Source organism: Aethalodelphis obliquidens, unplaced genomic scaffold, assembly GCF_003676395.1.
Source record: "Aethalodelphis obliquidens isolate GAN/ISIS:26980383/991018 unplaced genomic scaffold, ASM367639v1 scaffold3, whole genome shotgun sequence".
NCBI lineage: Eukaryota > Metazoa > Chordata > Mammalia > Artiodactyla > Delphinidae > Aethalodelphis > Aethalodelphis obliquidens.
The window spans coordinates 68,362,603-68,494,017 of record NW_020837947.1 but is presented as its reverse complement, the minus strand read 5'-3'; the positions used below and the strand labels follow the sequence as shown (position 1 = coordinate 68,494,017).

General features: G+C 41.2%; 1 protein-coding gene and 2 pseudogenes across 1 annotated transcript; 2 read left to right on the top strand and 1 right to left on the bottom strand.

Annotated features, from left to right (window-relative positions):
* The first annotated feature begins 9,872 nt into the window (after positions 1 to 9,872).
* Positions 9,873 to 74,644, top strand: HTR1E (5-hydroxytryptamine receptor 1E). The gene is made up of 2 exons (XM_027080083.1): positions 9,873 to 9,963; positions 73,127 to 74,644. Exon 2 carries the CDS (start codon positions 73,313 to 73,315, stop codon positions 74,408 to 74,410), a length of 1,098 nt encoding a protein of 365 aa, XP_026935884.1. The 5' UTR covers positions 9,873 to 9,963; positions 73,127 to 73,312; the 3' UTR covers positions 74,411 to 74,644.
* A 22,924-nt stretch (positions 74,645 to 97,568) lies between these two features.
* On the top strand, positions 97,569 to 101,000 carry LOC113613178 (N-alpha-acetyltransferase 40-like; annotated as a pseudogene).
* A 14,582-nt stretch (positions 101,001 to 115,582) lies between these two features.
* Positions 115,583 to 116,477, bottom strand: LOC113606116 (40S ribosomal protein S2 pseudogene; annotated as a pseudogene).
* Positions 116,478 to 131,415: the final 14,938 nt, after the last annotated feature.

The following is a 131,415-nucleotide window of genomic DNA, read 5'->3' as shown; positions in this document are numbered from 1 at the left end:
TGATTAAAGTGATGAAGGAGAAAAACCTGCAACCAAGATTACTCTACCCAGCAAGGATCTCATTCAGATTTGATGGAGAAATTAAAACTTTTACAGACAAGCAAAAGTTGAGAGAGTTCAGCACCACTAAACCAGCTTTACAACAAATGCTAAAGGAACTTTTCTAGGCAAGAAACACAAGAGAAGGGAAAGACTTACAATAACAAACCCAAAACAATTAAGAAAATGGGAATAGGAACATATATATCGATAATTACCTTAAATGTAAATGGACTAAATGCTCCCACCAAAAGAAAAAGACTGGCTGAATGGATACAATAACAAGACCCTATATATGCTGTCTAGAAGACACCCACTTCAGACCTAGGGACACATACAGACTGAAAGTGAGGGGATGGAAGCAGATATTCCTTGCAAATGGAAATCAAAAGAAAGCTGGAGGAGCAATTCTCATAACAGACAAAATAGACTTTAAAATAAAGACTATTACAAGAGACAAAGAAGGACACTACATAATGATCAAGGGATCGATCCAAGAAGAAGATGTAACAATAGTAAATATTTATGCACCCAACATAGGAGCACCTCAATACGTAAGGCAAATACTAACAGCCATAAAAGGGGAAATTGACAGTAACACATTCATAGTACGGGACTTTTAACACCCCATTTTCACCAATGGACAGATCATCCAAAATGAAAATAAATAAGGAAACACAAGCTTTAAATGATACATTAAACAATATGGACTTAATTGATATTTATAGGACAGTCCATCCAAAAACAACAGAATAAACATTTTTCTCAAGTGGAACATGCTCATGGAACATTCTCAAGTGGAACATGCTCATGGAACATTCTCCAGGATAGATCATATCTTGGGTCACAAATCAAGCCTTGGTAAATTTAAGAAAATTGAAATTGTATCAAGTATCTTTTCCGACCACAATGCTATGAGATTAGATATCAATTACAGGAAAAGATCTGTAAAAAAATACAAACACATGGAGGCTAAACAATACACTACTTAATAACGAAGTGATCACTGAAGAAATCAAAGAGGAAACACAGACCCAGGACCAGTCACGCTGAGCTATTTTATTCTCTAAACACTTTAGCTTATGACTCAAATGAATTCACACATTTGCTATTGTAAACTAACCTTCTGCTTGGAATATGACTTCCCCAAAACCTGTACATTCTGACTCATCACTCCTTCCAGGCCATCCTCCATTCTGCCTCCTCTGTGTAATGCTCCTGAACTTCCCCTGCAAGGTTAAGAGAAAATAAACAAACAACCAACCAAAACAAACATAGTTGTTGTGAATAACTCAAATCTCTGGATAGGCCTGTCCTTGATAAGATAAAAGAGTATGGGGAAGTAAAAATCCCGCCTTGAATTTGTGCCTCTAGAGCCTGGAAAGCAAAAAGCTTAATAAGCCATGATGAAGGGAGAATCTGGTGTCTGAGAGGCAGCTCTGCAGACTTTGTCTCCCCGGCAGTGCCCCACCATGCACACTTTCCCCCACCGTGCACCACAGCCCTGAGGGGAAGGCTTGCACCATCTCCCAAGGGAGGCTAAGTAAAGAGAACAACAGCAAAAACAAAGACAGTAACTTAGAGAAGATGAAACAAAACAAAACAGTACAACGAAAGAAAATGGGAATACCATCTGGAAAGCTCAAGAAGAATATACTCCTAAAGGGGATCTAATGAAGGATAAAGCTGTAACACCAGGGACCCTCACACACAACGTGAGGACAAAGGAATGGGTCGAACATTCGATGAGAGAAAGGCACTACATTTAACATATTTGAAGTTCCTAGAGCTGAAATTTTGAGAGGGGCTCTCAGGGGAAACTCGATTTATTTTCTTTCCAAGGACTCACTTTGGGAAGTACTTGTTGATAATAGTTTCCAGAGTCTGCTGTAGCTAAATTTAAAGGAAAAAAATTTTAACACCAACCCTTTCTGATAGGACTGTGGCCTCTACTCTCTGTATAGATAGATACGTGACACACATGAAATTCTCATGCTGGCCCAGTCACCTGTGAATTCAAGACTTTGCTAAAGTAGGTTTCAAGCCCTGTCAGACATGCATTCTTTGTGCTCCAAACTCAAAGAATTATGCCTCCTTCAGCTTTTACTTCCCATTTCAGAATCCCCCTATTTAATACAAGCTCATCCTCTTTCTGTCTCCAAGGATCCTAAATGTTTCCATCACATCAGGCTTTGTATTGATCTTTAAGGAAGAGGCTAATGACAAAAGTACCAACTCTGGAGTCAGGAGAACTGGAATCTAATCCAGGCCCTGCCTCTGACCAGATATGCGATTTTGGAACAGGACACATACATCTTTCTTTCTTTTCTCAGCCATATTATCATCCATACAAAAAGAAGTGTGCTACATATTAACGTCCAAGGTGTCCAATTTTGTCTAAAATTCTCTGGGATCTGATAAATAAACTTATATCAAATATGCCCATGTTGAGAGAGAGAGAAACACCTCCATTTACTAGCAATGGCCTTAAGTAAGTCAAGTCATCTCCTAACTTCTCTAGGCCTCACTACTGGTGTCAGATTGCCTGGTTTTAAACCCCCGTCTTGCCACTTACTGGCTACAAAGATTTGGGAATATTACTTAACCTCTTTGAACCAGTCTACCAATCTAAAAGATGAGGATAATAGGGACTTCCCTGGTGGTCCAGTGGTTGAGAATCTGCCTTCCAATGCAGGAGACGCGGGTTCGATCCCTGGTCGGGGAACTAGGATCCCACATGCCGCGGGGCAACTAAGCCCACGCTGCAACTACTGAGCCCATGCACCACCACTACAGAGCCCACGCACCACAACTACTGAGCCCATGTGCTCTGGAGCCTGCATGCCACAACTAGAGAGAAGCCCGCAACAAAAGATCCTGCGTGCCGCAACTAAGACCTGATGCGGCCAAAAATAAATAAATAAATATTTTTTAAAAAAAGATGAGGATAATAATGGCCCTTTCCCCATAAGGCTGTTGCAAAGATTAAATGAGTTAATATACATAGCATGTTTAGAGCAGTGCTGCAAATAGTAAGAGCTCAATAAATGTCAGCTATTATTATCATCCTTGTCATTATAAAATGAGAATAACAACCTGCTTTGACTTCTTCCTATGATTCATGAGGGTCAACTGAGATAATGTATATCAAAGTGATTTGTAAATTTAAAAGTGCTATTTAAAGTTAAGGAATTATACAAATGTTCAGCAACTGGTGACTGGACTTTAAAATATGTGCTATATACAACTACTATGGAGAACAGTATGGAGGTTCCTTAAAAAACTAAAAACATAACTACCATATGATCCCGCAATCCCACTCCTGGGCATATATCTGGATAAAATCATAATTCAAAAAGATACATGCACCCCAATGTTCATTGCAGCACTATTTACAATAGCCAAGACATGGAAGCAACCTAAATGTCCATCAATTACAATAGCCAAAGACATGGAAGCAACCTAAATGTCCATCGACAGAGGAATGGATAAAGAAGATGTGATACATATATATAATGGAATATTACTCAGCCATAAAAAAGAATGAAATAATGCCATTTGCAGCAACCTGGATGGACCTAGAGATTATCATACTAAGTGAAGTAAGTCAGACAGAGAAAGACAAATATCATATGATATCACTTATATGTGGAATCTTAAAAAGAAAATGATACAAATGAACTTATTTACAAAATAGAAACAGACTCACAGACTTCAAAAACAAATTTATGGTTACCAAAGGGGAAATGTGGTTGGGGGGGAGGGGTAAATTAGGAGTTTGGGATTAACATATACACACTACTATATATGATATAGATCATCATATACAGTTCCTACTGTATAGCACAAGGAACTCGACTCAATATTCTCTAATAACCTATATGGGAAAAGAATCTGAAAAAGAATGGATACATGTATATGTATAAATGAATCACTTTGCTATATACCTGAAACTAACACAACGTTGTAAATCAACTATACTCCAATATAAAATAAAAAATTAAATTTAAAACAAAATAAAATATGTGCCATATTTGTACAATGGAAAACAATTCAGCAACTGAAAGGAACTACTGGTACATACTACATACTGATGAACCCAAAGACACTGTGCCAAGTAAAAGAAGCCAGACACAGAATATTGCGTATTCATATGTGCTGATCTTCAAACTTACAGAAACAGAAAGCAGCTCAGTGGCTGCCTAGGACAGGGGTGGGAGGAGGGAAATTGACTGTAAACGGCCATGAAGGAACGTTTTAGGGCACTGGAGGTGTTCTACAACTGGACTGTGGTGACGGCTGCACAACTTCATAAAGCTAATAAAACCACTGAATTGTATACTCACAATGGGTGAACGCTACGTTGTATAAACCATACCTCAATCAAGCTATTAAACTAAATAAATAAATACAAAGTGAAGGTGTTATTGTCACCTAATATGTTATATTGTAAACCCTGTTTCTCTTTAAAGAAATGATTTGACATTGCTCAGTTTTGAAGACAAAGTGCTTTGAAAGTTGTCAATCTCTACACAAAGTAGTACTATTACTGATAAAAATAAATAATAATAAACACATTTTAAGGTACTCTCTTATCCCCCCAAACCCCCATCCTCACAGTCAAATACTCCCACAGGAATCCCTTGCTTCATGAGCCTGAGTTCCACAGCCCACTCATTCCCATAACCAAGCTTTCTTTGGAGCTCCATCAGCCCATCTCTGGAACACACTCCAATGGAATGAAAAAGAATAAGCCTTAGAGCAGTCATGGGTTCAAACCTTAGCTCAGCACATACCACCTATATGACCACCAGCAATGTACTTACCCTTGAGCGCCTCCTTTTCCCAAGGGCAGGAAGAGAGGCACTGAGGCAGAAAGATCAGCCCTACACTGAGAAAGCCCAGTTGTCCTCTGCACATCTTTCCAAATCCAGCTGAGCCCCAATTCCTCCACCTAGGCTTCTCTGCTCCTTTAGCTTTTCCATGAAGTCATCCATGGAAGTACCTTCCCCGACCTTGACTTTGAGCTCCTTGAGGGCAGGGACCAGGTCCTACATATATTATTTCAAACTTCCAGGTTGGAGGTGTGCAAGAAATATTTATTGAAAATAACCTATTTCTACTCACCACTGAGTGAGCTGCTTCCTATGATCACTTTCCATGAAGAAGGGTTGACCATGAGCCCCTGTCAATACCTCTAGAGCCTGAGGGTTTGTTCCTTGCTATGTTTGTTCTAACCAACCTAGTCTGCCTTACTTACTTCTTCATGGGAACAGGTGTTAACGTGTGCTAATGTGGAGAAAGAGCCAGCCCGTTGCCAGAGCAAGGAGCTTTTTCCTAGTGCAAGGACAACTGTTCCTGTAAAGTTGGGACTCTGATGACGTAGTCTAATCAATTAAGTTAATCAGCCTAGATTTATTATTTTGCTCCCCATATCCTGAGTTTGGTGAACACCATTGGCCAATAAAGTCAATACATAAATATTTTTAAAGAGAAAATGCTTTCATTCAAAAGCATTGCTGGACACTTGTCATTTGAATACCTGGTGGACAATATTTGTCACTCCTAGGCTCATCTCTACACAGCCCTTCCCTGGAATCCCTCCCAGTGGAGGAAGTATACTTTTCATTCAGTTGACATCAGACTCAGCCATGTGACTTGCTTTAACAAATGGAATGGGAGCAGAAATGATCAATCTTATAATTAAGCAAAAACTTTAAGAAGCACTGTGATGTTCTGCCATGACTCTTCCCTCCGCCTAAGAATGGTCTGGCTCCATCAGCCTGTGTCCCTGGACAAACATGTGGAGTGAACCTGCTAATCCACAGCTAATATGTATTGTGGGCAAGATACAAACATTTGCTGTAATAAACCACTGAGATTTGCGGGTTATGCTTTGTGACCATAGCGGAACTTACTGAGAGTTGACTAATACAGGAAGCTAACTGTAGACATCTCATACTCCTCCTCTGGCTTTTGTCACAACATAAATCTAGAAAGCAATCGGAAGCTCATTCTTTGAAATCAACAGTAAAAGAGATGAGAACTATGTCATACGGTTATTGGGATTGTTTGGTAGGCTATCATGTGGAAAGCATCTAGGATTCTGTGAGCTCAATTACTGTGAGCTCCTCCCCATTATAACTCCTTCCCTTCTCACTTTATTCCTACTTCCACGGTGGAGGTAGGAAATTACAGATAAATGTCTACTAGGGTCTTGACTTTTCCCCGTACTACTGCTGGGATGAACAAGTCATACACAGTCCCCTACCTTAAGAAGCTTCTAGGCCATCTTCTGGTAGGAAAATGTGCATGCTTGCTCCCTCAGATGTTGAAGTAAGTGTCCAACATCCACGTGGAAAGTTAACAAATGCGACTGGGATATGCCTCGGAAGCAACGCATTGTTCATCATTTTTTCCACTTCCCACCACTACCAACCACCACCCCCATGTCCAGCTAATACTCCCTGGTACTCAGGCTGGGATTCCCTGAGTATTCCCAGGATTCCCCCCACTTTGCGTTCCCACCCCTCCTGTACTTCCCCTTTTGCCCAACTATTACTTTGGATTGGACTTACAGTTTGTGAATCAGACTTTCCACCAGATGCTAAGTTCTGTGAGAGAAGAAACTATAATTGTATTCCCAGAAGCTGCCTCATGTCTGGAACATGGTACTCATTTATCAACATTTTTGAATGAATAAATTTGATCAGTTAATTCCTTCATAATGACTTTTGAGTTCACACCGAAAGTTGATGAGTTTGCTATGCCATGTGCTCAGGGCTCCAACTCAATCCTTATAGATATTTTTTAAACTGAGAAGGAGCTCTCCACATGAAATCAGTATGTGATTTACATATACCTACAATCTTAAAGCACTCATAGAACCTTGTGGAAATTCAAATGGGCAATCCACCAGCTAAATTATCAGCTCCTAATTAAGCAGATGTTGGCTTTCATTAAAACTGGTAAAATATATCCCAGAAGTTCATTCATAGCTTGAGAATAACCATGAACTTCAAGAAGCTGAAATCTGCTAAAGCAGGGGTGTTCTGAGGTATGTTCAGCAGAGTTTCCAAGTGTATGATACATGTTTCCATAGTTGCCTACACTGTAATAACCAAAGAATAGATAAGCTAATTTCCTAAAAAAGAATAGAATAGAATGGAAAGAATAGAATCTCCTTCATCTCTTGGAAGGACTCCAGAGTTGCCAGAGTATGACCATGTCCTTGCTCCTGGGATATCTACAAAACTTTGATTCTGTGAGTTTCTTTTTAATGATGAGGAATGATTCTTGTTCTGTTTATTTTTACATAACACCTCTATCATCAAACATATTTCAAAACGATGATTTGGATTGGTACAGCCACTGTGGAAAACAGCATGGAGTCTTCTCAAAAAAAACTTAAAACAGGACTACCATGTGACCCAGCAATGCCATTCCTGGGTATATCTGAAAAAAACAAAAACACTAATTCAAAAAGATACATGCACCCCAATGCTCATAGTAGCATTATTTAAAATTGCCAAGACATGGAAGCAACCTAAGTGTCAACAGATGAATGGATAAAGAAGATGTGGTGCATATACATACAATGGAATACCACTCAGCCATAAAAAAGAATGAAATTTTGTCATTTGCACGGATGGATTTGGAGGACATTATGTTAAGTGAAATAAGTCAGACAGAGAAAGGAAAATACTGTATGATATCACTTATATGTGGAATCTAAAAAATACAACAAACTAATGAATAATACAAAAAAGAAGCAGAATCACAGATAAAGAGAACAAACTAGTGGTTACCAGTGGGGAGAGGGAAGGGGGAGGGGCAATATAAGGGTAGATGGAAAAGGGGGGTTATTACGGGATTATATGAAATCACATGTGTGAAACTTCTGAAAATTGTAAAGCACTATAGAATTTAAAGAATCCTTCTAAATACTATATGATATCACTTACACGTGGAATCTTGAAAATACAAAAAACTAGTGAATATAACAAAAGAAAAAGCAGACTCACAAATATAGAGAACAAACCACTGGTTACCAGTGATGGCAGGGGCAATATTGGGGTAGGGAAATAGGAAGTACAAACTATTAGGTGTAAGATAGGCTCAAGGACGTATTGTACAACACAGGGAATATAGCCAATAATTTTATAATAACTGTAAATGGAAAGTAAACCTTTAAAATTGTATAAAAATAAAAAATTTTAATACAAATAAAATGAAATCAGATTTTTAAAAAAGAGTATTTCATTCAATAAAAAATTTTAAATAGAGGAAAAAATTTAAAATTTTTAAAAAATTCCAATGACTTGGAAACACCACCTTTCTTTGGTGGAAAAAAAAAATCCTTCCATCCCATCCTCCTGTTAGGCTTCAGTCAGCTTAAGCCTTTTCTCTTAGTTTCATAGGATTAGCAGAAGCAAAGCACAATTCAGGATTTTGGTTTTCCAACTTTCTCTGGTTCAGTGAAATTCTCCTTCATACCCATCACCCAGTCCCTGCTGATCCTGAGAGGCACTCCAGAAAGCAGGAAGAAGGGTACACATGCTTGCTTTCTGAATTGAAGAAGGATTTTGTTTGCTTTAGAATTGCCAAGCTACTTGAAAAAAATCACGTCAATTTAGCCATGAGGCTACACACAGCAAAGGCAAGCGTGAGTCAGGTATTTGGGGAACCACATGGTTTGTCTGCAGAAGTTCCAATGACCTTTCAACTCAAAGATTATATCAAGCTGTCTGCAAATCACATTGTCTATGTAAAATTTTCTCTTTCATTTTATGGCTCCCATGTCTCCTCTCCCATCTGCCAGGGCTGTAGTTCAAATAATCTGATTTTTTTCCTGAAATATCATGGAATAAATCTACATAAAGCCTCAAGGTTTCAGAGCTACCCAGGTTCCAGACAGTTAGTAATCCACTAGCCCTCGGGAAGCCTCCTTCAGCCGGGCCAGGATTCTATAAAGTCCCTCCCAAGTTAAATTCTCTGGCCTCGCGGCAGGTGGATACTCAGAACACTCGGAAGAGCACGAAAGCTCCTGCCAACTTTTCTCCACCCCAATTTGCCCCCCCCACCCGCTTCTTCCCATCCCTGTCCGTAAAACATCCTGTGGATGTTGACTGGAATTTTCCCCTTGAGGAAAGCTGAGGAATAATTCACCTCCACAGGGTTTGCCTGGAGGAACCGCAGGAGACAAAGTCCAAATCTGCCCCACTCTCCCCCGTAGCCAGGTTGGCCACAGGAGAGAGGAACGGGGTATGCTTCTCCCAGCAGCCACTGGCCCGCCGCCAGCGAAGGGCCCTCGTCCACTCCTCCCCCCTCCCCTTAGGCCAAGTTTATATTGCGGGCAGCGCTGCCCTCTAGCGTTGGCAACTGGGAGCCCTGGGGCGCCGTCAGCTCCAGAATTTCTCTTTTACAGCCTAAGCAAGACCTGAAGCACCTCGGAGCTCCGGCCCCCTGTTCTCGTCCATTACCACCCCCGCACTGCACCCCGCCCCACCTCTTCATCCCACCCACCCCCTTCTCCTTTCAAGGGTGTCCTGGACGGCTGCAACCTACCGGTCGATTTAACAGACGGCCCCGCGCTCCCGCTCTTCTCCTGGTCCGTCTCCTCCTCCCCGCTCTCGCTCTCGCCTCCTCTTCCTGTCGGGGCGCCCAGACGTGGCGGAACGCAGCGCCTGCCGCCCTGCGCGCCGCGCTCCCGGCCTCTTCTCGCCGCAGCCCGGGGTCACCGCGCGGGCAAAGGGCGCCCGAGGGGCCAGCGCCCGGGCTCGAAGCGCCCCGAAGCCGGGTGCCGTGAGAAGCGGCGCTTTGGTAAAGCTCGAGAGGAAAAGGAGTGGTTCGGAGTGAGACTTCTGGAACCACCGGACGCCCGGGTTTGCCCAGTGCGCGGCGGCTGCGCGCACCGTCCACCAGGTGAGGAGCGCACGCCTTCCGATACGGCCTCGGCCTCCCCTTGACCCCGTCCCGAGGCAGAGGTTCGGGCTCGGGCTCGGGCTGGCGGATTTCTGCCCGGTCTGAGGCTCAAAGGCGGCGGGGATTAGGGCCCGGGGAGGGCGACTACGGGGGTCGCCCAGGCACCGTGCCTGCCTCTGGACTTCTTAGCACGGGACACGGTTCTCGATCAAACAGCACCCCAGATGTGTGAACCTGAGTGTCGACATTGTGTAGAACTGTGCTTTGAGAATTTTATACGGCTTCCTTGCAGAAGGATTTGAGGCGGCGTAAAAATTAAGTAAAGGTAGAAAAGGGGTGCTTGGTCCAGGAAGGAATTTGGGTGGCAGTCCGGAGGAGACGGGTATGCTGCGGGGACCGCGGGAGGACGAGGGGGAATGCAGAGCCAACGCTGATGGAAAAACCTTTTATTAGAAAGGAATGCACGGTTGCTCCAGCGGTCAGAAAACAGTGATGTGCTCCTGAGAAAGAAAATACCCAGGTGGGGAGGTGATGGGGCTGACTCGTTTTCTTAAATTACCAAATAAAGCTTGGAAATGCGAGTGAAGACGGGAAGTTTAGTCTTAAGCTATTTCCACCCAGTACTGCAAGGTGAGAGACTGGCCCCCTGCGTAGTGAAAATGAAAGGGAATTGAAGCTAAATGGAAGTGGTTCCTGCTTCTATCTCAGGCTATCAAGGTTGTGCGTTATTAAAATATCATATAGTTTTATGTGTTTCCATCTGCGTCCAGTTTGGGGTAAGACCTTGTATTCAACCTAACCCTGCTTGTCCTTGAGTTAGAAGGATGAAGCAGAGGGTGTCAGCCTCCCAGGGTGCTTCTTCCTAACCTTCCTTATTGTCCTTCCGTGCTTCCTGCACCAAATCTCTCAGAGTCTGGGAGGGACTAATAGATGGTCAAGTGGATTGGGGGAGGGTTTTTTTCCCCAAATAATTCAGGGTTCTCTTACCATTTTTCTCTCACTCCCAGCTCCAAGCAGTATATGCTCAGATCTGAACTTGACATTGCTCCACAGTGTATGTTTGCCATAATTATACACTCAGGTGCAATGTGCATGACCTTAAACACCCAGGGTGGACTTGTGAATCCGGGACTTCCCTGAATTAACCCTGTTCAAGGGGCAGGAAGCAGGGGCCTGGGTCTGGTTCCCTGTGCAGTCTCTTCCATGGGGAACATATTAGAAATACATATTTGAAATACAGAGGAGATTATGAGCCAGCCTTTCTTCTCTTGCTGGTGTACTTGTTTACCTGCTGAATTCAATGAGATGATCCTGTCTTCAACAAATAAATGAGTAGAAGTGTCTGAGGGCAGCTTAGCAAATGCAGAAAATATGCCTGCCTGCCTGCCTTTTTCCTCCCTTCAGAAATTTAGCCCCCAGACCACAGAACTGTGAAAATGAAGCAGGCCTCCTAAATGGGGCTCAGCTCAATTTCTGTAATCATGTTTAAAGCGAAGTATGTTGCTTATTTCTAAAATTGCATAGTACCTCCACTACTAACCATTTTGCTGCATAGAAGTGGGAGAAGTACTTCTGCTAGGTATTTCATCACTAGAGAGCTATACAGAGAAGCTCATTCACATCCTGATTCATCGTTGTTGATACAACTTAACTATCATGTCATCATCACCCGATATGGGCTGTCAAAGCCCAAGGGTTGCTGCAGATCTCATGATGAGCTGGAAAGAGCTGGAAAAGAGTTCAAAAAAATAATGTAGCTGAGACTCAGATTCTCAGAATCATGGTTTATGCACGCCCAAACATTCCTTTAGGTGGTCATTGTTCCTTTTGGGAAGACTTCCAGGGATGAAGACTTCACAGATTATTTTCAAAGTAAAAAGTATTCAAATTGGCCGTTTATGTCCACCAGCTGACAAATTTAAAATTCCATGGAAATCAACATAGTAAACTCAAGTTTTCCTTCTCTTCTCTTCTCCTGCCCATGGTGACTTTACACAGGGCATATTCCCAGAGCAGTGCTCCTGGCACACCGTGCCCTTAGGCACATGTTGAGACATGAGCCATCACCTCCTTTGCAACTCTCCCTGCTATCACTTTTTAAATTTATTTTGTTTTATTCATTTATTTAATTTTTGGCTGCATTGGGTCTTCGCTGCTGCACACAGGCTTTCTCTAGTTGTGGTGAGCAGGGGCTACTCTTCATTGTGGTGTGCGGGCTTCTCATTGTGGTGGCTTCTATTGTTGTGGAGCATGGGCTCTAGAGGCATGGGCTTCAGTAGTTGTGGCGCATGGGCTTCAGTAGTTGTGGCTCACGGGCTCTAGAGCACAGGCTCAGTAGTTGTGGCACATGGGCTTAGGTACTCCGTGGCATGTGGGATTTTCCCAGACCAGAGCTCGAACCCATGTCCCCTGCATTGGCAGGCAGATTCTTAACCACTGCGCCACCAGGGAAGCCCTCCCTGATAATCACTTTTCTTAGCCTTTCTGGTATCTATTCAGAAACATCTGCTCCCCATTTCTTCTTATTGATGCCTGGTCAGCATCAATCATGTAAATAAATTTCTATTCTTTGGAGGAAAATAGCCAAGGTTCTCAGAGATGGGACCTAGGAAGAGACAAAAATCCAGGACACATCTTTAGCCCAGATGACACTGCAATATGTTTCCATTCCCTGCTGTTTGATGAGATTCTTACTGGAGAGTGAAGTGAAATATGTCTCTAGTGGCACCTTGTCCCCAGCTGGCTCAAGTACCTCCCCATGGACGTATTAAACCACCCCCCAGGGGCTTCCCTGGTGGCGCAGTGGTTGAGAGTCCACCTGCCGATGCAGGGGACACGGGTTCGTGCCTTGGTCCGGGAAGATCCCACATGCCGCGGAGCGGCTAGGCCCGTGAGCCATGGCCGCTGAGCCTGCGCGTCCGGAGCCTGTGCTCCGCAACGGGAGAGGCCACAACAGTGAGAGGCCCGCGTACCGCAAAAAAAAAAAAAAAAAAAACCCACCCCCCAATCACCACCACCACCAGGATCTCAAGGCTTCAAATCGAAAGTAGATCCCTTTGCAGAAAACCTCAGGCCCTGACCTGCTAGGTTATCTTCACACTAATCAAGCATCTGATTTCCACGCCTCACCTGTATACACGTGTCATGTTTTTCATGTTTCTGTAGTCTTTCTTGGAACTTTATTTCTATACTGTCCTTTAAAAGTACAAGATTTAAGTCTAATATTTTAATATAGAGAGGGCTTCCCTCTCTTTCCATAGGCTTATTTACATGAGAAAATAAGCTCGAGGCTGCTCAAGTGGTGAATTTCAACCAAGTAAGGATTTACTGTTCATACCACATTCTATCAAGGCCGTCTCATGGCAGAGGTGCATCTGGGCATCTTATGCTTTATGCTCCTTTATGCTCCACCTCCCACATTTTTACGCATGGGAAATGATATGAACATTAGTTGCAGGGAAACACTGAAGATAAGTATGCTATATGGGTGAGGAGAGGGGTAGATGGCTGGAGAGGGAAGAGAAAAGGGGGGGGAAATGGGGCAGTGGCTCTTTACAGCATCTGACTTCTCCTGTTTTCTCCTCCCTGAGTCATTTTCTAAAACTAGTACTGGGGTCTCTAAAGCTTGGGGCCAGTCATCCTTCCAAGGTCTATCTTCCTAGGAATGAAAGGACTTTCATCAATATCCCATCACCTTTTTATAATTTGGTATTTGTTTCCACATTTTGTGGATTAAGAAACTGAGAACCAGAATTTACAGAGATCGTTCAGTCAGTTGGCATATTCCTGAATCACAACAAATTGGCAAAATCTTTGAGAATTCTGTTTCCGATACAGTTTGATTCTGATTTTATTTTTCATTTTTAGTTTATTGTTTGTTTGTTTGTTTCATCCCCTGTGGATCACCTGGTCACTGTGGTCTTTGTCCTAATAGATTTCAGTGCTTTTAGTTCTGAAAAATGCACATAACCAGAACACTTGTAATAGGTTTGTTGTTAGAGCTCTCTCCTGGTCACCAGTTCTCAACACGTGCGTTGTAGGATTCGGAAGACAAAATCCTTTGGAAGAAGCTGTAAGACCCAATCCTTCTACATGTGGATCATTTTAAGTTGTAAGGAATGAGCATCTCAAGATTCTAGTTATCAGTACAGACCAGATGGAAGGTCTTTGTGAAATCTGGCTTGAGAAGGAAAGCATTTTTAGAGTAAGAAGGTAGTATTTTGAAAGACAGCAGCCAGTAGCAGCAGCACCTTGCAGTTCTAAAGCTCTCAGCTCCTTCTAACAACCTCATCTACCGAAAATGCCCAAGTAAAGTAAAACCAGACCCTGAGAAATGTCTTTCCTTATCTGCAGCCGTTCTTTATCCCTTTATCAAATAATGGGTATATGGTGATGTTTCCAAGGGATCTGGGAAGGATCTGACTTAAACTTGAAAGTATGGGTTTGGTTGGGACAGCTTGCCCATGAAAGTCAAATTTGTGTCAAGATCTGTATTCTTGGGAATCAAAGACAAGCCAAAGTGTCTTTGGGGAGTAAACTCTGCCTAATAGTGAGATTGATAGGCAATACCTCCCAGAAAATGACTTCAGCTACAGTATTATAATAATGTGCAGAGTTTTCATAAGCCCTTTCATATATGGTGGAATGGGGAAAAGAGGAGGGAACTAATGTAATATGAGTGTCTGCAATGCTTCAGGAATTGTGCTAAGAACTGTACATATATTCTTTTATTTAATGCTCATAGAAGCACTGCAGGGTAAGTATTATCAACCCCTAAAATTCATTCATTCATTTAAAAACTACATTTGTCATCCAACTGCTGGACCTGCTGTCGTTTTCAGGAAGCTGCAAAAAATCCAGAGTGAGTGATGTGAACACACACAAGGGGAAAAGCTAGAGAGAAGGTTTGAAAAGAATGTTGGTCATGGAGGGGATGCTATGACTTGGGACTTTACTCTGTAGGCCTGGGGGAATCATTACAGAATTTGTAAATGTATTTAAATGTATTTATTAAGAATAATATACATACAAAAAGTGTACAAATCATAAGTGTTAAGCTCAGTGACCTTTCTCAAAGTGAACATACCAGGTAACTAACCACCACCAAGATAAGAAATAGAACCTCTTCACTACACAAATCTCTTCTGTCCCCACCCCATCACTCCTTCACCTTCCTCCCTAAATGTAACCACTCCCTGCCTTCCAACATCATAGATTTTTTTTTTTTTTTTTTTTTTTGGGTACGCGGGCCTCCCACTTTTTTGGCTTCTCTTCTTGCGGAGCACAGGCTCCGGACGCGCAGGCTCAGCGGCCATGGCTCACGGGCCCAGCCGCTCTGCGGCACGTGGGATCTTCCCGGACCGGGGCACGAACCCGTGTCCCTTGCATCGGCAGGCGGACTCTCAGCCACTGTGCCACCGGGGAAGCCCTGATTATTTTAAGCTTTATATACACATAGATCACATAGAATGGTCTCTTTTGTAATTTGGCTCAATCTTACATTCATGAGATTTATTCTTGTGGATGGCGATACCAGTAGCTTGGTGATTTGTTGCTGTGGTTGAAATCGCGTTGCATTGTATGAATGCGCCACAGTTTAATGGATTATTCTACTGTTGATGGGCACTTGGGTTATTTCCAGCTTTCTAAACCTGGTGACTAATGTTTCCTTTCACCAAGACTGAGAACACAGGAGAATGAGTAAAAACGCATTTGTTGGCTCTCAGAAGGTTAAAAGAATTGCCAAATTGGGGACTTCCTGGCGGTCCAGTGGTTAAGACTCCATGCTTCCAATGCAGGGGCCGTGGGTGCGATCCCTGGTCGGGGAACTCCCACATGACGCGGGGTACGGCCAAAAAAAAAAAAGAATTGCCCCAATCTGTGCTTCTGCCACAAGCACTCTGTCCCGTGGCTCCCCCCATAACCCTTCCTCCTGCCCCAGCAGCCCTCACACCCCGAATTATACTGGGAACCTCAAAGGGAACATGAACTACTTCGTATTTCCTGAGCTGGTGACCTGTGAATCATTTGCTTTCCCTTCAGTTTTACCTCCTTTCAGCGGCACAATTCCAAACAAAGAAGGAGACGAGGAGGAATCAACTAAAACTTTTTTTTTTACCTTTTAGACTACAAGACAGAATTCAGGGCAAGAGAATGGAAATAAAGGAAGTAGAATGTAGAGAGCCTAGTCTTGTTCTGGTTGGTTCAGGGGGACTGACCCAGTTAAAATGTGCAGAGCGGCAGATGCCAGCACTGCACGAAAGACAAGCACTATCTGAAAATGCAGTTAGACCGCCAATGGGCTGTGTACTTGGCTTTGCTGGGGACCTGTCACGGGTCAGGCTCTCTAAGAAACACACTCTGAGATGGGATTTATGGTACCGGATGTGTATTAGGGAATGCCCAGGGGAACCACACCAGAGGAAGGGGAGGAAGCAGGATTGGGCAGAGGGAGAAGTTGAGCTGCAATGTGGGCCTCCGGGGGGCGCCTGAGCATTCTAGAATGATCCACCAGAGTTGTCCGAAGCTGGGCCACAGGGTCAGGCTTCCCAACCTTTCCTCCAGCAGGAACAGAAAGTGGCTGCCCTGAGAAGGGCACAACCCAGCTCTCTGCAGCTGAGGACATTCCTGAAAGGGCTGTCCTGACCCAAACCCAGCGGCCTAGCTACAAGCCCTTTCTTTTTTTTTTTTTTAATTAAAAAAAAAATTTTATTGGAGTATAGTTGATTTACAATGTTGTGTTAGTTTCAGGCGTACAGCGAAGTGAATCAGTTGTACATGAACATATATCCCCTCTATTTTAGATTCTTTTCCCATATGGGCCATTACAGAGTACTGAAAAGGGTTCCCTGTGCTATACAGCAGGTCCTAATTAGCCACCCATTTCATATATCATAGTGTGTATATGTCAATCCCAATCTCCCAATTTATCCCTACCCCCTTTTCCCCCTGGTAACCATAAGTTTGTTTCCTACATCTGTAACTCTATTTCTGTTCTGTAGATAAGTTCATTTGTACCCTTTTTTTAGATTCCACATATAAGCGATATCATATGTTTGTCTTTCTCTGTCTGACTTACTTCACTCAGTATGATGATCTCTACGTCCATCCATGTTGCTGCAAATGTACAAGCCCTTTCTTGAAGGAGAGATCTGGGCAGCGTGTCTCTGTGTCCATCTCAGGACATTTTTTTATATGGACTCCAACTAGAGAGGGTTAAACTAAATAACTTTCCAGGCTGCTCCTTCTAACTGTGAGATCTGCATTGACTTTTTTCATTATACCCAGGTTTCTAAGCCACTGAAGAGCTTCCAAAGTGTTGTAACTAATTTGCCAATTTGCCTTTCATCTCTCCTCCCTACCATTTCAGCAAGTAAATACATCACTTAAACCACTCAAAGAAGAAGGGCGGCAAGACCCCCTATAAACACACGTGACCCCTTGATGCAGAACTTCTCTTAAGAAGGTGGGGAGGGTATACTGCCAACTGTCTTCAGTAGTAACCTTTTAGATGATCCTAAAGGGACTCTGTGTGTGTGTGTGTGTGTGTGTGTGTGTGTGCATGCGCACGCCTGTAATGGTGATGCCTGTATTTAATGCTTGAGAAAGACTTTGCTGTAACTGCTCCTTTATAACTGGACCTGCATGAAGACTGAAATATAATAGAAAAACTGCTCATGAAAACCTCTCCTTACTATCTCTGCCTATTCAACTCAGTAACATGCTATCCTGTAAAGGGGTTTTTGCTGTACATCTTTGACAAGGGACTGGATGATACTTATCGGTTTGAAGAACCTCTTGGAGCAGATTCTGCTGGGGAAACCCCTGCTCACACACCACACGCAGCAGCCCCTGAGCTGGAAACTCTGCCTCTGACCTGATGATTCATTCCATTTTGCCTTTAATGCTGGGCTGCTGCTCCCAGCTTTCCCACGACTGTATTTAGTGAATTCCTACCAAGGGCCTCTCCCCAAGGGCAGAATTATACTCTGCATCCATCCGAGCTCCATTCCTGGGTCCTATTTGCTTTTCCTCCCACTGTTTGGTCTCCTTTCAAAAATGGTTTTAGTGTCTGCAAAAGCATCATTACGAAAGAAACACGGTCTGTTAAGAAAACGTCATTAGTTTTTGGCCTTCGCTGTGTTAATTTTCTCCTCCAACGTTCTTACTGCAGTTCTCCAGTTTGCTTTTCTTGATTGCAATCTGACGCCTCCCCCTCCCTTATTACCTAAAGTAAGTTCTTTGATCGCTCTGGGTTGTCCCATCTCTAACATGAGAATGACAATTCCTGCCTTCTAGACCTACTGTGAGGAGTAAAGAAAGGGTAGTGTAACATAGGCTGTGAAGAAGCTGAGGTATTATTACAATCACTATCTTCATTATTATTCCTGCGTGGGGTGTTGTAGAAATAATCCTGACCTAAGTTTAGTTGAAGGATGTGGCGCTGGTCTTGTACAAAATAAACAGCGATGGATCCAGGCTGAGTTCCACTGCCCTGAACCCTGTCGGCAAGAATTTTTCCTCTTTTAATTACTAAACTTTCCCTCAGATCAGCCCCAGAGCATGCTCTTGTGGGCTGCTTTCTCCAGCCACTCCATCTCCACACTCTGGATCCACTCACAAATCCCCCCTCTGTACATGCAGGAAGAGAGACTGGTCCCAGGGTGGAACTGTGGAATTGCATTTGTTGTTGCTCTGCACCTAGAAAGTCACATGGTTTCTGCATGCTCTGTAGTGATGCCTCTTAAACCTCAGTGCGCAGAAGAACCACCTGGGAAGCATGTTAAACCTCAGGTGCCTGGGCTCCACCTGCAAAGCTACTATCAGTAGGGTGGAGAGGGCAAGAATTTTCATTTCTCACAATCTCCCGGTGATGCTGATGCTGCTTGTCTGCACACCACACTTTGGGTAGCATGGGTCTGGGTGGGTGGTGGGGGTGAGGGGGGTGGCCACGGGGTCAGCATGCCATACAAGAGAAAATGTTTTTGTCACAGCGAAAGAAACAGAAAACGTATAAGGGAACTCAAAGAACTACAACCCAGATTAGAGGTGTGTCATCTTTAAGCAAGAAAACATTTTGCTGTCATGTTACAAATACTTTATTACCACAGTCTTCTTTGTGGGGAAAGCAAACTTCCTTTTAAAATGAGCAAAAATATCACATCAGTGAGCCAATGTTCATCTCAAAGGCTACCAAAAGTTTACAAAATTCAATATATATTCCTAATTTTTTTAAAAACTAGTAAGCCGGAAGTAGAAGAAATAAATTTATTAATAAACCAGAAACAGTAAGGAACAGTTTTTCACAGTAAGAACATCTTTCTCAAACAATAGCCAACATCATGCTTACTGGTAAAACACTATAACAATAAGACAAGGATGCCTGCTAATACTACCATTATTTAACTTTCATCTAAATGTTCTAATCAATGTGGAAGGAAGGAAGGGGAGCAAAGAAAAAAGAAAAGAAAAGAGAAAAAGAAAAAAAAGACTAGAAAAGAGGTGTTATAAATACTGGTCAGGCTGTAGCTATATTATTATTTATAGATGATGTGATTATCTACTAGGAAAACTCAAGTGAATAAATGAAAAGTGCCATTAAAAAGAATGGAGGAACTCACGAAGATGAGTGTACAAAAATATACGAAAGCCAATAGCTTGCCTGATTGGCAACAATATTATTGTAGGGATATCTACAAAGCTTGCAAATCACTGGGGACAAAACAGGCCTGAGAAATGTCAAAAGGTTCTGTCAGAGTCCCAGAAGAATGGGAAATGAAAGCCCACCTCATCTGAAGAAGCTGAAGGAAAGGACCCTACCAGAAGGGACTTCACATTCCAAAACTCATCTCCACGAATTCTGTAATATTTATCACTCCATGGTTTCTGACCACACCATGTGGCACTCTAACTAATTCTCTCCTGTATTACCATAAATGAACAAGAACAGTATCCTTACTTAAGTAGCTTACATCTTTTTTGGTTTTCCCCCTTTTAAAATTTTTGTACAATTTTTAAAGGTTACACTCCATTTACAGTTATTACAAAATATTGGGCATATTCTCCATGCTGTACAATACATCCTTGTAGCCTATATTATACCCAAAAGTTTGTACCTCCTACTCCCCCACTCCTATACTGCCCCTCCCCCTCCCACTGGTAACCACTAGTTTGTTCTCTATATCTGTGAGTCTGCTTCTTTTTTGTTATATTTACTAGTCTGTTGTATTTTTTAGATTCCACATGTAAGTGATATCATACAGTATTTGTCTTTCTCTGTCTGACTTATTTCACTTAGCATAACGCCCTCCAAGTCCATCTATGTTGCTGCAAATGGCAACATTTTGTTCTTTTTTATGGCTGAGTAGTATTCCATTGTGTGTGTGTGTGTACACACACACACCACATCTTCTTTTTTTTTTTTTTTTAGTTTTTGGCCACACCCCACGACATGTGGGATCTTAGTTCCCTGACGAGGGATCAAACCCACGCCTTCTGCATTAGAAGGCAGAGTCTTAACCACTGGACCACCAGGGAAGTCCCTATACCATGTCTTCTTTATCCATTCATCTACCGATGAACACTTAGGTTGCTTCCATATCTTAGCAATTGTAAATAATACTGCTATGAACATTGGGGTACCTGTATCTTTTCAAATTAGTGTTTTTGATTTTTCAAATATATACCCAGGAGTGGAATTGCTGGGTCATAAGGTAGTTCTATTTTCAGTATTTTGAGAAACCTTCATACTGTTTTCCACAGTGGCTGCACCAATTTACATTCCTACTTATTATGTATGAGGGTTCCTTTTCTTCATATCCTTGCCAACATTTGTTATTTGTGCTCTTTTTGATGATAAGCAGCTTACCTCTTAAAACTTTATTTCATGGTGCAGATTTTAATGTTGAACTCTGCCCTTCTCAAAGAAATTTTTGTCACCTGGCAGAAGAAGTGGACATTTAGTAATCCATAAATACTCCCCTACCATATAGTCCAGCATAATTTAAGTAAACATTCAAGGAAAGAAGCAGAGTTTCCTCTTTCATTATGTTTTCATTTGAACTGTTTTAACTTTCTGATCATTCTGTCCCTCTGAACCTAATTTAGTTCCTTACAAAGATGGTCTAAAAAAAATCAAGTATTAAATATGACATTTTATTAGTAGTTGGCAATTAGCAAATAAATTTACAGGATACATTCATATTGGCAAGCATATTTCATAGATTCTAAACTAGTAAAGCAGTGTAATCTCCTCACCCTTTCTGTGACATGATAAGCCTGTTTCTAAGGCCACCTGAGACCTCACCTGATGTCCAAAGCATTGGAGGGCCAAAATGTGCTGACCCCAGGATTTGGCAACTTACATGTAAATGAAGCATCTTATCAAGAAGGCATGAAAATGACTTTAGAGGAAAGAAAAATCTCCAAGCTCACGAGTCTTGCTTGGTTTTCAGCTTGGTAGCAGAGGCAGTGCTCTTGTGATAACAGATAGAGCGGTTTTCTCCAGCACATCCATGGTGATTTATACCTTTACCAAAAAGGTGGCCAGCCAGGTCTCACTGATTTTTGGATAATCTCTCATATTGCCTTAGTGTACTGAGTGCCTCTTTCTCAGACATATTTAACACTGACATGCATTTAATTAATAATTTATGGTTCATACTATTGTTAATACAATTGCTACACATTACTGTTATTATATTAAAACGTGGTATTAGTAGCATATGGTTTGCCGGTTTAATAAAAATGAGCATGAATCTAAGGGTGAGGATGCATGGAGCAAAGACTTAAGGTCAGAGAACCTGGATTAACATCCCAGCCTCCTGGCTTGTGAGCTGCATGGTTTGTCATCATTACTGCTGGACAATAATACCTGCCCTGCCACCTCTAGAGAAGTTTCTCAAATCAGTGTGTGCTGTAGGAATTCATCCTTTACATGATCACCTGTGTTAAGTCAAACTGCATCTTGTTTTCCTCCAAGGGAACAATTCAGCGTGGAACTCAAACTTTGGAGTTCAGCGAGCCAGGTTCAAATCCCAGCTCAGCCACTTGTTATCTGCTTGCTTTGGGGAAAATTACTTACCTCTCTAAACCTTAATGTCTTCATTTGTTAGACAGGGCTGGCATAATAGTACTACCTCATAGGGCTACTATGGGAATTTAAAATATGTATTAGTTATCCATTGCTGCATAACAAATTACCCCAAAGCCTAATGGCTTAAAACAACAGATTTTCATTATTTCAGTGTTTATGTGGGTCGGGAATCTGGGCATGGTTTAGCTGGGTCCTCTGGCTCAGATTTCTCACAAGGCTGCAATCAAAGGGTCAACCAGGAGTGCAGACATCTCAAGGGGCAACTGAGGGAAGATACGCTTTCAGACTCACTCATGTAGCTATTGAAAAGCCTCAGATACTGGCTGGCCAGAGACTTAGGTTCACTGTCACATGGACCTCTCTATAGAGCTATTATCAACACAGCTTGCTTCTCCCAGGTGTTGCAGCTTGCTTTCCCCAGAGCTAGGGCTGAGAGGGAGAGATTCCAAGATGGAAGCCACAGTCTTTTTATAACCTAATCTCAGAAATGACATCCCATCACTTGGGCTGTACTCTGTTCGTTAGAGACAAGACACTAGTTCCAGCCCATACTCAGGGGAGGGAGTTACACAGAGGCATGAGTACCAGGAGGAACAGATCACTGAAGTCCCCTTTAAGGCTGCCTACCACAATATGATGATATATGAAAAGTTGTTTGATAAAGACTCAAGTCAGTACCAGCTGCTATTACTACCTCACAGTACTGTTCTTAGACTGAAATTAGAAGCTATGTAATCTATCAGGATATATGTAAAAGGAATTTGTAAAATGTAAAGATCCTTGCAAAATAAAGGTTTTATTAGTTTTATAACATTCAAAATCTACTTCCAAATTATAGGTGGTGATATAAAAACAGCAAATCAAGGAGTAAGTGACCTGAATTCTATACCTTGCTCTGCAAATGCCCTTGGAATAACCATTTATTTGTTTCATGCCTTAGTTCTCTTATAAGAGCAATACTAATAACAGCCTTGCGAGGATAAAATGTAATAGCGTACATAAAATTATGCTGAAACCTAAAGAAATGAGATGCTGATGGTGATGATGATGATGACAATGATAAAAATGATTATATATTTCAGCTACTGCTTCTTGGCCCTTTGTTGACAGTTCAAGTAAACAGATGTGATTTTTTTTATCAGTTATATTTGAAATCTATGCATAAAATCCAGCTACTCCCAATTTTTACACTTTTATATGGCTTAATCTTATCTGGCTTTGCATATTAGATATGCTGCCCTGAAAAGTGGATGCAGATAGAACTTTTGGAAGCTGACCCACAATTCAAATGCACAGAAAGGATTTCCATATATCTAGTGGAAGTTCACAATGCATGTGTGACATGATTAGTATTTTTGTAATAGAAAGAATTATCTTTATCTAATTAGCCTGAGGTTTCTGACATTATATCAAGTGCTTTAGAATTGGGCACACCTGGATAAATATTCTTCTAGTATATGATCAAGCCTTAAAGTTATTAGAGAAAGAACTTGCAAAACAGCCTTTTGAAGTAGGCAAATATAACGAACTTTTAGTTATCTCCAAGAGTGCTTTATGTTTAATTCTTGTGCTATGTACACTTCATCTCTCACTGTACACTGACTCACATTTAGCAGGCACAAGTTCAAAGTCTGTTCAACCACGTTATGTGGTTTTTTCCCCCTGCTTATAAATGTATTACATGTTCATTGTAGAAAATATGGAAATACAGAAAAGTGTACAGAAGAGAATTAAAATTATTCAAAACCCCACCACCAAGAGATAGCCACTGTTGATACTTTGATGTATTTTTGCTCCCAGTGCTTTTACTCTATATAAACAGAAAACAGATGTTTCTTTTTTAATAATATTAGAAGCATACTATGTGCTTTTTGTATCCATTAACTTTTTTCCAATTGACGTTATATCTTTAATAGTTTCACATATAACTAAGTATGCTTTTAAAACATCACTTCTGGGTTTCCCTGGTGGCGCAGTGGTTGAGAGTCCGCCTGCCGATGCAGGGGACATGGGTTCGTGCCCCGGTCCGGGAAGATCCCACGTGCCGCAGAGCGGCTGGGCCCGTGAGCCATGGCCGCTGAGCTGCGCGACCGGAGCCTGTGCTCCGCAACGGGAGAGGCCACAGCGGTGAGAGGCCCGCGTACCGCGAAAAACAAAACAAAACAAAAACATCACTTCTCATAAGTATATATTACATGGATATATCATAACATTTAACCAATCATTACCACTGGGTTTTTAGATTGTCACTTTTTTAATACTATAAAATTAGAGTGTGAAATTATATACATTTAATACTATAACATAGCTTGAAATTTTTTACTTAAATCTTGTCGTTCGTCATTCTAGCTATTTTGGTAAGCGGTTTGTAGCAAAGGAGTTCTTGGCGTCACTAGAAGGGAAATGAGTTTTGGTAATTTAATTGTGAAAGGACTCACATACACACCACAGCCTTTTCTTTCCCTTCCTTCCCTCTTTTGGCAGCAATTTATAGGCTTTTAGTGCTGGACATTGTCAAAGCAACAATCTAATTGGAGTGGCACCGGTCCTTTTTTCCCTACCCAGCATGCATCCCCTTTCTCTGATAATTGCGCCCTGATTTTTCTTGAAGAACCACACCTCTTTTTCCTCAGTCTGCATGACCCACTCAGGTCAAACTGAATGCACCCTTGACTCCCAAGAGTTACACGTGACCCAGACCAATTGCAAGATCTTGCTCTTCTAGCCACTGTGATTGGTTCAGGGATGTCCCGTGGTCCAGAACAGACCAATCAGAACCAGTGAAACTCAGTTCAGAGGTTTACAGGTGCCGCCAAAGCCTTTTATCTGTATCGGCTGGGTAGATTTGAGGATCTATGCCTGGAAATGCTGGGACCCGACCTAAGGGGAAAGCCCCCTAAAGATAACACCTTACATGGTGAAAAGAAGAGATGGAGAAAGCGTCTTGATTTAACTCTTTGACTTCCTGGATCCAGCTGTTCCTGGATCTACCCTGGACATTAAAGTCTCACGAGCAGTCCCCTTTTCTGCATAAACCAATTTAAGAGGATTTCTGTCATTTGTGTTTGAAAGGATTCTCACTAATCCAGAGATCTTACACCCTCAACTGATGAAGAGGAGTTGTGATTAAGATAGTATAAATTCATACTTTATAACTTTATGAGTTGTGGTTAAGAAGATTCTGGAGCTGAATCGTGTATCCATCACTCACTGTGTAACTGCGGGAAAGTTAACATGACCTTCCCTCCACCTCAGCTTCCCTACTTCTACAATGAGGAAAATGAAGGGTTAAATACATTAATATGTGAAAAGTGCTTAGAACAGTGCCTGGCACCTCCTCAGTGCTATCTAATTGTGCCCCTGCTGCCGCTGTTGTTAGTCTGAAGGTAGAAAGTGAAACACAGGAGAGGTAAGTGACCTTTTTCACTCAGGGCTTTGTTTGCCAACCAAAAATTCAAACTTAGGTCTTCTCTTTTCTGTGCTCAGTTAATGATATCATCATCTTTATGAAAGAGATTTAAGCATTAGGCTTTGAGAGGGTTTCTGTCCGCATATTTGAATATTTCTGTCAAAAGCATTGGAGGGAAATCTGAGGCCCACAAAATAGCTTTATGTTGCTAGCAGTGACTAGCCCCTACCAATAGGACTGTAGGTTATAACTTGTAACCGAATATCTTTTATTATAAGAAATTTAATTAACTGTATTGTTAAATGTATTTATTTAATTAAAATTAAAATACATTTTATTGTAATTTCTATTATTACAAGTGATTGGAAAGGAAATACTTGGTCCCTTTCCCAGCTTTCTTTTTCTTAAATAAAATATACCTTCCCACTAAACCAGTTGCCCCTGCAGAATGCCCTCAGGTAGTGGGCTCCCATTACTACTGAACGCTGGGCAGGCAGCTGGTCTCTCCCAAACGTGAATCAGATTTCATCAAGTGTGGCTCGGAGAGAACGTGGCATATGGCCAATGAATACACAGCTGCCTCGTGAATTTTTCCACCGAGATTAGTCTAATACCTAAATGTACAGTGAATAAAACACTTTCTAAATAAGAATATTATGTTCACATTCCTTGTCACTGTCAAATATTAAGAGCCAGGTCATTCCCTTGAATTATGACAAAATCCCACTCTCCTGTTTGAAAAAGTCCACATTACTTAGTATTTATTGTCATACTATTCAAGTCCAGGCTGCCTTTTAAATTTTATCACTAAAAATTTTTTCAGACAGCTACATTGCCTGTTATTAAAATAGAAGCTCTTCTGTGAGTGTAGAACTGCTCCGTAAAGGCCTCATAAAGTTCTGATAGAGATGGAGAGCATGGAAGAATGACGGTGTGGTTGGAGGTGCTGGGCCTGGGGCTTTGGAAGGGTCCGATCGCAGTTCCAACGCAGCCCTGACACTTCTTGGCTGCCTGCCATTGAGCAAGGTACTTACTACCCTCTGCCTTAGTTTCCTCATCTGTAAAATGATAGTAATAATATCATGCCCTAATGATAATACAACTATTATCAGAATCAAAATTGGGATAACAAAATTGTCAGAATCAAAATGAGAACATGTATACAATGCTCTTAGCACAGTACCTGCTGCACAGCAAGCCCTCAAAAACAATGACAGCTGCTTTGTTATTGATTCCAAAGTTTGCAGAATTATCTTTGTAACCACGGGACAATTAGCAAACCTTTCTGGGCCTCAGTTTTGTCATCTTTACAAGTAAATTGGATCAGATTCAATATAAAATGCCTTTCAGGTTTAGAATGCTATGACAGTGCCCATAGGTGTAAGGTAAACCCCAAATCTATAACAGTGTTGATGTCGGGGGAATTTTTTCAAACCTATTCTTCCACGGTGAAATCAAGCTGCACCCATTTCTCAGCAAGGTTCCTCCATTCATGACTTTTTCTCCATCCAGTGCTCAGATTTTTCAGCACTTGTTTGGGGAGAAGAGTTAATGGCTCATTGCAGAACTTTCCTCATCATGACAACTTTAATAGTGTTATCAACTTTCTTTCCGATTCCATAATGAATCTTTTTCATAATTAAAGGGCTGCATGATGTTGATAGCACAGACAAAAGTAACCAATTCAAGGATTAACTTGGTTACTGAAGATCACTAATATAGGTTATTCCTTCCCAATTGTTTTGCTGGGGTGGGTGCTGAGGGCACTAATCGTCTTCACTGATTAAGCCAACCTGAAAATCTCTTTATCAGCCCTTAACTTCATACTTCACCAACACAGCCTTTGAAGTATTTATGTTTTTCTTCTCATGAAGAGCTTTTAATTTTTTTTTTTTTGCCTAGGCTCCAAAGTAAGATTAATTTAAAAAGCATTACTTTCAAAGTAGACTTCTGAAAGCCTCCACACATCAACATTAAATCTAAATTGATAAGTATTTTTTTCTTTAAATGATGCAACTTGTAAAACTAGTGGTATATTTCCTGTGTGAATAACTATAGCTATATTGATTTATGAACTCCAGAAAGAATTACCGCTAGGGAAAAAGACAGGCTAGAGGAGCATTCGTTGTGAAGCAGATACAACATTTTAAACTGTGTTTACATTTACATGTGTTTATGTGTTAACTGATATTTATACTCATTTTCCAAAAATGAATTATAGATTGATGAAGGATGTATTCAAAACTCAATTCACTGGAAGAAAAAACAATAGATATAAATATACGCTGTGAGATTGAAAAATGTTTTTCTTCTAATAATATAAATGGAATAATGCAAATAAAAATGTCACCTGAGTAAGTGGCACGCTGTATTTTTGGACCCCAGATTGACTACTGGCATAACTACCAGAAAATAAAATAGAAACTAGATACAGCCAGGCATTGGCAAATATCCTTCCATATTATTGTTAAGAAATTAAAATAACTGCCTCTTCATGGTGTGAATTTTCCTTATTTGAGCCTTTCTTGATTACAAATAACAGATTCCCATTTCAAATTAGCTTAATCATGAAGGGAATTTATTAAAAGTTGCTAGGATATATGGTGGAACCCCAGAGCCACAGCTAGCTGCTAGGAAGTTATCCAGAACCCAGAACCCAGTATGTATATGTCTCTCTTTTCTCTCCTTCCCTCCTCTCCTCTCCTCTCTCCAGATTGGCTCTCAGTGTTCTGCATGCACGTAGGGAAATGTAGGTGTTCTGCAGCTCCCTAGCTTAGATGTCCAGGTTCAGACAACTCAGAGAGAAAACCAGTAAACATCTCTCACTCACAGGTCCAAATTTTTAGAAGAAAGTGATTGGCCCAGCCGTAGTTAGGTATGTACCCTTGGCCCAATGAACAATGGCCAGGCGGTGAGGTTCTGGAATTGCAAACATTGTTGCTGGGAATCTAGTCCTACCGGGAGGGGAACAGTATGCAGGAAAAAAGAGGATATGAGTTGTAGAGATACTCCCCCCGAAAATTGTCTGTCCTTCCTTTTGGCTGGCATGCATAAACACACACAAACACCCCTCTACCTGTCTCCTTATATGAGGTCTCCTGGCCATACGTGATTAAAACAGCTTACATTGAACTACACACTCTCACCCACTCTCCTCCTAAAGGGAGATAATCCAATCAGTCATATCTAGCAACTGAAACCAAAAATGTCATCAATGGGCCCCTATCCTCAAAATGAATGATTTCCAGATTAGCCCATTTTCCCTCTAGACCAGACTCCATTTTGTCAGACAATGCTCTTTTCCATCCTGCAATTCAATGGTTAGATGGAAAAATTAAAAAGCTGTCAGAACCACAAACCACCCCCACTTAGAAAAAGATACAAGAAGCAAAAGTATTGAAGGCAACACCATGCATTGGTTACCAGACCCCAGAATATATTGCATCTCACAGGAGGACAAAGATTACAGGATTAAAGGGAAGGATAAAAATATTTTATGAGCCTCCATTGGTGTTGTGGTGGGTTCCTTGCTTAATTAACTGCTTCAGTAAAACATAATGCAAATGAGGGAATTCTTTCTGCATGCTGCCCTGAGTGACTTAGCCAATCAGTTCCACAGTCTCTCTGTAGTTCTGTAGCCTTCTCTATTGATACAATTTCTCTCTTGGTCAAGATTCTTTGGTTTGCAAGTAAAAACATACACAGATGTAAAAACACACAGCTTAGGGGGGAAAATAGGTTAGGAGTTTATTGGAAGGGTACAGGGGTGTACCAGTTAGCTACTACCAGATAACAACCTCAAAACTTAATGACATAAAACAGCACCCTTTATTTAACTCAGTTTTGGAGACGGGGTAATTTTTCTGCTGTGGTCCAGCTCAGCTGGTCTCTGCTGAGATAGCTTGTGCGTCTGCACACAGCTGGCATGTCAGTTATAAGCCTGATCTAGTGTGTTCACACACTTACGGGGATTGGCAGGCTGCCGTCTAGTGCACCTAAGTGGGCCATTCAGGATACTAGACAAGGTGTCCTCACTTGGTGGCCACAGCGTTCCTAAAAGAGCAGCTCTTGAGACCCAGAATCAAAACTCATACAATTCCATTTCTGCCATGTTCTACTGGTCAAAGTAATTCATAAGTTCAGCCAGATTCAAGAAATGGGGAAAAGATTCACCTCCCGATGGGAGGAGCTGCAAAATAGTATGGGCATTTCTGCAATCTCCAGCAAGGGATATTTCAAGGAGGTCCAAGATAATGTGAATAGCCAGACACCACAGTGGCTAGAAGTGGGAATTGTAAAGCTTGCAGAGCCTGGGAGATTTCCATTTTCATTCAGGCTATTGTCTGCCTCTCATCATAGCTAGCTCTGCTCCCCTCAGTAAGACAACTGACTTTATTCTGTGACTTTCTTCTCTTGTGTGTGTGTACAAGACCAAGAGGATGGCCCCACAGTTCACCAGTGCACATGTCTTCAGTTCAAGTGACCAACAAACAGCTGTTCACCCAGCCCATCCACCGTGTCTGGGGGGAGAGCCACAGAATAGACACATGGTAGCTGGGAGCCCACCCTGTGGAAGGGGAAGTTTGGGGATCCTTCTCAGAGGATGAGAGAGACCCAGGAGGCACTTTCTGTCACCATAAGTAGTGACAAAGCCTGTGTGCTATAAAAAAGACAACTCTCCAAATGAAATATGTACCCTATGGCCAAGTCAGCAGCAGGCAAGTGCAACAAAAATTGAAAACAAGCTTGTCATTTTCTTTTATTTCTTCTGAATCTGAAGCTCCTGTAAATACTTTCTGTTCTTTTAGAAGGTTTATAAATGATATTTAATGGAAGTCAAATTTGGTCTGCAGCATATTTTGTTCATTCAATTTTTCCCCACTATCTTGGGAGCATCCCCTAATGAACATCCCCTATTCCACTGCGCCAGCACAGCATCCTTTCCATCCATCTGGGAAATGGGCACAACATAAACCAGAGCAAATAGACTATCTGCTTTCTGATAGCAAGTATGATTTCAGGAGTTTCTCTGAGCCCGTGTCTTATCACTTCACCACATTTTCCTACAATTTCTGGAGGTCCAGCAAAGAGTCAGTTTTCCCTGGCAGTCTTTTTTTTTTTTTTGTGGTACACGGGCCTCTCACTGTTGTGGCCTCTCCCGATGCGGAGCACAGGCTCCGGACGCACAGGCTCAGCGGCCATGGCTCACGGGCCCAGCCGCTCCGCGGCATGTGGGATCTTCCCGGACCGGGGCACGAACCCGTGTCCCCTGCATCGGCAGGCGGACTCTCAACCACTGCGCCACCAGGGAAGCCCCTCCCTGGCAGTCTTGTTGGGGCAAACAATATCTCTTGCTGGCACCACTGCTTATTTTCTACAGAGCGATTGAGAGGGACTATACACCCCATGCAGATTATTTTCCCACCTGCACTTACCCATCATGGAACCTTAAGCAAAGCCTCCTCTCTGTCAGCTTGTCACCTACAAAATCTAGATGTAAAATATCTGCTCTTGCTGGTACTCGATATGTTGGTTATCAAGATCAAATGAGTCCAGGTCTACATGTGGTAGCACCTTGAAAACAGTAGAATGTTCTGTACATGAAAAGAAAAGGAACTTCTCTCACAGATGCTTGGTAGTGAGATCAATTGGCACAGGTTATTTTATGCCCAGTGTCGTAGCACAGAAGTAAAACCCCACCCTGTAAATGTAGATGAGCCTGTGGAGAACTGTTCCTCTGCTACCCCAGCCTGCTGCTGCCCCTTGCAGTATCCCGGAGGCTTTTCCTCTCAGCCTTCCTCTTTACATACAAACACTTGAATAAGTCCATCAGAAGGAGGTAGAAGGTATGAGAACTTAACCAAGTTTGGTTCTTCCAGAAAGAGCCTCCAGAAAGCTTGCCAGTGGGTTCAAAGATGATTTGTCACACTGGTCTGGTTTAGAAGTCCTTTGGCTCACCCACTTTCTGATATCCCTTCCATAATTTTCTCCTAAGTTTATCATTACTGTCTTCTCTGATTTCCTTTGAATTTTTTTTAACAGATCATGCATTCCCATGCTTGAAATTACTCCCAAATGTCAAGAGGACTCTTACAAAATGCCAAAACAGCCAATCTTCCAATTATGTTCTGGATGTAGTAACTTTTGCCCTAATTTTCAATTATTATACTTGGAATTTTTCCATTACTTCAATATTTTGATAAATGTCAAATCTACAGAAAAATTAAAAGACTAGTACAATGAGCATGGGTATATCCTTCTGGATTCTTCAACTGTTAACATTGTCCCACATGTATTTGCCTTCTGACTCTGTCTCAAAATCTCTCTCCCCCTCCGCTCGAGTATGCATATTCGTGTATGTCTGTATGTGTGCATATATACACACACATATGTATAGGTTGAACTATTTGAAGTTACAAGATGTTCTGGGCTCATCTTGGGCTTTCTCTACAACCAATTTGGAATCATCCATTTCTCCAAGGAGTACTGGTTTCTTTTAATGGAGAATTGTACTTAGAAACCACAGTCTGGGCTCTAGGTTTACTTGGTACTAAGGTGTCATTGCTTCTAGGCCTTTTTAGTGAACAAAACTAAGAAAACAGTTTTAAGAGTTCCTATCGTTGATGTTTCCAACTCAAATCCAGCATCCCTGAGTTCTTTCTCACCATCTCTTATTTCATATTTGTATCTTCCTTCTACAAATGAGAACTCTTGTTTCCACCTACATCAGTGTATTTAATCATGTGTTCTATACTGCCATACACACAAAATAGTTTCAGAATTACTGTATCCATACTACTGCTAGCAATAAAACTTCTAAGTAAAGGTCAAGATTTCTTTGCAGTTCTTTCTTTCCTTAGGAAAAAAAAAACTGCAAAATTGCAGTTAATATTATAGAGTCTGTGTCACTATATTATGTTTGATTAATATTATAGAGTATGTGTCACTTAATATTACAGAGTATGTGTCACTATATTATCAGTTTGATTATGTACCTGTGTTTATATTTACATTCAATTCTACAATTTTCTTTTTCCATTGCTCTTCAATTACTTTTGAACACATAAAATATTTACAAAGTTCAAAAGTCCATCTCCTCACTTTCATTCTGTGTGTGTCTTTTGCCCTTAAGTGAGTTTCTTATAGGCAACATATTGAAGGGTCTTGTTTTTTTATCCAATCAGACACTCTTTGTCTTTTGATCAGAGCCTTTAGTCAATTAACATTTCTAGTAATTATTGATGGGTATGTACTTATTGCCATTTTATTCCTTGTTTTCCAGTTGTTTTTTGTAGTCCTTCTTTTTGTTTCTCCCTCTGCAGTTTGATGATTTTGTTTTGTAGTATGCTTGGGTTCCTTTTGGTTTTTGTGTATCTGTTGTAGGTTGTTAAGCATATAAAACAACCATTGTTGAAACCGCCAGTCTCCAGATACCCAACAACAAGGCTGAGGCTCTGAGACAGCTTAGTAAAATCTATCCAACAGAATTGAGAAGGCTTGGGAGCAGATGTTTGGGGGCATTTTAAAACAACTTTAGGCACCAGTCCAGGGGGAATTTTTGTTCAAGTGGAGCTGGCATTGTGGGATTTTTTCAAAAACAATAAGCAGTCCACCATTGTTCAAAGATGATTATTTCCTGCCTCTGAGGTGATTACTTGAGCAATGTATTTCAAATAATCCTGATCTAAGAATTTTTCACTTGAACCTTTGAAAAAAAGCAAGAAAAAATATCTATCTTTTACTCTTTATAGTTGTGTAGAACAACCTCTAATGATTAGGGTATTTGGAAGTTTCTTTTTATGATAGATGCTGCCCAAGACCATCTGTGTTTTTGTGAAACATTGTTAGAATTAAATCCCCAAATTCAAGATGAGCTTTCCCTTACTGTCACTTGTCTTCCTACCTCTTGACTCTTCAGGGACTCTCCATGGATACCCTCAGCCCCAGCTTCTCAGGCCTGTGACACTGGAGAGAAAGCACAGTGTGGTCTGTCTCACATCAGTTGATCTGAAGGTTTAGTTCTTTCCATTTGTTTTACAATTTCTTATAAAATAAATTATTTTCCCAGTGGGGGGAAAAAAAAAGAAAGACTTACAGGCATTCGCATGGAAAGATTTCGAAGATATATTGTTAAATGGAATAAAAGCATGTGATGGAATGAAGACTAATATGCAAAACCAGATCCCACAAGCATGGAAAAGCATGGACAAAAGTCTGCAGGGTGCGTGGTGGTTACACTGGGCACACATGGAAAGGGAGTGGAGTGGGGAGGGGTCAGGGGGCCTGTTGCCTTTAGTTATGTCTATTTCTGTATTATTTAAATTTTTTACATTTAGGCTCTATTGACTCATTGTTTCATTTCTTAAATTGTTTTCAATTGAAAAAGCACATGCAGCGCTTGATCAGTAGAGGCCCTTGTCATTGACAAGCCTATGTTTAAATGTCAGCCCCTCGAAATCACCTTCCTTGACCATTCTATCTAAAGGACCCTCTCTTCCTTCACTCTGTCCCTGCTTCCCTCATCTCCCTCAAAACACTTGCCACAATCCAAAATTAAATTGTATCGATGTTTATTGGCCTCTCTCCCGACAAGAATGCCGGTTTTGTGATGGTGGAAGTCTCATCAATCTTGTTCAACTTTGATTCTCCAATGAGAATCTGGAAGAGAACTGGGCATAGAGTAGACGGTCAGTGAATATTTGAATAAATACTGGAATGAATGAGACAGGTGCCCATTTACCCCGTGTTCTCAGCTGCACAACTCCCGAGGGGCAGGAGCTGCAAGGGAAAGTAGCAGCTTTCCCAAGTTCTGTATCTGCTTCCAAAATACCCCTCTCTTCTTTGTTAGAGACACTTGTTTCAAGAGATTCAGAGAAAATTTGCCCCACGAAGGATCCCAGCAGTCACAGATTTGTGATACAGAAGTGTCTACCAACCTGATGTTGGCCTGGCTCCCAAACAGTATGAGGCAGTGTGTTACTCAGGGTTCTCCAGAGAAGCAGAACCAACAGAATGTGCGTATCTCTCTGGCTCGCTCGCTCTATACACGTATTTTTTTAAACACACATTATATCTGTTTATTCTGTAAAAATGTAAAAAGTGAATGTTTTTTTTCCATCAGGGGAGAGCACAAAAGAATAACCACAGCCACCCTCATATGTAGAGAGAGATGGTCCCATATCAGATTGTGACTCCCATCACAGCTTTGTAGTGAAGCAGTGGTACTATTCAAAAGAATCCAGAATTGGGCTTAAAGTCTCTCTGTCACCTTGCCTGAAGTAGTAAAGAAATGAATTATTCTAGAAGAAGAATAGATGTTTGATATAGCACAACATGAAGGAAACAAAGTGAAGTAATTGATTTTCACTAGTAGTGTTTTTTTTTTTTTTAAGTAGTATGAATTTAAGCTTGTATCCATCTTTTGGAGCTTAGATGTGATAAAAGAATAGCAGCACAGGACAGACAGGCCCTAACTATTGGGAGGGGTTAATGTGAGCTGCTCTACAGAACCAAGCTGCTTCCAAAATTGTCACTATGATTTTTCAGGTACCACTCTGTACTGTGGGCACATTTTGAATTAGAGATTGGTCCTTTCTGTTATTCTCTGTCTTGTCCTGTGCAGCAGTTCCACTGGCTCCGGAAGCATCACTCCATATCCTACCAACAGAGAGAGATTGATCTTAAGGAATTGGGTCACAGAATTGTAGGGGCTGGCAAGTCCAAAATCTACAGAGCAGGCCAACAGGCTCGAGACCCAGGGAAGAGTTCATGTTTCAGCTTGAGCTCACGGTCAGTCTGCTGGCAGAATTTCCTCTTTCTTGGAAGGCATCAGTATTTTTTCATTTAAAGCCTTCCACTGATTGGATGAGGCCCACCCTCATTAGGAAGGGTGATCTGCTTCACTCAAAGTCTACTGATTTAACTGTTAGTCTCATCTTAAAAAATGCCTTCACAGGCAGGGAAACTCTGCACCCTTTCCCCATACTTTGCCCTGTGTATGTATCTCTTCCATCTGGTTATTCCTGAGTTATAGCCTTTTATAATAAACCAGTGATCTTATAAGTAAAATGTCTCTCTGAGTTCTGTGAGCCACTCTAGCAAATTAATTAAACCCAGAGAGGGATTCATTGCAACTTCCAATCTATAGCAGGTAAGTCAGAAGCACAGGTGACAATCTGGACTTGGGACTGGCATCTGAAGTTGGGAGGGCAGTCTTGTAGGAGTGACCCCTTAACCTGTGGGATCTGATGCTATCTCAGCAAAGATAGGTCAGAATTGAGTTAAATTGTAGTGTTGGGACTTCCCTCGTGGCGCAGTGGTTAAGAATCTGCCTGCCAGTGCAGGGGATACGGGTTCGAGCCCTGGTCCAGGAAGATCCCACATGCCGTGGAGCAACTAAGCCCGTGCGCCACAACTACTGAGCCTGCGTGCCACAACTACTGAGCCTGCGTGCCACAACTACTGAAGCCCACATGCCTAGAGCCCATGCTCTGCAACGAGAAGCCACCATAATGAGAAGCCCGCGCACTGCAATGAAAAGTAGCCCCCACTCGCCACAAGTAGAGAAAGCCCGCAGGCAGCAGCGAAGACCCAACACAGCCAAAATAAATAAATAAATTTATTTAAAAAAAATTTTAGTGTTGGAGAATTTCTCCTTGGTATGGGGAATCGCCCCCAACACACACACACACACACACACACACACACACACACACACACTGGAATTGGTGGCCAGAACCTTTAGAGACTCACCCACATTGTGTGCAGTTGTGCTTTGTTTATTCTCATTGCTATATAGTATGCCAGTGTATGAATATAAAATAATTTTAAATACAAAAAAAAAATGCCTTCACAGAAACATTTAGACTAGCATTTGACGAAATATCAGGGTAGCACAGCCTGGCCAAGATGACACGTAAAATTAACCATCCCAGGCAGGATGACAGAGCTTCAGCTGAGGCGGGTGGGCAGACAGTCCAGTGGTGAAAAGATTAGAAACAAGGGCATGTGTGAGGAAGAAGGGGCAAGTTTTATATAACTTCCTGACAGATGTTGAACCTCTCTTAACCCTCTTTTATGCAATGATTGGAAAGAGAATCAGAAGCTGGAGGCAAGGTCAGCAATGGGAGCCCTGGCTTTCCAGTCCCATCTCAGCCAAGCGGGGAGATAAAGCTGTTGGAGGCCCGACAGCTCTGAGTGTCCAGCTTTGACAGCAGTGACCTTCTTCCCCAGTATCACTACATTCTTGGGTACTAGTAAGAAAGCCAATCAATTCTACCCAAATTACAAATAAGTTAAAATGTAATAGAGAAGAACCTTTTGTATTCTATTACAAGTTAATCACTAAAGGGATGTCGTCTATAAGTTTAAATTATACGTAATGGCCCATCTCTGGGAACCCTGCTTCCCAGGTAATGAGCGTTAAGCTAGAATACCTTTGTTTAGCTCACAGGAAACATCCTGACCAGGCCCACCTGTGAATGATTGCAGAGAGGAAGAAATCAACACACTCCCTCTGGAGGCTGATGGGAACCAGAATGTTTGACTTTACTGCCTCCCCTTCTAGTATGAAAGGAGCTTGAATTCTAACTCAGGCAAGATGGTTCTTTGGGGGCACGATCCCACCATCTTCTCGGTTTGCCAGCTTTTCAAATAAAGTCGTTATTCCTTGCCCCAGCAGCTCATCTTTCGATTATTGGCCTGGTGGGGGCCGAGCGGTACGAGCTTAAGACTCGGTAACAGGGCTTCCCTGGTGGCGCAGTGGTTGAGAGTCCGCCTGCCGATGCAGGGGACGCGGGTTCGTGCCCCGGTCCGGGAAGATCCCACATGCCGCGGAACAGCTGTGCCCGTGAGCCATGGCCGCTGAGCCTGCGCGTCCGGAGCCTGTGCTCCGCAACGGGAGAGGCCACAACAGTGAGAGGCCCGCGTACCGCAAAAAAAAAAAAAAAAAGACTCGGTAACAGAAAGGCAGACTGTCTAAAAAGCAGACTTAAGTGGCACACTGCATAAGTTGTCCAGATAAATCAGGATACGATTCAGCCGGCAAGTTTGTAAAGTTTATATTTGGGGTTCCCATTATTCCAGCGGGTGACCCTGACCAGTTAGATTCTCTTTAGGACTCAACTCGGGCAGATGCTCTGTCGTCACAGATGTCCTGTCAAGTTCTGTGGAGCTGCAGGTGGCAAGAGCAGTGGAACAGGGACGACCCCACCCGGAAAGTGGAGGTTAATGAAAGGATGTCAGAGGAACAGGATTCTAATGGGCTTTAACACCTCTCCGGGTGATGCGGGACCAGTCACTTAATCTTCAAGCCTCCGTTTCCTTTCTGCTTCTCTCCCAGCCCTACAATTTCCTGGGACTTCTAATCTCAGACACTCTGATGGTCATAGTGGCCTCAGTCCCCTCTCCTAATACCTAATGCTAACACTCTATGCCTTCAGATATCTGCCACTGCAGCTGTTGATTTTATTTCCACCACTTCAGTCACGGAAAAACCATACTAAAAAACACTTCTTTTCCCCACACTGGTGAGTCAGAATACAGGTTCTGAATTGCTTTATACATACACTGTATGTTTATCTAATTATAAGTAGAGAATAATACTGTGCCAGTGATAAAAACAAAGCGAGGAACTATCAAGAGAGCCTGGCCATATTTCCAAATACCACTATATTCTTTCATAGTTTGGTTTCAAATCAGCTTCCAGTATTTGGGGAGTCAGGTTTTCTTTTTTTAATATTCCTGCTGTTCACTTGATTCAGAAAATCTCTTGTTGCTATGGAAGTCGAATGGGTTTTTTTTTCTTTCATGTTTTCAAATCCTCTCTTCATGCCTTTACAATTAAAAAAGTCAGCCCTAATTATAATGCTAAACATTTCAATGCGAGATCACATGTAAAATAAAAAAGAATGCTTTTTCTGACTCGGTTTATTATTCTACCCGACTTTAACTCTTTCCCACTCTTTCACACCCCACTTAAATGAGACTAAGGTGTGATGAAAATCAATTATATGACTTTAATTTGTCCAAGCTTGGGATCAAATTTTATTACTCTTTTCCTGAGCATCTGGTTATTCTAATTAATTTTCTCCTCCTTATCAGCGAATTTAATGATTCACTTCCATGCCCTTCTTTTGCCAAGCGTGTCAGAGCGGTGTTGTTGGCCAGAGGTGTCTCCATGGCTGTTAAGAAGGTCTGACTCTGGGAGAGGAGCCAGGAGCAGGGCGCTGAGAAGGAGAGGAGGGATGAGGTCATTCCACTGAGCAGTGACTGTCACCTTCATTTTGCCTGTAGGCTTTGTAATGTCCACGTGTGCACATGCAAGTGGACATGGGCACACACAGAGATAGGCATCGTTGCATGTATCCTGATATCAGAAATGGGTGGCAAGTGAAGATGAGGGCATATTCCACATTTTTTAACCTAGGGACGACCCTGGCAGTCCAGTGGTTAAGACTCTGCGCTTCCAGTGCAGGGGGTGTGGGTTCGATCCCTGGTCGGGGAACTAAGATCCCACATGCCGTGCAGTGCTGCCAAAAAAAGACCTAGTCTAAATTCAAGTTCTTTGCAGAGCTCATCTGAATAAGCCCTTTTAAATCTGAGCCCTTTAATTACTCCAGATTCCCTTAACACGTGGCTACTTCTGTACCTTGACTGTCATAGCAAAGTCACAGGTTGACATGCACCTGCTAAATAGTTAAAAATGTGATGTGAGTGCCTGGAATTAAGAGTGGAGACAAATTAAATCTGAAATGGTATGTGTGGCCCCGTCCATGGAAGGTGTGAAAATGTCCCTGGTCTACCGCAGCCCTCGGTAGGTTTATTAAGTCCTTCCCGAAGGGAACACGTCTCAGCCCCAGACTCTGAGCACCTGCAAACACTGAAAAATGTGCAGGGAAACAGATGCATGAACATGAATACATCCATGGGGAAGGGTACTATCAGCACCAAAGACTACTGAGGCTGACGTCAGTCACACGGAAACAATAAATCGACAATCCATGCCTTGTGCTTCTGTTTCACCTTTAATTCCCAAGGCTAATCTTCAAACTAAGAACTGCCTTCCTGAGAGCATGTTTTCATGTACCTTTTACTAGTTCACAGAGTGGGCAAACAAGATGTGAACACAAAGCAGGTGAGATTTTGTTTGCACATGAAGGAGAATTTCTTGGTGATGAACAATTGGAACAGTTTATAAAATGTGGTGTGTGGTTTTCAACCCTGGAGCAGGTTAAAGGAAAAAAAATCAAAAAACATTTGCCTGAAGTTGCTTGGGTCCGAAATGGCAGGGATTAAACGTACATCATTTTAAGCAGCTGTGAAACTGGTCAGACATAGATATAGAGAGATTAATATCATCATTTGTCCTGTAAATACTTGCCAAGTACCTAGTATACACCAAACACTAGGTCTGGCTTTGGAAATACAATGAACAAACTCTCCTTCCAAGGCCTTCACAGTCTTAGGGGTAGGACAAATAGACAAGTGAAAATTGCTGTACAAGTCAGGACATAATTCTAGAAAACTCTAGAAGAGGAGTTGCACTGGGTGCTATGGAGTACAGAAGAAAGGCACCTGACCTGGGGCAATGCATGCAAAGGAAGGCTTCCTGACAATAACCAGTCCTCCAGTTCTGGAAACTAAATCATGTGATTATAAAGAAAGCTCAGCTGCAGGAATAAAATAATATGCATTGGAATCGTATCATGTGGTTTGGGGTGGTTGTATTATTAGCCCACAAGACAAAAATCAAGTATATTCACAATTATTCGCAAACTTCCTGCACGTTGCCCCTAAAGTACAATGTACATAAATATTTGCAGTTTTATGTTATAACTGTATTCAGTAATAAATATGCATAAATATGTGGTCTAAGCAATAAACACAAAGATCACAATCAGCATAGCAAGATGCTCTCAATGTGAGAGACGCAAGAAAATGTGATACACTAATTTAGTGATACAGCAGACTCGTTTGCAGTATTTAAACTGTTTCTTCCTTCCTCTGCCGTTGTATTTTTTTTTCAAGCATGGGTAGTCAGATTTGACTAAGGTAAATGAGGACATGGTGGGATTACACTGTATTACTTTGACTTCTCTTTACAACAATGATAAATTACAGTTGGAACAAAAGGCTTCAAAGTGTCTTAAATTCTCTTAAAATAGTGATTCACGGTACTGAAGAACTAAATGAAAACTTCAGCAAAAGAAACCTTTACAAATACCAAATATTTATTAATTTTGGTATCCTTATATTTTTTAATGCTCTGCGATTAGGAAGAATTATTTCATTTATAAGAATGACGACTTTCTCTTAAAATTATAACTGATCATTTAAAATTAACAAAGGAAACAATATAGTACCATTAAAAGAAATGAAAAGGAACATCGTTAGAAACATATCCTCCAGATTTACTGTGTTCCATCCACCCCTGGACTGTGTTGCCCCAGCTGTTGCTTCAGAGCCAAATCTGCTCAATTAATATCACCTTCTGCCTCATTTCCATTGTGTCTGTAAGTCAAGTTCCCCATCACTGGACCCCTCCGTGCCCCATATGAAGCCCTCCAGACCAACCTTGCCTTGAGGGACTCAGCATCCTGGGCTTCCTACCCCTGTCAGGGGAGCTGTCCGAGATGCTCCTCCTTCAATCCTGGGACATGCTCACTGCTGCCCTGGCCCAACGTGGGACCAGAGCTGGCTGACCTCTGACGCTAGGCATTTCTGAGTCTCCTCACCTTCTACGTAAAGTTCCCTGTCTGATAACGAGGCTCTCATTCCTGGCATGGAGTCTATCCCACTCCTCCTTCTTCTATGAGTGCCACTCCAGGGAGTCTCAATGATACGCAAGTGAAAGCATTTGAATTCCTTAGTGCAGTAGCTCTCAAACTTGACTGCATATTTTATTCATCTGGGAAATTTTATTTTTTAATATCAGTGTCTGGCCCTACCCCCATAGATTCTGACTTAGGAGTTCTGGGAGGGGTTATAGTCATTAGCATTTTGTACAAGTTTCCCAGATGGTTCTAATGTACATGCAGCCAGAGTTGAGGACCACTGGCTTAGAAGGCATCACGCTTCATCCCAGGCTCACCTTCCCAGGCAATGCCAACAGCCAGGTCAGTCCATCTAGGGGTTCCTAGCGTGTGTACATACACACACACACACACACACACACACACACACACACACACACACATACACACCAGGCTAGGTATAAGTAAATAATTCAAGGAATGATTACACATAGGAGCAGAGACAAAGTACACCCACCATGCTGTGTCTGAATTCCTGACCCACAGAATCCAGGAGTGTGATAAAACAGTTGTTGTTATATACCATTCTGTTTGGGAGGTTTTGTTACATAGCAATAGATAACTGGAACAGCAAGTTACATAACTTTTCTAAGGTTTTGTTTGATCGTTTTCTAAGGTTTTGAAAAGTTGTGTTGAAAATTAAAATTAATGTATATAATTTACCTGGCACAAAATAAGTGCTCAATAAATGACATCCATTCATGATAGTGATTATCATTTATTTTCATTAACTGTTGTCTCTTTGAGGCCTGGCTGCTGCCACTGCTTCATAGGTGCTCTTCACATTTGAAGATGCATAAAAATATGAACAAAAAATTCTATGTAACGAATGCTCTTTCAAAGCTAACCATGCAAAAGGACCAGCCCCTTGGTTTGAGGTGACACCAGTCATTTGCCCAACAATTTAATCATAAGTTACTTTTTCGATTCATGTCTTTCCGAGCAATTTAACAAATATTTATGAAACAGTGTGCTATGTATGATGACACAGAAGATAGAATCCCTGCCCAAAGGAGTTAATAGTCTTAATAATAATTAAGAAAACAAAATCATCAAATAGGCCTAAGAGAGCTTCTAAAATATCCCTTCATTTTGTACTTGAGAAAATCAAAGTCTGGAAAAGTTAATCAAGCTGCTCGGGACCACACATTATTGGCAGCAGACCTGAGACTAGAACCCAGGACTTATTACTTCCAATAATTTATTCATTCCTTCCTTCAAGAGACATTTGTTGAGCACTTCCCATGCTCCAGTCACTGGGGACTCCAAGATGAATAGGAAACACTCTTGCTGACAAGGAGTCCACAGTCTGATGGGAGGTACAGGCACAAAAGCAGATAAGTACAGAGCTCAAGAGAAGAGCTGCAGGGTTGAAAGGTGGCCTAGGAGCAGAGAGGGGGCTGCCCATCTTTGCTGGGGAAAGATTCAGAAAGGAGATGACATTTGGGCTGAGTTTTGAAGGTTGAGTAGGAGTTTGCCAGGCAGAGAAAAGGCATGCCAGGTAAGAATAACCAGTTTTGTGATGCCTTAGAGATACGACCATGCATTTTTATTAAGCCAGAGTTTCAGAAACTCAGCTCCATGGACATATTCTTAAAGGACCTAGAGAATTTTTATCCTTTTAAAGGGTTAATATTTTATTCAAGTTTATTAAACAGACAATTCTTCACAAACAAAAACAATACAAGACACATAAAATATACATCTTTTCTAAAGGAACATGTAGTGTCTGACCTTCAGAGATCATTTATCTCAGCCCCCATGGACTCATGGGCCATAGCAGAGGAGGGATATAGCTTAATGAGCAGGAAGGCTGTGAAACCAGAGACATAGTTAAACAGCAAGAACAATTAAAGGTTAAAATTAGATTATTATTCCCTTTGATGCCCTTCCCCCATGGCATATCACAAAATACAAAAGCAAAGGGTAGGAAAAAAAAAACAGCAACTGAGAAGATTACCCTTGAGCCAGCCTACCACAATTATAATATGGTATTTGATAAAAGAAAAGACATTTCCAAAGGCCACCATTATTAATGCCACCAAGAAAGAATTGGGAAGTTGCAGTTTAAATCATTGGTTCTGTGCCAGTTCTCTTTTTTATATAAATAACAGTTCTCACTGTGAGTTATTGCACCTTAATTTAGTTAGGAATACATTTTAAAAATGGCTTGCTAGAAGGTGTGACTCAATGGAGGGAAAGGATTATCAGGTAGGGCAATGATCCATAAATAGCTGTTATTATTATTTAACATGTGGGTGTTAAACACCCACAGTGAGCTAAGCACCGATTAAACCTCGGGAAGTTGTGGTTCTTTCTCTGACAAGGAAAGGCTAAATACACAGAAGAGAGGAACGCTTAAATCTACTTAAGATCAGGGAAATTTATTTTTCTACTCCAACTTTTCCTTGCTTTGCTTGTCAAATTAATACAATTCAAGATATTAGACTAGTATTGATAATAGTTATTCCTTACCCGTATTAAGTGTTTTATACTTTACAAAGGGTCTTATATAAAGATCTCATTAGATAACAGGGCACATAGTCTTTGGAAGATGTGAGCATTAAGGAGAGATAGTTTCATTTCAGGAGAAGACGAAAAAAGTAAGAGGGGTCAGCTGACCTTCAGAGCATCACAGGGCAGTTGTACTTGGGGAAGGTGAGAGATTTTTAGGATGGGTAACATATGCACGGAGCAACTGTCCCTCCCACCTCTTTCAGCCACCAGTTTCTCTCCCTAGAGGCAGTCAACAAAATCAATTTCTTGTGTATTCTACCAGAGCTACCAAATGCATGTCCTAGCATAAAGTTTACACGTGTGGTATCATACTGTATGCACTATTCTACACCCTACTTCTTTCTCCTATATTTTGGAGATTATTTCATGCTGCATTATTATTTGTAATGGCTGCATCATATTTCAGGTATACATGTGCCATAATTTATTTAATTAGTGTGGTAATAAAGGATATTTAGGAGGGTTGGATTTTTTGTTTGTTTCTGCAAACTTCTGCTGTTACAATGATTCAATACATATCCTTGTAGAAACAACTTCCCTATAAGTGGATTTGCTGGTCAAAAGTGTACATGAGTTGGTAATTTTGATAGCTGTTGCCAGATTCTTCTCTGGAACATCCTGAAATTCTCAACAGCAGTGTATAGGAGTGCCTATTTCCCCCACTGTCACAGGCACAGTGCGTTATCAAAATTGATGATTTTTATTTATTTATTTTTTTGCGGTACGTGGGCCTCTCACCGTTGTGGCCTCTCCCGTTGCGGAGCACAGGCTCTGGACACACAGGCTCAGTGGCCATGGCTCACGGGCCCAGCCGCTCCGCGGCATGTGGGATCCTCCCGGACCGGGCCATGAACCCGCGTCCCCTGCATTGGCAGGCAGACTCTCAACCACTGCGCCACCAGGGAAGCCCAAAATTGATGATTTTTGATAATCAGATAAGTAAAAAATAGAATCTCATGGTAGTTTCATTTGCCTTCCTTCCAATTATAAGACTTTTTTTTTTTTTTCACAGTTCAAAAAACATTAGCATTCCTTTCTGTGAACTCTGTTTATATTCTCTGTAAGATTTTCCTTTTGGGGTGGTTCTCTTTTTTCTGATTGACTTTGGGGAACTCTTTTAATACTAATGAAATACATAATCTGAATAGCATATATTTTTTGTAGTATGGCATTTCTCTTTTGACTTTGTTAAGGATAATTTTTGCCTTACAGAATTGTCTCATTTTAATAAATTAGTGAATTAATCAATCTTAGGTTTTGTTTCATATTTATAAGTCACTATTAATACAAGATTGTTTTTAAAAGAAACTCCCTAGTTTTCATCTGGTATTATGATTTTTGTATGTAAGTGATTAATCCATTTAGTATTTATTTGGTGTGAGGTAAGGATCTAATATTTTGTTTTTCTCGATGGCTACTAAGTGGTCCCAACTTCTTTCATGAATAAATCACCTTTAAATTTAAATGACACTTCTGGCAAATATTAAATTCCTCCATAGACAGTAATGTTTTGTTAAGACCATTATTCAGTTTAGGAATCTAGAAATTCCCCTGGGTCGATTTACCGGAGTTCATGCTAGTATGACCTCCTGAATCCAAGTAGATGTGTGTGGCAAGGGAAAAGTGATATGTAGGAAACAGAGTGCCAGCTGGCGTTAAGATAGCAAATAGGAACAGAGAAAAGTTAAGATAAAAATATGAAGAAAAAGTAGGGAAGATTCCAAAACAAATGCTTATGATGCAGAAGGTGATCTGCATTCCAAGTGCCCTACTGATAAAATAGGCAATCATCTATTCCAATTGCCCTCATGATAAAGTTTAAATTCCATCACGTGAACTCCAGGACCTGTCTGATCTGGCCTCTGCCTACCTCTCTAGCCCAGGATAGGTTGTTACCCCTACTTGTCTTTCAGGTTTCAGCTTAAGCACTATTTCCCCAGGTCTACTTCCCTGACCTGGCCAGTACTGAATCAGGTATTCCTCTTATGTGTCTCTGCAGGATCCTGTGCTTTGTAGAGTCTGTCTAGTCTCTTAATGCTTTCACCTCTGTTGTAGACTTTTCCCCCACCCCCCAGCTTTTATAGATCTTTCTCCTGGTAGATAGATTTCTCTCTGGGAGACTGCCCCTTCTCTTACAATAAGCTCAGTGTTGCTGAGGGCATTGACTCCGCCCAACGCAGAGATCCCACACGGGATTTAGAGCAAAGCCATTTTAGCGCCAGTCATGCTCCAAGCCCCAGTGCTTGGTTCAGGGATGGGCGTGTGCCCAAAGGGAGCTAATAGGACACAGTGAAACTTAGACTGGGGAGCCTGAATACAGACTCATACCAGAAGTCATCGCAAAACAGGAGGCTGAAGGATGAACCAAAAATAAAGTGGGACTAAGAAATGGGAAGACAGAGAACATCACTTGAAGCCCTAGGTCAATCTGAAACCAGTCTTGTGCCTGGACTGTTTAATGATATGTGAGTTAATGCATTCCCTATTTGTCCTCAAGTCACACTGAGTTGGGTTTTTTGTCACTCCCAACTGCAACTTCTTAACCTAAAGGTTAAGCTTCTTAAGGGCAGAAACTGTCTTAATGCTATTGTATTCCTAGCACCATGCCCGGAGCACAGCAGCCTTCAATACAGCTACAGGGGAAAAAACAGAATAACTAATCTGATAAAGTTCTTTCAAATTCTAAAGTGACAATTGCTTCCATGTATTGATATTCTACTTGCAAAAGATCACTGAGCCCGGGTTGTAAGGCAGAACCTGGATTCTTTGCAGGGCTCCCTGGGTCAAGGTCCTTGGTTTTCTCATCTATAAAATGGCAACAATAATACCTAATTTGAGGCTTGACGTAAAACTGATGATAAAATAGGACCTGGGAGCGCGCCCCACTGCTGCTTCCGGTGAGCGGCCACAAGACCCGCCACACGCCCCGCAGGCCAAGTCCAAGGTCAGGTGCATGGGGACCCATCCACGGTGGAGCCTGTGGAGTTCTCCATGTGCCCAGCATTACCCTCAGTACTGCCAGACTGTGTGGGTCCTCAGGCTGAAATTAGTGCCCAAAGTGCAGAAGAAGGCAGACCAAGCCTGGGCTGGGTCCTGGCAGGGTGCAAGGTGCTGAAGGCCATCAGTGAGTGCCGGGAGCTGATGGCCTGGGAGTAGGCCAAGAACCTGGAGCAGGGGTAGCAGCAGGCCGAGGACAGGGCCCCCCAGGCTGGAGAGGCGCAGGCCTGGACATGACTCTAGGAGCTGGAAGTGCTACAGCTGCAGGAGAAGATGGAAAACTTCCTCACCCAAGAGAACCTGGAGATGCAGGTGCAAGACGACTCCTGGAAGACATACAACTGGGCCATTTCTAGCACAGGGCTCCTAGGGGCCCAGCAAGGACAATGCCCACCCAGGGCCCAGAAACCATGTGTGTGTGGGGGGCAGGGGGGATTAGGAGAGTTGAGCCTGATCTGGAATAAAGCATCTGGTGCTTCTTATTAGGAAAGCTCAGCCTACGCCAGCACAGCCCTCACCTTGTGGGCTCTGCACCCACCACTTGGTTAGAAACTCTCCAACACAGTGCCCTGTGCCACCCACGTGCACAGCTCTAAGCACAGCACCAGCCCCTGGGACAGGTTCCATCTCACAGAGGAGCAGACCGGGCCATAGTCCCCTCAGGCAGCCAGGTCATCTCTGAGTACCTTTAAGGTTAGCAGTTAGCAAATTACAAGCCATGGGTCACATCTGGGCTGCTGCCTACTTTTGTTAGTAAAGTCTAATCGGAATATGCGCACGCACACACGCACACACACGATGATAATAACAGCACACATAAATACTTATTCTTAAACTGATTATTTCACCCTTTTTCTCCTGTAGGCTTAATCCTCTTCAGAATCTTTACAGATTATAAAAACCACATAGGAACTCTCTAAACTCAGAAAGGAAGGTATCATGGCTGTCTATGAGAGGTTACCCTGATTTTGCAAATAAAATTGTTTTCACTCAGCTTCCAGTTGTCTCTGCTGATGAGAGAATGCAAAGTCGTGGATAATCAAAAGTCATTTATACATGTTCGGGGACCTTGTTGTCTGACGAGTTCAGCAGTAAATTTTCCTTCCTAATTGCATTTTGCCTACAGTGGCACCAAAGTGAGTCTGGATTACGTGAGCGTATGTTGACCGGGTGATAAAGAAGCTAATCATTGTGTCGGACAGGAACAGAAACCGAAACCATTTTTAAATGTTTTTAAATTTTACTTCATGGAATCCTCAAAGCAGATAATCTACAAAGCAGAGCGATAATGTCAACGAAGTATAGGAAATTTTTTTGTTCGACGCCATCATTATGATTTTTAACATAGCATTATAATTTTTTTATTTTGCAATAATTTAAAAAAATTTACCTACTGTAGTTAGAGGAACTTTTATTAACTGTAAAATTTTACACTACTTGAATAATCTCATGTTTCAATTACCATCTTCTTTTTTTTTTTTTTTTTTTTTTTGCGGTACGTGGGCCTCTCACTGCTGTGGCCTCTCCGGACACGCAGGCTCAGCGGCCATGGCTCACGGGCCCAGCCGCTCCGCGGCACGTGGGATCTTCCCGGACCGGGGCACGAACCCGTGTACGAACCCGCGTCCCCTGCATCGGCAGGCGGACTCTCAACCACTGCACCACCAGGGAAGCCCTACCATCTTATTAAAGTAGCACAAGTAATGGTTGAAGCATTATTCATAAGTTAATGCTGTTTTAATTCTGTGAGTGAAATGGATTAAAAATTCTTTATGGAGTGCTGCTGAACCACAGATCACAGTATGAGCAGCTGCGCTTTGGAGAACAAAATGATTCCTCTGTGCATGTGTGACTGGGGAGCCAGGATAGGAGGTATAAGAGCATAAATTGGTTTGCAGAGAAAATGTAGCAGGCTCAGCTGGACTGGAAACTATTGTCTTAGGTGTGCCTAGTGAGATTTGCAGGTGCAAGGCATTGCTAGAGGATTCCTTTCTTAAATGTCTGTAAAGAAACTTATTCCTGTAGTGACATCAGCATCATGGCTTCATGAGATGCTCCCGTTGCCTCTCTCCCTTTCAATCTACAATTAAAATAAAACATCCATAACTCAACAAAGGCTCCTCTGCCCAAGACACCAGGACGCCAGAGAGATCCACATGGCTGTAGATCTAAAGGTGAGTGGATTGGAACACACAGAGGAGACAGAACCGGGGGAACAATGGAGGTGGTGCCCACCATCCCAGCCGCAGCCCCAGAGAATGCAGGAACAGCAGCAGAGGTGACACACACGACTCTGGCCGCCCAAAACAGTAGCATCTGCAGCCACAGGGAACCAGGTGCAGTGGAGGTGGCACTCACAAACCTGACAATCCCAGATGTGGCAGAGGCACCTGAAGCCCTGGCTCACCCGCCTCCCCTCACCACAGCGGTGGTGCCCACGATTCAGGCAACCCCAGACATGGCAGAGGCGTCGACCATCCCCATGCCCCGGATGACAACACCAGCAACAGCAGGGACACTGGAAGCAACAAGGCTCCAGCGGCCCCAGAGGCACAAGCAATGATGACAAGGACACCGCAACACCTCTGGCAGAGGTAGTAGAGGATGGGAAGTGCCAATTCTCAAATACAGCCTGAGGAAGCGCAGCTAAGAGAAACCAAAAACTTGTGCTATAGCGCCACCTACTGAAAGACAAAAGAAAGGCCTCCAATTACCAACCTGTTGACTTGATAGAATCAAGTTTGCAAAAAAACCTTAACCTAAAGACAGGCGTTTGCTACTTCACATGCACTGGCAAAGGAATAACTCATCAAGCACCATGAAAAACCTTGGTCACACAGAACCACAAGAAGAAAATGACAATTCTCCAGAAACCAAACTTAAAGTCATGAAAGACTGTGATCTGATAGAGAATTCAAAACAGCTGTCGTGAAGAAACTTAACAAGTTACAAGAAAACTCAAGAGAGGCAGATCAGTGGGCTCAGGAATAACATTAACAAACACAAATAATATTTTACCAAAGAGACTGAAACTCTAAAAAAGAACAAGACAGAAATTCTGCAGCTTAAGAACTCAATAAATGAGATGAAGAATGCATTAGAAATCATTGGAAATAGAGCAGACTATATGGAAGAGAGACTAGTGAACTCAAAGATAGAAATCTAGAAATGATTCAGGTAGAAGAGGAGAGAGAACTAAGTTTTTTTTAATGAATAAACTCTATGAGAACTACCTGACTCCATTAGAAAAGGCAACATAAAGATAAGCGTATCCCAGGGGCTTCCCTGGTGGTGCAGTGGTTAAGAATCCACCTGCCAGTGCAGGGGACACCGGTTTGAGCCCTGGTCTGGGAAGACCCCACATGCCATGGAGCAACTAAGTCCATGCGCCACAGCTGTGCCACAGCTACTGAAGCCGGTGTGCCTGGAGCCCGTGCTGTGTGACAAGAGAAGCCACCGCAATGAGAAGCCCGCACACCACAGCGAAGAGTGGCCCCCACTCGCTGCAGCTAGAGAAAGCCTGCGTGCAGCAATGAAGACCCAACGCAGCCAAAAATTAAAATTAATTAATTAATTTAAAAAAAGATAAGCATATCCCAGAAGGAGGGAGCAGAGAGCTTATTAAAAGAAATAACAGCAGAGAACTTCCCAAACCTGGGAGAGGAACTGGATATACAAGTCCACAAGGCTAATAGAACACTTAATTATCTCAATGCAAACAAAGACCTTCTCCAAGACACATTATACTAAAACTATCAAAAATCAATGATTAAAGAAAAGAATTTTAAAGGCAGCCAGCGGATAAAAAGACAGTAACCTACAAAGGAACTTCCATTAGGCTATCAGTATATTTCTCAGCAGAAACTCTACAGGCCAGGAGAGAGTGGAATGGTGTACTCAAAATATTGAAAGATAAAAACTGTCTTCCAAGAACACTCTATCCAGCAAAGTTACCATTCAAATATGAAGGAGAAATAAAGACTTTCCAGACAAACAAAATCTGAGGGAGTTCATCACCACTAGACTTACCTTACAAGAGATGTTGAAAAGAACTCTTCTACCTGAAACACAAAGCAAAAGTAAATAAAACTTTGAGTAAGGTGATAAATAGACAATCAGAAAATTGCAACTCTATATCTGAATGGGTTGTTAAACACAATTATAGTATAAAGGTTAAAGGGGGGAAAATCATTGAAAATAACTGTAGCTACTTCAATTTGAAATGAACCCACAAATAAAAAGGGACAATTTGTGGCAATAAAAACATAAAAAAGGAAGAGGAAAAGAATGGAACTTATATAGGCAAATGAAGATAAGACGCTATCAGCAGAAAACTGACATATTATCTATGAGGCATGTATACAAACCTTATGGTAACCACAAAACAAAAATCTAGAGCAGAGACACAAAATATAAAAAAGATGAAACTGACAAAAACATCATAGAAAACCATCAAACTAAAATAGAAGACAGAAACACAAAGAAAAAGAAATAATGAAGACATAGAGCAGCCAGAAAACAAAAGATAAAATGGCAGTACTAAGTCCTCATTTATCAATATTCACCCCCTAAATATAAATGGATTGAATTCACTGATCAAAAGACACAGAGTGGCTGGCTGGAATAAAAAACAAGACCCAACTATATGCTGCCACCAGGATACTCAGCTCTAAAGCAAACATAGGCTCAAAGTGAACGGTTGGGACATGATACTCCAAGCAAATGACAGCTAAAAGAAAGTGGGTTTAGCCATACTGATATCAGACAAAACAGACTTCAAGCTAAAAAAGTAACAGATCAAAATTATCAACATATAATAAGGGGACAATCCATCAAGAAACAAATTTATTAATATGTATGCACCTAACTTAGGAGCACCAAAATATATAAAACAGTTACTAACACACCTAAAGCGAGAAATTGACAGCAACACAACAATAGCAGGGAAATTTTACACTGCACTTACATCAATGGATAGATCATCCAGACAGAAGCCAACAAGGAAACACTGGCCTTAAATGAAACATCAGAACAGATAGACTTAACAGATATATACAGACCATTCCATTCAAAAGCAGCAGAATACAAGTGCTCATGGAACATTCTCAGAGTTAGACCGTATGATGGGAAACAAAACAAGTCTCAATAAATTTTAAAAGATTAAAATAACAAGCATCTTTTCCAACCACAAAAATAGAAAGCTAGAAATCGACTATAAGAAGCAAGCTGGGAAAATCACAAATATGTGGAGGCTAAACAACATGCTATCAAAGAACTATTGGGCCAATGAAGAAATCAAAAGAGAAATTTTTAAATACTTGAAGACAAATGAAAATAAAAATACAACATACCAAAATCTATGGGATATAGCAAAAATAATACTAAGTGGAAACTTTACAGCAATACAGGTCTACTTCAAGAAAAAATTCAAAAACAATCTAAACTTACACCTAAAATAAGTAGGAAACAAAGACTAAACAAAGATCAAAGTGGTAGAAGGAGGAAATAATATGGATTAGAGCGGAAATAAATGAAATACAAACTAAAAAGACAATAGAAAAGATCAATGAAACTAGGAGCTGGTTCTTTGAAAAAAATAAACAAAATTGACAAATTTTTAGCTATACTCACTAAGAAAAAAAAGAGAGAAGGCTCAGATAAATAAAATCAAAAACGAAAGAGGAGAAATTACAACAGCTACTACATAAATACAAAGGATTATTAGTAAGAGAATACTTTGAATAGCTATACAGCAACAATTTGGACAGTCTAGAAGAAATGGATTAATTATTCAGATCAATCATACAACTTTCCAAGACTGAATCATGAAGAAATAGAAAATCTGAATAGACCAATCACTAGTAAAGAGGTTTGAAACAGTAATAAAAATCTCTCAAAAAGTAAAGGTCCTGAACAGATGGCTTCACAGGTGAATTTTACCAAACATTCAAAGAAAACTTAATACTGATCCTTCTCAAACTCTTCAAAAAAATTAAAGAGATGGGCTTCCCTGGTGGCGCAGTGTTTGAGAGTCCGCCTGCCGATGCAGGGGACACGGGTTCGTGCCCCTGTCTGGGAAGATCCCACATGCCGTAGAGCAGCTGGGCCCGTGAGCCATGGCCACTGAGCCTGCGTGTCCGGAGCCTGTGCTCCGCAATGGGAGAGGCCACAACAGTGAGAGGCCCGTTTACCGCAAAAAAAAAAAAAAAAAAAAAAAATTAAAGAGATGAGAATGATTTCTAACTCATTTTACAAGACTACCATTACCCTGATACCAAAACCAGAAAAGGACAACACAAAAAAGAAATAAAAGGAATTCAAATTGGAAAGGAAGAAGTAAACTGTCACTATTTGCAGATGGGATGACTTTATATACAGACTCCACCAAAAAAAAACTATTATAAATATCTACTCCACCAAAAAAAAAAACCTGTTAGAAAAAATAAATGAACACAGAAAAGTTGCAGGGTACAAAATAAATATATGAAATAAATATATGAAAATCTGTTGCATTTCTATACACTAATAATGAACAAGCAGAAAGAGAAATTAAGAAAGCACCCTTCATATTCTTAGCTATGCAGGGTTTAAAGAGCAAGCAGGATATTTGAAGATATGCTTTGGGCATTCTTTAAAAAAAAAACAAAACATAACCTAAACTCAGTGAAATGACTCACTTTTACAAGGAAGTCTCTGGTATCTTTCCCATTATGGCCGGTAGCTGTGTACATTGATATATTATTTCTGTAGTACAGTTTACCAATTTGTTTAAAAGTCCCAAAATATTTAGCATTTGATTCAATTACACTTTGAGGAGTTATCTTAAGAAAATAATTAAAGACACAAAAACCATGTCATTGCAGCCCTATTGATTATAGGGTGAAAGGTCTAAATTTCTAACTATAATGACATATCTGTAATTTTAAAAATCATGTTTTCAAAGATTATTTCATAGCCAGACAAGATAATTGCAATACAATTATTAAGCACAGTACACACACAGAGAAAATTATCCTGGATATCTCTGTGGGTGTATAGGGGGAGTAGGGGAGTGCGGTAGAAAATTTGCCAGGTACTACTAGGGTTATGCGATGATGGATAATTTTTACTTCTCATTTTCAACTTGCTGTCTCATCACAAATGTCTGTGATAAACATATACAGCTTTTATAAGTATGAGATCTATGTGCTCCTTGTCTGGAGGCAGGAAGACCTGTTAGGAGGTTGTTGCAATCGTCTGGGTCAGAAATGATAAATATGAACCAAGGCAGTGGCAATTGGGGGAGGGGGCTAAGTGGGAGATTCAGTTATAGCCCACCCAGCCCACGTGTATCCTCAGCCTAGAATGATCTTCATCTTTGCTCAGCCAGATCCTCTCATTCTTTATGCTTCCATTCAAATGCCTCCTGCATAAAATCCTTCATATTTTGTATTTTGAAACAATCACACTTACAGAAAAGTTGCGGGTACAGTACAAAGAGCTTTTTCTTAAACTATTTGAGAGTAAGTTGCCAAGCTAATGCTCCATTACCCCTGAATACTTCTATGTGTATTTCCTACCAAAAAGAAGACGTTCTCTACATAACCACATTACAACCATCAGAATCAGAAAATTAATATTGAAACACTAATGCCATCTATTTCTCACTCCAGTCATGTTTTTTCATAGCAAAAGGATCCTGTTCAGAATCAATGTCTCTTTAATTTCATTCAATCTGGAACACTGTCTGTCTTAACTTTCATGACTTTTACACTGGAGAAAATCACAGGCCAGTAGAATATCCATCAATTTGGGTTTGTCTGGTATTTCCTATGACTAGATCCAGGTTATACATCTTAGTAAAAATAACACAGAAGCTATACTGTAGTCCTATTAAATGGTACATGATTGCAATTTGTTCTATTATTGGTTATGTTCACTTAGGTCACTTGATTAGGATGATTTCTGCCAGTCTTCTCAACTCTGAAGTTAATCTATCCCCCATGTAATTAATAATACTTTATAAGGACGTACTTTCAAACTCTTAATTTATTCATTCATTTATTTCTTATCAGTGTGGACTCACCATTCATTTTATTCTATAGGCTATAATCTATTACTATCATAATTTATTTTGAAGCTCAAATTGACACAAATTTGGCCAGTGGGAGCCCCTTCAAAGTGGCTTCTCTGTCCTTTAACATGTCCTCATTATTCTTTGAGCATTTCCTTGCTTTGTCGTATGTTCCAAGCTCATTTGTACCTTCCTTGTTCCAGACCTGTAATCATCCATTTCTATTGGGTTGGCCAAAAAGTTCATTCCGGTTTTTCCATGCGATCTTACGGAGACCCAACCCAATACAAAGATGCCTGGTTCCCTTAAGAATGGTATTTAGAAACCAAAGTCTGAATCCTAGGAGTGTTTATTGCTTTCAGAGTGTAACTGCTCCCAGGGCCACTCAGTGGACAGAGATTAGTAATCTTGGGAATACATGTATATGCAATGCGTATAAATTCACACACATTTACATCTACAGCTATTAAGATGTCTGTCTGTATATACTGAAAACCATGAGTTCACACTTAAATCTTTTAACTTAAAAGCTAATTCAAGCTTTCTCCTTTTCCATATTTGCAATTCCTTTTTCTGACAGTGAGAAATCTGGCTTCCATTAACCTTATTATAGCTACTTATTTAAACACTTCCCCTATATGTAACCAGTTTCCCATCTTTGAAACTACTACTTCTCCCCTGCATAGATGTCCTCCTTAATCCACAAAGGCTTTATATGACCACACATGGATGTCCTCCGTACCATGTTCAGTCACTGAAACCCCACTCCATATGTATACCCTCTTCAACCACTTTGTTCTGATACTTCCATGCCAGGCCACTGGCCCCCATGTGGATGCCCTTGTCACCCTGCTTATGCTCTGATACCCCACTCTGGGCTATCCTACATGTGTACCTTCCTCACTCCACCAGGCCACCTGATACATGGACCTCCTCTTCACTCTGCTTACAGATAATAAAATCTTTAAGTTAAGAGAAAAGAGATACTGGTAGAATTTTTACTCTAGGGACACCCTTGACCAAACCCTGAAATTATTAGAATACTTGAAACACACTCAAGGAAAAGTGATTCCTTCTTTTCTACCCCACAGGCCATTCATCAACATAATGATTGTTTAAAAGAGAAAATATATCAGCTTTTCCTTATTCAATATCACACACACTCACTCACCGTGAGAGTCTCCTTCACTTTCACTCATTCCTCTGTGGATTGAAAGTTGGCAAAGGAAAATCAAATTTTTAATATTTTTCATGGAAAGCACTGCTTATTACATTCTGTTGCTGGAAAGAGGCTTCTTTTGCAGATTCCTTCTGTTTAGACAACTTTAAAACTTCAATGTGAATTCATAATCCTTTCTTTTCTGGCATAGAGAAAATCAATAATACCAGCTTGGCCAAGGTTAAACTCATTGATTTGGGGACAAAGGAAATAACAGTATATAAATTCAACCCAAAAGAATCTTGGAAAATTTTGATGTTCTTTGACAACAACCCACCATTGAGTCACAGATTTTAGCACCAGCTGCCATCAAAATAAAAATATCAAAATCAATTTAGTGCCCAAGATAACTTTCACATTGCTATGTCAACCTCTTTTTCAAGTTTAATATCAGAAGTCTTAATTTGGACAGAGTTAATGTTTACTTTTTAGGAGGGGTGGTTTTTGTTTTTGTTTTTTTTGCACAAATTAGATTTATTTCAATTTTTCCAGAAGGGCACTATTAGATTTTACATGATTTTGTCCAAGAATAAATTATTCTGGTCAAAATCAATTTCCAGTTGAGTAAAATAAATTATACGCGAATTTGTTATGCATATGTTTTATGTACTATTCTTGGGAGAAAAATTATGTTTTCATCTGGTTCGCACATGAGTCATGACTCAAGATAGTTAAAACTATTGCTGGAGAATGAATAATAATTGTAGGTGGTCAGAAAAATCACCATGACAGGGGAAAGGACAAGAAGGAATAAAATAAGATGTATTTAAAGAGTTTTGACATGAACAGATATAAGAAAACTACCTCCTGGACACGGCAAAGTGGTTGCATATGTATTCACATTTGTTATGGTGTAGTTGGGAAACTCAGCACGTGCATAGAAGCCACTGGAGCCTTTAAGATATTTAATGACGATACACTGCAGTAGTGCATGTATAAATTAGGTGCATGCCTATATCAGTGAAAGTTCCAGCAGGAAACGTAAGGCACAAACTAAAAGGGTATTTGAAGAGATTTTAATGAAGGGAATATTTACAAAAGAGTGGACAGGATTAAAGGAAGCCACAGGGGTGATGGGGGAGCCTAGGATTGACAGCAGTGAAAAACTATTACCACTCCTTTCTAAGCCCAAAGGGGCGAGGAGGGAATTTTCTCAGAAGTTAGCCTCTGAGAGTCAAGGCCAGGGGACCAGGATGCCTGGCAGGAACTTTGACCTTAGGAAGAGGGGTGTAGAAACTGCCAAACTGCAGCCCAACAAGGAAGAAGCCAGGATCATACATGTACCAACCTCACTCTCTCCCCATCCTCCTACCTCTCACTGACCAAATCCACACAAAAGCTGAGGGTAGGGGAGCTGGCTCATCCTCTCTGAAGAAGTCAGTTTCTAAAGCCCGAATAGGTTCAAGGGTGGAGAAGGACCTGACAGGGCAGACACCACCCAACACAGATGCTGCCTGAATGAGTGCATGGGAGGGACTCATTAAGAAATGGAGATACTTGGTTCCACAACAGCATTGGTACATATTTTGGGCGAAAGTGTATATTTTAGAATCCTTCCCATTTTCTTAATGTTAGTTTTTAGTCTTCACACTTCACGGTGACAACTTTCTGAGTATAAACAAATAACGTATTTCATAATCATTAACTTTCTGACAGTAAATCCAATCCTTTTTCCGTCAGGCAGAATCACTCTCCTAGTTCCATAATCTTGGCAGTACTTTATTACTGTCAAAAGCAAAGTGTTTATGTAACTTGAGATCATTTGCTTTGATTCCACCTCCAAGTTATACTCATTCACATTCGATTCATATTTCTCTTCTGAGTCGTTACGAGTATAAATTGTGTCTGGGAGCGTGGGTAGGTGTATGTGGTTAATTTACTGATCAACGGAGAGGCCGTGTGTCCAGATGACCTGAGTGCCACCACTAGCTCATCATGTCTGTCTTTTCAGGAACTGATTGTATAGGTTGTGTGCTGCAGTGGAAAATGTTCTGGACTTTGGGTCTGGAGGCACTGGTTATGATCTGTCTTTTCATTAACAAGCTGTAGGACTCTGCAAGTCCCTCTACCCCTCCAGCTTCTCTTTTATTTCCATAAAATTATACTCCAATAAAGATATTAAAAAAAATAAAAGGGTTAAATTAAAAAAAAATATGGAAGGCAGCAGAGGCTCTGATGTCACGCCTAGCTTGAAAATTCTGTACTTCAAACATTAACTCTAAGTACCATACCTAATAGGAACCATCAGTTTTGCTACTTATTGGTAGTTTTAGTTTGAAAGGGCTTTTTTTTTAATTGAAGTATAGTTGATTTACAATGTGTTAGTATCAGGTGTATAGCAGAGTGATTCAGTTATATATACATATATATATTCTTTTTTAGATTCTTTTCCATTATAGGTTATTACAAGATATTTAATATCCTTCCCTGTGCTATACAGTAGATCCCTGATGTTTATCTATTTCATATATAGTAGTGTGTATTTGTTAATCCCAAACTCCTAATTTATCTCTCCCCCCGCTTTCCCCTTTGGTAGCCGTAAGTTTATTCTCTATGTCTGTGAGTCTATTTCTGTTTTGTAAATAAGTTCATTTGTATCACTTTTTTATGTTTTTGTTTTTTGTGTGTGTGTGGTATGCGGACCTCTCACTGCTGTGGCCTCTCCCGTTGCGGAGCACAGGCTCCGGACGCGCAGGCTCAGCGGCCATGGCTCATGGGCCCAGCCGCTCCGCGGCATGTGGGATCTTCCCAGACCGGTGCACGAACCCGTGTCCCCTGCATCGGCAGGCGGACTCTCAACCACTGCGCCACCAGGGAAGCTCTGTATCACTTTTTTAGATTCCACATATAAATGATATAAAATGATATTTGTCTTTCTCTGTCTCATATCATACTTCACTTAGTATGATAATCTCTGGGTCCATCCATGTTGCTTCAAATGTCATTATTTCATTCTTTTTTATGGCTGAGTAATATTCCATTGAGAGAGAGAGAGAGAGAGAGAGAGAGAGTGTGTGTGTGTGTGTGTCTGTCTGTGTATACCACATCTTCTTTATCCATTCATCTGTCAGCAGGTATTTAGGTTGCTTCCATGTCTTGGCTATTGTAAATAGTGCTGCTATAAACACTGGGGTGCACATGTCTTTTCAAATTAGAGTTTTCATCTTTTCCAGAAATATGCCCAGAAGAGGGATTGCTGGATCATATGGTAACTCTATTTTTAGTTTTTCAAGGAACCTCCATCCTGTTTTCCATAATGGCTGCACAATTTACATTCCTACCAACAGTGTAGGAGGGCTCTGAAAGGCTTTTAAACTAATATAGAGAATGCTAAATACTCTAAATTAAAATTCAGATAAAGAAACCAGTGGACAACATTAAAATCCTCAGCGAGTTTCTGAGAGTCTAACAGTTCTAGCCTCCCATGAACCTTGGCATTTCCCTGAATTGCATAAATTATGTTTACCATTTCATAGGTAAATATTTACATGCCTGAGTAATGACTCCACAAAGCTATGAGGAATGACAGGATAATTTATGCCCTAGAGTAGGTCCATACTTCATAATTCAGCTCCATTGAAGAAACTCTCCTTACTATCCTTTATATCTTCTTCAATGTCCTAGAACAGAGGAGAGAGCTATTCAGCCCCTGCTGAGGCTAAAGTATTCCCTACAAACTGGTACTATTTACATAGGTAAATAAGTAATTACCTTCATATTTAATACCTACTACACAGTGTATTATGTGTGTTACATACACTATTTAATTCTCACAACTGTCCTTTGATATTAAGTCCAATTTGCTGGTCTCAGAGAAGTCAAATAACTTAACCAAAGACAACCTAGTAAGCAATAGGGCCAGGATTTGAACCTAACAGTCTAGAGCTGATGCGTTCATTCTTTTACCCCAGTGTCTCCAGTAATACTGGTCAGACACATCCACTATATCTCAAACACTTCATTTGTTTTTCATAGAAAATGAAGCTTTCCTTCCTCCCTTGAGGGATGCCTCTGCACCCTGAGCCCCTCTACATGTCCCTCTAGCAATATCCATCACTCCTTCAGGAATGAGAACCAGGCCCCAAACTTGGCCTCGAATTACAGTGTCCTCCAGCTCTGTATCAGAGGCAACTGACACATCCAGGAGGCTTGTCTTTAGGCATTAAAAGCCCTATCTCTTTTCATTCTTCTTAATTACAGACCACTTTTTCCCCATAAGTATCTACCTCCTCTGTACTTCTACCTCAGTTACCCAAGTGTCCAAATAACCTGCTCCCTACCTCAGTTCTCTCTAGAAAACACCTACCTTCTAAATGTGCTTTAGAAAATTTTACACCTTTACTGGTCTTTGAGGAATAAAGAAAGAATGGAGACACTGTCCTAGACCGCTCCCCTTCTGTCTTAGATTCGGTCTCCTCAGAACAGACTGAGATGGAGAATTGTGTACAGAAGTTTGGCTGGGGAGTCCTCTGAGGAGATTCACCTGCAAGGAAGTGAAGAAAGAAGGACTGATGGATGGAGGACCCAGGGGTGGGTCAGCCCTGGAGAGGGGTCAGGGATGAGCCCCACAGTGTACGCTACATCCCATCAGACTGGTGAATCGAATTTGTGTCTTCAGTGTAATTACCTGTTCTTCTTCCCAACAAAGTGTTTTTAAAGTTCTAAAAACCAGTCTGGAATCTGTGCAGAATTTAAAAGATACTGAGCGTTCTCTCTTGGGAAAATAAATGGAACAAAGATTATAAAATATGAAAGTTCTAAAAATAAAAGAATGAAACTGGGTAGTTTGAATGAAAGCCAGTCAAATCTATATGGAATATAGCATATTACTGATTCATTATCAGACCACATAGCTTAATTATATTCTATTTACCATGCAATTTTCACACCCTGAAACTTCCCCTGTGAAGTCCACGTTATCTGATTAGAGAAAACAGAGGGGGAGAGAGAGAGAGAGAGAGAGAGAGAGAGAGAGAGAGACAGGGTAGGGGACATGTAAAAAAGCTTAGTTAAGGATGGCAGAATGCATTGCAAATTCAGAAACATCTTTAACATGTAAAAGAAATGATGCAAATTCATGTTTTGGTTTCTATAAATAAGCAGGGTTTATCTTAAACTATTAGTAAGAATATCCTTCCTTTTCATCTTTCCTGAACTTGAGTCATTTACAGTTTGTAACAGAGAACCATTTTTTAGATCTAACTTAAAATGTAACTCCGTTGTTTCAACTGAATTTAGCAAAACCCAGAAAGAAAATCCTTTCCTAAGACATAAGTAATTTCTACAAAGTGTTGATTTAGGAGCTGCTGTATTAGGAACATACATTTCATGATTGCTAGGTTCTTCTGGTCAAACTTTAAAGATATGTTTTCAAAATATATATACATATCTCAAGTTCTGGGATCAGGAATTTTTAGTGACTGAAAGATGATGAGGAAAATGTAAAGCTCTTACTTAAAAGTATCAAGTCAAACACATTGGTGGTATTATCTTTTCTGAAGACAACTACTTACTTTTATCCTAATAAGAGATAATATAGTAAATATGCAGACAATGCTGTTAGGTTAATCTGATCAAATACATTAATAACTTAATAACCACTCTCAAGTTTTAAGGAGTGTTTGCATATGAAAAATAAAGAGGTATGTATGTATGTGTGTATATAGTTAAAACATTCTCCATAATTTTTATTGTCCTAGGAATTATATTAAATGCACTTTTAAGTCTGTTTCTAAAGGAGCCATAATTAACATTTTATTTTAAATAAATTAGGCTAGGAATAGGATATAAATTTGTGGAAGGCAAAGTTTTTTATCTTTTTTATTTACACCATATCCCCAACAAGTGGAAGGGTAACTGACATAGAGTAGGTGCTCAGTAAATACACGTTGAATTAATAAATTAGGACAAGTTTAGTGAGGACTATAAGAAAATACTAAGAACAAGAAACGGCCCTGGCCATTCAGTGACCATACTTTGTCTTAGAAAGAGAACTAGCAGGTATTTGAAGCAAAGGGGCTCAATCCAGGTTTGGATTAACACTAAAACACACTGTCGACATCTGTCCAAATTCTTTCCACAATCTTGGATTTTTACGTAAATGTTCTGAAATCTTTTAAAATAGCACAACAGGCATAAGCCCAGAACCACGACAGCTTTGTTTCAATATAGAATTAAGAGGAGGCCTATTGGGCTTCCCTGGTGGCGCAGTAGTTGAGAGTCCGCCTGCCGATGCAGGGGACACGGGTTCGTGCCCCAGTCTGGGAAGATCCCACATGCCGCGGAGCGGCTGGGCCCGTGAGCCATGGCCACTGAGCCTGCGTGTCCGGAGCCTGTGCTCCGCAGCGGGAGAGGCCACAACAGTGAGAGGCCCGCGTACCGCAAAAAAAAAAAAAAAAAATTCGTGGTGGCATCCTTCACATGTTGCAGAACAAATTCTGGTAATGTTTATTATTTCCAACATCTAGAAGGCTGTTATTTACTATCTGTGCAGTTGTAGAAGGGGAAAAAGTTATATTACTACCTTGCTGTATTTCTTATAAACAATAAAAAAGTAGCATGGAGGGTCACAATTCTATCACTTTTCTCATAAAAGCTGGAATTCATGAACATGGTGATTAGAAGAATTTATTTTTCTCTAGGTAGAACTCGACTGAAATTAGATTGAATCAAAATGATGGTCCTCAAGACATTTGCTGCCATTTGGAAGGACACTGACTTTTTTTTTAACCTAGGGAAATAAAAATATCTTAGCTTTTCAGATACCAATCCAGACTAGTTACTAGTGATTGATCACTAATCAGTCATAACACTCTTGCTTAGTCTGGTTACCACCTCTGAATCCTCAGTCCAGCACTCCAGCAGCCAGGACCCATGAGTTGGGGTTTATATGAGGTGAAACTATTTCCTTTTCCTATTATATCTGAAGTACCTCACCTGTAACAGTTTAAAAAGCAAAATATATAATCCTATAATATTTGCAGAGATATCAGTGCCCTTTTAAGTTCTGATCAGTGCTACTAATCCCTATAAACAATTTCAACACTTTGCTGGAAAATAGTGAAATCTAATTAACTGTACTCTAGAAGGGACTGTGGCTCTTAATAGCTTAGCAACTCAGAGGATTCATCAGGAGTAAAAAGAAACATACAAAGTTCCCTTGGCCCCCTTAATAAGCATAATAGTGATGAAGGAAAAAGGAAATGAGGCAAAAACTGACAAAGTAAAAATTGTGAGTTTGGGAGTCAGATAATATAACTATGGGAAAATCAAAACACATTTACTTTTTGAGGCAAGACAGTCAAATGCAAAGTAAACAAACAAATATAGGACCAAGAAAAGGCAAATATATAGGGTGCATGCTCTCCAGCCCCTGCCCACACCCATAGCAAATAACACTTGCCATTCACAGCACTGTCATGCTGAGTTCAGATGCAACCTTAGAAAATCCAACACAGCAGTCCATGCAGCCAGTGATACAACTGGTACATGAGATGAGGCTTTGTTGTCGTTCCCAGTCTCATCTCTGTTGCCAAACTCCAGACTTTATCTGGATCTGACCAGTTTTTCCAGTAATGCCCTCTTTCTGTTTCAATCCAGGACATACATTGTATTTAGTTGTCGCATTTCCCATCTCCTCTGGCCCGTGACAATTTCTCACTCTTTGCTTCTCTTTCGTGACCTTGATGGTCTTGAGGAGTGCTGGCCAGGTATCCTGCAGAATGACTCCTGATCTTGGTTTGTCTGGTGCTTTTCTCATGTTTAAACTGGGGCTATGGGTTTTTGGAAAGAATACCATGGAGAAGTGCCCTTCTCATTACATCATATCAGAGTATATCATATCCACATGACATCACCGGGGATGTAAACCTTTATGACTTGGCTAAGGTAGTGCTTGCCAGGATTCTCCTCTACAAAGGTACTATTTTTTCCTTTCTCTACTCTACTTTTTACAATGGTGAGTCATTAAGTCTAGCCTACCCTCAAGTGTGGGGAATTAAGCTCCAATTCCTGGAGGGGGGAATATGTACTTACATTTTTTGGAATTCTTCTTTAAGGAAGATTTGTGTTTTCAGCACTTATTTATTCAACAATTTATATGTGTATACACTTATGACTCAGTCCTGAGAGGACAGTAGCCTTTTGTTTTGGGGAAATTACCTTTATAAAAGTGCAGCTGATGCTTATATATTTTTTACTTAATTTTTATTGGAGTATTATTGTTTTACAATGTTATGTTAGTTTCTGCTGTACAGCAAAATGAATCAACTATACATATACATATACCCCCTCTTTTTTGGATTTCCTTCCCATTTAGGTCACCACAGAGCACTGAGTAGAGTTCCCTGTGCTATGCAGGGGGTTCTCATTAGTTATCTATTTTATACATAGTAGTGTATATATGTCAATTCCAATCTCCCAATTCATCCCACCCACCCCCTTACTCCCTTGGTATCCATAAGTTTGTTCTCTATGTCTGTGTCTCTATTTCTGCTTTGCAAATAAGTTCATCTGTATCATTTTTCTAGATTCCACATATAAGCGATATTATACAGTATTTATTTTTGCTGATGCTTATTTATATTATTTATTTATGTCAGTATGAACTCATGGATATTTATTTTATTTTCTGGGTTATAATCCAATACTATGTTATTTGTTTCACTGCTCATATTGTCCCAGCTTTTGCAGTCATTGTCATTGGGAGCTCTTTCAGTTAGCGTCTCTTTTATCAGACTGCTTTTCTTTCTCCTGTATGGACTGGATACATCTCTTTGAAAGGTGATCGGGAAATACAATCTGTCTTGTGAAGTACAGATAAGGTTTTAGTCAATAAACAGTCTCTACTGCGGGCAAATAAAGCCTTTTAATATAAAGGGCACCCATAGAAGTGTTATTTACTTTTCAGCTGAGAATAATAAAAATGAACTTTATGAAGTGCCTGTCATTTAAGCTAGCTGGTGCTTGAAGTTGTATTAGCAAATTTTTTTAAGTGAAATGACTTTTTTTTGATCCAGCTTAATGACACAACTGAAGTACTCAATTAATCAAAGAAGATCTGGGCTCCTTCCTGTGCTGTGCACACATTTTTCTCTTAAGTCTTCTGCAGTGCAGTGTGCCTTTGTACCAGACTCAAGGAAATGAGCATTTAAGCTGCCTGCAGAGCTAAGGTTTCCTACTGAGCTTCCACCTTGCAAAGTATTGCTGTCTCAGACCACTTGGCTCTGCTCCAACCGCCTCCAAGGTCATGTTTATAAGAGGGAGGTTTGCAGGTACATATTTTGGGGGGGTTTTGCTCAACCTACTTTAGGTTGAGAAGCAAGAAATAGTGTGTTGTGGGGCTTCCCTGATGGTGCAGTGGTTAAGAATCCGCCTGCCAATGCAGGGGACACGGGTTCGAGCCCTGGTCCGGGAAGATCCCACATGCTGTGGAGCAACTAAGCCCGTGCGCCACAACTACTAAGCCGGCACTCTAGAGCCCGTGAGCCACAACTACTGAAGCCTGTGCGCCTAGAGCCTGTGCTCCACAACGAGAAGCCACCGCCATGAGAAGCCCGCGCAACGCAATGAAGAGTTGCCCCCGCTCACTGCAACTAGAGAAAGCGCGTGTGCAACAACAAAGACCCAATGCAGCCAAAAATAAATAAATAAAATAAATTTATATAAAAAAAAGAAATAGTGTGTTGCATAGCTCCTGTCAATGCGTATATCTGGAGTCCCCATCTCCTTCATGGCAAATTTCAGGATTTCTTTGAATGCCCAAGGGGCACACTTCTTGAAACCGACTCCACGGATGCCTTGTGAATGTTAATAGTGTATTCTCTGGTCACCACCTTGTTGATGGTGGACCGACCCTTCTTCTCGGCACCCTTCTTTGCAGGAGCCATCCTGCTGGTCTGGGGTTGGAAAAGAAGGGCACAAGGGATTGTGGGAGAAGGAAAGCAACATCCTAACCTACCCCTTGATAGGAAGGGAAGTTCTTACCGTATACACTGAGAGGTTCTACCTGGAGGAATGTGTATATTGCTAGGAGCTCTTGCTCTATGGGGTTATATCAGGTTTCTGCCCCCTTTAAGAGCTGGGACAAATATCTTAGGGGTATTCTGTTGTCTTTGCCACAGTGCCCAACCCATACCTTCCAGGGTTACAGGCACATCTAACACCAGTGGTAGCCCTGCTTGAGAGATGCCCAGAGCTTTAATCAGCTTCGCTAGTATTTTTGCCTTCTCAAAGGGGGCTTGCTGCTCTGATCCATGTCCCATGCACGCCCTTTCTTTACCAGGCAGTGTAGGGATGGCGGCACTGTGCCAGGTGGGGAGTAAAAACCTCCAAAACCTCCAAATCCCTATAAAAACTTGAATTCCTTTCATGTTCTTAGGGGTTGGATAGGTTTGTACATTATCAGTCAAAGCTTCTGGGACAATATACATCTTACCTAAACAAATGGCTCCCAAAAACTTGATGGCAGGGCCTGGGTCTTGAATTTTCTGCGGGTTCATTGTCCATCACCTCCACAGAGGTTCCAGCAAAGCCTGCAGAGTGTCCTGCAGCAAAGCCAAGTCCTCATGTGTTAACATTATATCATCAATGTAATGGGCCCATTCTGTTGATGTGGGGAGAACGCCCAATCTGCAACGTCGAAGGGAACTTCCTGACTATAATGGTTTGCCCTCTGTAACCATCGGTGGGATCAGACAGCAGGGGCATTTCATCCATTTCAATGTCAATCACCATAACATCCTCTTCTTCATTCAAATTCCTTTCCCAGGTATTCCACCTCTTAGCATCCCAGTCAGGCTTTGTCCCACGCTTAGACCTTAATCCTAAGCATCTTGTGCCCTCCTAGCTTTGCAAACCAGCACACTAAAGTCTCTAACTTCTTACTCTGCTCTCCCACTTTGTCTGCCAGCCCGGAAGCTAGCAGACTAGTGGACACTGCACACCCTTCTCCAACCTCAGCTCTTCTTCCAACTTCTACTTGAGCTTCCATCTCTAGCTGGGCATAGTGCAGTGAACTGCCCACAGTAGAGACTAGCCCACTGTCAGCCCTTCATTTCCCTTCTTTGCTGCAGTGCACCATGCAGAGTTCCTCAAACAAGCTCACTAAGCCAGCCAGGGTTCCAGGGTGTCCCCGGATTCATGTGGAGGACCACAAGCATCTAACACACAGGTCACCCTTCCCCACGTAGAGTCAATGGCCAATTCTGGATTTCCCCCACAGATGCTGCTTTCCCAAAACCCACTTCTCCAGTCTCCTGACTGGCTTACCAATTGTTGGTTTGCAAATTCAGGAACTTCCGGAGTGAAATCTGAAATTGGCCCCCATACACAGAGGGCAAAGAGAGGCCAAAGATAGAGGCAGACCACACCAGATGGGTAGGCGGGAGGTTTACTAAGCAAGGGAACTTACATATGAGGCTGGTCTCAAGTGTTCACAAGATGAATAGATCTCCACACCTGTCTACCAGAATCTTTAAAGTTTATATGGAGGCCTTAACTGGATGCAGTCATGTATACCGTCCAGATGGTCTCAATAACACCTTAATCTCTCAAGGCTGCATCCTTGAAAACAGCTCCCACTGTGGGAACTGTGAGCAGAACATGCATTCCAAGGATGGGGGATGGAGTGAGGAGCCTCCCATTGCTCTGGTCCAGCTCACGGGCAGTCATGTCCTCCGGATGACCTCTCCCAAGATGAACATAAAACCTAAAACTATTAAGCTTCTAAAGAAAATACAAAAAAAAGATCTTTGTGACTCTGAGGTTAGAAAAACCTTCTTTGGACACAGGAAGCTCTAATCGTAAAGAAAACATGGACCACAGACTTCATCAAAATTAAAGTTTTCTGCTTTATCAAAAGGCTACATAGAAAAATACAAAGGCAAACCACAGAGCAGAAGAAAATTTTCACAAAACATTGTTCTGACAAAAGAATTGTGTCCAGAATATACAAACATCTCCTGAAACTACGTACTCTGTTTCACTTGAATTTTTACAATGATAATGTTTTCCTGTTATGAGTATAGTAACCTCATAATAACCACGTCATGTCCCAGTCATAATTAAAATAAATAAATAAGAAAAAGAGAATAAAGGACACCACACTCTGGAATCTCCTCTCCCTCTTCCTTTGCGCCCACTAAAAGGTCAAATTGAGAAACGTACTACTATCCACCCTTCCTTTCCCCTGGACAGTCAAAGAAAAGTCTTTATGAAGGCTGAGGAGGTGGATTTAACAAACAGTTAGGGAGACAAAATTAGTAATATGAAGGCAAGTTGTCACTCCTGAAATAACAAAAAGAAATTGGCACATACTGAGGGTTTTTTTCATGATTTGAAGAAATTAGGGCAAAATGAAAACAATCAAAGAAGAGATGAAAGAGTATTTATAGCAAGTTATCTAAAACCAATAGGAGACTAGATAAGAAGGTAAAATTAGAAAGGAGTTGAGTGTGCTCATAACTCTGGTGACTGGTGCTCTGACCATCACTGGGATAGTATAAATCAGAGGCTCTGAAGCATCTCGGTAAATGGAAGCAGCATACACTGAGCTGTTTGGTTTAGAGTGATTCTCTCCTATTCATAATTCTAATGAAAAACTATTTAAACATGGCTTTGGACTGCACCGGTATTTTCCATGTCATAATTAGAGCAGAAACTGAAAGTTATAAACCCCCCAAGATGTTCCTGCATCAACTCCTGATAGGATATGTCTGGTTTTAGCTACAATTACTGCAGTTAATTTTCCATTCCAGGAGACTAATGAAATTTGGTGTGCTGCTATCAGTATTTGCCTTGGTTCTGCAGAATGTGTTTTGACTGAAGTGTTATTAGAGTCCCTCCCCCAGCACTACGTGAGAAGCTAAAGATGCTTAAGAGATTTTCAGGTGCTGTGTAACAAGCTCTGTTCTAATTAGAAATCATACTACCTCCTAAGGAGTTGGTAGTGATTATCAACTGTATTATTTTCTTATAAAAGGAAGCCAAGACAATTGAGGTTGGGTCATTTCCTGAATATGGCTGTATCTCTGGCCCCTTCACCGCCCCCAACATGATCCCTTAAATTGCTCAGGGAATTCTACTTACCTGGTGTCCCGAGGCCCCACTGACTGACTCGAGCCTCCTCCTTACGGCTTTCCTGCTTCCTCTTTTACATTTCACTCACTCCACAAATGCTCCCCATCCCAATACAAAGGATATTGAATGTAGCAGTAAAGAAAACTATGAACAGCCTGGTTTAAAAAGACAACCTCTCATCTTAAAAAGAAAACAACCCTGACTCCACATTTCCCTCCATATCCACCACCTTATTTTTCTGTTCCCCTTTTCAGTAAACTCCACCACGGCACCAGATGACTCTTGTCAAGGTCATGGATGTCACCCGGATTGCCCAGCCCATCCACAGTCTGTCAGCAGTGTTTACACAGTGGATCACGCTCTCTTACTTAATACACTTCCTTCACATGGTCGTGGCATGGAATTCTCTCTCCTCGTTCTCCTCCACCTCAGGAGCTTTTCTTGTCCTCTGATCTGCAGGTTCCTCCTTACCTACCTGATTTTTTTAAACAGTGAAGAGCTCCAAAGCCCAGTTCTCCACACTTGTTCAATTTATCATCACCCCCCAGGGGATCTTACCCAGCCATCTGAAAGAATGTGTTACATGTGTTGCTATGGAACAAACTTCAAGATATATTGTTAAATGAAAACAGATGAAAGATGGCAAGTTGGATGTGTGCAGGAGTTTAGGGTGGCTGACAATACAAGGATAGAAAACTTCTACTCTGAAAGGCTCAGGCACAAATAAACCAGGAAGTCACATTAAAGAGCTGACAGTGCAGTCCCCTCAAACCGTAATGTTCTTACTAATTTAACTAGAAATTAAATTTAATTTAAGGCTAAAAAGATGAATCAGGCATATATCCTACCCTCCAGAAATGTATAGTCTGCTGAGGGGAATGAAAAATAAATAGTTACAAAATAAGGAGCAAAATAGTGTCACCAGAGAAATTACAAGTAGGAGTTATGGGAGCTCAGCTAAATAGAGCAGCTTTTAAAAGCTCTATGAAGCTGAAATGATTCTGATTTTTTTTTTTACTGCACACTTTCAAAATTAATGCATTTCCTAATTGCCTCTATAATCAAATTGAAATTTCTAAAGTTTTCTGTCCCTTATTCATGCTACTGCATGCTCTTAATCTTACAATCGGAGTGGAAAAGACTTTTTACTGAGAACTACTCTATCCCACAAACCTCAAGAACCCGAGAAACACATAGCTAAGGAGTAATATTTGGAGAAAAAAACAACTTTATTTCATTTTATTAAACAGAAAGGGGTCAAAATGGAGAGATAAAGACATAAGACACTGGGAAAAATGCAGAGAAGTTGCCCCAAGCAGCTAGTAGATGGCTTAGCTGGGATCTGAACCCATGTCTCTGATTCCAGAGCCCATATTCTTTCGGTTTTATAGCATGGTCTCAAATATACATGCACATTTAAACTGATTATAAAAGGAGGGAAAGGCACCAGCGGAGAAAAAAATATTCCATTTATAAGAAAGAAGGAATTGGTGATGGCACAAGTCCCCTGAAAGAACTAGAGAAACACAAGACATTCAAAAGTGGACTTCTGAAGTACATCCAGGGACTTCCCTGGCCGTCCAGTGGTTAAGACTCCGTGCTCCCACTGCAGGGGGCATGGATTCGATCCCTGGTTGGGGAAACTAAGATCCCACATGCAGTGCTATGCAGCCAAAAAAAGGAGGAAGAAAAGTAGGTACACCCACAGAAACACTGTAAAACATCATAGAAACAGAGAGGCAGAAGAAAGATACAGACTATCTTAAAAATAATTGCCTCATTTCTGATCTTTAGGGAAATCATCATTATTTTCTTTCATTTTCTGTGTCTAAAAGATAAATGATCCTCATTTACCCTCTTCTTGGTTTTTGCCCTATAAACAGGAGAAATTAAATTTAGAGCTAAATCTCACCCAGGCTGGAGATTTTGATTCCTGCCCACTGCCTTCCAGTTTCCACTTCATCCAAAGACCTCTACCCACCTTCACTCCCATTTCACACATGTCTCAGCTGCTCTTGCCCTCATCCTCCGCTGAAGTCATTATGTCTGTTGGGCCTAATCCACAACAATCTATGTCCCTTCTTAAAACTGCTGAAACACCAGTATTTCTTTGAAGTTTTCCTGGACCTAATGTCATAGAGTCAAATCAGAGGATTTGATCTGTGTTCTAACCAATAGTCATTAGCCATGAATATTCCTATGCAGATTTTGACTTATTCTCATGAATATACATTTATATTTGACTTTACTTTTTAAAAATTCCTTACAGCTATGCATTCAGTAAATGTCACTATCTCATTGACTGCCCAGTTTAATGACAGTGTTCCAGTAGACAGGTGACAAGACAGATAGGTAGTTAGAAAGATGATAGATAGATGGATAGATAAACACAAATGTTAACCAAAACTAAACACATTTTAAAAAATATAGAGATCTTTGAGCTTGGTGATCATTCTGTTTCATAGTCAATTTACTGTATTACTCTGAGAACAATTTGCCATAAACATCAAGGTGACGTTATATCCTTTTTTCTCTCTTTTCTCCAGAGAAAGGCACAGTGGGATACGTAAAATGTCAGAAATAATTAGACGAAATTGCACCATCCCATTGTGACACTAAAATATCTCTGAAGTTAAATATTTTCTGTGAAACTTTAAAATCTGGTTTGAAGGCTTCTTACTATAAACAATATAATTTTTCCTTTAATGTAATGGTCCCAGAATTTTTAAAGCGTGATATTATGTGAATATATGTTTCCAAGTGTAAAAAGCCTTATAAATTTAAATGAGACAGTAATTTGGGTTGCAAGATAGAATTAAAATTTGATAATGTCTTCCTCATAAAGAGTTTGGGAATTTTTTAAAAATGTAGCATTTGAATAATAATGTAAAGATGAAGTTTATTAGTGAATATAACGAAAAAGAAACAGACTCACAGATATAGAGAACAAACTAGTGGTTACCAGTGGGGAGAGGGAAGGGAGGAGGGGCTGTATAGGGGTAGAGGATTAAGAAGTATACATAATAGATTGTATTATGTATAGAATCTATTATGTATAAAATAAGCTACAGGGCTTCCCTGGTGGCACAGTGGTTGAGAGTCCACCTGCCAATGCAGGGGACACGGGTTCGTGCCCCGGTCCGGGAGGATCCCACATGCCGCGGAGCGGCTGGGCCCGTGAGCCATGGCCGCTGAGCCTGCGCGTCCGGAGCCTGTGCTCCGCAGCGGGAGAGGCCACAACAGTGAGAGGCCCGCGTACCGCAAAAAAATAAAAATTAAAAAACATTAAAAATAAGCTACAAAGATATATTGTACAGCACAGGGACTATAGCCAATACTTTATAATAACAATAAATAGAGTATAACCTTTAAAAATTGTGACTCAACGGGACTTCCCTGGAGGTCCAGTGGTTAAAACTCCACGCTTCCACTACAACGGGCAGGGGTTCAATCCCTGGTCAGGGAAAAAAGATCCCACATGCCACACTGACAAAAAAAAAAAAAAAAAAATTGTGAATCACTATATTGTACATCTCTATATTATATAATATTGTATACCAACTATACTTCAATTTTTAAAAAAGATGAAGATTACATTCAAATAAGAAAAAACTTATATCAAAAATATGTAAAGATTTTATGAATACCAAAATACTGTCATTTTGTCTTCCAGGTAAAAGAATATGGCTTTTTAAAAAATATATCTTTATTGGAGTATAATTGCTTTACAATGGTGTGTTAGTTTCTGTTTTATAACAAAGTGAATCAGCTATACATATACATATATCCCCATATCTCCTCCTTCTTGCGTCTCCCTCCCACCCTCCCTATCCCATCCCTCTAGGTGGTCACAAAGCACCGAGCTGATCTCCCTGTGCTATGTGGCTGCTTCCCACTAGCTATCTATTTTACATTTGCTAGTGTATGTATGTCCATGAAGAATATGGCTTTTTCATTCATTAACCAGTAGCATACTATTTTCCAGGAACCCTCCATTCAGAAGAAATGCTGTGGTGCTTCCCTTTACCCACACTAAATGGAACCCAAGAGACTGCAGCTGAAGAAAAAATTACCGCCTCCTTACAAATGAGAGAGTTTCAAGTCTACATAGTTTCCAACTGCAGGAAAATAACCATCAGCTTCTCCACAGTGTAGATTAGAACAGGGGAAAATGAACATCACTAACTGTACCCCAGAAGCCAGTGTGGCTGTGAGACCCAAGACCATCACTGAGAAGATGCTCATTTCCATGACTCTGGTGATCATCACCGCCCTGACCATGCTGCTAAACTCGGCCGTGATCATGGCCATCTGCACCACCAAGAAGCTCCACCAGCCTGCCAACTACCTGATCTGTTCTCTGGCTGTGACGGACCTCCTAGTGGCCGTGCTCGTCATGCCCTTGAGCATCACGTACATCGTCACGGACAGCTGGAAGCTGGGGTACTTCATCTGCGAGGTGTGGCTGAGTGTGGACATGACCTGCTGCACCTGCTCCATCCTTCATCTCTGTGTGATTGCCCTGGACAGATACTGGGCCATCACCAACGCTATTGAGTACGCCAGGAAGAGGACCGCCAAGAGGGCCGGGCTGATGATCCTCACGGTCTGGACCATCTCCGTCTTCATCTCCATGCCCCCTCTGTTCTGGAGGAGCCACCGCCAACTCAGCCTGCCCCCTGGTCAGTGCACCATCCAGCACGACCACATCATCTACACCATTTACTCCACACTTGGGGCATTTTACATCCCCTTGACTTTGATACTGATTCTCTATTACCGGATTTACCATGCAGCCAAGAGCCTTTACCAGAAAAGAGGATCAAGCCGGCACTTAAGCAACAGAAGCACAGATAGCCAAAATTCGTTCGCCAGTTGTAAACTGACACAGACTTTCTGTGTGTCTGACTTCTCCACCTCAGACCCTCCCACAGAGTTTGAAAAGATCCACACCTCCATCAGGATCCCTCCCTTTGCCCATGACCTAGATAACCCGGGAGAACGCCAGCACATCTCCAGTACCAGGGAGCGCAAGGCAGCACGCATCCTCGGACTGATTTTGGGTGCATTCATCATGTCCTGGCTGCCATTCTTCATCAAAGAGCTGATTGTAGGTCTGAGCATCTACACCGTGTCCTCTGAAGTGGCCGATTTTTTGACATGGCTTGGTTATGTTAATTCTCTGATCAACCCTCTGCTCTACACAAGTTTTAATGAAGACTTTAAGCTGGCTTTTAAAAAGCTTATTCGGTGCCGAGAACATACTTAGATTGTAAAAAGCTGGAAGGCATGACTTTTACCAGCCTCGTGAGTGCACAGGGGTAAGGGGTGCAACTTATTAATTCTTGAACATAGTTGGTTCAGGAGGTTTGTAAGTATGTGTGGTCTTGGTTTTTGTTTGTTTGTTTGTTTTCTGTTTTGTTTGAGGCTTGTTATTGGGTGTGCTGTTTTCTACCTCTGGTCTTATTTGTGGTACCTAATTGCAAATAAACACTATCATACACAAACAGAAATTTCACAGCAGTAATAATAAGGTAAAATAGTAAATACTTTTCATTTTTAGCCATTTCAGTTAACCCTGCAATTAAAGAATACCAAAATAAATCTTCATTTGGAGAATTTCTTATTACTTATAAGTCAAATATCTGATAACTTGCCCTGGTGTGTGGCGTTAGTTCTGAGCATATGGATCCAAATGCTTACCAATTCCAGTGGAAACTGCGTGACCACATAAAGCATTAAAAGAAAAAAAAGTGGTGCGCTGTCATCTACTGCTTGCAGACCTGATCTAAAGCCGCTTATTATGATTACATGGCCCACTCCTTTCCAACACAAATAGTACAGCTGGCATGTCTTCTTAGTTCATGATTAAATACACATCCTCATTCTCTAAACAGAACTTGGAATGAATGTACTGGCACTTTCCTAGGTCTTTGACTATGAATGTGAAACATAAGCAAATAGTATTATAAAACAATCATGGAAATTGGTCATTTTGTTCCTATTTAACCTGACAGACATATTGGGCCTCCTCCAGTTCTAAGAAGTGTCCCAGCTAAGCCTCGAGTACACTCTCCCATTCTAGCAGGATTAAGGTGTGAGTACAAGTCAAATGTGGAGAACTTTTAAAGCAGTATTAAGCTGCTGAACCCATTAAGGGGTGCAGGGATCAAATGAGAGAATCCATTACCTGAAGAACTTTGTTGGAGACTGTTGCTCATTAAGTTACCAGCTGTGCACTTGGAAAAAAAATTAAAAGTTGAAAATCTGTGTTTACAGCAAAGGCCACCCACTAGCAAATGAGTATGAAATTGTGTCTCCTGGAATCCCTATAGCTTCCATACTGGACTGCAGACTGGGGCCAGGAGGCTGCAGGTGGGACCCAAGGCCACACAGTGTGTGGCCAACTTGGACTGATGGCTCTAATCGTATGGTGGAGCTCGTCACTAAGTCAAGAGTGATGACAGAAGGAAATGAAAGGGTGGAAGTTCTTGGACACTCCTCAGTAAGTGACTGTTCTAGACCTCTGCTCCTCACCTCCCATCCACAGCCTCTCCCACCTCTTCACTCCCCCCAGATCACGTCTCTTGTTTGTTTGTCGAGAAGACATTGCTTTGCCTCCTGCCCACTTCCACCTCCATGTTTTACCCCTTAGTTCTATCCCCTCTCAAATTTTCTGTAATCTTGCTACTTTCCTCTCTCTCTCTCTCTCTCCCTCCCTCTCACCATCCCTTCCTCTCCCCACTTTTCTTTAGTCTCACCCATCAGTTTGCTCAAGTCTCTTAGACATTAGAACCAATGTCCTCCGGCCCTACTTCCCCTTCCAGCCCCTGCTCCATCTCTCTCCACACTCTCCCATCTGAGTCTCCCCAGTCATCAACCTGCTCGTTCTACCTCCACTTCTCCCCTTCCACTAACTTTTCTCTCCTTTGCCATCTGGGTATGCCCCCCCCCCAAGTTCCCCCAAAACTGATCTCCCAAAGGGTATCGGCGACTTGCCAATGGGCAAATCCAGTGTCCTTTCCTCTGTCCTTATCTACTTCCCACTCTCATCAGTTAAAACAGCTAACCATCCCTTTCTTGTTTAAGCCCATGCCTTCCAGGATCCCTTTACTAACCTGGTTCTCCAGCTACCTTCTCATTCTTTGCCTCCTTTTCTTCATCCTAGGGGTTTATCCTCAGCTCTCACCTCCCGTATATTCATACTCCACCCCAACCTCCATCATTTCCACAAATAGTTCCATGCCTGAGGCTCTAAAATGTGTGTCTTTAATTCTGATCTCTCTCTTTCTCAAACCCTAGACCCATGAATTATGTCTGGTGAACATCTCCCTACTAACACTCTATTGGTGCCTCAAACACAGCCTTTCTAAACTGAACTCATGATCATTTCCCACACTCATACCTTCTCCTTTTCCACCTTCTCAATCTCAGATAACAGGATTACCATGCTTTTTATCATTCACATTAGGTCAATGAGATTCTCTCTCTTTGTAGCTTGTCTCTCACATCCAGATAGTATAAAAGTCTTATCCATTTACCTCTGTAGCAATGTTTGTATATTCACCCCTCTTCTCCAATAACTTGGTCCTCTCCCCTGGACCAATCTTCTTATCTGATCCACCTACCTCTGGACCCCTCACCTGCAACTGTGCCCCTGCACACATGCCACTCTGCCCCTGCACACCTGCCAGATACATTTTCCTAGAACAGTGGTTCTCAAAGCAACATCTCCAGACCAGCAGCGTCAGTATCACCTGGGAACTTGTTAGAAATGCAAAGTCTAGGGCCCCACTGAAGAACCACTACGTCAGAAATTCTAAGGGGGGGGGCATCCATCTCTATCTTAACAAGCCCTCTAGGAGATTCTGGGGCACGCTAAAGCCTGAGATTCAGTCTCCTAGAATGTCCTGTCGATTTCTAACTTCAGTGCTCAAAATCCCTTAGTATTTTCCCACCAGTACAAAATAAATTAAAATTCCTAAATATAACATTCAAGGCTTCTTCACTATGTGGCCTCAAACCACATTTCCAGAATTAAGTCTCAGCACTTCTTCTCACCCACCTCATATTCTAGAAAAGTCTGGAGATTTACTGTGTTTTCTGAGCTCCCCTAACATTTGTCCCCACTGCTTCAGAAACTTGACCCCCTGGCTTCCCATCTTTCTTCTCCCAGTCCTTCACCATGGAGTGCAAATGCAGTCTCTTCTGCGAAGCCTTCCTAAGGTCCTCCTTCCTTCTCTGTCATGTGAAAGTCCTCTCCCAGCTCTATGCTCCCGAAGAAGCTCACTGGGATCTCTATTGTTATATGCATCCTATCTTGTAGTGCATTTGTTTGTATATTTCTTCTGTCTGCTATAGTAGATTGTGAGCTCCTTGAGGGCAGGAACTGTGTCTGTTTCATCTCTGTATCCCCAGGGCCTCCTACAGTGTTTTACACACAGTAGGCACTCAATAAATGTTCCCAGAAAAGAAATGTAAATGTGCAATGTTCTCTCAGTGAGAAAACCAAACTTTTAAAATCCTATGATGTAATAACACACTTCCTTTTTCTTTAAAACTTACCCTAACATTCCCATCTTTGTTCAAAAACTGCTAGGAATGCTTCCACATGGAAAGAAAATGGATTTCTCTCTCCACTGAATACATGAATGTCCTTTACTGGTTAGGATTCAAGCTAAGCTGCTCTCAAAGAAGAGACCCCCGAGTATAGTAGTTCAAACAAGATAGTTTCTTTCCTCTCACATGACAGTCAAGAGGTAGGAGGGCAGCCCAGAGTGAACAGGAGACTCTGCTCCACGATGTCCTCCAGGGACTCAGGTCCTTCCATTTTGTGGCTCTGCCGTCCCCTCAAGGCTTGTCCTCGTCTGCATGGCCAAAGCTGACTCACAATCACATCCACGTTCCAGTCCATAGAACAGAAGAGAGAGAAATGGAGAGCAAACAACTTCCTTTTAAGGAAGTCATGTGGAAATTGTACACATTTACCTCTCCTTATAGCCCATTGACAATAACTTGGTCACATGGCCACACCAAGCTGTAAAAGAGAATAAGGGGGTGAATCTCTAGTTGGGCAACCACGTGCCTTGCTTAAAGTGAGAACTTTATAATAAAAGGAAGCAGGAGAGGATGGATACAAGGGGCTAATGAGCAGTCTTTTCCACAAGGGGATACTGGTTTCTGTATGTGCAGCTCAAATATTACAAGGCAAGTCAGACAGCTGTCCAGCTAATGGTGATCTATGTACCAGGATGTTGAGATTTAAATTACAGGTGATTTAACTGAGATCGTGCCTATGTTGAAAATCTAGTATTTATCATGACTGTAATATCTACAATATCTAAAAACTATATGGGCAACTCGCTTGCTTTCTTATCACCCCCCCATATGTCATCATTGAAAATTCTTGGCAATTATAAGAGTTTAAAATTTTTATTTTTTTTTTATTTTTATTTTTTTTTGTGGTACGCGGGCCTCTCACTGTTGTGGCCTCTCCCGTTGCGAAGCACAGGCTCCGGACGCACAGGCTCAGCGGCCATGGCTCACGGGCCCAGCCACTCCACGGCATGTGGGATCTTCCCGGACTGGGGCACGAACCCGTGTCCCCTGCATCGGCAGGCGGACTCTCAACCACTGCGCCACCAGGGAAGCCCAAGAGTTAAAAATTTTTAAGAGTCTAAAGAAATAAAAAACAAAGAAGCAGAAGCATAACTAATTTTCACTTACTCACTTTCACTAACTAGATAAATTTCATTCCTAATTTACTAGATAAATCTCATTTCTAATTTACTAGATAAATCCTAATATATTTTCTCATACCTACCCACTGCTGCCCTTAGCAAAGAATCTGTATATGCTTCCTAGTATAAATCAAACCTGTTGAAAAAAATTCTGTTGTTTGGTTTACTCATCTAACTGATAGGGCTAGCTCCTATTGACCACTATTGCCCCTTTAAATTAAAGCTTGAGTGAAGTAACAGTACCTTCTGATATGGTCAGTGTTTCTGGGGTAAATATTAGCAGATTAAAAGTAAAACCCAGGGGTGACATTTCAATCACCTCCATTAACTAATAAATTAGGACTTCCTGTTTTGTGTACTTGGTAAAAGAATTCTTGGACATGTCACTCCCTTGGAGACCTGGTAGAAGCTTTGGTTGTAACTGGTGTCAGTAAGTACCCCTAGTAGCATTGCTACTACTATCTGCTTTGAATAACTGTATAGGCCTTCCACACTTATGAACTTCAGTTTGCAAACTGATAATTGTGTACAAGGTCAGCTGCAGAGCAACATCCAGCAACTAACTCTGCTGGTTTCCTACACAAGTCATTTTAGTTTCGACCATCACGTTGGTTTGCTTATTTGCTGTGTTTGCTTAATTTTTAAGGCCTTCTACACATAACTTCATTATGTACAGTATTTACAAAAACAGTGAGAACATTAGAAAAAAACAGCAAAAAGGAGTCTATGACTACAACAGAAATACAAGTAAAGGTAATTTTTAAATTAAAAGTGATGAGACAGTGACAACCATTGTATATGAGAATGGGATGAAACCTTTTTCAGTTTACAAGGGCCACCAAGAGCAACATGTGAAAAGGCACTGTGCCTAAAATGATCAACTATAATCAGCAGGAAATAAGGAAAAGTGATTAATGAGATGGGAACATGTCTGAGCATCACACAGTGGTTCTAAGAGGTATTTGGGAATGTCTGTGAGCACATTTAGTTATTTCAGTAGAGAACACCAGTGGCATTTTGTAGTAGGAGACAAGGAGGCTAAATCCTGCAATTAAAAAAAAAGCCAGGACTGCCCTGGTGGTCCAGCGGTTATCCACGCCCTCAGTGCAGCGGGCCTCGGTCCGATCCCTGGTCAGGGAACTAGATCCCGCATGCTACAACTAAAGATCCTGTGTGCTGCAACTAAGACCCGGCGCAGCCAAATAAATAAATAAATATTTTTCAAAAATAACAGCCAGTCCCACTCAATAAAGAATTGCCCCACCCAGAATACCATTAGCACCATTATCACCACCTGCTGAAAACCCCAGGTGTATCAGCATCAGCGTGGGGATACTCAGGGGTCTAATGTTAATTCCGGTGTTGGCTGGGGGATATTTGAGAACTTAAAGACTACGCATGGTGAAAGTGCTGCCTATGAACTTTTATTGTAAACCATGGAGGGTTTCAAAGGCTCGAGACTAATTTGAATCTGCCAATATCAAAATGAGGGTCAGGCCAACACATACAGACACCACATTGGTTAGAGAGTTTCCTGTGACACTGGCAGAGGTCGTTAAGAAAAGGGACCCAATAAAATGTCTATCATCAAAGAGGAGATATTGATGCTTCAAAGGACTAACTCATATCCTTACCTGCTGAAAATGTTTTTGAAAACTGAAGTCTCACCTAAGTCACCTCAGGCTTAGAATTAAAAGACAATCTTAGATACCTGTCAGTAGGAAGAAGAGCTATTTCAAATGGTAGAAAGGAAGATACTGGATGTTCCTGGGACCCTTAAATCATCCAGGATCCTTAAATTATCCTCCTTTCACCCCATAAACCCTGGGGAATTCACAGCAGGCTTCAGCCTTGCCATAAAAAAGGGTTGAAATTATTCCCTTCATAATAGAAGGGAATCACTCTGAGGGGAGAATTGCTTCAGGAAAGTAATCTGTTGGCTCCCTGGAAGCTCCCAGCACCCAGCACATAGGGTGGTACGTAGTAGCATTCAATTTATATAATTTATATGTCTGCTGAATTTAATGGAAATGAACACATTGATTACAGACTTTAAGAAATTCAGAAGCAGAAGTATGTCCTGGGTAAGGAGGGTCCTTCTCTATGCAGAAGTGGAATTGTCAAATATTTACAAAGAAAAGAAGGCATCAGGACAGTGATGATACAAAAGAAACAGCAACAAGAGGAGCTGGAAAATAATATCAGCAAAGTCTTAGGTACTCAAAGAATACTGACTGACCATCTGCCATGAGTGTGGGTAGATTATGGAAACTTTTCATTGAAAAAGAAAAAGGTATAACAGCAATGATATGAAGAAAGCAAGAATACAGCAATGGAAAGAGTAGAGGTCAGAAGATAATATTGGTGATGGTTTTGGGTCCACAAACACCAAGTGAGAATCTGGCATGAGTTTGGCATCTACCTAAGCACTAGGATCTCTGTAAGGGGAAAATAAAAGGGAAAAGAGGACAGAAAATCTAGGTGTAAGACTACGAGACCCTGGTCTTCAAGGCAGATTTGCAGAAAGCTGATTATATTTATTTTCTGTTTGGATAAAATATAATTTTAGAGGGATTTATAAACATTGCCTTTGCTAAGAGGATGAGGGAAAAATGAGGCAGAGGAGAGCATTTTGCTCATCTGATTCTTAGGGAAAGTGAAGGTGATACCAGAAGCTCTGAAGAATGGAAAAGAATGAATGGTTCTTCAAAGAAAATGTATGAACAACATAGATACAAGAAACAAGGTCATATGGACATGTTTTTCCAGTTCATGTGGTATCAAATAGTCATATGTCAAGGGATGATTTAGGAAATGCCAATTTATGAAGACATCCAAAGGAATGGCGATGGAAACAGTTCTCTGAGGAAAATTTAGACTTGTAAGCAGTCTAATAATAAACAGACCAGTGACCCCAAGTGTTTCTGGTTCATGGTTAAGCACTCAATAAGAAATTGTCAAATGAATAAATCAATTACTCAGTTAAGCAATCAAGCCTGAGTTGGAATTTGGATAACAAAGGAGAACAAGTCGGGCAGTATAACAAAAGTGTTTATGCAGGTCAGTTAAAAAAAGGATGCTGATAAACTACACATTCAGAGGCATGAAGCAGTGATATAAAAAAGCTAAGGCTGCAAGCTGAACCATCAGCCATCCTTTCTAGCTGTACTTTGCAGGTGGGGGGAAAAGAGGTGTTTTATAGAGAACAAGAAGAACATCCAGGGACTTCCCTGGTGGTGCAGTGGTTAAGAATCCACCTGCCAATGCAGGGGACACGGGTTCAAGCCCTGGTCCGGGAAGATCCCACATGCCACAGAGCAACTAAGCCCGTGCGCCACAACTACTAGCCTGCACTCTAGAGCCCACAAGCCACAACTACTGAGCCTGCATGCCACAACTACTGAAGCCTGTGCACCTAGAGCCTGTGCTCCACAGCAAGAGAAGCCACTGCAGTGAGAAGCCCACACACTGCAACGGAGAGTAACCCCTGCTCAACGCACCTAGAGAAAGCCCGCACACAGCAACAAAGACCCAATGCAGCCAAAAAATAAAATAAATAAATTTATTTTAAAAAAGAACATCCATAAGGTAAATGGTGTTGACATAGACTATAAAACTTTTGAGGCAGCATGCGTCTTCTTACCTGACAACTTTACCTGAATACTTCTTATCAGTTTCTCACTAATGAAGAACTAAGGCCTGACTTCCCTTCCTAATCTTACACACACACACACACACACACACACACACACACATACCCGTAGAAACAAAAACAATGTCCTCAAGCACAGTAAGGAAAGCAAAGGTACGTTTGATACAGGCAAGTGTCCTTGATTGAATGATTCCAATTAGAAATGCAACATCAGGTGTACCATGTATGCACATGTCATTTCATGTATGATTGCTGGATACAGTACAAACTGGAACAGGAGCCTATGGGGATCTCAGCCTCACTGGTAATACCTAGGAGAAATCATGATCAGAGTTTCCAAAATATGTCTATAGCCAAGACATCTTGCCTTAGAACACCTGACTTGCCCACAAACTTCTTCTAAATGGGTTAGGGACACAGGCACAACAGAGTAAAGCATGTCTAGGTGGTTCTTGAACCACAATCCACCACGTGGTACCATGTGACACCCTCTCCCCTATCATCCATCAGCTGATTGGTCAGGGCAGCAGGCACCAGCCCCAAGAACAACTGTGTCTACAGGCTGGCTGTGTGCTATGGGGTAGCCTGGTACAAAAGCTCCCCCCAGACAGAAAGTGATAAGTTGCAACGATGACATTCTTACCTCTCAAAAATTTGAACGAAAAATATATGAAGAGACATTCCGCTGTCAAGGGAAGTAGGAGTAGAAAGATAAGCAAAGGGGAGTTGAAACAAAAAGAGTAGCCACCTCACATCCATGGCAAAGGGGTAGAATGAAGCTCAGTTAATTCCTGCTCCCAAGGAACTAACAGTGTCACCTGTCATCAAGAGCTGCCTCTTACAATTCCTGACAGCCTTCCGGTCCCCAAACTATGCTCCAGATCCTTGAGGTTTAGCTGTAAGAATGTTCCAGAGACTCCTGTCTCTCTTTTAACAGCAGTTACCATCACAGTCAATCACCACCACCTGCCATAACCTGCACTGTTCTCTCTTCCAACCACAGGAGCCCTGACACACAGAGCTCCAAGGCCTCTGAGCCGGGAGCTTTTGGAACAGCCACGCTGGCTCCATTTGGACAGTAAGTGCCGTTGGACCAGGTTCAAGTCTTTTCTTTCCAGTGACCTTTCTAGGGTGAAAACGTACACTGTTTCCATGACTCCCTGATACCCTTCAGTTACCCTCATGAAACTAAATTAGTTTTTACTCCATGGATTTCAATTCTATCCATTATAGGTTTTTTTCAATTGTTGTTGCTACTTGTCTTTTGTTTTGGTTCCTAGGATAAAGTGACCTACTCTTTGCCCAAGGAGCAAGTGATGTTGATTTCCTTAAGTCTTAGCCTTGGGAATGGACCGTAGTAAGGAAGGGCAGGGTGGGAGGGCCAGTGGGCAGAGTGATCAAAGTAATGTCTTAGTTCATCAGGGCTGCTACAACAGAAATGCCGTAGAAACAACAGAAATGGTTGACTTATAAACCACAGAAATTTACAGTTCTGGAGGATGGAAGTCTGGGATCAGCTGACTGCCAGCATGGTCAGTTCTGGTGAGAGCCCTCTTCTGAGTTACAGACCGCAGACGTTTCCTTGAATCTTCATATGGCAGAGAGAGAGACAGGAAGCAAGCTCTCTCATGACTCTCATAATGGCGCTAATCCCATTCGTGTGTGATCCATCCACCCTCCGATTTTCACCTAATCCAAATTACCTCCCAAAAGCCCCACCTCCCAATACCACTGCATTGTGCGGGAGAGGGTTTTGATATATGAATTTTGGGGAGATGCAATATTCAGTCCATGACAAGTACTAACAGGCATCTTTAAAAGGTTTGTGCACCAGGCTTCACTGATTCCACTTGTATCTTCTCCAAGTGTTTTGAGGGCTTTGGGGAGCAGAGTTATGATATTAACAACCACTATGTACTCAGCCAGGCTTAACAGTCACAACCATCCTAGAGGAATAGAATCACCTTCTTTCAACTTAAAAAATGTTGAAAGTCTGAATATACTCCAGCAAATGGGCATATTCCCAGTGAAATGAGCCCTTTCTTAATGAAAATAACCAGGAGAAATTACTAAAGTCCAGCAAGGGTGGGTAGCGATTTAGTCTACTAAAAAAAAATAATTTGGGCTTCCCTGGTGGCGCAGTGGTTGAGGGTCCGCCTGCCGATGCAAGGGACGTGGTTTTGTGCCCCAGTCCGGGAGGATCCCACATGCCACGGAGTGGCTGGGCCCGTGAGCCATGGCTGCTGAGCCTGCACATCCAGGGCCTGTGCTCCGCGGCGGGAGAGGCCACAACAGTGAGAGGCCCGCGTACCGCAAAAAATAATAATAATAATTTGAAGATTAAGTTTATTCAATCAACTAACTTTTATTAACATCTCTGTGTCAAGCTTTGCATCACATTGTGTTGTGAACAAGGCACAGTCCAGCCATTAAGGAAAATATGATATATTGGAAGAGGAAGTGAAGTAAACAAATAAGTGATTACAACAGAGTGTGATGCGTTGCATAATAGATACATGTACAGTGTGGTATGTGAGCAGAGAAAAGAAATAAACAGTTCTGTGGGAGATAGGGGAGGGGAGCCTTCCCTCCAGATTTGAACCAGAACATGATATGAGCTCACTAGGCTGACAATTTATTCAGAGACGCAGCATGAACAAAAGCATGGAGATGCAGAGATGCAGATGGTGTTTGGGGAATGAGACGTGGTGTGTGGTGGCCAGAGTGTGGGTTAGGAAGGAGAGTGACAGGAGAAGAGGCTGGCCGGGCAGCCAGGTCCATGAAGGGCCTCAAATCCCTCTCTGAGCACACTGGATCTCATCCTGCCAGCAGCAGAAAAATGCCTGAGGATTTTAACCAAAGGAGAACATGACCAGACCTGCAGTTTGCAAAGCATCTTTGAATGAAAGGGATTGGAAGAATGAAGACTAAGTAGACAGGTGTTGGAATAGCCAGAGAGTGGTAAGGGGGAGTCTGTACCAAAGAAAAAAAAGTGAGGGGGAAGAGAGGGTGGGGAGATTTTCAATTTCAGAGATAAAATTGGAAGAGAGACAAATCAGTAGATTTAACTGGAATATGACCTTTTTCAATCAAAAGAGAGCAAAGTTTCAGACTGCCAAGGGGCAGATCATCAATCTCACAATTTGAGGATACAGTAGTAGGAGAGAACAAGGGTCACCTTCTTTGCCAAATGGGCCAATCCTTTTCACACTTTGGAGGTTGTCTACCTTCGCTTAATCACAGTCAACTGGGCAGAAAATCTCTTCTGGGAAATAACAATAGGATCAAAGGTGCTAATTACACACCTCATTTGTCTGCACTGTTAGCATTACTCCTCAATTGAGCCCTTCTAAACACACTGGTTACTTAACAACTAGGTTAAGCAAACAACCATTACTCTGCAGATATCCATTCATTTATCATTCAGCAAACATTTACTGAGAACCTACTATCTGCCAAGAATTATGCTAGGTCCTAGATATTCAGCAGTGAGCTAGACAATACAGATTCCTTCCTTAACTGAAATTTAAGTATAATGGAAGAGAGAGACTTTAAGTAGCATTTTCAATACCGTGTGTTAAAATGCAGTAAAAGGCCGTTTTTCTCATATTTCTGATTTGGTAGTTCTGGAGTGAGTCCTGAGATTGTGCATTGCTAGATGTCGCTGGTCTAGGGACCACCCTCTGCATGATACAGAATAATGTAACTCAATCCAGAACATTCTCAACCAAAACCATTTGAAGAGAAACTGGCAGGAGGATGAGATCTCCTGCATTTCATACTTTGAGCAACAGCAAGTAGTAACATAAAAAAGAAATAACAAGCACAGTACAAGCATACTTGCAGAACTCTGATGACACTGAAGCAGAAAGTCTGAGCTCATCCTCGAGCAAGTTGGAATAGAAAGACAGTGGAGATGAGTGTGCACACTTGGGACCTCAAGCAGATGTGGAACTAGTGCCATGAAAGTTTAGAGAACAAGGGCCAGGACAGAGCACTCACCTCATCTCTCAGGCTCTCTCTGTCTTTTTTGTTTGTTTGGTTTTTGCTTTTTGCCCACAGCACAGTATAGAGGGATTACATGGCCCCAAATTGTTACAATAGTATTTTCAAAATAATTTTTCTGTGTGTAGTTATGTTTGAGTTAACTGTTCTATCAATAGATGCACTTTACCCCATGGGTTCATAACTTTTCAACTAATCCTTTTGTTGTCCTAATAAAATCTGTAGATCTTAAAGATCCTCTTCAGGCAACATTAAAGAGAGTACCTGAGCATGAAGAATTTAACTAACCTGGATCCTGAGACCATGTAAACCATTGGGCCCTTTGTCTTTTCTTGTTTGTTTGTTCTTTTTGTTTTGTTTTTGGCCGTGCAACATGTGGGATCTTAGTTCCCTGACCAGGGATCGAACCCACGTCCCCCACATTGGAAGCGCAGAGTGTTAACCACTGGATGGCTGGGGAAGTCCAGGCACTTTGTCTTTTTCAAGGAAATGAAAAGGACAAGAGAAATGGAAAGGAAATGGGAAAAGGCAGAAAGTTGCTCCTGTTAATTTAGTCAGCCTCTCTCCCACCTGCCTGCATTGGACATTGCAAACCCAGAGTCCAACAGCAGGACACAAAAACATAAAACAGGCCATAAGGAGACGTTAAGAAAAGATGATTTCCCAAGGAAATGCTTTTTACTTTGCATTTTAATCTAGAAAATGTGCTTAAGTTCCAAAACTGACACCACCATTAACAGAAGAGATTTAAATGTGCGCCTAAGTCATCATTCTGAGAAACGGCTCACATGGCTCCCTGCACACCACCAGACCATGTTCTGTGAGTTTGGTACCCTCCAGGAAGCTGTGATTCCCAGACCTGTGTGTCCTGTAAAAGCCTCAATACAGGGAGTAAGCCCCAGATGTGGGGGCACATCAACCCTCCTCACTGAGAGGACTGGCCCTACACTGTCAGGAAAAGCCAAGAATCTTAGTTTTGCTTGGTTGTGTTACATTGGTAGCCAAAAAGTATCTGATGGGATATTTCTGCAGTTCTACCCTTAACACTCCTAGACTCTTTGGGTCTTTCCTATGCTTGCTCTTGGTTACATTCATTGGCTGGCCCCAGGAAAGGAGTTAGATAAGTGAAGTTTGTTTTCTGTGTTCCTCACTCCTTTGGTAACCATCAGACACCCAGGTCCTCCTGTTGTTCCGGGGCTGCCCACAGACCTTCCCTGAGGCACCCACCCTGGGCCAGCAGCCCATGCTCAGAAACCATTTTCCTTCTCTTTTCTTCTGGAAACAGTTCCCTCAATAGCATGGAGAATTTCCCCTGGAACCCACTTCCTGTGGCTCCAGGGAGGCTTTCAACTACAGCAAGCACTGTAATACCACCCCCAGAGAGAAGCAGGCACATGACCAAAGCCTGGCCAAAGTCCTTCCCTGGGACTCATGCATGGTCCCTGGGGACTGTAAAAAGAGGAACCCGGTGACTATATGCTCTGCTATTTGAAGGAGCCTGAGCCAGTGAGACCAACACAGGAGATGAGATGAAATAAAAGCTGGAGAGATGGAAAAAGCCCTAAGTGTTTTCGTTAATGGGGAATTAGAACAGCTAATTCCTCCCACCTCTAAAGGCTTATGATTCTTGAAAATATATCCATGAATAGTTACAGCTTAGTAAATTACTCCTCTCAAGTAACATACCGGGAACTGAGTCAAGACTTACTCTGGTGGACCGAAAAGAGAATGTGGAGTAACAACCTAGATTTAAATTCCCACTCTAAAATTATTGCATGACATCGGGAAAAGTTGCTTAGTCTCTCAGAGCCTCAGTTTCTTCATCCATTAAAAAAAAAAAAATATATATATATATATATATATATACATATATATATTTACTCCCCAGGCTGTTGTTAGACTTAAATGACATAAAACTCAAAAAGGTGCCTTGATAAACTACAAAGCCAGAGAAAGAAAGGGATTGGAGTGGGTAGGAAGTGAAATTAGAAAAATCTCTAAAACTGTGTAAGATAATGCAATGCAAATAAGGGTTCTATTTCAATAAATAACGCTAAGAAATCAGTCATGCAAAGTCCGGAAACTGCATGGCACATTCAATCCAAGTTCCGGTTTGATTGAGGGAGCCCTCCAGTGGCTGATAGACAGGATGCCTCTAAATTCTCTTCGCGGTGGTAATCCCAGATGAAGAGACTCATTGTCACATTATGGTACTGTGTAACTAGAAAAGACCTTGGAGAGCATTTCCTCAATCTTCCACATTTGAGATGAGGAGACAGAGATGCTAGGAGGCTGTATATACATATTTCGAAAGTTAGAAATCATACCATTTTAAAAAATATTTAACCCTTTATATTTTGCCGAAGAATGTCAAAATTCAACAATTTCCATTTCAACATAAGAGCTACTCTTATTTTCAAAATGTATACCTAAGGCATGTCTATAGTGACCAAGACACAAAATGATCACTGGGTAATGTAACCATGGTGCTTTAAACACATTTACATCATGGAATTATTTCCGTACATATGCTTTGGCTGAAATTGACCTGCAGTTAGAACACCAATATTTCTATCTCTTCAAAACCTGTACTTGTGACCATTACTTGATGCCCTCTACTGGCCATAATGTTATTATCCAATGTTCAATACGAATTATTTCTGTGTGCTCTACTAATCAACTTCATAATATGCCAGAATATCAGAAAAGTTAACTTTGGGGATAAACAAGTAAATAAAGGAACAAGGGAATATACAAATTACAAGAATATATCAAAATACAGGTAATGAAATAAACCCAAAACAAATCATTACTGGAGTAAATTTTTGGAATGTTAAACAATTATGACATCAACTAGTTTCACCTAACATTTAAGCCTCAAAATATAATTGGGCTGTCAATTTTGTTCTCAGTGTAAAATTTTTCTATTCTGCCATTTTCTATAAGGATGTTCTATTGAACAATTTATTACTGAATTTGACACAGAACAACAGAATTGTTAAAATTCAGTTGTTAACTGTTGAGAGACGCCATGTTTAGAAGTGCAGGCAGGTCTTTTGTCTCCTTAGGTAGGTTTATTCCTAGGTATTTTATTCTTTTTGTTGCAATGGTAAATGGGAGTGTTTTCTTAATTTCACTTTCAGATTTTTCATCATTAGTATATAGGAAAGCAAGAGTTTTCTGCATATTAATTTTGTATCCTGCTACTTTACCAAATTCATTGATTAGATCTAGTAGTTTTCTGGTAGCATCTTTAGGAGACAAAAGACCTGTATGCAGAAAATTATAAGACACTGATGAAAGAAATTAAAGATGATACAAATAGATGGAGAGATATACCATGTTCTTGAATTGGAAGAATCAATATTGTGAAAATGACTACTACCCAAAGCAATCTACAGATTCCATGCAATCCCTATCAAACTACCAATGGCATTTTTCACAGAACTAGAACAAAAAATTGCACAATTTGTATGGAAACACAAAAGACCCCGAATAGCCAAAGCAATCTTGAGAAAGAAAAATGGAGCTGGAGGAATCAGGCTCCCTGACTTCAGACTATACTACAAAGCTACAGTAATCAAGACAGTATGGTACTGGCACAAAAACAGAAACAGAGATCAATGGAACAGGATAGAAAGCCCAGAGATAAACCCATGCACATATGGTCACCTTATCTTTGATAAAGGAGGCAAGGATATACAATGGAGAAAAGACAGCCTCTTCAATAAGTAGTGCTTGGAAAACTGGACAGCTACATGTAAAAGAATGAAATTAGAACACTCCCTAACACCATACACAAAAATAAACTCAAAATGGATTAAAGACCTAAATGTAAGGCCAGACACCATCAAACTCTTAGAGGAAAACATAGGCAGAACACTCTATGACACAAATCACAGCAAGATCCTTTTTGACCCACCTCCTAGAGAAATGGAAATAAAAATAAACAAATGGGACCTAATGAAACTTAAAAGCTTTTGCACAGCAAAGGAAACCATAAACAAGATGAAAAGACAATCCTCAAAATGGGAGAAAATATTTGCAAATGAAGCAACTGACGAAGGATTAATCTCCAAAACATACAAGCAGCTCATGCAGCTCAATATCAAAAAAACAAACAACCCAATCCAAAAATGGGCAGTAGACCTGAATAGACATTTCTCCAAAGAAGATATACAGATTGCCAACAAACACATGAAAGAATGCTCAACATCATTAATCATTAGAGAAATGCAAATCAATACTACAATGAGATATCATCTCACACCGGTCAGAATGGACATCATCAAAAAATCTACAAACAATAAATGCTGGAGAGAGTGTGGAGAAAAGGGAATCCTCTTGCACTGTTGGTGGAAATGTAAATTGATACAGCCACTATGGAGAACAGTATGGAGGTTCCTTAAAAAACTAAAAATAGAACTACCATACAACCCAGCAATCCCACTACTGGGCATATACCCTGAGAAAACCATAATTCAAAAAGAGTCATGTACCAAAATATTCATTGCAGCTCTATTTACAATAGTCAGGACATGGAAGCAACCTAAGTGTCCATCAACAGGTGAATGGATAAAGAAGATGTGGCTCATATATACAATGGAACATTACTCAGCCATAAAAAGAAATGAAATTGAGTTATTTGTAGTGAAGTGGATGGACCTAGAGTCTGCCATACAGATTGAAGTAAGTCAGAAAGAGCAAAACAAATACCTTATGCTAACACATATATATGGAATCTAAAAAAAAAAAAAAAAAAGCTCATGAAGAACCTAGGGGCAAGACGGGAAAAAAGACGCAGACCTACTAGAGAATGGACTTGAGGACACAGGGAGGGGAAGGGTAAGCTGGGACAAAGTGAGAGAGTGGCATGGACATATATACACTACCAAATGTAAAATTGATAGCTAGTGGGAAGCAGCCGCATAGCACAGGGAGATCAGCTCGGTGCTTTGTGACCACCTAGAGGGGTGGGATGGGGGGGTGGGATAGGGAGGGTGGGAGGGAGGGAGATGGAAGAGAGAAGAGATATGGGGATATATGTATATGTATAGCTGATTCACTTTGTTATAAAGCAGAAACTAACACACCATTGTAAAGCAATTATACTCCAATAAAGACGTTAAAAAAAAAAAAAAAGAAGTGCAGGCAACGGAAAAACATGAGTGAATGCCCTATCTACTCAGATAGCCTTAAGACTGCAGTAAACTTAACTAAAATATATTCCTTAAATATACAGTTTTACACACAAACATGCACACTCCACACAGCATAAAATCATACTTTGACCCAAAGAAAAATCACAACCCCTAATAATAAACCAAATTATGCCATAAGCAGTTAAATCACTGATGATCCACTCCTACCTTCAGCACCTCATCATCTATGGGGTCTCTGCCTTCCTTCTCCAGTCCCTCAGAGGTGAATCTATCAATACATTTCCCACATAGAGGCGTACCGGGCTCTACTTCTACCTCCTAAATAACTATTTTTGACCCCTCCCCAGTCCTGTTGCATATCCTAAGCGGGGTTGTGCTGCTCCCTGGGTCATCTTTGCTGCCTATGCTCCCAGCTCTTCTTGCCCCTGTGCACCTTAACTCCTAGCCCAGCCTCTTCTCTGGTTCTTACCTGTCAACCTTATTCTACTGTCCCCCTATCCCAACTCAATGTCTGTATTTGTTTCCAGGGCTGCCGTAACAAAGTGCCAAAGACTGGGTGGCTTAAACTACAGAAATTTATCTTCTCACAATTCTGGAGGCTGGACGTCCAAGATCAAGGTGTCAGCAGACTTGCTTTCTCCTGCGGCCCCCCACCTTGGCTTGCAGATGGACACCTTATTGCTGTGTCCTCACATGGTCTTTCCCCTGGTGTCCCTGTGTGTGTTCAAATTTCCTCTTCTTGTAAGGACAAAGTCAAATTGAACTAGGGCCCATCCCAATTGCCTCATTTTAAGTTAATCTTCTCTTCAAAGGCCCTATCACCAAATACAGTCACATTCTGGGGTACTGGGAGTTAGGGTTTCAACATATGAATATTAGGAATGTATTGTATAGCACAGAGAACGCTACTCAATACTCTGTAATGCCTACATGGGAAGAGAGTCTCAAAAAGAGTGGATATATGTGTATGTATAACTGATTCACCTTGCTGTACACCTGAAACTAACACAACATTGTAAATCAACTATACTCCAATAAAAAATTTTTTAAAAAATATGAATCTTGGGGCTTCCCTGGTGGTGCAGTGGTTGAGAGTCCGCCTGCCAATGCAGGGGACACGGGTTCGTGCCCCAGTCCGGGAAGATCCCACATGCCGCGGAGCAGCTGGGCCCATGAGCCATGGCCACTGAGCCTGCGTGTCCGGAGCCTGTGCTCCGCGACGGGAGAGGCCACAAGAGTGAGAGGCCCACGTACCTCAAAAAAAATATATATATATGAATCTTGGAGGTGGGACACAATTTAGCCCATAACACGGATGGATGCTTAATAAGCCACAGGGAGCAAGATCTCATGCCCATGTGTGATTGAGGATCCCCAGCTCTGATGCTCTGCCCATAGACTGAGCCCTTCCTATCTGCCCACAGAGGCCAAGGTTCTGACTGTTGTCTGACTCTACCCAAGGAGTCTTATCAACCTTGGGAACATCTCCACAGTTCATGTTGACCATTATCTCAGTTACTCTAAACTACTGTGTCGGTCTCAGACGAATCACAGGTTCATCTACCTCCTCATCTATATCATGTTGCCAGAATATTACTACTACCACTTATAATAATAGTAGTTAAAACATTTATTGAGTTCTAGCCATGTTCCAGGCACTTCTCATGCTTAATTCTCACTATAATCCTGTAAATTTGGTATGGAATACATGGGAACTAACTGTATTACCTTTGCAACTCTTTTGTGAATCTAAAGCTACTCTAAAATAAAAAATTATTTTAAGAGCATAAAAAGAATAACTGCTAACGGTTCTATCAAATTTTCACTGTTATTTACAAAATTTTGGTGCACTTCCTTCACTCACTTATATATATACATATTTAAAGGTAAACTCAATTAACAATCTCATTATCTTAGATGTGACACAATAAACCTAAGAATCAAATGCTGCTTGATGGATGTGAATTCTTTGCTAAGCTGTACTCTTTAATATGTTGCCTGTAGTTTGGCACTTCATGTACATGTCCTATAAAAAGCTCTCAAAATAGGGGCCTAGGTAGCATATGGTGTATTTATTATCTGTGCTTAGCTGTCCCTAGTATCATGCATTGCAATGCTCACAATTATAAAACATATTTTTCTGTCCTGCTTTTCTACCTTGATTATAAGTTGCTGATGGCTTATATTTAGATTTCATCGTGATTAGTCTTATGTCGATTCCCTCCGCTTCTCAATTCCAATCATTCTTCTTATAATAGAATGTTAAATGGGACTTTTCCTAATCTCAGCTGAAATGAATAGGTGTCATATGTTCCTACATTCTAAAGAGAAGTGCCAAATACACATTCAGGACTGGCTAAGAAGCACCCAAAAAACTGAAAACTATAATCCTTTACAACTCACCAATCGCCAGGATATTGGAAAGGAAACTAAGAAATTACTTGAGGTTATTGGTGAGGTCTTTGAACAGAACTGTCAGTGTTATATTCCCACCCCAACCTGTTAGCGGAGTCCCCACTCCCACCCTCAGCCAAAGGACAGAGCTTCCAGAGAACTACTCAGACAGAATGGAGGATGAAGGGTGGACCTCAAAGGAGGGTGCCCCAGGGGGATGTTTGCTGAGAGGCAGGTGTGTGTTAGTCTGCCTGGTGCCTGGGAAAGAGTTTAACCCATGTCCTCTGCGGATGGAGAGTGCAGACACTGGGGCCTACTCTTATCTGGAAGATCTTACAGAGAGAAGCTGGCTGGAATGCCTTTGGACTGCAGGGCAAGAAGAGAAGGCTGGGATGAAGAAAGCTGCGTTTGCACCCACAGTGGGTGGAGGGGACATGTTTCCTAAGGGCTAGAGTGGGCACAGCAGAAGATAGGCTTGAGTGACCTCTGAGGGACCCTGTCCCAGGGGATGGCTGGAGAGATGGGGTGAGCCATGCAGAAAGAGGCTGAAAGGGGTCAGCCAGGGCACACATAGCCAACTTCAGGAAATGTTGAAGCCTCTCGGCCAGGGAGCAGGAAGGCTGTCTGAAAAGTCCATAAAATGCGCCATGAGGCAAAGAACCAGCATTTAGGTATAATCTGGTTATGACAGAGAACACCAATTCTGGGCTGCAATCACACCGGGTGAGGCAGAATTGCTTCGGTTCCAAATGACCAGAACTGATCTTGAAACTACAGTAAGTAGGCTACTAAAACAACATTTTTTATTTATTTATTTTTGGCTGCGTTGGGTCTTCATTGCTGCACGCAAGCTTTCTCTAGTCGCGGTGAGCGGGGGCTACTCTGCGTTGTGGTGCACGGGTTTCTCATTGCAGTGGCTTCTCTTGTTGCAGAGCACGGGCTCTAGGCACACGGGCTTCAGTAGTTGTGGCACGAAGGCTCAGTAGTTGTGGCGCACGGGCTTAGTTGCTCCGTGGCATGTGGGATCTTCCCAGACCAGGGCTCGAACCCGTGTCCCCTGCACTGGCAGGCGGATTCTCAACCACTGAGCCACCAGGGAAGCCCCTAAAACAACATTTTTTAAAACACTGAAAACAAGACATCTTAATAGGTTCTGCTTGAATTAATAGATTTTTTTGTATTACCAAGAGATTAAAACAGGTAGCATTTTGAAAGGGAGGGAGGGAGGCAATATTATTATTATGCCTCCTGTGGCACAAATAGTTTCTGACAGAAAAGCTTTAACCTTAGAATCGCACAAATTGATTTTTAAGGGAATGGAAAACCTGAAAGACTGCTAGGAAACGTAGGTGAGAATCACCTTTCAAAATCATATTGATCCTCCCTAGAAACCAACTATTATACAAAATGCAAATTGCAACGCAGGTCTGTTCAGGAGAAAGGGCTTGTTGGCATAGTATCAAATAACGCCCATCAGCCAAATGGCAATCTACTCACTACACAAATAGATGTGTCAGTCCTGCATTGTCAAGAGATCAGTCACTCACCAACTTAAATTAGAACCTGTGAATCAATACTCTGTTTTAGGAAACATAACTACTCTCATCTGCACAAAAGTGCAGTCTTCCTCAGAGAAATTTTCTCATGAATTTCTCACCCATGATCAATATTTACAATAGCCCTTGCTAAGGTTTTGTCAAGAAATGATCCCCTGACACTTGAGAGCTGTATGTACACGAGGATGACAAAGTCAAGATCTGGAACCTCACATTCTTTAAAGTAATTCTAATGGAAACCTGCAACCCTAGATGCTTACTATGCCTAGAAATCGGTTATGGACAACAAGGCATATTAAGCAGCTGTAAGCCCCAGCACACATGCCTAATGTCCTTCATTTTGAGGGTTACTGTCTGTATTAGTCTGCTCAGGGTGCCATAACAAAGCACCAAAGACTGGGTGGCTTAAACAACAGAAATTTATTTTCCCACAGTTCTGGAGGCTAGAGGTCCAAGACCAGGCATTGGAAAATTCAGTTTCTGGTGAGATCTCTCTCCCCAACCTGTAGATGGCCCCCTTCTCACCACGTCCTCAATGGCTTTCCTCTCTGCTCACACAGAGAGAGTTCTTAGGTGTCTCTTTCTCTTCTTATAAAGACATCGATCCTACCGGATCATGGCCCCACCCCTATGACCTCTTTTAACTTTAATTATCTCCCAAAAAGCCCTCCAAAATACAGTCACTTTAAGGGTTAGGGCTTCAACATATGAATTTGGGGGAGAGGAAAACACAATTCTGTCTACAACACTACCTTTTTGGTAATAACAGCACATTGATTAATGTTAAAACAGCCTGAGATCAAAATGCATAATTTCTATTGTCTAGCTCTTCAGAGTTCTAAGATAACCATTCAACATAAGTAATGGTTTATTGAGTTAGATACCACTAATTTGAAGTTGGCGTTGTTTGAACTGGGGAATCTGCAGCTTCCAGTGGTACCATATATGCAAAAAATATTACTGAGGCAATTGCAAGTGTTAACAAGATTGCAGAATTGGGGAACCAATAGAGAAAAAATTTCAACTGCTGCCATTGGTATATAAATAATGAGCTGGTTACTAATTACCGTTATCTGGTCGTAAAAGCAGTTTGTGGGCTCCCCCTTCAGGTACTCCTTGCCCATCTTCAGTCAAATAACTATAAGTTCAGTGCTCTAATACTAAATATATATTTAACATTAAATATATATATTTCTTTTCAAACAATTCTGAGTCTCTACTGTATACAAATCACACTCAAGATCCTCATTTGGATAATCAAGGCCCTCCTTAATCCAGCTCTATTTATGTACCCAGCACTGGCTCCAATTATTCCCTAGTATAACCTCTTCTTCAGTCAGGCTACTCTTCTTCTGGCCCTTGGACATCCCATGCTAGTTTGACCCTGGCTTGCAGGGCTGGCTTGCCCCTTCTGTCCTTGGTGCTTCAGGATCTTGGAATGAATTCTAAAAGCAGAATCTAGGAAACAGAGATGCTTCCCAACCTTAGGGCTCCAACAGCTATGATTTAGGGTCTCAATTCCTCACTTTCATTTTGAGAATTTCCACTTCCTATAAGTTTCACTCAAGTCCCGCTTCCTTGAAGAAAGACTAATTTTCCTAGTAATTTTTATGGAGTTGCTCATCTCTGAATTTCAAGATCCATTCCACCCACTGTAGCTATGCAGTACAGCTTTCCTTCCTAGTCTCTTTTTTTTTCATAAGCAGGTTTTGAAATGGAGTGCCAATTCCTTCAAGTCAGGTACCGCTGACTTTCACTGTTTTTTTAAACATCCAAAGAGCTCAACAGAGTGTGGAAACATCATTCGATAAATTTTTTTTTCTTCAGAGTAGCTTGAGTTCAAACCTTTCACTGCTTCAAATCACTCCTCTGAAGTAATGCTAATTACTGAGGCTGTGCTGCATCTAGCATTCTATTCATGCTTGACATCACAAACCAATTCTGGAGCAACAGGTATGTGACAGCAAGAAAGAAACATAAAAAGAGGGTTGAAAATTGACAAATTCCTTAAAAGAGATGGAAAGAGTCACTGGGCAGTAGTCAAAGAGAGTCACTTAGGGAAGTTTTAATGCAGAAAAGAAAGCTCTTATTTGACATACTAAGTGGAAAACAGTTTAACTTTAGTTTATGTACATTGGTGCTAATTATTTAGATGATAAGAACTAAATCAGTTTCTTTTCTTAAAACCAAATAAATTCAAACCTCTTGAACTTCCTGAAATACTAAAGCAAAGTTTTGGGTAGAGTGGGCTAGAATAGATGGGGTGGGAAATATGATTGTATTTTATTTTTTAGATGAATCCTATCACCTAGGAGCAGTTTCTGCCCCTTTCCAAAAGTGAGTGATAGGGGTCACACTCTGGCCTCACCCTAATATTAGGCAGTGATGGAAAAATGCCTCTTTCAGCTCTCTGAATCAATAATTCTCAACCCTTGAGAACTACAATATTGTATTCTAACTTGCCTTTACGACTACTGCTTCACTAAAACTCATCTGTGCTATAATTATACACACGTTAAGCATATAAGCTAAAAATACATAGTTTTAATAAAATTCTACACACAAAAGGATAGGATGGGTTGCACTGAATTATCTAAGATAGCCATTCTAGAACCCAAGCAGCAATTCTCAGCGTTTTCTAATACAGACTACAGTGATTCTGAGCAGAGAGAGCTCATAACCCCTTCGGACTGAATTTCATGATGTCTGATCAGCCAAACGACGTTCCCAAAAGTTTTTGGACAAAGTATTAATTTTAGCTGAACATATCCTGTCTTTGACCAAATCTCCAAAACATTTTTTTACATGACAGATTTTGAGTTGTGCCAAAATTATACAGTCAGGATTCCCCACGTAATTCAATGGTTTATCTTACTCAATAAACCATATGCAGTAGGTTGGAAAAATGGCCACACATGCTTCATCTCTTTGTATTCATACCCTCTTTGTCATGGAAGTTTGAGCGCCCTCAAACTTGACTCTGAACTTGGCCACGAGGCATGTTTAACCAACAGGATGCTAGCAAACATGATGCAAGGACTGAAAAACACTTGTGCTTTGGGGCTTCCCCTCAGACCACCACCACCACCACCACCACCACCACCACCACCACCATATGAAGAAGCCCAAACGAGCCTAGCGATGACTAAAGGCATGTGGTCCAGTCAGCCCTGCCACCCAAGCCAAGAGCTACCCCCACCCCCGAAAGCAGAGCTGACCAACAGCTAACTGCAGTCTTTTATCTGCCGGTAAATGAGAGCCAGCCTAAACCAGAAGAATCACCCTGTGCATTCCAACTCCCGATGCAAAGAAACAAGAATCAAATAAATGGCTGTTGTCTTAAACCACTAAGTTTTGGGGTGATTTGTTATTCAGTAAGAGCTAACTGACACACCATGAGATTTCAAATAATAGCCTACCATTTTCCTCACTCCTTGCCTTCAACTCCAATGATCCCTTTTTTAAATTGGCCATTGCTAGATCTTTCATTTTTTCCTAAACACAATGGGATTATGGGATTGCAGTCTGGAAACCAATTCAGAGATTTAAGAAATTGTCTCATAAATGGGAGAATGGGAGTGCAATAATTTTCACCAGCTGGGTTTTACTAATATTCAGCTGTCCTATCTCTGCAATGTATTCCTAATGGTTGAAATACAAGCACCAAAGTCCAGCATCTTTTACTCGCAAAGTTACTTGAAATGTAGTGAAACAATGAAAGCTTTCAAGCAGAACAAGAGTTTTTCTCTCTTTTTTTTTAATACACCAAGCAGGTGGCATACTATAGCCACAAAAATAGTATTCAAATTTCAATCCATCTCAACAGAAATTGGACAGTTATTTGGTTTCATCATGGATCAAAGCCCCCAGATATCTGTAGTTTTTGTACTAGAGATTCCAAAATTGAACAAGGGAGAACCATAAAACTAAGTTGTAGCCCATCCAAAATAAACCGTTGGTTTATGTCACTGATAAAAATCATTGTTTTAATGCTATTATAGCTATAATTATTATGGCATCTATTTTTTTCTGATTCCTATCACATGATATTTTTATTTTTGCATATTTAATAACTATTCTTGCTTAACTTTAGGACATTTGGATAGACTTCCCAATAAATTTCCAGACTGAAATCCACCTTCATACCAAAACTCGTACTGAATTATTTTTCTCATCAATCAGTGAGGAGGCAAAAACTGACAACTGATAAATTATACTTCAATTTAAAAACTGGTTAAAACCAAAAAAGACGGTTAAAATTAAAAAAAAAAAATAAGATTCTTGGATGTTAAAAACACTGACAACTACAGTGGAGACTCATTGCAAACAAACAGGCTGGGGGAGGATCCTTTTAACATTTTCAGAGTAAAATCTTCAGATGGTGTTATTTCTAAGTTTTCCTTCCTGCCGTTTTTATGCTTGTTGCATTTGGGGGAATTAAAAGACAAAAGAGCTTTAAGAAACTAGGCTTGGAGACCCTTTAGAGGCTTTCCCAGTGTTCAAGAAATATGATGGGAATGGGTTAAATGTCTTCATTGAATGTAAGCGAGTGTCTGGCCTGGAGCCAGTCACTGTTTGGGCCTTCAACCTGACCAACATGTAAACCATGTATGAGCGACGCGACTGGAGCTGGAAGGACCGAGAGAAACACAAGGAAATGATGGATTACCTCTCACCGCTTGGGAAAAACAGTTCGGTCCATGTCGCCCTTCCTCTCTTCCGGTTTGACGTGGTGTGCAGGGACGAAGTCCTGTACCACTACGAAGTCCAGATGGAGAGCAAGGTGCGGCGGAAAGGCCTGGGCAAGCTCCTCATACAATCCAGCAGATCACGGCCAGCAGCACGCAGAGGAAGAGAGTTATGTTAGCTGTATGTAAGCACAATCGTGGCGCCTACAGGTTCTTCAGAGAAGCGCTGCGATGTGAAATCGACGACTCTCCCCCAAGCGTGTCCGGATGCTGCTCCAATGGGGTCCCGAGCCGGAGGACGAAGTCTGGGGACAGCCAGCACTCCCACGCGGGCGGGCACTCTGGTGGCTGCTGTTCCTGCACTCCCAAGCCAGAACACTTCTCTCAGGCCTGTCCTCTCCCTGGCCTCATGCCGCTTTCCAGGTGCCCTCAGAGCTGTGGCCTCCTCAGCCCTCCCCGTGCCAGGCCGCACCCTGAGAGCACAGAACCTTGGGGAGGAGAGGGCCACGCTGCCCCTCCCGCTCTCTCCTAGAAGAGCAGGAGGCCAGGACGGAGCAGAGCGGACAGGATTCTGTGGGAAGAGCCGGCGGATGCCTGGGCACAAGGCGCATGCTCTCATAGTGGCTGCCCGCTCACTCGGCTCTCGGCTCTCGCGAGAGTGAGAACCCTTCCGCGTAGGGTTCCTCGATTTTCCTCCAGCGGAATGCCTGAGAAGCCCGCCGGCGCTAACACCACCAGCACACGCTCACAGTTGGACAATGGAGTGTTTATACCCGCCTTTCTGAAAGTTCTGGACCCCGGGTCAGGGTCTGGCTGCTTCCCAAAGAGGAATGGACTCGGTGTAGATTTGGGCTTTTAGGCGTAGAGAGAGGCTTCGGAAAGCCTCCCGTTTCATGGATGGGATGCTCGGATGGAGACCTTGGGAAGGTCTTTGGTGCCGCGACACAAAGAAGCAAGAGAGCTCCTTATGGCTGTGCTTTTATGGATCCACAGAGCAGAGCTGTGCCAGGGGACCAGATGACTCAGGGAGGAAGGCTGTCTCCCTCACTCCATTGCTGCCAGTGAGGGGCTGAGAGGACCAGGAACAGGTGTGAATGGGGCCTACCACGGGGACTATGGCTTCTCCGGGCTTTTGGACTTGGCTACATCCTGACCTTAATCTCTTGATCTCATGGCAGTGACTCGAGTTTTTCTTTCATAGAAAACAGCCGGAGGCTCTGCCTGCTCTTCTCCGTCACCTCTCACCACTCTTTCTGCTTCTGCCTCTCACGCCACCCCAGATACCCAAGTTCTTACTCTCAAGGGGAGAATAACATCAGGGAGACCCTCGTCTTCCCCCAAAATGGCCCCTCTTTCCTGGCATATTTAGTGCTGTTTCCTCTCCTGTCTTGGCGCTAATAGCTCTCTGAAGGTGGGTATCCCTCCCCACCGCCCCGCCCATCGCCCCGCCTGCTTAGAGAGCCCCCAGCCAGCAGCGGGCCCCTCTGCCCGCACTCCCCAGCCTGGCCCCTCGCTACCACACAGAGCCACCAGTGCCACTGCCCTGCCTGGCAGCGCAGGCTGCAGCAGGAACGCCTCTCAGTGGCCAAACAGCTGCTTTTCTTTCCGGTATCACCTGTGGCAGCAGCTGGGAGCCAGGAGAAGGTCTTCCTCTCCTTTCGTGGGATAGAGAGAGTTTAAACTCGCCCTGATCTCTAGGGCGATCTCTTCCCTTGTTCCCCTTCCAGGGAAGAAAATGACCAAATCCTTATCCAGGCAGAAGCACGTAATGCCTTCCCTTGGACAACCTTGAGCTCTGCTTTAGGGAGTGTCCCAAAGGTTCTGCCTTCGTGAGGTTGCTCACGAGGAGGCCTGTCCGTCCTTCTGACCGCTGTCTGCTCACGTCCCACCCTCTGCCCTCTCTCGGGCCGCCCCTGCTGGCAGATCTCCCGGGAGCTGTTCCTGCTTCTCCCCCGCTCCGCCCCCCGCCTCGCCTCCTCCACACCCACCCCCGTTCCCGCCTGTGCAGGGGGGCCCTGTACACACAGCCTCCTTCCCCCGGCCCAGCCCTGCACTGTGCGTTGCTCTTGACCAGCCAGCAGTGGACGTGGCCTTGCAGCTTTACACAGGAATAAGCCCACCTTTGCCCCTACCCTGCTGGCTCCCAGGGGATTTTACCCAAGGGTAAGAATTTTAATGACTGGGAGGGGATGGGAGGGCTCATTCCAAGAATCATGGGGCGACAGAAGCATATTTAGGAAAAGATTTTCCTCTGATCCCTGCTGTCTCTCAAAGGACACAGGATGATAAATATTTACTGTATTAGATCATGGATTTCTTTTCTTTTTTTCCATTAAAAACCAAAACAAGTTTATTAAAGTAAACTTTTTTTTTTTTTTTTTAGAGATCATGGATTTCTGATGCCTCCCACTAAAGGTGTCCGAAAGGGAACCCAGCGTAAATCCCACATAAGGTGAGTTCAGTGTATGTTCTCTCTTTCTGCTCCCTGGGTACCTGGCAGCGAGCCCGCTGGTAGATGGGTGCTTTGTGCTGGGCCCTGCTGGTCCAGCTGCCTCCAAGGGCTGCTGTCGGGGGAGGGGCTGCCTGAGACCTGCAGGTCACCCTGTTGTTGGTTTTGAGCCCATTCAGTTCTCAACTATCAATCTTTCTCCATTTCCCCAATGTCTTGGTTTTGAGAAACATAGCAGGCCTTTTGTACCAGGATTTTTTGTTTCTTTGGGCAATGTTAAAATATTAATTTTGAAATTTTTTTTTTAGCTGTATCTACCGTATTTCAGGTTATTTTCGTTGATGTCAGATGTGTGTATGACATGTTTATGGTTCTTTTTTTAACCCTTCCTGGTTTGTTTTTTTTAGAGGAAACTTTGAATATAAACTCCTTCTTGATATATATATTTTTTTCTTTAGCAACTTGTTATCACTGGAAGAAAAGGGGGAAAATGACCTCTTTTTGCATTGGTTGTATTTGTTTTTTGTTTGTTTTCATCTATTTATTTATTTATTTTTGGCTGCATTGGGTCTTCGTTGCTGCTCGTGGGCTTTCTCTAGTTGCAGTGAGCAGGGGCTACTCTTCGATGCAGTGCGCAGCCGTCTCATTGCAGTGGCTTCTATTGTTGTGGAGCACGGGCTGTAGAGCACAGGCTCAGCAGTTGTGGCACATGGGCTTAGTTGCTCCGTGGCATGTGGGATCTTCCCGGACCAGGCCTTGAACCCGTGTCCCCTGCATTGGTAGGCAGATTCTTAACCACTGCGCCACTAGGGAAATCCTGTATTTGGTTTTTGGGGTTTTTTGTTTTCCTGGGGGGTTTTTTGTTTTGTTTTTTCTTTGTTTGTTTGTTTGTTTTGGCTGCCCCGTGTGGCTTGTGGGATTTTAGTTAGTTCCCTGACCAGGGATTGAACCCGAGCTCTCAGCAGTGAGAGCATGGAGTCCTAACCACTGGATTGCCAGGAATTCCCTCATTGGTTGTACTTGTATGTCACAAATAAAAGATACTTTGTTCAGCTGAAAAAAAAAAATTTAATATTCTCAGTGGAATCTGGAGTGAAATACTGGACCTCTCCTCTGAAGGATATATTTCCACTAGGGTTTCAGAAACTATTCGTGTAATGCCAAAATGAATTTAAGTAAGAAACACTGCCTTTAAAAAGCAGGTGTCTCATAGGCAGGTCAGTTAGATATAAGTAGTTTCTGACTACAAGCCAGTCATTTGTTTATTTTGAAAACTAGAAGCTTGGTGGAGTAAATACAGAATTGACATTCTCAAGTTGAACAGACTCAAATCTTTATATTAAAACAGTAATTATCTTGCTTGTGTGCTGGATGATGAAAGGTCATTGAGGAAAAAATAGAGGGAATATTGAAGGGCATGTGCTTAATAAAAATGCTCACCACATCATCTAATGATTAGATATTATTTAATATTTAATGATTAAATATTATTTAATAATTTAATATTATTTAAATAATTATTGAATTATTTATTGAATTTTTTTCTTCAGATGAGGACTATTAGGATCTACTCTCTTAGCAACCTTCAAATATGCTACACAAAATTTTTTTTTTTACTATTTTTTTAATAGATCTTTATTGGAGTATAATTGCTTCACAATACTATACTTGTTTCTGTTGCACAACAAGGCAAATCAGCCATATGCATACACATGTCCCCATATCCCCTCCCTCTTGAGCCTCCCTCCCACCCTCCCTATCCCCTAGGTCATTGCAAAGCACCCAGCTGATCTCCCTGTGCTATGCGGCTGCTTCCCACCAGCCAACTATTTTACATTCATTAGTGTATATATGTCAGTGCTACTCTCATTTGCCCCAGCTTCGCCCTCCCACCCCATGTCATCAAGTCCATTCTCTATGTCTACCTCTTGATTCCTGCCCTGCAAATAGACTCATCAGTACCTTTTTTTTTTTTTAGATTCCATATATATGTGTTAGCATACAGTATTTGTTTTTCTCTTTTGAACTTACTTCACTCTGTATGACAGACTCTAGGTCCATCCACCTCACTACAAATAACTCAATTTCGTTTCTTTTTATGGCTGAGTAATATTCCATTGTATATATGTGACACATCTTCTTTATCCATTCATCCAATGATGGACACTTAGGTTGTTTCCATGTCCTGGCTATTGTAAATAGAGCTGCAATGAACATTTTGGTACATGACTCTTTTTGAATTATGGTTTTCTCAGGGTATATGCCCAGTAGTGGGATTGCTGGGTCGTATGGTAGTTCTATTTGTAGATTTTTAAGGAACCTCCATACTGTTTTCCATAATGGTTGTATCAATTTACATTCCCACCAACAATGCAAGATGGTTCCCTTTTCTCCACACCCTCTCCAGCATTTCTTGTTTGTAGATTTTTTGATAATGGCCATTCTGACCGGCGTGAGGTGATATCTCATTGTAGTTCTGATTTGCATTTCTCTAATAATTAGTGATGTTGAGCAGCTTTTCATGTGCCTCTTGGCCATCTGTATGTCTTCCTTGGTGAAATGTCTGTGTAGGTTTTCCACCCATTTTTTAACTGGATTATTTGTATTTTTGATATTGAGCTCCATGAGCAGTTTGTATATTTTGGAGATTAATCCTTTGACTATTGTTTCATTTGCAAATACTTTCTCCCATTCTGAGGGTTGTCTTTTGGTCTTGTTTATGGTTTCCTTTGCTGTGCAAAAGCTTTTAAGTTTAATTAAGTCCCATTTGTTTATTTTTGTTTTTATTTCTGTTGCTCTAGAAGGTGGGTCAAAAAAGATCTTCCTGAGATTTATGTCAAAGAGTGTTTTCCTATGTTTTCCTCTAAAAGTTTTATAGTGTTTGGTATTACATTTAAGTCTTTAATCCATTTGGAGTTTATTTTTGTGTATGGTGTTAAGTAGTGTTCTTTTTTTTTTTTTTCTCTCTCATGTTTACTTGGCATAAATTATTTAATGTAATTCTGGGTGCAATTTACACCATGTTAACACTTATTTTTTTAATTAATTAATTTATTTATTTATTTTAACATCATTATTAGAGTATAATTGCTCCACAATGGTGTTTCAGCCTCTGCTCTATAACAAAGTGAATTACCGACACACAGACACATGTCTCCACATCTCCTCCCTCTGGCATCTCCCTCTCTCCCACCCTCCCTATGCCACCCCTCTAGGTGGTCACAAAGCACCAAGCTGATCTCCCTGTGCTATGCGGCTGCTTCCCACTAGCTAACTATTTTACGTTTGGTAGTGTATATATGTCCATGCCACTCTCTCACTTTGTTCCAGCTTACCCTTTCCCCTCTCCGTATCCTCAAGCCCATTCTCTAGTAGGTCTGCATCTTTATTCCTGCCTAGCCCCTAGGTTCTTCTGACCATTTTCTTTTTTTGTTTTTGATTCCATATATATGTGTTAGCATATGATATTTGTTGTGCTCTTTCTGACTTACTTCACTCTGTATGACAGATTCTAGGTCCATCCACCTCACTACAAATAGCTCAGTTTCGTTCCTTTTTATGGCTGAGTAATATTCCATTGTATATATGTGCCACATCTTCTTTATCCATTCATCTGTTGATGGACACTTAGGTTGCTTCCATGTCCTGGCTATTGTAAATAGAGCTGCAATGAACATTTTGGTACATGACTCTTTTTGAATTATGGTTTTCTCAGGGTATATACCGAGTAGTGGGAATGCTGGGTCATATGGTACTTCTATTTTTAGTTTTTTAAGGAACCTCCATACTGTTTTCCATAGTGGCTGTATCAATTTATATTCCCACCAACAGTGCAAGAGGGTTCCCTTTTCTACACACCCTCTCCAGCATTTATTGTTTGTAGATTTTTTGATGATGTCCATTCTGACCAGTGTGAGATGATATCTCATTGTAGTATTGATTTGCATTTCTCTAATGATTAATGATGTTGAGCATTTCATGTGTTTGTTGGCAATCTGTATATCTTCTTTGGAGAAATGTCTATTTAGGTCTACTGCCCATTTTTGGATTGGGTTGTTTGTTTTTTTGATATTGAGATGCATGAGCTGCTTGTAAATTTTGGAAATTAATCCTTTGTCAGTCGCTTCATTTGCAAATATTTTCTCCCATTCTGAGGATTGTCTTTTTGTCTTTTTTATGGTTTCCTTTGCTGTGCAAAAGCATTTAAGTTTCATTAGGTCCCATTTGTTTATTTTTGTTTTTATTTCCATTTCTCTAGGAGGTGGGTCAAAAAGGATCTTGCTATGATTTATGTCATAGAGTGTTCTGCCTGTGTTTTCCTCTAAGAGTTTGATAGTGTCTGGCCTTACATTTAGGTCTTTAATCCATTTTGAGTTTATTTTTGTGTATGGTGTTAGGGAGTGTTCTAATTTCATTCTTTTACATGTACCTGTCCAGTTTTCCCAGCACCACTTATTGAAGAGGGTGTCTTTTCTCCGTTGTATATTCTTGCCTCCTTTATCAAAGATAAGGTGACACTATGTGCATGGGTTTATCTCTGGGCTTTCTATCCTGTTCCATTGATCTCTATTTCTGTTTTCGTGCCAGTACCATACTGTCTTGATTATGGTAGCTTTGTAGTATAGTCTGAAGTCAGGGAGCCTGATTCCTCCAGCTCCATTTTTCTTTCTCAAGATTGCTTTGGCTATTCAGGGTCTTTTGTGTTTCCAACTAGAACTTTTTTGTTCTAGTTCTGTGAAAAATGCTAGTGGTAGTTTCATAGGGATTGCATTGAATATGTAGATTGCTTTGGGTAGTAGAGTCATTTTCACAATATTGATTCTTCCAATCCAAGAACATGGTATATCTCTCCATTTATTTGTATCATCTTTAATTTCTTTCATCAGTGTCTTATAATTTTCTGCATACAGGTCTTTTGTCTCCTTCGGTAGGTTTATTCCTAGATATTTTATTCTTTTTCTTGCAGTAGTAATTGGGAGTGTGTTCTTAATTTCACTTTCATATTTTTCATCATTAGTGTGTAGGAATGCAATAGATTTCTGTGCATTAATTTTGTATCCTGCTACTTTACCAGATTCATTGATTAGCTCTTGTAGTTTTCTGGTACCATCTTTAGGATTCTCTATGTATAGTATCATGTCATCTGCAAACAGTGACAGCTTTGCTTCTTCTTTTCCAATTTGGATTCCTTTTATTTCTTTTTCTTCTCTGAATACTGTGGCTAAAACTTCCAAAACTAGGTTGAATAATAGTGGTGAGAGTGCACAACCTTGTCTTGTTCCTGATCTTAGAGGAAATGGTTTCAGTTTTTCACCATTGAGGACGATTTTGGCTGTGGATTTGTCATATATGGCCTTTACTATGTTGAGGAAAGTTCCCTCTATGCCTACTTTCTGGAGAGTTTTTATCACAAATGGGTGTTGAATTTGGTCGAAAGCTTTCTCTGCATCTATTGTGATAATCGTATGGTTTTTCTCCTTCAATTTGTTAATATGGTGTATCATGTTGATTGATTTGCATACATTGAAGAATCCTTGCATTCCTGGAATAAACCCCACTTGATCATAATGTATGATCCTTTTAATGTGCTGTTGGATTCTGTTTGCTAGTATTTTGTTGAGGATTTTTGCATCTATGTTCATCAGTGATATTAGCCTGTAGTTTTCTTTCTTTGTGACATCTTTGTCTGGTTTTGGTATCAGGGTGATGGTGGCCTCGTAGAATGAGTTTGGGAGTGTTCCTCCCTCTGCTACATTTTGGAAGAGTTTGAGAAGGATAGGTGTTAGCTCTTCTCTAAATGTTTGATAGAATTCGCCTGTGACGCCATCTGGTCCTGGGCTTTTGTTTGTTGGAAGATTTTTAATCAGAGTTTCGATTTCAGTGCTTGTGATTGGTCTGTTCATATTTTCTATTTCTTCCTGGTTCAGTCTCGGAAGGTTGTGAATTTCTAAGAATTTGTCCATTTCTTCCAAGTTTACCATTTTATTGGCATAGAGTTGCTTGTAGTAATGTCTCATGATCCTTTGTATTTCTGCAGTGTCAGTTGTTACTTCTCCTTTTTCATTTCTAATTCTATTGATTTGAGTCTTCTCCTTTTTTTTCTTGATAAGTCTGGCTAATGGTTTATCAATTTTGTTTGTCTTCTCAAAGAACCAGCTTTTAGTTTTATTGATCTTTGCTACTGTTTCTTTGTTTCTATTTATTTCTGCTCTGATCTTTATGATTTCTTTCCTTCTACTGACTTTGGGTTTTCTTTTTTCTTCTTTCTCGAGTTGTTTTAAGTTTAGACTTAGATTGTTTATTTGAGATTTTTCTTGTTTCTTGAGGTGAGATTGAAATGCTATAAACTTCCCTCTTAGAACTGCTTTTGCTGCATCCCATAGGTTTTGGGTTGTTGTGTTTTCATTGTCATTTGTTTCTATGTATTTTTAAATTTCTTTCTTCAGTGATCTCTTGGTTATTTAGTAGCACACTGTTTAGCCTCTGTGTATTTGTGTTTTTTACAGTTTTTTTCCTGTAATTGATTTCCAATCTCATAACCTCATGGTCGGAAAAGATCCTTAATATGGTTTCAATTTTCTTAAGTTTTCCGAGGCTTGATTTGTGACCCAAGATGTGATCTATCCTGGAGAATGTTCCATGTGCACTTGAGAAGAAAGTGTATTCTGCCACTTTTGGGTGGAATGTTCTATAAATATCAATTAAATCTATCTGATCTATTGTGTCATTTAAAGCTTGTGTTTTTTTATTTATTTTCTGTTTGGATGATCTGTCCATTGGTGTAAGTAGGGTGTTAAAGTCCCCTACTATTATTGTGTTAATCTCGATTCCTTCTTTCATGGTTGTTAACATTTGCCTTATGTATTGAGGTGCTCCTATGTTGGGTGCATAAACATTTATAATCGTTATATCTTCTCCTTGGGTTGATCCTTTGATCATTATGTGGTGTCCCTCCTTATCTCTGGTAACAGTCTTTATTTTAAAGTCTATTTTGTCTTATATGAGTATTGCCACTCCAGCTTTCTTTTGATTTCCATTTGCATGGAATATCTTTTTCCATCCCTTCACTTTCAGTCTGTATGTGTCCCTAGGTCTGAAGTGGGTCTCTTGTAGACAGCATATATATGGGTCTTGTTTTTGTATCCATTCAGCTAGTCTGTGTCTTTTGGTTGGGACATTTAATCTATTTACATTCAAGGTTATTATTGATATGTATGTTCCTGTTACCATTTTCTTAATTGTTTTGGGTTTGTTTTTGTGGGTCTTTTTCTTCTCTTGTGCTTCCCGCTTAGAGAAGTTTTTTAGCATTTGTAAAGCTGGTTTGGTGTTGCTGAATTCTCTTAGCTTCTGCTTGTCTGAAAAGCTTTTGACTTCTCCATTGAATCTGAATGAGATCCTTGCTGGGTAGAGTAATCTTGGTTGTAGGTTTTTCTCTTTCATCACTTTAAGTATATCCTGCCACTCCCTTTTGGCCTGCAGAGTTTCCACTGAAAAATCACCTGATAACCTTATGGGGATTCCTTTGTATGTTATTTTTTGGTTTTCCCTGGCTGCGTTTAATATTTTTTCTTTGAATTTAATTTTTGTTAGTTTGATTAATATGTGTGTTTATGTGTTTTTCCTAGGTTTTATCCTGTATGGGACTCTGTGTGCTTCCTGGACCTGGGTGACTGTTTCCTTTCCCATGTTGGGGAAGTCGTCCACTATAATCTCTTCAAATATTTTCTCAGACCGTTTCTTTTTCTCTGTTTGTTCTGGGACCCCTGTGATTCAAATGTTGGTGCATTTAGTGTTGTTCCAGAGGTCTCTGAGATTGTCTTCAATTCTCTTCATTCTTTTTTCTTTATTCTTCTCCTTGGCAGTTATTTCTACCATATTGTCTTCCAGCTCACTTATTCGTTCTTCTGTCTCAGTTATTCTGTTATTGATTCCTTCTAGTGTATTTTTCATTTCAGTTATTGTGTTGTTCATCTCTGTTTGTTTGTTCTTTAGTTCTTCTAGATCTTTGATAAACATTTCTTGTATTTTCTCAATCTGTGCTTCCATTCTATTTCCAAGATTCTGGATCATCTTTATTATCATTACTCTGAATTGTTTTTCAGGTAGATTGCCTATTTCCTCTTCATTTATTTGGTCTTGTAGGTTTTTACCTTGCTCCTTCATCTGTGACATATATTTTTGCCGTTTCATTTTTTTTTCTTTTATGAGTGGGATTGTGTTCCTGTTTTACTGGTTGTTTGACTTGAGGCTTCCAGCACTGCAGTCTGTAGGCTATTGGGTAGAGCTGGGTCTTGGTGCTGAGATGAGGACCTCCATGAGACCTCACTCTGATGAATATTCCCTGGGGTCTGAGGTTCTCTGTTAGTCCAGTGGTTCACACTCAGAGCTCCCACCGCAGGACCTTCGGCCTGACCCTGGGCTCACAAACCCAGATCCTGCAAGCTGTGTAGGGTGGCAAAAAAAAAAAAAAAAAAAGTAAAATTAGACTAGGAAACTAGCAGATATGTTAGAAAGAATGTAAAAATAAAAATATAGATGAATCAACAACTTTAAGGTACCTCAGTACCACAATAGTAAAAAAGAGGAGGAGGAAAAAGAAAAAAAAAAGGTGGGGGGGGAGGCTGTGGCTGTGGAGGGCAAGACCTAAGCAAGGGTGAGGTTTGTGCAGTGGGTAGGGCCAATGCTCAGGACCCACAGGGCTGGAAAAAGCCCTGGGGGCTGTGGGAGGTGGGGCTTAGGCTCAAGGAACATAAGGGGCCCAGGCGTGACCCCCACCCCTGGTCTCAGAGGGCAGGGGACCTCACCTGGGAGCCCAGCAGGCTTCCTGGGCTTGAGTGGGCAGGGCAAACACCCTCCTTTCCTCTCCTGCTCCTACAGTCTGTGGTCTGGGAGGGCCCCTCCCGCCTGCCTCTCCTCATCTCCCTGGCCTCCCTCCTATGCCCCCAGGACCAATGTGGCCGGCTGGGAGGGGTGGGCCTTGGTGGGCAGGGGACCAGCCTGGGAGCTCAGCAGGCTCCCTGTGCCTGAGTGGGCGGGGCAATCACCCTCCACTCCTCTCCTGCTCCTCCTGGATGGTCCCTCCTGCCTGCCTCTCCTGATCTCCCCGGCCTCAGGAGCGCCAATCCTGTCTGGCCTCCACTTCTCCTCTCCGCTCAGTCCCCCTACATCCTACTGGTTCACTTTGGGGTTCCTCCCGTCTTCTTGGGCATCAGAATCCCCCACCAGTGGCAGGCAGGTGCCCTAGTTGTGGGGAGATGCTAACTCTACATCTTCCCACACTGCCATCTTGACTCCGCTGGGTGCTGAGATATATATTTTGAAACGCTGGGATATATATTTTTAGATATATATTTTTAAATGCTGGGATATATATTTTTAGATTCTGTTCTGCTCTATTCTGTCCCATGAGTCTATTTGTGTATCTCTAGGTCAATAGCGTTTGATATCTATTAGGTCAAGTCCTCCCTTACTAGTCTCTCTTTTTTTTCCAAAATATGTATTTTTTTGATTTGTAGCATTTATTCTTTCATTAAAATGTTTAAATCATTTTATTCAATTTTCCAATTCTCCCTTACCATAACATTCCTTTGGAATTCTATTTAGGATTGCATCAAATGCATTTATTAATTTTGTGAGAATTGACATTTTCTGATATTGTTTTTCAAGCCAATAAAAAGGTATTCATTTCCATTTTTTCCAGCGTTATTTAACTCCCTGACCCTTGATCTCTGCCAGTAAGATGAGACCTTTAAAATACTTTTGCTTCCTCCTTCAGTTCATCCTCAACCCTAGATGACACCTTGGAATATGTTTTAATTTTTCTAAAAAAATAAATATTTTTATTTTTAGACTATTATTAGCACTTACCTTGCCATATTCATTCATACGTTCAACTAAACATTTACTGAGAACCTATGCTATGCACAGTTTGAGGCACTAGGGGTATATCAAGCCAAAAAACCCACAAAACTCTGCTGTCAGAATTTATGTATGGGGAGACAGATACTAGACAAAATAAATGAGTAAGTTATATACTATACAGCATAGTATTTAACACTTTTAATAGGTGATAAATGTTATGGAGAAAACCAGAGCATGAATGTAGGATGGAAGGTCACAGCACTGAGCAGAGAGTGCATTAAAATGTTAAATAGTGTGATCAGGGAAGGTCTGAAGGAGAATGTGGCACTGGAGAAAAAACTTGAAAGATGTGAAAGAGAGAGCCATGTGGATGTCTGAAGAAAGCCAATCCAGGCAGAGGAACAAATAAGAATACACTGAGGAGGGATCATGCCCAACCTATTCAGGAACAACAGAGAGATGAGAGTGATGGAGATGGAGTAGAGGGGTGGGGTGGTCAGAATACTAGGAGATGAGGTCTTAGAGATTACAGGAGTTAGGTCACATAGGACCTTGCTACCTATTACAAAGACTTCAACTTGTTTATGGCTGAGCAGTGTTACTCAACCATAAAGAAGAATGAAGTATTGCCATTTGCAGCAACATGGGTGGACCTAGAGACTACCATATTAAATGAAGTAAGTCAGACAGAAAAAAACAAATACCATATGATATCACTTATACGTAGAATCTAAATATGACGCAAATGAACTTATGTACGAAACAGAAACAGACTCACAGACATAGAGAACATATTTGTGGTTGCCAAGGGAGAGGGGGCTGGGGGAGGAGGAATTGGGAGTTTTGGATTAGCAGATGCAAACTATTATATATAGCATGGCTAAACAATAAGGTCCTACTATATATATAGCACAGGGAAATATACTGTGATACATCATAATGGAAAAAATATAAAAAGAATGTGTATATTTGGAATCTAGAAAAATGGTGTAGATGATCTTATTTGCAAAGAAGAAATAGAGACACAGACATAGAGAACAAACGTATGGATACCAAGGGGGAAGGGGTGGGAGAATGAGATGAATTGGGGGATTGGGATTGACATATATACACTACTATGTATAAAATGGATAACTAATGAGAACCTACTGTATAGCACAGGGAACTCTACTCAGTGCTCTGTGGTGACCTAAATGGGAAGGAAATCCAAAAAAGAGGGAATATATGTATACATATGGCTTATTCACTTTGCTGGACAGCAGAAATTGACACAGCAGTGTAAAGAAACTATACTCCAATTAAAAAAAGAATATATATATATAACTGAATCACTTTGCTGTACAGTAGACATGAACACAACATTGTAAATCAACTATACTTCAATAAAATAAATTTTAAAAAAACCCATTTGAAAAAAAAGACTTCAACTTTCACTCTCAGAGAAATGGAATAAACCCTTGGACAGTTCTTAAAAAGAGCACCATGTTCTGAGTTAATGCGTCAACAGAATGATCAGTCTCACTGCTTTGTTAAGAGTAAAGTGGAAAAGAACAAGATGAGTTAGGAAACTGTAGGAATAATCTAAGCAAGAAATAATGGTCTTATGGACCAGGGGACTAGTGGTGACAAGTGGTCAAAAAAGGTTATATTTTTAAGATAGTAGAGCCAATAGGACTTGCTGAGGGATTAGATGTGGGGTGTATGAGAAAGAAAGAGGTCAAGGATAACTCTAAGGATTTTTGCCTGAGCAACTGGAAAGATTGAATTCCATTAACTGAGACAGAACATCACCAGAGGAACCAGGTGGGGTGGGGAGGAGAGGTAGTGAATAAGGAGTTTGACTTTTGACATGGCTATTAGACTTCCAAGTAGCTGAGACAGAGTTGGATGCACCAGATTGGTATTCAGGAGAGAGAGCCAGACTGGAGATCTACATTTAGGAGGCGTTAGTGTATGATTGGTATTTGAAAGTATGTACCTGGGTAACATTATCACTGAGGAGATAATGAAAAGAAGAAACCCAAGGATTTTACCAAAGTGAAAAGATGAAGATAGGAGGAGCCAGCAAAAGAAAACAGAGAAAAAATGGCTAGTGAGGTAGGAAGAAAACCAGGAGAATGTGGTATCTTGTAAGCCAAATGAAGAAAGTATTTCTAGAATAGGGGATGATCAACTCTGCCAACTGCTGCTGATGAGACAAGATGAAGGTATCAGTATAATTGCCCAGTGAAGTAAGCAACATGTGGAGGTCATTGCTGACCTCAAGAAGAGAAGCTTATGTCATGTGGATGACGTAAAAGAAGGTTTAAAAATTTAAATAGCACAAACTTTTGGATAGCATCTAAAAAAGGAAGTGATAAATTTATTAAAATTGGCATTATATTTACACTTGGATTGTTAACTATAATTCTATTTCTTTATCTCAATTTTTTTCATTGTCAGTTAGCAAGAGATAAAAGGCATCTTCATCTCATATTGAACACTTTGTGGTTCTCAGTAGGTGTTTGTTGAATAAGTAGGTATGCATTTCTCATTCTAACACTAACTAGCAAGGGATACCCTCATTGAGTCAACATACTCACAGAATGACAGGAGTCAAGACCACCAATGGTCTCCTTAAATGAAAAAAGTATTCTTTTACAGTAGTACCGACAAGATCCCAGTTGATGGCTGTACTAAATGGTAAAGTGAAATAACAATAATTCTAGTCCAGAGTCCTAACCCCAACTTAAATAATATTTGAAAGTTCCTAGTTAGGCTGTGAAGGGGAAAAAAATGTCACCTATAACAGATGGCTCTACTATATGCCATTTAATCAAAGAACCAACAGTCTTTAAAGCTTGGTTTTCAAAATTGATCTATATATTTAAAATATAAGTAGCAGGAGAAATAATAGCCCAGGGAAACAATGCAATCCATTTTTTTTTTAAACTGGCTTCATTCACTTTATTTTTCTCATAGAAAATTAAGTGGTGGTTACAGCTAGAGCCTGGGTCCTCTGCACGGAAACTCTGGTGTGGGTCTTTACAGGATGGTCGATGAATTCCTGATACAGAGACTTGGTGAACACCATCTATTTCCAGAGATCAGGAGTGAGATAACTGTAGGTCTTAGAAATGGCACCAAAAGTGGTCTTGGCGAAGTTGCCCAGGATGGCAGCGCAGCCCCTGGCAGAGGTGTAGCAGTTGTCAATTCCAGCCATCATCAGTAGCTTCTTGGGCACAGGGGCTGAGATGATTCCAGTGCCCCTGGGGGCAGGGATGAGGCACACCAGCATAGAGCCAGTGGCCTTGCAAGGGACAGTACGGGGCTTGCCAATCTTGTTCCCCCAGTATACTTGCCACACGGGGACGATGGAGAGCTTGTCCAGAATGATGGCCCCACTGATAGCAATGGCTACCTCCTTAGAACACTTGACACCCAAACCAACATGTCTTGTAATCCCTGATGGTGACAAATGCCTTGAACCTGGTCCGCTGGCCAGCACATGTCTGCTTTTGCACAGACATGAGCTTCAAAACCTCATCCTTGAAGGACGCCCCCGAGAAAATGTCAATGATCTCAGATTCCTTGATGGGCAGAGAGAAGAGGTAGATCTCCTCCAGGGACTAGATCTTCATGTCCTTGACCAGGCGGCCTAGCTTGGTGACAGGGAGCCACTTCTTGTCCTTGGCCTTGCCTCTGTGAGCTCTGTGGCCTCGGCCCTGGCCCCGGCCCCGACCACAACCCTGGCCCTGGCCCCAGACATCGCTGCCGAAGCCTCTGTGGAAGCCATTCCAGGGCCCCCGGGGCCTCTGGGCCCTCCCACAGCACCGGCATCATCCGCCATTTGGTGTTTTTACAGAAAAGGTTTTGGTAAAAAGTGTCTTCATGTGAGAATTGCATATTAGATAGAGATCAAACATGAAAGAAAAAGAGGCAGAAGAAAATATTGTAAGAGATAATATTTATAGTTCCACTTCATGGACTTGGTGAATAAAGAAGCAACTGTGGGGGTGGAGTCAAGATGGCAGACTAGGAAGACATGGAATTCACATCTCCTCACAATGAGGGCACCTACCAGGCACCGGTGGGGGACCACGGACACCTAAGGGGATGGGAGGAACCCCCAGTGACCAGGTAGGACGTGGGGCATGAGGGGAGTGAGGGGGGAGGAGAAGTGGAGGTGGGATAGGACTGGCACCCCTCAGGGACAGCTGGGGGAGGGGAAGGGATCCCACGCCCAAAGGGGGAAATTGGGGGACCATTGGGAGGGCAGAGGATCAAAAAGGAGCGTGGTCAGGTTTCCCCTGCCCACTTGGGCCCCCAGGAACCTGCTGAGATCCCAGGCCTGATCCTCTGCCCACCTAGGCCCCCTCTAGCTGCGCGGGTCCTGAGGGAGTGGGAGGGAGGGAAGGGGGAGCAAAAGTAAAGGCCGGATCTCTGGGACCGGCACCTCTGAGGGGTGCCTGGGGGAGGGGAGGAGTTTCTACACCCAGCGGGACCCACCCATGGTTAGGGGTCTAGCGGCGACGGGGGAGACCCTGGGGGACATGATGGGGAGGGGTGCGAAGGAAGGGAAGGGAATGTGGCCAGTGCTTTCCCTGTCTACTTAGGCATGGGGGAGCCTGTTGGGCTCCCAGGCCTAATCCTCTGCCCTCGGAGCCTCCCTCCTGCTGCACAGAACCCAAGCCCTGCCCCTGCACTCCCACCCAGGGTCACACCTCTACACTTGGAGATCCCCTCCAACGCGCTGGGCCTAAACACCACCCACACACCCTCACTCAGGGCGTTACCTCCAAACTCCAGAACTCCACACTCCAGAGGCCCTCCTTTCGAGGTGCTGCCTCACCCCTTCTATGCAGGTCCTAAGCAGAGGCACTGCCCATGCTTGAATGTCACCCTGCCTAGGCCCTGCCCCATGCTCAAACGTCACCCCCTGACCTGCCTAGGTCCCGCCCCACCCTAAACACTGCCCCTGCCTAAGTTCTACCCCTCACCTAAACTCCTCCCCCATAGCCAAGCCTATTTTTTTCTTTTTTCCTCTTTTAGATTGAGGTTCTGTTTTACCTTGTTTATTCATTATTGTTGATTGTTTTATATTTTTATTTTTCCTAATAAATCTTTTATTTTTCTAATTTTATTTTATTCTTTATACCTTGTCTGTCCTTTTGGCTTGTTCCCCCCCTGCCATTTTTTTTCTTTTCTTTTTTCTGTTGTGGTTTTATTTTACCTTGTTATAGTTGTTTCAATTATAGTTTTATTGTTCCTAATATATCTTTCTTTTTTTCTTTCTTTCTTTCTTTATTTTTGGCTGTGTTGGGTCTTCGTTTCTATGTGAGGGCTTTCTCTAGTTGCGGCAAGCGGGGTCCACTCTTCATCGAGGTGCACGGGCCTCTCACTATCACGCCTCTCTTCTTGCGGAGCACAGGCTCCAGACGTGCAGGCTCAGTAGTTGTGGCTCACGGGCCTAGTTGCTCCGTGGCATGTAGGATCTTCCCAGACCAGGGCTCGAACCCACGTCCCCTGCATTAGCAGGCAGATTCTCAACCACTGCGCCACCAGGGAAGCCCCTATTTTTTATCTTTCTAATTTTATTTTGTTTTTTATTCTTTGATATTGTACTGCTCCTTTTTTTCTTTCTTTCTTTCTTTTTTTTTTTCACTATGCCACAAAGCTTGCGGGATCTTGGTTCCCAGGCCGGAGGTCATCCCCAGGCTCCTGTGGTGGGAGCTCCGAATCCAAACCGTTGGACTAAAAGAGAACCTCAGGCACCAGGGAATACCAACTGGAGTAAGACCTCCTGGAGGTCCTCATCTCAGCACCAAGACCTGGCTCTATCCGACAGCCTGCAAACACCAGTGCTGGACATCTCAGGCCAAACAACCAGCAAGACAGGAATACAGCACCACCCATCAAAAAAAAAACAATGAAAAAAAAAAAAAAAAAAAAAACAATGAAACAACAAAAAATGTGTTACAGACGAAGGAGCAAGGTAAAAACCTACAAGACCAAATAAATGAAGATGAAATAGGCAAACTACCTGAAAAAGAATTCAGCATAATGATAGTAAAGATGATCCCAAATCTTGGAAACAGAATGGAGAAAATACAGGAAACATTTAACAAGGATCTAGAAGAACTAAGGAGCAAACAAACAGTGATGAACAACATGATTATTGAAATTAAAAATACTGTAGAAGGAGTCAATACCAGAATAACTGAGGCAGAAGAATGAATAAGTGAGCTGGAAGATAAAATGGTGGAAATAACTGCCAGGGAGCAGAATAAAGCAAAAGGATAAAAGAATTGAGGACAGTCTCAGAACCTCTGGGACAACATTAAATGCACCAACATTTGAATTATAGGGGTCCCAGAAGAAGAAGAGAAAAAGAAAAGGACTGAGAAAATATTTGAAGATATTATAGTTGAAAACTTCCCTAACATGGGAAAAAAAATAGTCAAGTCCAAGAAGCACAGAGAGTCCCATACAGGATAAACCCAAACTGAAACATGCCAAGACACATATTAATCAAACTATTAAAAATTAAATACAAAGAAAAAATATTAAAAACAGCAAGGGAAGAGCAAGAAATAACATACAAGGGAATCCCAATAAGGTTAACAGCTTATTTTTCAGCAGAGACTCTGCAAGCCAGAAGGGAGTGGCAGGACATATTTAAAGTGATGAAAGGGAAAAACCTACAGCCAAGATTACTCTACCCAGCAAGGATCTCATTCAGATTCAATGGAGAAATTAAAACCTTTCCAGATAAACAAAAGCTAAGAGAATTCACCAACAAACCAGCTTTACACCAAATGCTAAAGGAACTTCTCTAGGCAGGAAACACAAGAGAAGGAAAAGACCTACAAAAACAAGCCCAAACAATTAAGAAAATGGTAATAGGAACATACATATCGATAATTACCTTAAATGTAAATGGATTAAATGCTCCCACCAAAAGACACAAACTGGCCGAATGGATACAAAAACAAGACCCGTATATATGCTGTCTACAAGAGACCCACTTCAGACCTAGGGACACATACAGACTGAAAGTGAGGGGATGGAAAAAGATATTCCATGCAAATGCGAATCAAAAGAAAGCTGGAGTAGCAATTGTCATATCAGACAAAATAGACTTTAAAATAAAGACTATTACCAGAGACAAAGCAGGAAACTACATAATGATCAAAGGATCAATCCAAGAAGAAGATATAACAATTGTAATTATTTATACACCCAACAAAGGAGCACCTCAGTACATAAGGCAAATGCTAATAGCCATAAAAGGGGAAATTGACAGTGACAGAATAATAGTAGAGGACTTTAACACCCCACTTTCACCAATGGACAGATCATCCAAAATGAAACTAAATAAGGGAACACAGGCTTTAAATGACACATTAAACAAGATGGACTTAATTGATATTTATAGGACATTCCATCCAAAAAGAACAGAATACACTTTCTTCTCAAGTGCTCATGGAACATTCTCCAGGATAGACCATATCTTGGGTCACAAATCAAGCCTTGGTAAATTTAAGAAAATTGAAATCATATCAAGTATCTTTTCCAACCACAATGCTATGAGACTAGATGTCAATTACAGGAAAAAAACTGTAAAAAATATAAACACATGGAGGCTAAATAATATGCTACTTAATAACCAAGAGATCACTGAAGAAATCAAAGAGGAAATCAAAAAATACCTAGAAGTAAATAACAAAGAAAACATGATGAGCAATACCTATGGGATGCAGCAAAAGCAGTTGTAAGAGGAAAGTTTATAGCAATACAGTCCTACCTCAAGAAACAAGAAACATCTCAAATAAACAACCTAACCTTACACCTAAAGCTATTAGAGAAAGAAAAAAAAAAAACCCAAGGTAGCAAAAGGAAAGAAATCATAAAGATCAGATCAGAAATAAATGAAAAAGAAATGAAGAAAACAATACCAAAGATCAATAAAACTAAAAGCTGGTTCTTTGAGAAGATAAACAAAATTGATAAACCTTTAGCCAGACTCATAAATAAAAAGAGGGAGAGGACTCAAATCAATAAAATTAGAAATGAAAATGGAGAAGTTACAACACACTGCAGAAATTCAAAGCATCCTAAGAGACTACTACAAGCAACTCTATGCCAATAAAATGGTAAACCTGGAAGAAATAGACAAATTCTTAAAAAGGTATGACCTTCTGAGACTGAACCAGGAAGAAATAGAAAATATGAACAGACCTATCACAAGTAACGAAATTGAAACTGTGATTAAAAGTCTTCCAATTAACAAAAGCCTAGGACCAGATGGCTTCACAGGAGAATTCTATCAAACATTTAGAGAAGAGATAACACCTGTCCTTCTCAAACTCTTCCAAAATATAGCAGAGGGAGGAACACTCCCAAACACATTCTACAAGGCCACCATCACGCTGATACCAAAACCAGACAAAGATGTCACAAAAAAAGAAGACTACAGCCCAATATCTCTGATCAACATAGATGCAAAAATCCTCAACAAAATGCTAGCAAACAGAATCCAACAGCACATTAAAAGGATCCTACACCATGATCAAATGGGGTTTATCCCAGGAATGCAAGGATTTTTCAGTATATGCAAATCAATCAATGTGATACACCATATTAACAAATTGAAGGTTAAAAACCGTATGATAATCTCAGTAGACGCAGAAAAAACTGTTGGCAAAATTCAACACCGATTTATGATAAAAACTCTCCAGAAAGTAGGCATAGAGGGAACTTTCCTCAACATAATAAAGGCCATATATGACAAACCCACAGCCAACATCGTCCTCAATGGTGAAAAACTGAAACCATTTCCTCTAAGATCAGGAACAAGACAAGGTTGCCCACTGTCACCACTATTATTCAACCTAGTTTTGGAAGTTTTAACCACAGCAATCAGAGAAGAAAAAGAAATAAAAGGCATCCAAATGGGAAAAGAAGAAGTAAACCTGTCACGGTTTGCAGATGACATGATACTATACATAGAGAATCCTAAAGATGTTACCAGAGAACTACTAGAGCTAATCAACGAATTTGGTAGAGTAGCAGAACACAAAATTAATGCACAGAAATCTCTGGCATTCCTATGCACTAATGATGAAAAATCTGAAAGAGGAATTAAGGAAACACTCCCGTTTACCACTGCAACAAAAAGTGTAAAATACCTAGGCATAAAACCTACCAAAGGAGACAAAAGACCTGTGTGCAAAAAACTGTAAGACATTGATGAAAGAAATTAAAGATGATACAAACAGATGGAGAGATATACCATGTTCTTGGATTGGAAGAATCAACATTGTGAAAATGTCTATACTACCCAAAGCAATCTACCGATTCAGTGTAATCCCTGTCAAACTACCGATGGCATTTTTCACGGAACTAGAACAAAAAATTTCATAATTTGTATGGAAACACAAAAGACCCCAAATAGCCAAAGCAATCTTGAGAAAGAAAAACGGAGCTGGAGGAATAAGGCTCCCAGACTTCATACTACACTACAAGGCTACAGTAATCAAGACAGTATGGTACTGGCACAAAAACAGATCAGTGGAACAGGATAGAAAGCCCAGAGATAAAGCCACTTACCTATGGTCACCTTATCTTTGATAAAGGAGTCAAGAATATACAATGGAGAAAAGACAGCCTCTTCAATAAGTAGTGCTGGGAAAACTGGACAGCTACATGTAAAAGAATGAAATTAGAACATTCCCTAACACCATACACAAAAATAAACTCAAAATGGATTAAAGACCTAAATGTAAGGCCAGACACTATCAAACTCTTAGAGGAAAACATAGGCAGAACACTCTACGACATAAATCACAGCAAGATCCTTTCTGACCTACCTCCTAGAGAAATGGAAATAAAAACAAAAATAAACAAATGGGACCTATTGAAACTTAAAAGCTTTTGCACAGAAAAGGAAACCATAAACAAGATGAAAAGACAACCAACGGGAGAAAATATTTGCAAACGAAGCAACTGACAGAGGATTAATCTCCAAAATATACAAGCCTCTCATGCAGCTCAATATCAAAAAAACAAACAACCCAATCCAAAACTGGGCAGAAAACTTAAATAGACATTTCTCCAAAGAAGATATACAGATTGCCAACAAACACATGAAAATATGCTCAACATGACTAATCATTAGGGAAATGTGAATTAAAACTACAATGAGGTATCACCTCACACCGGTCAGAATGGCCATCATCAAAAAATCTACAAACAATAAATGCTGGAGGGAGTTGGAGAAAAGGGAACCCTCTTGCACTGTTGGTGGGAATGTAAATTGATACAGCCACTGTGGAGAACAGTATGGAGGTTCCTTAAACGACTAAAAATAGAACTACTACTACTACTGGGCACATACCCTGAGAAAACTATAATTCAAAAAGAGACATGCACTACAATGTTCGTTTCAGCACTATTTACAATAGCCAGGACATGGAAGCAACCAATGTGTCCATCAACAGGTGAATGGATAAAGAAGATGTGACACATATATACAATGGAATATTACTCAGCCATAAAAAGAAGCGAAATTGAGTTATTTGTAGTGAGGTGGATGCACCTAGAGTCTATCATGCAGAGTGAAGTAAGTCTGAAAGAGAAAAACAAATATCATATGTAATCACATATATATGGAATCTAAAAAAAAAAGAAATGGTTCTGAAGAACCTAGGGGCCAGACAGGAATAAAGACACAGGTGTAGAGAATGGATATGAGGACAAGGGAAGGGGGAAGGATAAGCTGGGACGAAGTGAGAGAGTAACATTGACGTATATACACTACCAAATGTAAAACAGATAGCTAGTGGGAAGCAGCCATATAGCACAGGGGATAAGCTCTGTGCTTTGCGACCACCTAGAAGGGTGGGATAAGTAGGGTGGGAATGAGACACAGGAGGGAGGGGATATGGGGTATACGTCTGCATGTAGCTGATTCACTTTGTTATACATCAGAAACTAACACACCGTTGTAAAGCAATTATACTCCAATAAAGATGTTTAAAAAATGAAAAAAAAACAATTGTGAATTCTCTTGAAGCATCTCATGCCTCAAGCCATTGTGAAGGACTTGCAGTACTCCTTTTGCAAAAGGGAGAATTAAGTTAGATTCTCAAAGTTTCACCAATCTTGCCTCACATACAGTTCCTTGATTACAGATTTAAACACTTCTAAAATTCAGGGTAAACATTCTCACCCACTTAGAAAAAAAACATCAGAATGAAATTTCACATGCAAAACATTCGCTTGAAACTCACATAGTAAAGTGTGTATGAGGAGAGAATATTCTAATGACTAAGGTGAGGAATACAGTCAAGGTGGTGCCTTTATCCTTAAGGAAATGAAGAAGTATGATAAATGAGGGTGAAAAAACAGACATCATTTATAAAACTGTGAATCAGGGCTTCCCTGGTGGCGCAGTGGTTGGGAGTCCGCCTGCCAATGCAGGGGACATGGGTTCGTGCCCTGGTCCGGGAAAATCCCACATGCTGCGGAGCGGCTGAGACCGTGAGCCATGGCCGCTGAGCCTGCGCGCCCGTAGCCTGTGCTCCGCAACGGGAGAGGCCACAGCAGTAAGAGGCCCGCGTACTGCAAAAAAAAAAAAAAAAAAAAACCCTGTGAATCATTTGCTTTGATTTTCTGTGAATCAAGTAACTAAAACTATAGGCTACTGTTATCCAGGCACTGGATGTCTTTGAATCTTTGGAGGAAATTTGACATTAAAAATAACAGGTTAGGGCTTCCCTGGTGGCGCAGTGGTTGAGAGTCCGCCTGCCGATGCAGGGGACATGGGTTCGTGCCCCGGTCCGGGAAGATCCCACATGCTGTGGAGCGGGTGGGCCCGTGAGCTATGGCCGCTGAGCCTGCGCGTCTGGAGCTTGTGCTCCACAACGGGAGAGGCCACAGCAGTGAGAGGCCCGGGTACCACAAAAAATAAATAAATAAAAAACAGGATAAACTATTGATATGTTATTCTATTCAGTTTTTCAGCTAATGTGTCAGATAGGTGTTGTTAAAAATGTCTCTCAAACAACTAATGATAATAATAAGTTTAACACACCAAGCCAAGGTTAATATTCCTCGTTCCATATGGAAACAGACAATTTTCCAGAATTACAGCAAATAGGCTGGACTGAGTCAATGTTTCTCAAACTGGAATTTACAGATGTATTCTCAAGGGAATATACAAGTTCTGTTTTTACTGAAAGTGGAGGTCCGGCTGCTCGCCGCTCTAAAGCCAGTAAAGAGGCAAGTTGGTGGAAAGGAAAGTTTGCTTTATTTTGGATGCTAGCAACCGGGGCTGTGCGGGGAGGGGGGAGGGCTGTCCAAAGGCTGACTTCCCCCCACTGACAATCAGTGGCCAAGAGCCTTTATCGGCGGAGGGAGGGGCTACATGCAGAAACAGCACAGTCGGCTTTGACAGTCATCTTGAGATTGATCGTGTGGTGGTCTGATCGCATCATCTTGTTTTAAGTACAGTTAATCTTCAATTCCAGGGTCCGTTCCCATTTCTTTGAGGCCAGTTCTCAGAATTGTGGCAGCTTATGTCACAGCTACAGGCTGATCATCATGTATCAATAGTTCTTCCACCTGGTGGGGTTTCAGTATCTACAAGACAGCTCACAGGACACGGCTCAGAATATTCTCTATAGCCCTTGAGGAGGAACCAAAGATCCTTGACTTTGTTAATAACTGAAGTATTATTATTTTGTCCTGTTTGACTGCTTTCCTTTGCTTCTGCATTTTCTCACTTCTCTGATTAAACATATTCTTTGGCTAAAATTTTTCTACAGATAAAAGGCAGGCAGAGGACACGGTGGGGTGGGGGGAAGGGCCATAGGGTCCTGCTCCGTTTCACTATGAGAAAGTTAACATTGTCTTTCAGTTTTAGTGATGATGTTTTTTAAAAAGTATATTTTGAGTTATCTGGATAACTACCTCATTACCAAGACTGCCCTATAATTTAATACTTGCATTTGTGTTTGCCCTTACCATCCTGTGATGCCCAAGGATCACCTGTAATCATGGTATTTATCTTACGCATATGTTGGATAACAAGTGTGACCACCATTCTGTTGGCGTATTGTAACATGAAAATGACTACATTTTCTTTTGTTTACCAGTGGTAGATAAAAATATTTTTCTCCTTTACAATTTAAAGACATTTTTATAAAATAAGACTTTATTTCCTTAATTTACTTACTAAATTGAAATTGATTAACTATTATAAAAACAATGTAGTAAAGCAGAATGATGTGTTCCTTGACACAGGCTAATGAGAATAAAATAGATATAAAAGTAATAGATAAACGATTCAATTTATACCATGGTACCCCAGTGGCACTGGGAAATGAAGTGTTTAGAGTGGTCTGAATAGAGAATAGAGGTGCTAGCGTTCAAGTATCACAAAGCAGATTGAACACACTGAACTAAAAACAAAACAAACAACAACAAAGAAATAATATCGTGGCAGTCAGAGTCAAACGCACTTTGCCAACAGACATATTGCTTACATGTATCCATCGTTAGGATAAATGCAGCAACCAAAACTCAGAGAAGCTTTTTGGTTGAAAGAAACTTTCTAAATCTCCAATATTGGAATATACCATAAATTTACAGGTCTATTCAAGAGATTGGTGCTTTCATATGAATTCTGTTTTTTTGGCCGTGCCTTGTGGCTTGCAGGATCTTAGTTCCCTGACCAGGGATTGAACCCAGGCCCCCAGCAGTGAAAGCGCGAGTCCTAACCACTGGATCACCAGGGAATTTCCTGAATTCATTTTCTAAAAGGCAAAATCAATATCAATAATAACAAGGACCCCAATGATGATCCACTATGTTGAAGATCAAAAGAATCCAATCCACAGCTGACATATAAAACCCAAACATTTTTATATTTTTTATTAAATTCAATGTTATAAATTTTGTTTTAGCAAAATAGCATGTCACACTAAATTGATAATTAGTCCTTGCCTTGGTTTTATAAATGTATGTATTTAACTATTACCATAATACAGTTTAAGTCAACACTGAAAGCCCAAAGAATTTTGCCTCTATAGGAGTCCCGTGCTTTAATACAGTTTGAGAAACCCTGAACAGATAATATCTAAAATGTTTTCCAGCTATACTTTTCTACGTCTCTGACCTTTTATCATCACATGGACCGCATTGCCAGCCGAGTATCTTGCACAAGCATGCTGATGGTGACCATAAGCTAAAAAGGGAATGAGGCTGAAAAACATCAATCTGTCATCACCACTGAGATACTATCACAAAGAAATTGAGGCTGAGACACTCAGGTCACTTTTAGAAAAGAGAACATGCATACATACTGGATGGCATCTAATTCATCTACTTCATTCAAAATGTATTATCCTAAAAAGAACTATTTTATAAATAAAAATAAACAAAAAGTGTTTCCCTAAAATGAGACTGAGTGGAAATTAATGAATACAGCCTATTCATAATTCCAAACAGTTTACCAAAGACCCACCATTGAAAAAAACAATAATTGTCCAGATCTATCTTATCCAAAATTTTCAGGAAGCACAAGAAAGTGGCAGGCAGCATTCAGGTCTTGCTGGGCATGATTGCTCATGCCAGCGCTATTCTTTTCTTGCTATCATAGCTAGCAGTCTATTTAAATGAAATTCATGTTGCCGGTACTTATAAGCTGATCCTCTTTGACTGAGGAGAGTTGAAATTTGTATTGCTTATTGCTTGTGTCTCAATGTATGACTATCTTTGGTGATTCCTATTAGTTTTTTTTTTAATTTTTTACTCCTATTAATGCCAGTAAATAAATAAACGTATCAAGTTTTTAGTGGTGAGGAAGCACTTGTAGGAAGCTCCTGTCCTATTGAAGTTAAATGGAAACATTGTGTAGAGAAAGATATTTACGAGCAACGTGACTGAATTCAGGGTGAATTGGCTTGTTTGCAACTTCCAGATTTTACTAAACAAAAAACAAAAAAACAAAAGCTTTGTGAACTTTTGAGGTTGGGTTTGCTGTCTGGCTGTGTGCTGAGGATAAGAAGCACTAAATACAGAAACAAATGAAAAGGAAAACAGACCTAGATTCTACAACCATCTTAGTTTTAGTTTCCTCTACAACAAAGTGAGATTTTCTGTTTCTCCAGAGGGATTTTGAGAAAATTATAATACATGATATATATGAAATATCTGCTACAAAGCACTCAATATAAGTTATCTTTATTTTTGATACTATTATTATTACTATAATAATTGTTATGATTATTATTAACATAATACCTGGCACTGAGTCATCCCTGAATAAATTTTAATTCTCATCCCTTTGATTCCGGGTACCAGAATCCCTCTTTTGAAATTTAGTACATGGTACCCAGTAGGTTCAAAGGTGAGCTGAGGCATTTCTAACCCTTCCCCCCATCCCTTCTGCCTAACCTGGACCCACTCAGTGCATGTTAAACTCATATTGTCTAGAAATATCAGTTCCCCTAAAAGTCCTTGAAGGCCCGTGTCTCCCCCTCCACTCATCCTACTCCCTGCATGAAGATTAATATAATTAAATTTGCATAACTCTTTACAGTTATGCAAACTCTTTACAAAATTTCTAAACTCTTTACTCTTTAAAAAGTACATCCACCTACATTATTACATTTAATTCTCATAATATCTCTGTTATTTTTATCTCCATTTCACAGATGAGACAATTAAGGCTTAAAGAAATTAGTAACTTAATAAAATAACAATAGATAACATTTGTTTCAGTCACTGTGCCAAGTACTTTATACTCATGACTCAGCACATCCTCAAAACAAGTCTAGCGGTGGGGTAGGCACAATTCTGGGATGGCCAGCAAGACCCCTGGCCCTGCCCTTCTCTCCCATCCCTTGTGCATACTCTGTACAATCCTTGCTGCTGTGAATCTGGTAGTTTTCTCACTGAGGTAACTAAAAGCAGAGCTGATAGCATCTTTTCATAAGTAGCCGTTGCCCTAGCCCTTTCCTCTGGTCCCCCTCCCATCACTTCAAAACTTAAAAACTGAAGAATTCACAATTGACACAGCACATCTAGAAGACGCCCCGATGGGCTGTTGCCTGTGCCTTTTCTATCATAAAATGGTTTTTTTTGTTTTTTGTTTGTTTGTTTTTTGCTGTACGCGGGCCTCTCTCTGTTGTGGCCTCTCCCGTTGCGGAGCGCAGGCTCCAGATGCGCAGGCTCAGCGGCCGTGGCTCACGGGCCCAGCCGCTCCGCGGCATGTGGCATCTTCCCGGACCGGGGCACGAACCCGTGTCCCCTGCATCGGCAGGCGGACTCTCAACCACTGCGCCACCAGGGAAGCCTCTATCATGAAATGTTTTTGATATTAACCCTGACTAGAAAGACTCACTGACTGTCCCTGATGTCCACTGGTGTTGTTTGCGTGAAGTGTATCTTTTGGGTTTATCTCAGTAAAACGTAACTTGTATATGGTTCACAGGCCAGCAGGCTCATATTTGCCAGGCCTCTCTGGGATTACAGCAGGCACGTGACTAGGTGACTGTAAGTGTCAGAACGCGGCAGGCTGGGTTTAATGCCCTGGCTTTTGACAGAGCACCTTACTGTTTTCAGACGAGCAGGCTTCCGATTTTTATGTTTCTCCCCATGATGTCAAACTGTTGTCTGCCGTTCCTTGTGGAAGTTAGTGTCATACAGCAGAGGGAATGACAGGTTCAACCTGTAGTGACACTTTTCCAGGCTGGGCTAAACATGAACAGCAGAATTGAAAACAGCAATTCAGGACAGAGTAATACATCACATACTCCACACATAGCTAAGAACCAGGAAATAAACAAAAAAGTGACTGAGTAGCCAATATCCATATATCATCGATCGTCTGCTATAGCTTATGCACTTTCTCAGAGAAGAGACTCCTTCTCTTCTCTGGATCCACTTACTCTTATACAAAACTCTAGCAAGTGTAAGGTCTACATTCTTAAGCCCTCAACAGGTTAGAAGCAGGAGAAAGGCTGACACACTAAATTCCACAGGAATAGCAGTCAGCAGATTGATATCATGAGAAGAAGCGTAAAAATCAGAAGCACAGTTGTCTGAAAACATTTACTCTAAAGGCAGAAAACTTGCACATCTCAATAGCCCCTATGACATCATCAAATTAGGACAAAGAAGAATTCCTTAATTTATTCATTTATATACTTAAGAATAGTCATTCAGCATCTAGTATGTGTTAGGAGATAGGCCAGTTGTTTGAGACACAGCCATGAATGAGACAAAAGTTCCTTCATCAGGAAGGTTTCATCTAAGTGAGGACACATAGCATTTTAATACAATACAGTTGATTGCAATATAATGATAAAGGCAAAGAATGCTATAGCGTCACAGAGGAAGAGCACAGAACCTAGTAGAGGAAGCTCACGAGAAGCTTTCCAGAGAAACTGGGGTCTACACCAGGGCCTGAGGGATAAGTAGGAGTTAGCAGGGAAAGTGGAGGCTTGAGGGAGAATATTCCAAGCATCGAGAACCGAGAATCGTATGTGCAAAGGTCCAGAGTTAAATAATAGCCCCGGGCCAGCTTTGTGGGCATGCGACCTGTCCACAGGTCCCTATGCTCAGAAGCCATCCCACACACACCAGACTTGTATAATATTCTGCTCTCATTGTCTTGAAATTCCAAATGATTTTATCTTTGAACCTGTGTTTTTGTAAGTGAAGTCCAGTAGGACAGTGGAGCACGTGTGTGAGCAGAGGAGATACTCACAGCCCATACCACCACCACCCCTAGCTGCTGTCTTTGCCTATAGCATTCATCTGACACACAGAATTCCAGCTGATCCACCATATGTGAAAGTTCAGGGAGATGCAGAAGAAGTACAAAATAAGCATGTTGCATCTTTGATTGAGTGAGATCAGCATGCTCTGACACTTCAAGACACCCAAGACACTTCATTTTCTATTCCAACCAGAACTTACTTCAAACGCAGAAAGGAGGCGATAGCGTTCTAAGAAACATCATGACCAGAGACCCCTACGATATATATTCTTATTGTTGCTACTCTGTGTTAGTCAACCACTTACACTGGAAATGATAACTTAGAAAGAAAGGGGGGGAAAAAAGAATAACTCTTAGTTCTTTTTCGTTTCAATCGTTCCTTACTGATGAGTAATTGTTGGTAGAATGTGAGTGTATCAAAAAGTGAAAGAGAAACAGTTGAGTTAGTTTTGTGAAATGCTTTCCACTGTACTGAAGAGAAACAAATACATATGGATGTACAAGGTCTGAAATACAAATTGTGTAATTTCAGTGATTCAGCATACAAAATAAATGCTCTCACATTTAAAAACTGGCATCGCGGGCTTCCCTGGTGGCGCAGTGGTTGAGAGTCCACCTGCCGATGCAGGGGACACGGGTTCGTGCCCCGGTCCGGGAGGATCCCACATGCCGCGGAGTGGCTGGGCCCGTGAGCCATGGCCGGAGCCTGTGCTCCACAACGGGAGAGGCCACAACAGTGAGAGGCCCGCGTACCGCAAAAAAAAAAAAAAAAAAAAAAAAAACTGGCATCGCACAATATAAAGATGAACAATAACATCCATGATGATTTAAATTTTTAATTTTTCTTTACTTAGAATGACATTAAGTAGCAAATTAAAAAAAACAGCTACTATAACAACTGGAGAGAGAGACTGGGAGAAAGAGAAATGCTTTATTTTTTTTCCTGCTTTTTGAAAATAAGGGTCCCATATTTTCATTTTATACTGAGTCCAGCAAA

What these genes read in the sequence shown, in the direction of transcription:
- HTR1E (XM_027080083.1), top strand. Translation starts at nt 73,313, where the DNA reads ATGAACATCACTAACTGTACCCCAGAAGCCAGTGTGGCTGTGAGACCC.